At 39.3% G+C, this 119,391-nt stretch overlaps 4 protein-coding genes and 1 long non-coding RNA gene across 14 annotated transcripts; 4 read left to right on the forward strand and 1 right to left on the reverse strand.

Moving 5' to 3' along the window:
* Positions 1-807: 807 nt before the first annotated feature.
* On the reverse strand, positions 808-60,788 carry LOC307003816 (uncharacterized protein). 4 transcript variants are annotated; one of them, XM_079622632.1, is made up of 4 exons: positions 49,116-49,196; positions 22,241-22,302; positions 18,716-18,864; positions 808-2,768 (listed from the first exon to the last, which is right to left on the reverse strand). In XM_079622632.1, the coding sequence occupies exons 3-4, from the start codon at positions 18,795-18,797 to the stop codon at positions 1,171-1,173; spliced, it is 1,680 nt and encodes a 559-aa protein (XP_079478758.1). In that variant the 5' UTR covers positions 18,798-18,864; positions 22,241-22,302; positions 49,116-49,196; the 3' UTR covers positions 808-1,170. The 4 variants fall into 4 exon arrangements, with proteins under 4 accessions (XP_079478758.1, XP_079478759.1, XP_079478760.1 ...); XM_079622633.1 differs by lacking the exon at positions 49,116-49,196 and adding an exon at positions 23,117-23,134; XM_079622634.1 differs by lacking the exons at positions 18,716-18,864; positions 22,241-22,302; positions 49,116-49,196 and adding exons at positions 4,305-5,122; positions 5,259-5,907.
* LOC307003820 (uncharacterized protein) lies at positions 24,097-29,878 on the forward strand. 6 transcript variants are annotated; one of them, XM_079622640.1, is made up of 8 exons: positions 24,097-24,943; positions 26,109-26,168; positions 26,272-26,346; positions 26,429-26,497; positions 26,652-27,310; positions 28,624-28,909; positions 29,012-29,035; positions 29,127-29,878. In XM_079622640.1, the coding sequence occupies exons 5-8, from the start codon at positions 27,173-27,175 to the stop codon at positions 29,186-29,188; spliced, it is 510 nt and encodes a 169-aa protein (XP_079478766.1). In that variant the 5' UTR covers positions 24,097-24,943; positions 26,109-26,168; positions 26,272-26,346; positions 26,429-26,497; positions 26,652-27,172; the 3' UTR covers positions 29,189-29,878. The 6 variants fall into 6 exon arrangements, 2 of the variants coding, with proteins under 2 accessions (XP_079478766.1, XP_079478765.1); XR_013798828.1 differs by having other exon boundaries at positions 26,652-28,909; XR_013798826.1 differs by having other exon boundaries at positions 26,652-29,035.
* On the forward strand, positions 53,312-56,890 carry LOC307003927. Its single transcript, XR_013798887.1, has 5 exons — positions 53,312-54,328; positions 54,747-54,892; positions 55,391-55,517; positions 55,835-55,982; positions 56,416-56,890. It is a non-coding gene; the product is annotated as an uncharacterized lncRNA (long non-coding RNA).
* Positions 60,789-62,919: 2,131 nt separating the features above from the next.
* LOC307003680 (uncharacterized protein) lies at positions 62,920-70,843 on the forward strand. 2 transcript variants are annotated; one of them, XM_079622395.1, is made up of 3 exons: positions 62,920-62,986; positions 63,560-63,703; positions 68,877-70,843. In XM_079622395.1, exons 2-3 carry the CDS (start codon positions 63,622-63,624, stop codon positions 70,064-70,066), a joined length of 1,272 nt encoding a protein of 423 aa, XP_079478521.1. In that variant the 5' UTR covers positions 62,920-62,986; positions 63,560-63,621; the 3' UTR covers positions 70,067-70,843. The 2 variants fall into 2 exon arrangements, with proteins under 2 accessions (XP_079478521.1, XP_079478522.1); XM_079622396.1 differs by lacking the exon at positions 63,560-63,703 and having other exon boundaries at positions 62,926-62,986; positions 68,877-70,837.
* A 22,965-nt stretch (positions 70,844-93,808) lies between these two features.
* Positions 93,809-96,824, forward strand: LOC307004500 (uncharacterized protein; the record flags this gene model as incomplete). Its single annotated transcript, XM_079623820.1, has 6 exons — positions 93,809-94,559; positions 95,096-95,256; positions 95,463-95,555; positions 95,636-95,828; positions 96,587-96,741; positions 96,816-96,824. Exons 1-6 carry the CDS (start codon positions 94,352-94,354, stop codon positions 96,822-96,824), a joined length of 819 nt encoding a protein of 272 aa, XP_079479946.1. The 5' UTR covers positions 93,809-94,351.
* Positions 96,825-119,391: the final 22,567 nt, after the last annotated feature.

A 119,391-nucleotide genomic window follows, 5' to 3' on the forward strand; every position in this document is an offset into this window, starting at 1 on the left:
ACTTCATCAAGTTTTGTTTTGTATAAAGCCTTTCTTTAAAGTGAAATTTTGTATAAACTGTATCTTAATTTTAATCAATGTTTTCTCAACCAATTGCCTGGATTTAATAAATAAGAAGCAAATATAGCAGACAATATGATCAGGACATGGAGGCGCTGGAGAGATATAACTCGCATTGCTCGTGAACTGGAGCTCGTCTCATAAATGAACTGAAATTTAGAAATATATCTATAGAAAGCTTGAAATGTCTACTTTTAAACAAAACAATAAGAAACAGACAACTCTCTTATGTAATCCATACGAAATGTGCATTTCTCTATATAGGCACATTCACAATACTGCGAGTCAGCATCGTCAACATCTTTGTTGCCAACTGACACAGAAAACACTAGTATATTAATAAACAATTAAAATGTCTCCTTGCTATATTTGACACATTCATGATTACTTTTACCGGTTCTTTGTGGCAAGCATTATGCCTCCGCTAACTAATTGAATATCATTACTCATCCCTATTTTGTACCAGGCCATTATTTATGGTTGTTCATATTGTTCAATAAAGTTCTTGGTAAAAAAGAAAAGAAGCTACTGTGCCTAATATTATTGTATACAGCGCGCAAGGTTTATGCGCATGCTCAAAGTCTTCTCCTCCACTTTTATTGTATCTCTATGGCAGAATTACAGCGCCACATACTGGTATGTACATGTATACTACATCGTTTTGAGTCGGTTTCAGTGGTTTTGTGTGTACGCAGATATTTCTTGAGACGATGCCATGTTTACGGAATTTTTTTTTTTTTTAGAACGAGGAAAAAAAAAATCAGATAGGGAAAGCTCTGGCTTCGTGTGGATGTGGCCTAAAAATCAATAAAAAATGCAGTGCAATTATTTAATTCACTTCATTCACCTTTTATTTAAAAACGTCCATTTACATTGTGGCATTTCACAGTAAGACAAAAGTTCATTTATCTAATATTTTGATTTCAAAGTAATTATCTAATATGAGGCAACTTATAAAGAACTAAAGGATGGAAAGAAAAGACATGGTCAAGTTTTACAGGAGTGTCACCTGATCAGATAAATATCTGATATGGACCAAATTTAAAATGTCATGTGAACAGCCTAACTAAATATACTGTATTTGAGGGAAAAATCTAATTTGGCCCACGTTTAGCTGTGGTGTGAACGTAGCCTTAATTTTAGACAGAAACGTATTTTCTGGTGCCATTTTAAACTGCCGAGCCATTTAAAACTCTTTCCACAAAGGGAACACAAATAGGGTCTCACATCCGCATGACTTTTTAGGTGTATCTGTAAATGTAATGCCAAATTAAATTTTTTATTACATTGATCACAATTGATTCGCCTTCCACCAGAGTGAATGAGCTGGTGATTTTTGAAATTGATCCTTTTTGTAAACCTCTTATCACACTCAGAACACTGTAGTTTCTTTCCAGAATGACTTTGTAAATGATGTTTCAAGTCTCTTTGATATGTGAAACTTTTTTCACACTGAAGACATGTAAAAGGCTTCTCTCCAGTGTGAAGTCTCATGTGAGTCTTGAGGTTTCCTTTAAGTGTGAAATTCTTTCCACAGTGATGACACATGAGAGGCTTCTTTCCAATGTGAATTATTACGTGCTTCTTAAGCTGTTTTCTGTCTGTGAAATTTTGTCCACACTGATAACATTTAAAACAGTTCTCTCTTGAATGAATCCCTATGTGTTTATTAAGGGTAATTTTATGCCTGAAACTCTTTCCACACTGATCACATGTGTAAGGCTTCTCTCCAGTGTGAATTCTCATGTGAGACTTGAGATTTCCTTTTTGTGAGAAGATCTTCCCACACTGTTTGCATACGTGAGGGCTCTCTCCAGTGTGAACTCTCATGTGGGAATCAAACGATTCTTTTTTTGTAAAATTCTTTCTACACTGAGGGCATGTGTAAGGCTTCTCTCCAGTGTGAAGTCTCAAGTGAGTCTTGAGGCTTACTTTATGACCGTATGTCTTTCCACAGTAATGACACAAGAAAGGCTTCTCTCCTGTGTGCTTTCTCATGTGAGTCTTCAGGTCTTTATTGACTCGGAAGCTCCTTTCACACAGCTGGCATTTAAAAGGCTTCTCTCCAGAGTGAATTGCTATGTGCCTATTAAGACGTTTCATGTCAGGGAAACTACTTCCACACTCATGACATATAAAACGGTTCTCTCTTGAATGAACTCTTATGTGGGAATTAAGGGTTTCTTTACGTGTAAAACTCTTTCCACACTGATCACATGTGAACGGCTTCTCTCCAGTGTGAATGTGCATGTGATACCTAAAGTTAATTTCTGCTTTATAACTCTTTCCACACAGTTTGCAGGTGTAAGGCTTCTCTCCGGTATGATTTCTCATGTGGTTTTTAAGGGCTCCATTTTGAGTGAAACTCTTTCCACAATGTTGGCAGGTGAAAGGCTTCTCTCCAGTGTGAAGTCTCATGTGAACTTTAAGGTTTCCTTTTTCAGTGAATTTTTTTCCACACTGTTGGCAGGTGTAAGGCTTTTCTCCACTGTGAACTCTTCTCATGTGGACTTTAAGGTTTTTATGTTGACTAAAACTCTTTCCACACTGACAGCAGGTGAAACAACTTCCAGCTCCTGTCTTTTGAACTCTTTTTGGTGAAGAATTATTTTCAGTCTGTGAGCCACTAAAATATTTTTCTCCAGTTATCAAATCATGATCTTTCATTTCATTCAGTACTTCACTCTCCTCTTTCAGTGTCATCAGATCTACGGCAGAAAAAGATAAATACAAGTTAAGTCATGTTTAATAGCACATCGGTTGTAACTGTCAATTGCACAGACAAGATAATTGGTTAGATTCAGCTTCAGAATGCTTTGAGGATACATCGCATGACAAAGATATACATGTGGAAGCTGCTGATGTTGATGAAGATATTGACAAAATTCTTGAGAATAAGTTAGCTTCTTTGTTCCTTTGTATGCAGACAGAACTAGGTGTATCTTGAAGTGCTACAGATCACATTTTTCAAAGTCTTAATGAAATACTACGCCTGTCTAAACCATCTAAAGAAAAGGTGATTACAGATATTTTAGGCCACCACAACTGTGAAGCTGACCAATCTTTAAATCACAGAAATCAATGAAGCTGTTCACAGAACAAATCCTCTTTATGCTACCACTAATAAAGGAACTATCAACTGATCATAAACGAAAAGAATATTACAAACAAAACTTTGATGTCTTTGAACCAGTTGAGTTTGTATTCAGTAGGAAACAAATAAATCATTTGTTTATGTTCATATTCTTGAAGTTTTTAAAAGGTTTCTAGGACATAGTGAGACTTTTTCTAATCCTACCACAAAGGGCTTCTATGCATCTTGTTTTGATGGCCAGCATTTCAAAGAGCATCCTCTGCTTTGTGATGAGAATGTAGCTATTGCATTTGGTCTATATATTTTGTGACTTTGAAGTCGCCAATCCTTTGGGAACGTCATGTAAAAAGCACAAGATTACAGCAGTCTACTGGGTGATCTTGAACTGGCCCTCACAATTCAGAGCAAATTTGCACGCTATTCAACTAGCCTTGTTGGGGAAGAGTACTGACGTAAGAGAATTTGGCTATGACATGTTTTTTGAGCCATTAATGAAGGCTGTGCAGACACTTGAAAGAGAGGGTTTGTATGTAGATAATTTTGGGGAAAATATCAAAGGAACTGTCGTTACTGTCTCTGCAGACAATCTAAGGGCACATGGCCTAGCAGGATTTCAGGAAAGTTTTCGTGTTGAGAAGTTCTGTAGGTTTTGTCTCGCTTCTTTCCAGGACATACAGACCACTGATGTGAGCAAGGGACTTTTTTCCTTAAGAAGTATAGAACAACACAACAGATTTATTAAGGAGCTGAAAGCAACCCCAACTCTGACAAATGTAGAAGGTGTAAAAGCAGAATGTGTCTTACAAACTCATCTTGCTTTCTTTCACCCAGTAACTGGATTTCCTCCAGATGCATTGCACGATTTGTTGGAATTTTTCCAAGCCTCATACGCCAGTTTGGTCCTTGTGTGGAGTTATGGACAATGCGCTTTGAGGCAAAACACAGTTTCTTCAAGCGTATTGTCCATAAGGTGCACAATTTCAAAAACATATTGCAGACATTGTCCACCCATCACCAACTTATGGTTGCACATGTCATGCAGTCTCTCAGCTTTTTCAAACAATCCATTCATGTTGAAAAAGTAAAAGTTGTGAAGGTGTCCTCTCTGGAAAGAAGGGTGAAAACAGCTGTTGAGAAAGAATATGCTCACCTTAACACTGTATCTCTTGCATCAAACACTGAATTGCATGGGAACTCATACTCCAAAGGTATGATGGTGTCTGTTGGACACTGTGGCGGCTTGCCAGAATTTGCAAAGATCCACTGCATTTTGTTAGTTGACAGTGAGGCTTCTTTTGTGCTGGAGAGATTTTCTTCTTGGTATGTTGAACATGTTCGTGCCTTTAAGGTTGAAGAACTTCCATACGAAGATCTGATTGTTGCTGAGCTGAAGGATTTAAATGACTTCTACCCACTTGCAGCCTACAGTATCGGGGGAAATCTCATAGTGTCGCCTAAACGTTTTTTGTTACATTACAATTAGCATTTTTCAGATTGGGATTGCAAGCAGCATTAACATGAGTACACAGTTTAGCAAGAGAATGTTAGTCACTAAATGGTATATTTTGTTTCAGAAAACCACAATGTTGCTGCGAGTGATCGTGAATCCAGAGTGCATAAAAAAGCTGACACTCCCCAAAGTGCCATCATCAGTAGATGAGCTCAAAGAAATTCTTTGTGACAAACTGAAAATTGATCAAAACTTTGTGATCCAGTATGAGGACCCCGATTTTGGTGGTCAGCTTTGCAATTTAAGTAACAACTTCCATCTGAAAAGGTCACACTGAAGATTATCTGGGAAATGTTCAAAACTGCATCGGTAGCAGAACCCCCAAGAAATGAAAGCACAGGGTCCGAGAATGATTTTACCCTAGACACAGCAAGCATCCCATCCAATCTGTCCAGTCCATCTTCTTCCACAGTCAGGGAAGAGCGTTGGCCACGTGTTTTCCTAATCCCAAATTTCTCCTATGATGTAGAGTTCAGAGTGAGAAAAGCAAATGAAGTCTGTGAAAAACAGAACACTACCATGGATGGTACACGAGACATCAAGATAGAAATACTGGAGAAGTTGGCAGAAACAATGTACTCCTTTAAAGCTTACCCAAGTGATTCTGAAATTGAGCTGGTAGCACTTGCATTAGTTTACATACATCCATGTCTAAGGGAACTTGGCTATGACACAGGATGCAAAGGAAGGAAGATGAGCTTAAAATTTAAAATGGGGAATTACTGACAAAAATTACGCAATGCTGGATGTAGTGAGCTTGACAATAAAAGAGATGATCGTTCAAGAGTACCCCAGAAGAAACCAAGAAGATCCGAAATCAACTTCCTTCCAGACAATCTTGTTGGTTTAGATGATGCTGCATTGGAACATAAAAAAGGGAAGAGCTTGAGCTTGAAGCGAAGAAAAGGAACATGGACATGACAAAACTGAACACCAAAATGAAAACTATATTCCCTCTCAGGAGAAAATAAATAGTCAATGAGCAACCATTGGTTTCTGTCATCAAAGAAAGATGGCCTGGCCTCTTTTTGGAGGAGCAAGTAAGTTCCAATTTGTCTGTACATCATTTTGTCCTGATTGTATATAGATTTTATTGTTTACAGATTTTTTTCCTTTATTTCCTCAGGTTTGTACAGAGTTCCAAAGGATCACTTGTGTGAACCTTAAAACGGCTTTCATGACAGCTCTTAAATATAGTAACGCCCTCATCAAAATGTATCGGGCAAAGAGTAAAGACCTTGGAGAGGACATGAAAATGATCCTGGACCATTTTGATGAGCAGGTATGATTTCTATACATATGATTATTTTGAACTTAGTGGTTATATCTTTAAATCGTTATAATTAATGTGACAGTTTTGTGACAATTATTTAATCTTTTGAGAACCCAAAGATGATATATATTTTCAGGTACTCAAAAAGATTAAATAATTGTCACAAAACTGTGTAACATTAATTATAACTATTTAAAGATATAACCACTAATTTCAAAAGATTGTGGAAGTATAGAGTACATTTTTGTTGTCAGTTTTTGTAGATTATTTTGCCCTGAGCCTCCTTTATTTCTGGCCCTATGCCCATCCCTAATACATTTTCAGTGACACTCTTTTTTAAGTCTCAATAAACGATCTTTAAGGATTCATGCAGAAGTAAATCATAATTACAATTATTTATCTCCCTCTAGACAACAGACATCTTATCACACAGACATGCTACAGCTTTACGGGGACTTGTACCTCAGGGAGCACGATGCAATATCAAAGATTTGTCTGGTAAGTTTTTAGCTTTCGTTCATGTCATATTTTCATTGATCACTGTTATTTTATTAAATTTGTGGTTATATTTAATAAAGGTGCTAAACATGTGGCTTGTTTTTATCAAGTATTTGCATCAGGTTAACACATACTGTGCCTGTGGCAAGCAGTACGAGGCTTAGAGCTGTGAGAACGTCTTTTACTTTCGTTTTGTGTTTATTTATAATTCAAGTTTTGAACATTGGCCGGTTCCTGCCTCCTCCTTTCTGGGGTTCAGCTCCAATGCAACACAGTTAAAGGATCAGGGTAGGAGAAGTCAGAAACCGGTGAACGTTCAAACGTAACTTTAATCATATAAAATAAACACAAAATAAAATTGAAACTGCAGCCCCTTACGGACGACAGCAAGAGACACGTAATTAAAACATAACATAAATAGTCCAGGCCTGGTCTACACTCGTCTTGCACTGTTGTCGCTCCTCCTTTTATTCATCCGGACCTCGGATGAGCTTGTTTCCATGGCTCTTATCCTTGTCCTGCTTGTCACAGTGCCATGTTTTGTTTGCAAGAGTTTGAGCTTTGATTTTTTTTTTATATTTGTACATATGCACAACCATTTTTCACGAAATGTATATAATTCTTAGGACACTGATATGAAGGAGTCCTACACAAGAGGAGTGAAACTGTGCATCCTTGAAGTCATGGAGGACGATATCTCACAGACAACAAAGACATGTCTAAACTTCGGCATCATTCTGGAAGAAAATGTGGTCATGGAGGACCTACCTGACTTTCCTACTGCTTTCATGGTACTCTTTGGACTTCTTTATGCGCTGAACATTGAGTATTCAAAAGGACAAAAATACACATTTGAGGCAATGCAGAACATCTTTGTTGGATTGGGAGAAAAGTGCACCAACAGAGTTCAGTCCCTGAAGAATAAGCTACTTACTGTATAGGGAGTTTAAGATGCTTTTAGTGTTGGTGGGTACCTTTGGCATAATGATGGTGTTTGTTAGGATGTTCCTGTATATTGTGTAATGGTGAAATTTGAATTTAAGGCTTAGCCTTGAATTCTCTAAAAGTAAAATGCGTATGTTTACATTTGCTACTGTTTAGCCACATTTCATATTCAGTGTTAGTGCTTTGTAATACTGTTTTAACAGCAGTGTTTAGTTTTACTTGCAGTATTTCAATTTTCATTGTTGAATCGCTTTGGCTTAAATATTTTGAATTGGAATACTGGGTTGAATTCTCTAAAAAGCCAAATGCTTATTCGTTTACTTGATATTTGTTGATTCAGTTGATATTTAAATGTTTTATGTTTAGGTGCGCCATTGCTTTTTAGATGGATGATCTTTTAAATTTGGAAAGTTAGTGTTCCTCATGTGCATTGGTAGTGTTTTGTAAAATGTTTTACTGTGTTGCAGTATTGCAGTATGTTACGCTCCACGCGCGTTTCGTGTTTTGTTTATACTGATGTGTACTTTGCACGTGTTGGTTGTTGTGTTCATTGTCTTCTCTTTGTCTCTCGCTCTTTCTCTCTGCTCGCAGGTTGCTGTGATTGGCCGAGTGGGACGTCAATCATCATTAAGGCGGTGCTTGCGAGCAATCGGAGGTGGTCCAGCTGGTTAAAAGGGTGGCGTGTTCATTCATACGGTCTCTTTGTAGCGGATTGAGTTCGCTGTGATGAACTGAGCTCTTTGTAGCGAAATTATTTTTTCTGTGGTGAACTGAGCTCTTGTGTAGCGAAATGAGTTTGTCTGTAGTGAACTGAGATCTGGTACACACGGCCCGCATGGTGTGCTATGTACTTCGTCTTTATACTTGTTACTTTCTAGTATGTTTTGTGTTTCTTTTCATTTGCTTAGAGGTATCGGCTAACCACTGATATTTTGGGAAGAGAACGCAGCTAGTATATCGCGATATACATTGCACCTGTAGCAGATGTTTGTTTAGACACACCAGGTAAGAAATGAGCGCCATCCCTTGTATTTTTGTTTTGTTAGGTAGTTTAGTTAAGGTGCCGGATGCACTGAAGATTTCGGTTTATTTTCTACATTTTACTTTGGTTAGGTTTAGAATAAGGATTGTTTTTGTTATATTCTGTTCTTTCCTTTGGCGCCGCTTTGTTCTTTTCCCATTTATTGTTTGTTTGTTTATATTTCTTGTACATAGCGCACTTAACTTACTGTTGTTTAAACTGGGTTCAGTGGCTTCGGCTTTTTGTCAATAAAGCCCAGTTTATTTTTCCTTCAAGAAGAGTCTGTCATGTGTTCCTCCACCACACTCCATCTTCAGCAGTACGTTAATATATAAATGTTATGGTACACACCCTAGACTTTTATTTAAAGTTCGTAACACAGTATTTCAATTTGCAGTGTTGCAAATTACACTTACAATTACACTTTTATTTGCCTCCAACAAGAATAAATGTTTTGTTAACATTGACTCACTGTTTTCAGTTTTTGACTTGGACAATGTTAATGTAGTTTCCAGTCGTAACATATTATTACTTAGTACCAATTTCCAATAGGATTTTTTTGCTCACTCAACTTTCTACAGACCAAAAATGTTGAATTGGATCAACTTAAAAAGGTTTGTTAAAAAATAGTTTCACCTCTCCACAAAACTAACAATCTTTAGTTAACCCAATTAAATATTTTTTGTATGACTGACAACTTGATTTCAGTCAGTATAACTGTTATTTACAAAAGTTGAGAGAACAAAAAAAAGCTGAAGGAAATTAGTACTAAGATTTTTGTTGTTGTACTGGCTTAATTTTTTTTACAGTGCTGTTGATTCTTGCGGAACATCAAACGTGCTGCATAACACACGGGAATGAACCTCATTGGTTCTTGCACGTCAAGCGGAAATGCTTGAGCTTCCGTTTTCCACAACTTATGTGTGAGATGAATGTTTATGACTTGATTCAATCTGTTCAACTTGTAAATCTATTGTGTCTCTTCAGAAAACTAGAGGTGACCCTCTCCTGACTAAACTCAGCCTTTGGTCATGACAACCCCCAGTTGGCCCGCTTTGGACCAAGGTATTCGGAGGGTCAAAAACCATGGGCGTTGGCCCGATCAAACCCCGAAAGTGACAGTGGAAATGTGACTGGCCCTGGCACACACTAGCACGCTCGCTTTTGGCCCGACAGTAGAAACACGGCTATTGGGGCTGTAGGGCTAAGTAGATCTAGGTATAATCTGCATAGCTGTGGTAAGGAATTTGATTATTAGTAGGGGTGTGACGAGACACTTATCTCACTAGGCGAGACAAGTCACGAGATTGGGTTCACGAGAAAGAGACAAGATTTTTGCTAAATTTTTTATAGAAATCATCAATGGCAAAATTCATGACTGGAAAAATAGTCTGCAGGTGCATTTTGAAATGTTTTAACTAATAATCTTATAATGAATTTCATTTTAGCTCTACTTTGAGTATGAATTATCAAATATTTCCAACAATTTAACATAATAAATACAGTATAAATAACAAAAATAAGTTTTTCTTAGTCTTAAGTACAAACAATAAGTGCAAGTCCAACCATAATCAAAGTACTCTCAATATTTAAATTGCAAACACAAGCCAGAGCCACAACTACACAGTCCAGAGATAGGTATGATATTGAGAGACAGCTATTGTATGTAGCCTAATTTGCGCTCATCAGGGAGTTTGCGTTTTACTTCACTTAAAAGTTTGCAATCGCACCTACTATGTAAAGGGAGCGGCAGGTCTGAGCGTGCATTCTACAAGATAATACATTTATCAGACGCTAAGGCTCTTTTGCACAAAGAATCCTCCGCCATGGTCTTGTCAATCATCTCGCCTTGTTCTCGTCACGTGATCAGTGAACTATGAGCGACTCTGCAACTCATGCTGGATGAGCAGAGCAGACGTTTACAAAAGTTTACAATGGTTTTTATTTTTATGAAAACTGCAAAACTGCAGTGGAGGCGGTGCCACGGTGAGCACAGTAATGTAGTGTGAATTAGGGCTGCTCGATTATGGAAAAAAATCATAATCAATTATTTTGGTCAGTAGTGAAATCACGATTATTATGACTTTGGGAACGTGTTGCATTTATTAAAAAAGACACCTTTCAACCATTCTTAAATCGAAATTTGAACATTTATTGTACTTTTTGGAACTATTAAAATAAATAATATAACAGATAATAACTTAAGTATTTTAATAATTCCTGCAGGTCTACCACTTATAATGCGGGAAATTCCCCCGCAAACATTGATTCACGTTTGCAAGTAGATTGTATGAGTAGCCTAAATGTTTGAGGAACATGGCGGTTCCAGGTGCACAGGGTTTGAGTTCACTCACGCGTCGTCACGGAGTAAAAGTGGCGTCTACAGTGAGTGTTGAGAGTTGTTGTTTGGCTGTGGGGGAAGTTGTGGGTCATGAGAATATAATGTCTGCCTCTAGGATGAACAGTGCTATTGTTATCTTTGTTAATACGATAGAAAAAGCAAACGAAGTAGTTCAGAGGGGAATTATTATCGACGGTGTTCTCACGCCCGTTTTGCCACTTTCATTAGCGTCTAAAAGAGTCACACTGTCGAATGTCCCACCGTTTATAAGTGATGTTGTTTTAACACAAGCATTATCTCGCTACAGAAAATTGGTCTCCGCGATTAAAAAAATTCCAATTGGTCGCGTTTCTCCTTTACTGAAACATGTTGTGTCTTTTAGACGTTACGTTTACGACGCTGATCTAGACTCTGCGCTGAATTTCCGAGTGGATGATTTTGATTATGTGGTTTTCATCACCACGGATAAGATCAAATGCGTCGGCTGTGAGTCAAGCGATACAAGAGTTTTAGAAGTTGTTATGGGGGATGTTCGGGAGGTTGACGGTAGGCCTAATGAAATTGTTTCAGAACAAACTGTGTTTAAAGTGCCATTAAAAAGGAAGACGACAGATAAAGTTCAGGATTATGGACAACAAAAGAAAATAGATCTTGAAGATGTTAATGATCAGGTTGATTCAGAGAGTGACAGTGAGTCATCTGACTCGAGTGTTACTTTGTCACAAAGTGAGTTTTCCAGCCGCAACTACGATGTAGGTGACATTAAACAGTTCCTTCAGTCAACAAAGAATAAGAGGGGGGTTTTAGTCAATGAGTACTTCCCAGATGTAGGACAGTTTGTGGAAAAAGCAAAGAATTGTATGACTGAAAGCTGTTTTTCAAACAAGGAGGTGTATCGTTTAAAGAAAATTGTGCGGAAACTCAACATGAATTTAAATGATGGCAGTGAGAAAGTTTAAATCTATGATTATGAATCATAGTTTTATTTTATTTTTTGTTTTTAAGCATGATTGAAGTGTGTATTGCATCATTGAATGTGAATGGTGCTAGAAATGGCAAAAAAAATAGCTGAGTTGTTTGAAGTTATTAAACAGAAAAAGATTGATGTTATTTTTATCCAAGAGACACACAGTGATGTTAAAAATGCTTCTGATTGGATGCAGGAGTGGGATGGCATTTCTGTCCTTAGTCATAATACCACACTTAGCGGTGGTGTGGGTATTTTATTCACTAAGAGTTTCAGTCCAGTCTCTTATCAAGTTGATGAGATTGTGAAAGGAAGCTATTTTTGAAAAATATGCCTTTGTTTTTGTTTGTGTTTATGCTCCAACGTCAGCAATAGAAAGATTGGTGTTTTTTGATGCACTTAGTTCAACTTTACAAACATGCAGTACTGAAGATTATCTATTTTTAGGAGGAGATTTTAATTGTACTGAAAAAAATATTGACAGAAATCACATTGAGCCCCATATGCCTTCACGTGAACGTCTCACTAAGATGATAAATGTGAATGATTTATGTGATGTTTGGAGGCATTTTCATGACGGTCAGAGACAGTATGGGCTCATGCTCGTGACAATGTTATATCTCTTGCTAGATTAGATAGTTTTTATGTTTTCAAACATCAGTTGGGTATTTTTAAAAGGTGTGTCATTTCACCGGTCAGTTTTTCTGATCATCATATGGTATTGGGTTTTTTCTTCTTAAATCAAATTAAACCACACAGTGCATATTGGCACTTCAATACTAATTTATTGTGTAGTAAGGATTTTAAGGATGTATTTAAAGTATTTTGGGAAGAGTTTAAAAAGACACAAGATTAATATAAAGACCTACATGGTGGGATTTTGGAAAGGTCCAAATAAAACAGTTTTGCCAACAGTACACTCGAAATGTCACCAAAGAGTTAAATAGTTCTATGAAAGCCTTGGAGGCAGAAATAATTAAATAACAGAGTTTAGCTGATTCAACAAGTAATCAAAGTTATACAGAAATTATCTCAAACAAAAAAACACAGTTAGCTGACCTTCTGGGGGTGAAAACACAAGGAGCTCTGGTTCGTTCTCGTTTTTTAAGTATTGAACAGATGGATGTACCATCGAAATATTTTTTTAGCATTGAAAAGAAAAATGGGCAAAAATGTTTTTTGCATTCTTTACGCTCTGAGGCAGGAGTGATTTTATCTAGTCATGCAGCAATACGAACAAGAGCTTGTGGGTTTTATGAAAACTTGTACAAGAATGAGTTGGGAACGGGATGGGATACTGAAAGTGTTTTTTTTAAAGGATTGACTCAAGTGTCAGACAGTGCCAATGCGGAGATCTCAGGAGCTTTAAGCCCGGGTGAGTTGCATAGGGCCCTTCAAGGCATGAATTCTGGGAAAGTGCCAGGAATTGACGGCCTTCCTGTTGAATTTTATAAAAAAAATTGGACGGAGGTAGGGGAGGACCTTTTGCGGGTGCTTAATAACAGTTTGGGCTCAGGTAAGTTGCCTTTGAGTAGCCGTAGAGTGGTCATCAGGTGGTACATTCAGATCAGACCTATTGTGTCCCTGATAGGTCAATTTGACAATATTACCCTTATTAGGGATATTTTTGATGTCTCCAAGTTGCTCAACATTAATATTGGACTTATTTCATTAGATCAAGAAAAGGCGTTTGATAGGGTCGAACACCCTTATTTGTGGAGAACGTTAAAAGCTTTTGGTTTCTGTCAGGATTTTATTGATAAAGTGAAAGTGCTCTATGGTGATGTTGAGAGTGTGCTTAAGATAAACGGTGGCTTATGCACTCCTTTTCAGTTCTGTAGGGGTATTAGACAGGGCTGTTCTTTGTCTGGAATGTTATATGCACTTGCTATAGAACCTATGTTGCAACAATTAAGAGAACATATTTGTGGTTTGAATCTACCTATTTGTAAAAACAGCATTTCTTTGTCTGCTTATGCTGATGATGTGGTAATTTTAATTAACGGACAAAATGATGTACAGGTTTTAATGAAAGTTTTAGAAGATTTTAGAGTTTTGTCATCAGCAAAAATTAATTGGAACAAGAGTGAAGCACTCTTAATTGGAAATTGGCCAAAAGGGAAACCAAGTCTTCATGATAGTCTATCCTGGGGAACGGCAGGTTTTAAGTATTTAGGAGTGTATTTGGGAGATGAAATGTCCGTTCAGAAAAATTGGGAAGGGGTTGTTGATAAGGTGAAAGGCAGGCTTGACAAATGGAAATGGTTAATACCAAAGTCGTCTTATAAAGGGAGGACATTAATTGTGAATAATTTAGTAGCTTCTTGCCTTTGGCATAGGCTAGCATGCTTGGATCCTCCCGCACAACTTTTAACAAAAATTCAAGGAATTTTGGTTGATTTTTTTTGGGATAAATTACACTGGGTCCCTCAGAGTGTGTTGCATTTACCTAAAGAGGAGGGTGGCCATGGTTTGATACATTTGAAAAGTAGAATAGCAGCTTTTCGTTTGCAATTTTTACAGAGATTTTTGTATGAATCATCAGTAAATGGCTGGCGAGCTGTTATATGCACCATTTTACACAGAACTGAAGGACTGGGGTTGGACAAATCTTTGGTTCTGATGGACCCCTTTAAGGCGAGACACTACAGGTGAATAGGGTAATATTTTTAACTAGCAGATATCACCATGAAACTTTCCCAGTTGATTGCCTACATTAAGATGAGAAAAAAATGTATTACAAGTTTTCTGTAATTTAATGTTTAAATATGCAAATTAGGCATTATCTAATTAAAGGGCACCTATTATGGAATTTTGAAATTTACCTTTCATGTAGTGTGTAACATAGATCTAAGTGAACAAAAACATCCTGCAAAGTTTGAAATATGAAAGTGCACCGTATATAAAGTTATTGTCTTTCAAAAGTAAGAGTCGACTCTGAGTCATTTTTATGAATCGTTAGAAGACCGAAGCTTTTTCTCTGACTAGATGACGTCAACTTGTCAAGTTATTTGAATACAATACGCCCACTTATTGCGCTCCAAGGCTCATGGCGACGAGACGCTGTGTTCTGAAGTGCGGCTCAAAAGACACCTTTTTCCATCTGCCCAAGGAGGAGCATTTGAAGACTAAGTGGCTACAATTCATATATACAACTATACCACAGAAGTATAGTCCGAGCCTTGTGCTTTGTTCGCGCCATTTTGAAGACGATTGCTTTACCAACTTAAATGCAATCAAACTTGGATTCGCGAGCCGGATGATATTGAAGGAAGGTTCAGTTCCAAGTGTATTTGCATCAGCTTCCTCCTCCGTATCACAACCTGTAAGTGTTATTAATAATTGTTGCTTTTATGTTTTATGTAGCATGCTTAATAATTATTTTGTTTGTTGTGTAAGGACCGTTTAGCTTCTAGGTCTTCAATGACAATTGTATTGAGATATGTGAAGCGTTTGTCGTTTTTTTCGGAGTTGTCTTAAAGAATAGAGTAATACCTCGTAGTAACGTAACTGCATTTTTTTTTGTAAAAACTTTGTTTATGCATCGGGCTAACGCAAACAAAGACTGATTGTGCTTTTACAATATGAACTCTGGGCTATATGCTCGCTAACATTAAATTCTTTATCTTATTTTTTGTTTTTTTACTACAAACTAAAGCAGTGGACTATAATCATTATTATAACAAAATTGAATTGATAAAAGCATCATTGTACTCCGTGTTAAAAATAAGTATTATCTCTGTAAACACTGCTGGGTCATCTGACCAATCGCAGATTAGCGTCGCGCAAAGGAGGGGTTTGAAAAACGAGTCGTTGAACGAATCATTTGGGAGTCGGTGAGCAAATCAGGTAAAAATAAATGCATTTTATACGACAACAAAAGTGTTTTTTGTCATTGCATGCATGTAAAACTGTTGTTGGGGACTCCCAAAACAACATTAGGAACATTTTAAATGTCATAATAGGTGCCCTTTAAATATGCGCTAATTTGCCTATATTTTAAAAAACGAAATCTCAGAATTGGATAAAGCCAGGTTAAAAATTATTTTTTCATTGTGTTCACATATTAGATGGGAAAAAAAATTACAGAGGGATTTATGGATATCTACTTTTGTTATCCTGTAAATCAGAATATACTGTCAATAGCCTTAAAAAATTTATTTTCGCCATGTTTTTTGGAATAAAATGTTATATAAATCAGGCTAGGAATAATATATTTACAAATCCCTCTGTAATTGTCTTCATAATATAACTAGGTACAAGACTGGAAAGTTTGGTGTGTATAGGTGCTACTGAAGAGGAGATTTCGGACTTGGGGTATGAGAGAAAAGTCATTTTGAGAAAAAGGCATTTAAAGATTTGTAATGTAAAAAATCATACTTTTTTAGTGGAAACAACTATTTACTGACACAATATCTTATCAAATCATTAGCAACAACAATACAAACCACCTAAAACACATCAAAACTTATAAACACAGCATTTATGGCCTTCAACTGAGCAGAAAAACAGTCAAAAACACATCTAAATGTCAGAGCGCGTCACGTGATGCATCTGAACGAATCAGGTTGTCAGAAATTGACATCAGCCAATGAGATTTCGCTTTTAGGGTTAAATGCCCATTTTACTTTCACGATTGGTTACTGATTAAAAGGAAATTACCATATTTGGATCCGACAGCATTGTACAGAAGAGAGAGCTTTCCAGACATGTGCGTGATTAAAGGAAGAACACAGAGATCGCGGAGCAGCGCGTTGATTTAGAACGCCAACTTTTGTTGAATTTCAGAGAAATCTACAGACGCAAATAGACAAAGTGTAGTAAAATAAAGACCTAAATGTGTATTTTGGACTTTTTTTCACCACAAGTCTGAAAGAAGACATGTTATTGAAGACAAATAGCCCAAAATCTCAAAATTGACCAGTGAAAAAAAAAAACGATGTTTTTGCCTGCCGTGTCTCGCCTTAAAGTGAATGGACTGCCAGTTTTTTATCGAAATCTCTTTAAGGTTTAGAGTCTTTTTGAATCACAGAGAAATGAGACCACACTTTCCCTGCATTGGCTTCTGGAGGAGCCGCTAATAAACTGAGCTCGTTTTGACTTATCAAATGAGAGTAGCTCCTTTCATGGACTTAATGTACTTTTGCAGAAATCACAGATCTTCACGTTTGGACGTTTAATTCATGTAGCTGGACTGGACTTTGAAAGAATGGAAGAGGTGGCTTTTTGTCTAAAGGTCAAGTCTTTGCGGAATGTTGAACAGATGCTAAAGAACTGCAAATCTTTGATCAGTAATCAAGAAAAAGATTTACTGATGGAGTCATGGAGGAGTAAACACTTCCAGTACAGAAGACTCTTTTCCTGTTTTTACCATGTTGCCTAAATTGGATGATTGTAGTGGGCCTTTTTTAGATGCTGAAAGACTATTGTGTTTGGACTTGTGTACAGCAACTGGCAAAGCTTTTTATAAAATATCTGTAAAAGTTTTTAATAAAAAGGTACGAAGTGATAAAGTTGACACACCTTGGCGCAGAGTATTGGGTGTTGAAGAGATTGTGAAACCTGAGTGGAGTTCACTGTATAAGCCCCCGTTATCTAAAAGGGCAGGGGATATACAGTGGAGGCTTAAACCGACTGAAACTTTAATTTTTGATTTTGAAAATGTTTTTTTTCTTTTAGTGAATTGTTTTCCATGAGGATTTTTATTTTTGGTTTTAAATTTGTTCGAAGTAGAATGTTTACTTGTCAGCTTTTGAATTTTGTTTTAGGTCAGGCAAAGCTGGCCATTTACATGAGCAGAAAAAATATGGTTGAAAGATTGTCGGGTGAAGATGTAATACTGTTTTTAAATTGAATTAAATCACGAATATTGATAGATTTTTGTTTTTATAAGTCTACAAATGATCTATTAACGTTTGAAACGAAATGGTGTGGTAATGGTGCGTTGTGCTCTGTTGTTGAAGATGATTTTTTTTTCATTGTAATCTATTTATTTTTTTATATTTAAGGATTTATTTTTTCTGTGGTATTTATATGATAAAAGGTAATTTTTGTAAGTTGTTGAAACAAGTGTTTAATGAAGAGTGATTTATTGGAATAAAAGTCACTTTTAAAATTCAATTCTCTCTCTCTCTCTCTCTCTCTATTCAGAACACAAGACAAAATAGAAGTGTTCTTGCAGAACAGAACATGGCAAAATAATCATTTTTACTCGATTGTACCATTTTGGAAATCGATATATGTACAAAATCAAAATTAAATGAATTGCACAGCCCTAGTGTGAATGTAGCTAATTTCACCCACACACTCCGTCATGGCGATGTCGCGAGACAGCTTTTCACTCACATTTTAGTCTCGCAAGATCTCGTCACACCCCTAGTTATTAGTGAATGAGCGGATGAGCGAGTGATTTAAGACATTAAAGTTGTGTTTACAAGACATGTTTGAGAATACATGTTTTTGTTAGATACTTTTGCATAATTAAATTAATTGATAAAACTGTATAATTGTATGAGTACTATGAATTTAGGCATACTACTCAGCTCATACTGTATGGAAGTATGCATATTCAAACACAGGGATTGTGTTTACTTCAGAAGTAGATATTGGGTTAATGTTACACAAAATAATTTTGTTTAGACCAGTGTCTCAACTCTCCCAGAATGTTTTAGATGCCTTCCTATTCAACACAATAAGAAGCTGAAGAGTTGAGAAACACTGGTTTATACTACTTCTGTATTAACTTTCCTAATTTAATGCATGACAAAATAAAGAATGGCAAACTTATAAGTAGGATCTTCTCAGGTGCACTTGAAGTCATCATTAATATTTGGCTGGTCAACATTTCTGTCCACATAAGGCGACCTGCCACATGTCAAGCTTTAATTAAGACACACATGACACGTTCCAAAAATACCATTAATTTCTGAGGAGGTTGACATTTGAATCTGGATGAAGGAATTCTTCATAAGAAATTACTGAGTTTAGCTCAGAGAATGAAACTAACCTGTTTGTTCCTCAGTATCTTCTTTTTTGACTGTGAATACTTCAATCTTCATATCTTCACTCTCCTCTTTAATAAACGCCATCTTTATAATAGTGTCACGTGGATCTCAGCTGCTTCACCAGTTTTTCTCTGTGTTTGGGCTCTCTGTCCTGTTTAAGATGAGAATAATTAACAAGACAGAAATACAAATCCAAACTACATCACTGGGAGAGATTTAATTACTTTCAAATTTCATGACTTTAATGCCCTTAAATGGACTAAATCTTGCATCACAATAAGTGTATTGTGATTGTCAAAACAATTTAGGAACTAAACAGAATTTTATCAGGTTTAGTGACAACATGTTACAATGTTTACACGGTCAAATTTATGGTTAGCTAGGTTTTTTATTATTATAGCTTGACACAAATTTCACGATTTCAATTCAATTAAATTCTTGTGATTTGATTCAATATTGACTCATACACAAGATAATTTTTCAAAAAAAAAAAAAAAAACCTCACCTTATGCTGTAAACATACAGACAGCTCTATCAGTCGGTGATATTATGTTAAAGATAACTCAAATATAAAAATGAATATAATGCATTTTTTTAATAATAAATGTATTTAATGATACAAGTAAAAATATAATGAATATGTAATATAGTACACATATTTAGCAAAATACTCTCTATAGCTCTTTTTTCTGTCCAACTAATGTGCTATATTATGGTCATTAAAGGGCTTTCCAGACGTAAATGTTATGTGTCAATTGTCCTCCAGCTGTTTCATTGAACTCTTTCCACGGTTGAAAAACACTGATTGATCGATATTATGTATGAGGAATATACATTTCGGTAAGTTGTTCTGTATCTTTCAACATTGTTCATTCGTGTTTATTTACTATTATTAACTATCGTCTTTGTTTATCCCGAGGTTTTCCCGCAGCCTGCCGGATCCAGATCTGACGAAGGACCTTTGCCTGGACCCGATGACAACGCAGTGCTGAAGTGCCAACTAGCCTCTCCCTATGTCAAATTAAATAATTAAATTAAAAACCATCCTTGCAGTGCAGAGGTGACACAGAAGCGGCATCAGAACTGGCATTACTATATTTACACTTAATTTGCAATTGCATTTGATATTCAATATTTAAATATGAAATTATTTATAATTTTAACATTTTAATTAAAGGGTACTTTAAATATGCAACTAAATCCACCAGTAGGTGGCAGTAAGTCACTGTCTTAATAAGCGAGTTGTTGGAGTTTTATTCAACTTATTTGTTAAAACGGCCGATTCATTCATTGAATCAAATGATTCGTTAAAAACGCGGATTTCCGTTTTTAAAAAAGAATCGCTGTCTGTTGGACTAGTTTCATTATGAAATTCTCGTCGGCGAAATAAAGGGGGAAACAAACAATATTGACAATATAAAAAGTAACACACAATGTTAACTTTATTGTTAATTTACCTAAAATAAATAGCACATTTGCAATTGTGCACAGGAAAACGGCACTCTTGCTCGTGATATTATAATATAACAACATAATATGATATAAAAAGACAAAAACTCATTTGGGGACATACCTATAACTGCACTGACACATCACGCAGTGAAAGCAAGCATGAGAGACAAACGCCATGTCAGCTCAAACTCGCGGTGCCTCGTACGTAGTTAAAACAATGATTACAATATCATCATAGTTCATAGACAATCCTAAGCACAAAGAATGAACTTACTATTGAACTGACATTTACTCGTTCTCTTATCCTCTCCTCTCTCGCGTGCAGGAGACAGACGCAGGCTAATACGCTGCCGTAAATGACGCGAATTGTCACGTGAACAAGCAAATCCACAAAGATAGAATAATAAAAATAATACGTGTACACGCTAATTAGATAGTTTTCATTTGGAAAGCATTTAGATACGTCGTCAAAGTGTCATCTAAAATTTAAGACCTTTCATAGGTAAAAATAAGACTTTAAGACTGTTTAAGGCCTTAAATTTTAAATATCGAATTTAAGACCTTTTAATACTTTTTAAGGATCCGCGGGGACCCTGTAATATAATGCTGCAGAAGCTACTGAGCCTCTTTTACTCCTTAATTTATTATTTACTTGAATATATTTTTAATTTATTTATTTATATTTGTCTCATGCTATGGTGCTGGTCTGTTGTCTGATTAAGACATTTCGTATTTTGTAGGGATTGGCATTTCAATAATAATATTCGACGATTGCTGGGAATTATTTGATTATTGGCCTATTCAAATGCTAACCGGCACAACAGCGTTCGCTCAAATTCCCCTCCAACATTACATTTCTCAGTAGGGCCGTTGTAGCCATTAAAGAAAATGTATTTGGTTTCATATTTATAGTGATGCACCGAAACAATCCGACACCCGTCTCAATGGTGACACCTAGTGGTCACTTGCAGGCGTTGATCTGAAACAACCTTGACAACGAGCCATTAAAAAATGTTTTTTTTATTTTTATTATTGTATTTTCCTAATATGTGAAGCTTGTAACCTGTAGGCTCCTCACTGTGCATAATGTTATTTTTATTTATCTATATCAATCTTAATCTATCTATGTATCTATCTATTAATCTGTCTATATATATAGCCTATTTATATGCATCTATTAATGTGTCACTACATACCCTGTCTGTCTCTAGCCTATCAGTCAATGTGTACATTTAAATGTAAGCCTAAATATGACCAAACAAATCGCACTATAAATGTCACTATATCACCAAAAATCCGCTCTCTCAAAATCAAACTCCTCTCTCAAAAACCCACGGTCAAGATGCGTTGACTTCATTTTTATAGATGTACGATTGTGTGGTCTGTTCCCGATCAAACGTTGGTTCGGAGGACCATGTCACCTGTCGAAACACCTGTGAAACACTCCGAAGCTTCATTTAGCCGTAGTCACGTGACATGGGTGTTTTGAATCACGCTTCGGATCAGTGTTTCGAAACATCTGCGCTTCGGGATCTCGAAAAGCTTCGGAACGTCAGTTTCGCGTCAGCCATACCTACATGCTGCCACTCAGTTTTGTTGATGGAGACAACAAAAACCGAAGGACTTAATTGAGCCCAGAATACATGCCAGGGCTGGAAATGATCGCGTCGAGGTTGGGGCTGCCGCATCAAAACACGCTCGCGAATATGAAAAAGACAATTGAGAGAGTAACTTAATGTAGCAATAACAACGGATAGTTAGACATCTAAAAACAAAGTCTTACATCTTAACGAGCGTAAAAGTGTACTGGACTTAAATGGAACAAGTACCTAGAAGATTCCTTATACTTATTTCTCTCATAATTACTTGCCAGTGCCTGAATTCGTGTTTAATGATTCACGATATGGAACGAAATGAGATGCACCTTTACTGAAACTTATACAAACACACAATAATAACGTTCCTTAATGTTAGATAAAGCACTACAACATTACTTTCAATAATTATTAATGATTGCACACTGCTATAGAACATTTTGCATTGATTTAAACACTGTAAATGCTTAAAACACAAACCTTTTTTCAGTTGACTCACAACAGACGCAGGAGCGCGGCGCCGCCTTATGACGTCACACCACCTGACCAAAATAAAAGTCCAGTTAACACACTGCTCTGTCTTCAATCACAAAGTTCACAGACATTTACATATACAGTACCAATATTAAGAACTATCAATATTGTAACCTGTAATTATCAGAAATGGATAGGCCTAAAAAAATAATAATTAAGTAATGATAATAAACATATTTCCAATTCATTGTATTGTGCGTAATGGTGCCTATAGATAGCATTCAAATAAAGTTTGTCATCAATAAATGTTAAAAGAATATGCCTTATAGGCTAAAACATTTTTATCCATCACATCCAACAGTCTTTTAAATCAATTCACAAAACGTTTATTTTTTTTATTTTAATTTTTTATATCTTTTTATTTATTTATTTTTATTAGGCTATTATTATTGTTGGTTAGATTTATTATTCATTGTTATGTAGGCTAAAGTAGTTATGTGTTAAAGTTCATATTTTGTAAATACTGTACATGCCTGATCATGGATACAGTTGTGACTTTATGACTGTATTTCTGTAGACTTTCACCAGTAGCCTATAAATGAGCCTCTAGCTGTGTCCGAAACCGCTCACTCGTTCACTCATTCACTAATCCCTATATAGTGTATGGCATTTGAGCACACTATATCTCCAAGGAGTGAACGAAATGAATTGAGTGAATTCAGACGCTGACGTTTACACTGTGCGTCGGAGAGCTGCAGCTGTCGCAGAAAAGGCTTCGTCACACGTAGTGATAAAACTCCTTTTATCTTACGTTACTTACTTTATAAAGTAATATTAACAACAATAACAATCAAAATGACTTTATTTTGTAATTATATATACCTCTGTGCCTGCTCTGTAGTTTCATCGATGTAAATTGTTAGAAATTCTCACGCTCACAGATGACGTGGTCGTTGAGCGCCCTCAGGTGACCGTTATGATTACATTCGACTGAATACGCACCTATGATTGACGGATCATTTTTAAATCATCCAAGTCAAGTCAAGTCATCTTCATTTATATAGCGCTTTAACAATGTAGATTGTTTCAAAGCTGCTTTACAGAGATAAACATATAATTTAAGGTAACAGATTGTTTTGGCTTTATATGGGTTCTTGAATAAAGCTATTTTCCAGCTAAATTTAGTTTTGATTGATTCACTTCCGTCGAAAGGATAATTTGTTATTAAATTAGGGCCCGCTAAGACGACACCGTTCTCTCTAAACAGACTTTAAACGCGTTCTTGTGATAAACAATGGCGCTCACGTGCGCATCAAGAATTAATTCTATAGTTTATGTGCGTTTGAATATATGTGCGCATGTTTGTAATTCTAAAAAACTATTTGTCCTGCCTATAAATTGATACAGCATTTTATTTTATTTTATCACTACGGGGGAGATACGCGAATTTTCCGCGAACTATAGCATGAAATAAATGTTAAAGCAGAAATAAGAAAGCTGTAAAGTAATCTCTGGTTTAAACTTGCTCGCTCCCGCACTTTTATGCACGCTCACGGTACGTTCACACGGGGCTTCAGCGTCAACGCTTGACGGAAGGCGTGGCTGAAGTTTGGCAGACGCCATGGTCATAGCAGCGTCAGCCAATTAAATTAGACAGGAATGACAGGATGAACGTGAAGAACGTGATTGGCTGCCGCCTGGCTACTGTATTTGCATAGAGCGATCCTGATTGGCTGACGCTTCCGTCTGCGGCGCTTCACTGGCGTTGCTCGCGGCAGAAGTTGAAAAATTCTCAACTTCTGCCGCGAGCAACGCCAGTGAAGCGCCGCCGACGGATCCACAATCCTTTTCGGCAACGCTTGACGTCACCCATTCAAAGTCAATGGGAAGCGTTGACGCTGACGCCCCGTGTGAACGTACCGTCAGTCCTCTCCGCATTGGATTGTGGGAAATAGTGCAATAGTACATCGAATGTACACTTGAATTCAGAGAGGATTGTGGGTAAAAGTAGTGAATGAATGTAGGGAATGATGTCGTTCACTCAAATTTGGACACCACTACAAAATGGCAGATACCCTTTATAGTGCACTATATAGTGGATAGGGAGCGGTTTCAGACACAGCCTCTGTTTTCATTTGTAGCCCCTCATGCCCATGACAGCATTCGAATAAAGTTCTAATCATTGGTTATTATTAAAGGTGCTGTATGTAGGTTTTATTCTAAAACAAATCCCTTTTTAATTGCCTGTGTGTGAAGGGGTTGTAATCTCACATTAAAATGATCCACTTTGCGGGTTTTGCTATTACCTCTGAAAGCAAGTATTCTTATTTTTATGTGAATGTGCCGGGTCGGATTTACCGCGAAATCCAGTGACGTCACCTGCATGCGCGCTCCCGAGCCTCTCGCCTCGTCTACTGACTTTGCACTCAACAGCGACGACACTGAAACTTATGACTTGCAACTTATGACATGTCTGATAATAACACAAAGAAACGACCTGCTCCCAGCACAACACAGACTCCAACACAAACCCCACTTGTTAAAAAATATATATATATCTGATGAAGCTCGTAAGACCAAACGTGAATCGGACCAACTTCGGACAAAAACACGGATCAACATCGGCAGGGCATTTAAATCATGGAGAAACCTCTGCTTTGTTTTGGGTCTAAAAACAGACCCGGAGTTGGCTTTTATTCTATTAGACAGGTAAGCTAACATTACTACAAAGCATGTAAAATATATTTTGACTTTGTGCTTTAGTTTTTTTCCCAGTTGATAGCTGAAAGCTATCATAACAGTACAAACACAGCAAGCCAGGGCCCAACTACATCAACCCCTATAGTACTAGACAAGGTGCACTGTGCTTTCCAGCTTTTACAACTGGAGAAGAATCTGACTGGTGAATTTGTCTTATAATTCTAAATGTATAGATGAGTTAATGTCATCAATGTCAACTTTACCAGTGTAACATAAACAGTGTAAGAGATATCAAATGTACTATCAAACTAAATGTGGTATATTGAATAATATATTATATTTTAATGTCGTATTTGATTGTGTATAATAATATAAGCAAGTAATATATTATCAGTGTGGAAAAAACTCTACAGTTCCAAATATGTTCTGGTTCAAATATGTTATATCCAATGCACAATGAAGACAAGACTCTTCAATGGCTTGCTGTAATAATTAAGGATGTACAAAGGGTGTGGGCTGTGCTAACTTACAAGTCTGTTTGACAATTTACATGGGCTCAATACACAGTGCATTTTTGGTCAATGCAAACGGAAATGGATGTACGTGTTATTGTATATTGATAGGGCAGGTGAGATACTATCACAAGTGGTCACTCAAGATACATGTGGAGACGCAACATGCAATAATTTTGTCTCTGTCTACTGAAAATCTAAAAAACAATAAAACTAAAAAAAAGGTTTCACTTTATTTGGATGGTCCCTTTAACACATTCTGTTGTCTGTAACATTGCCCCTTCATGTCTACTAACTATCATTAGAGTGTTAGTAGAGCATTAGTAGTCTGGTAGGGTTAGGGTTAGAATAAGTTGGCATGTAGTTGCAAAGTTACTTATAGTCAGTTGAGTGTCTGTTGGAGGAGCATCACTATAAAGAGTTTGCAGATATTAAGCAGACAGTCTACTAATGAGAGTTAGTTGACATGTAGTTGCACAGTTACTTATAGTTAACAGAATGTTCAAAAGGGACCATCGAAATAAAGTGTTACCAAAAAAAAAATTACTTGCATGAAATGCACACAATTTTTCTGTTTGTGCTATTCCATTCTACAGCTGGAATATATGTCGCCATGCTGTACACATGTATTACATTTGATATGTACTTTGTTTATTCAACAGTGACAATTTTCTAGTGGAAGGAGTTAGACCACTGGCTGAGGATCAAGCTTTGGAAGACAGGTAAATGTGTAAAAGTAGGCATTACACTATTACCGCTATACATCCTCTTTTGTGATTGTACAACGTCTCAATGTCTAAGTACTCATACTTGCTTTGTGTTTAGTATCAATTCCATGAAGCTTGTGGATGACTCTCTACTAGTGGATGAACAACAGGCAAACAGCCTTCAGAACAGTGTGTAAGTGGAACACATCACCACATCATCTTGTTATGAATACATGTTTGAGTGTGGAAGTTAATTATTTTGTTGTCTTTTGTAGAATTGAATTGGCAGACAAAATGGCTTCAGACTTTTCTGATGTTGACTATATCCCACCAATCTGTGTGCGGTATGTATTGCTGTAATTTATTGGCAAGTTTTGTCAAACATTCACAAATGTAGCAATATTCAGTCTGTCTTTTTTTTGTAAAAAGACAATTTTTGTCTTTTAACAAAACTTTTATGTGTATTTGACAGTTGTGTATATTTTTCTTGCCACACAGAGCTGCTAGTGCGTTATAGGATGTCAATGACAGACTCCCGGTTTTTGGGCTTGGGGAAACTGTACTCGACATACATGACCGTGGGGATGTGCCAGAACATGAGCCAGATGTGCCGGATAAACCAGAGCAGCTACAAGCCTCAGACATGCCCACCTTCCCCAGCCCGATCTCATCCCAAGGCGTCATATACTGACGCTTTTGACATATCATCTACATCCAACGCACATGGCACCCTTTAGCGTCAATATGAGACGCAGATAGATATGGGCCAGAAGGCGCCTCCTAGCGGTCTAACCCTAACCCTACCCCAGACCTAAACCCAACCATAACCGAACAAAGCTCTGTGCGTGTCATATTGACGCTAAAGGGTGCCATGTGCGTTGGATGTAGACGATTTGTCAAAAGTGTCAGTATATGACGCCCTCGGATGAGAATGCGTTGCCTTCCCAGGCACTGAGAAAGTCATTTCTGAAGATTACCTCATAGACCAGCCTGCGTGCATCACTTACAAAAGCAGCTTGATGCAACTGGTCACTTTCCTCCAGCTGCCCATCAAGAAGTGCTATTACATTGACCACTACACGGGTAGTAAATGTAACGGTGTTCCACCTTTTCATGTGAAACTTCATTCACGGGGTACTGCGACCGTTGTCGAGTGGGTGAGTGTACATTCCGGATTTAATGTTCTTCTAGCCTTAAAAATGCTTTTACCACTCACAGAGCCGCAAGAAGTTGCCCCCTGAGAAATCCATAATCAAGTCTTAAAGGGGTCATGACATGAGAAAACAAATTTGCCTTGATCTTTTGGTATATAAGAGGTCTTTGTACCATTAAAACGTCCTGCAAATTTCATAGCTTAAGACGTCTTCCCATTATAAACAAATCATATTTAATCAAGCTCTAAATACAGCTCGTTCTGGATCCATGGTAAGAAGTGACGTCACGGTACGAAGTGACGTACCAGCGTTTGCATATGACCGCCTCCAGCGCAAGACAACTACGCTCATTTCGTATCATTGTCGCGCCCGCGCGCTGCGCGCCTCACAAGTGTTCAGTCGACGGACAGCGAGTGGGTCTGACTCTGTGTACAGGGAAATTACGATGCCGCAGATGTGCTGTTCCTGGCTGTGGACAAACAACATCTTTGAATACGCTGCGAAAGATCCAGTCGTCAGGGAAAAATGGATGTACTTTATTTTTTGCGGACGTCTCAGTCACGGCAGTGTTAGTTTAAGCATTTGTTCTATACATTTGAAGGATGACTGTTTTGAGAACAAATCCGAAAATGATGCTGGCTTTGCCAGAAAACTGTTGCACAAAGATAAGTCCGTGCCAACTATTCTGGGCTCAACAACGACGATGCAAACTGTAAGTAATGTATTTAAAACTTTAAATTACTTTTTAAATACGCTGAATCCGCAAATGTTCTGGCTGGGGGCGTTAATAATTGATGCATAGGCACTGACGTTAGCCAATCATAACAATGGGCGTTAACACTGAACTCTTAAAGGGGAAACACCCCCAAAACAGACTGTTTGAATCAGAGGATGAGAAACAGGGTGGGAAAAGGTCATAAATCACTACATTTTAAAAAAAAATTGTAAAAAAAACTATAGTAATACTATAATTGCACCTAAGGGAACATAATAATAAAATTAAAAAACCCATGTCATGACCCCTTTAAAATATAAGAATGGGTTAGGAGTTTATAAGATTTTTTTTTTCTTTATCCTACTCCTGTTCTTCTTGTCATGGAATGTATTTTTGTTGTGTCTGTTGGATTGTTGTTGTGATATTTTGTGTTGCATTACCATGAAAAAAGAATACATAAATAAATGAAATGAAATAATAGATTATTGACATTGAAATGTAAAAAGTTTAATTAATAGTTCAGCATGCCTGGTTTAGCATTATTGCTAAAATATCATGTGCACGGATTTAACCACACCAAGTGCTGTCTTCTCATTTATAGTTGTGCACACATGGGCATAATCTCTGGGATTGGAACAGCCAGCCAGTCCTGAAGTATGGAATGCAAGGAGGGGACTTCATGTTGTCTACAAACATACTGCTTCCTGGCAATTACTTCTCGAACGTTGCCCTCCTTTTCCGCTTTATGAATATGGGAATGGTGGCACGCTCAACATTCTACGCAGTTCAGGACACGTACTGTGTGGATGCTGTAAAGCAGTTTTGGGAGCACAACAGGGGTTTGGTCATTGACCGCTTGCGAACAAAGGACAGCGTTGTTGCTCTGGGTAAGTAGAGAACTGCATATTGCATACTCCCTTGCACCAAGCATGATAGATAATGCACATGGTCTTATCACGTACAACATTAAATCATTTTCTCTATTTCAGCTGATGGAAGGATGGACTCCCCAGGTTAGTCATTGAATTTCTCTATACTGTGTGTTCAGTAAACAGGTTAATCACTTGTATAATTTATATGTATGATGACATATTTTTTCTATAGGTCACTCCGCCCAATATTGCACCTACTGTACACAACTATGGAGCATGACTCCAAGGACATAATCAGTGTAGTTACAGTTGACAAACGACAAACCAACCTGAACAGTGTGGTCATGGAGAAGCACGCCTTTATACAGACATTTGACCGGCTTCTTGGGGAACTAAACATCACAGAGATTGTCACAGATGCACATATTCAGATTTTATCACTGATGCGTGAGTATAGATTGAATACTTTTCTTTTCAGTTTATAAAATTTACCATGACTGCTGCATTGAACGTGTAGTCCAATTGAGAATTTTAGAAAACTGAAGAGATTAGAATGAAAAAGGAAGACGGGCTTTAAAAAAAAAAAAAAAAAAAAGGAAGACGTATATGGTAAACTAGCATATGGAACCATAGCATGGAATGATGATGATGTATGTATGTATTGTAAATATGTATTGTTCACCGTTACTGTTGTTTATTGTTTGTATGTATTGTTTATTGTAAGTATGTACGGTTTATTTTCTGTACTATAAATTGGCCTATGTATTGTTCATTGTTCGTACTGTATTGTCTGTGTTTTTGTTCTTTGATTTACGTTGGCAAAAAATAAAAGAAATTGAAAGAAAGAAATGCTTAATATTTTCTTTAAGGTTATGTTACTGTATTAAAACTAAGGGTGTATTCAGCCCAGGAAAGTCCAATAGGTCACTTGCTTTGGTCCAGACCAAATAATTTTGTTGTTGTTGTTGTTGTTGTTGTTTGGTACGGTTCACTTTCACACTGCTCTTTTTGCAAGTGAACCAAAATTTGTAAACAAAACCACACGTGTGCTAAGGTCCATTCATTGGACAAGGATTCTCAAGTAGGGAAATTAGGAAGTGCAAAAAAAAAGCTATTGTATATACTGCTAACAAGTGCTGTCAACGTTAACGCTTGCAAGGTTAGACCAGTTTAACGTAAATTAACGCCCCCCACACACACACCCACCCACCATCCTTGTATTGTAACTATCGTTACATTATATGAACTCGCTCGTGATTCATGCAAATGCTTTTAAAGTATTTATGTGCGATTAGACTAAAGAGAACGCTCTGTATGTGAATGTCCTGATGCGCACACACTCATTCATTCATTCCATTCCAATGATGCACTCACGACGCGCAGAAAGACGTGCAACAGTATCGTGTGGCCAGACAGCGCGCCGGAATGAAATTCTCTTTCGCACTTGAACGAACAATAACACAAACCATTATGCCAAAATGTAGTAAATCAACAACAGATCACTTTCCCATAACGCAACTCCGACTACGGAGGCCTGTTAACTCAAAGGCGCAGAGCTTTCTTGCAATTGGGTCGGTTCATGTTCACATCGTAAACGAACCGTACCAGAGTTCGTTTGGAACCGTACCGAGACCACCTCTTCAGCTGGGTCTCGGTTCGATTGTTTGGTCCGCACCCGAGTTTGATTGCTGTATTCACACCTGCCCAAAAGGTCCGCACCAAGGGGGGAAACAAACTAGAGTTCGATTCAATCGAACCAAACAAGGCAGGTGTGAATACACCATTGCGGACCTTTTGGGCAGGTGTGAATACAGCAATCGAACTCGGGTGTGGACCAAACAATCGAACCGAGACCCAGCTGAAGAGGTGGTCTCGGTACGGTTCCAAACGAACTCTGGTACGGTTAGTTTACGATGTGAACATGAACCAACCTAATTGCAAGAAAGCACTGCACCTTTGAGTTAACAGGCTTCCGTAGTCGGAGTTGCGTTATGGGAAAGTGATCTGTTGTTGATTTACTACATTTGATAAAATGAGTCGTGGTTTGACCTGGAGCGTCGAAGAGACGAGCTGCCTTATTAACATTTGGGCAGAAGCCCATGTAGAACAGCTGCTGGAGAGGACACATAAAAATACTGATGTGTTCAACATGTTTACTGAACGGATGAAGAATAGGGGATATGAGCGGTCTCCCGCACAGTGCCACGTTAAAGTAAAAAAACTTCGGCAACATTACATGAAAGTGCACGATGCTCTAAACAATAGTGGAAATTCAGGAGAAGAGAAAGAAAAATGTCAATGGTACGACAAACTGGACAAAATCCTAGGAACGCGACCAACAGTTTGTCCCGTTGACGTTGTCGAGTCATATAGCCCTACAGACAAGACCTCATCAAGCCAAATGACTCAACCATCTTCTAGCAGCTACTCTGGAGAAACCGAGCTTGATGTAAATGGTGAGTGAATGCTACACACACATGCAATCAACAGCACGATTTATGATTTTGGTCGACAAGTGACAATTATTCATTACATTCATATGACTTGCCATTTCCCTGCCTGAGAGGGATGGGTAAAATGCAGAGGATGAATGGTGTTAACAAAGTTTTAATTATTAGTAATATTATCTGTTAACTGTCACTGTTCCATAGGTGGGCAAACTGTCAGAATAATATATATATATATATATATATATATATATATTTTTTTTTTTAATTATATTATTTTATTATTAAGTCTTTACGTTCATTTAATTATTTGACTGCTCTAATGCTCTTATGAGGATACTTAACACAACAGACATTTTGGCATAATGGTTTGTGTTATTGTTCGTTCAAGTGCGAAAGAGAATTCCATTCCGGCGCGCTGTCTGGCCACACACGATACTGTTGCGCATCTGTCACGATCCACACTCAGAAAACACAAAAGATCCAATAATGCAGTAAGTTTTAATGGGGAAATCCGTACTCGCAAAACAGCCCAGGCAAGGGTCAATATCCATATAAGCAATCCAAACACAAGTAACAATGAATAGAAAGAAACAGACTTCAGACGTGGTGTGATAAAAGACAAGGGCTCCGTAACAAACACTAAAACAGACAGGGTATAAATACACACAGAACTAACAAGGTGACGGGAAACAGCTGAGTGGAATAATCAGATAAGTGACAGAACAGAATGCTGGGTAATGTAGTCTAATGTGAATGACACCGTGAGAACGAGGACCTCTAGTCATAACCCAGGGAAACACAACCTGACACTGTGACAGAACCTCCCCTCTACGGAGCGGCTACCAGACGCTCCATGACAGAAAACAAGACAACACAAGAGTCCAAGAGGAAGGTGGAATGTGGAAGAACCGAGGGAGGGATGGGAGGGCCAGGACCATGCAGGGAAACAGGAACACGAGGTGACGACTTAACAGTAGGCTAGGGCGAAGCAGACGACCCCTCGGGCGGCCAGGGTGTAGAAGACCCCTTGGGAGGCCACGGCGGTGAAGACCCCTCGGGCGGCCACGGTGGTGAAGACCCTTCGGGCGACCACGGCGGAGACGACCAGGGCGAAGACGACCACTCGGGTGGCCACGGCGGAGACCTTCCCTCAGGTGGCCAGGGCGGATCCGGCTGTGCAGGCGGCCGGGACGGGGCAGGTCCTTCGGGCGGCCATGGTGGAGATGACTAGGGCGAAGACGACCACTCGGGCGACCACGGCACAGGAACAGAACTCGGCTCAGGAACAGCAACAGACACCAGCTCAGGAACAGACACCGGCGGGGCCGGCAGGGCGAGCAGCTTGGGCGGAACTGGCAGATCAGGTTGCTCGGGGATGGCCTCCGGAACGTGAACAGTCTGTGGATCGGTAGACGTGACGTGAACAGTCTCCGGATCGGCAGACGTGACGTGAACAGTCTCCGGATCGGTAGACGTGACTTGAACAGCCTCTGGATCGGCACACGTGACGTGAACGGTCTCCGGATTAGCAGACGTGACGTGAACGGTCTCTGGATCGGCAAACGCGACGCGAACGGTCTCTGGATCAGTATACGTGACGTGAACCGTCTCTGGACCGGCAGACGTGACGTTCTTCCTCCTCCTCCGCCCACGATGGCACGGAGGTACCACAGCCTCGTCGACCACCACTGAAGCCATGACAGAAAGCATGGACAGCTCTGGGACACCTGAGTCAGCGACCATCGAAGTTGGGTCCTCCTGGACCACCGGATTAAGGGCGGCGCTGGCATGGCGAGGCTCCAATACATCCCACTGGCTCCGATGAATTAAATAGCTGGTAAACCCCTAAAAATCCAGTATCTCCAGCCCCTTCATCTCCCACCCAGGCAATGGATCATCGAGACAGACATTAAAAAAGTTTTTCAACGTTGCCTCATTATAGTCCAAACCTCTAGAGAGAGTCCAAAACTTCTGAGCCAGACAATCCACCGTCTGGCCCTGCTGTTGCAGGGTCATTAAATTTTGGTCTCTTCCCCTCCTCTCCTTCCCCGTTCTGGGGGAAAGGATACGAACCCCCATACCGCTGGATCCTTGCATGGACGGAGTCCTTCTGTCACGATCCACACTCAGAAAACACAAAAGATCCAATAATGCAGTAAGTTTTAATGGGGAAATCCGTATTTACAAAACAGTCCAGGCAGGGGTCAATATCCATATAAGCAATCCAAACAGAAGTAACAATGAATAGAAAGAAACAGACTTCAGACGTGGTGTGATAAAAGACAAGGACTCCGTAACAAACACTAAAACAGACAGGGTATAAAAACACACAGAACTAACAAGGTGACGGGAAACAGCTGAGTGCAATAATCAGATAAGTGACAGAACAGAATGCTGGGAAATGTAGTCTAATGTGAATGACACCGTGAGAACGAGGACCTCTAGTGATAACCCAGGGAAACACAACCAGCCACTGTGACAACGTCTTTCTGCGCGTCGTGTGTGCATCATTGGAATTGAATGAATGAATGAGTGTGTGCGCATCAGGACATTCACATACAGAGCGTTCTCTTTAGTCTAATCGCGCATAAATGCTTTAAAAGCATTTGCATGAATACGAGCGAGTCCATATAATGTAACGATAGTTACAATACAAGGATGGTGAGTGTGGGGAGGGTGCTGCGTTAATTTACGATAAACTGGTCAAACTTAATCGCAAGCGTTAACAGCACTTGTTAGCAGTATATACAATAAGAATCTCATTATTTGAATGTGTGAACATAGCCCCTCTCTATGAATTAAAACTTTATACCTTATCCGTCTTCTGCGCAGTGCTACTGTCAGCATCCCATGGTAGGCGCACATGAGAGCATGTTCTCTCCACCAGAACCGTCTTGCAGCACATCGTCGTCTTCTCAAAATCCGAATTATAACATCATATAGATGACATTGTGTCATATGATACTCATTAGTTTCTTCATATTGCGTTTGTAGAGAATAACACAAAAACAGTAAATGAACAAATATTGCAGTACGAAATATCTCCATGCTGAGCCTTTTTTCTCCGGTCTTTTTTTTTTTTGCACTTCCTGATTTCCCTACTTGAGAATCCTTGTCCAATGAATGGACGACCTTAGCACACATGTGGTTTTGTTTACAAATTTTGGTTCACTTGCAAAAAGAGCAGTGTGAAAGCGAACCGAACCAAAAAAAATAAAAAAAATATTTATTTGGTCCAGACCAAAGCAAGTGAACTATCGGACTTTCCTGGTGTGAATACACCCTAAGATAAAGGAATCAAATCTCCAGTGGTTTAAAGTGATATGATGAATTGAACTTATACTGTTATTCAACATTAAAGGATAATTCCGGTATTTAACACCTTGAGTCTATATTGTAGTTTGTTTTGGATGAACAAGAGTGGTGGACAACATTTTTTTGACAATGGTTCCTCTCTCGAGTTTTTGACTATAAAAGAATTGGCCATGGACCCATTTAACATTGGAGTCAATGGGCATGTCCGAAAATGTCATTAAAACAGCCAATAATGTTCGTTTACAAAACTGTGCAACTCACCGAGTGATTAGTGATGTTAGTTGATGTTCCAGAAACAAAAAGTGTTGCGAAATACAGTTTCTGTCGTGTTTTATTCGTCATTTTGTAAAATCCCATTGAATTCTGTTGAAGGACTGAGTGCTCGTTAATATAAATGCGCTACCGGAAACGGAAAGGGGGCTGTTTACATTTGGTCGATGTAGTCTTTTTGCTCGCTTCCGTTTCTCATAAGGCTAGCGAGCAGAGCAACTGTGCTCCGGGAGAGTAAGCGAAATAAACAAACAAAACCTTCATTAATTGTTACTTGTAATATGAAGTTGAACTCGACTGTGACCGTGAGTGTCCCGCGAGACATAAACATCGGTTATCGCCATCAAGTGGTCTGGAGTGTGCTAACGCTTCAGATTCAAATATTGAGCGGAAGTTACACAGTTGTGAAGTGTCTGAAAAAAATAGTTCCACTATAGCAAAATAAACGGATTGGAATCATATATTGCGACGATATATTGTTTATAATCATCAACGAACACCAACCACTCGGTGAGTTTAACAGTTTTGTAAACGAACATTATTGGCTGTTTTAATGACATTTTCGGACATGCCCATTGACTCAAATGTTAAATGGGTCCATGGCCAATTCTATTATAGTCAAAAACTCGAGAGAGGAACCATTGTCAAAAAAATGTTGTCCACCACTCTTGTTCATCCAAAAACAAACTACAATATAGACTCAAGGTGTTAAATACCGGAATTATCCTTTAACTGGACATATACTGTTCTTCCACATTCCAGAAATGTAAATTACTCTAACTTTTTATTTTTAAGATTGATACTAAAAAATCTTATATTATTATAATATATATTATTTAATCTTATCTTAAGATTATTAAAAATTAAAAAATATGGACTTATATGGTTCTTCATCTCAAGCCCTCAAATGTGGAATATGAAAAATTGGGTACATTTAGCAATATATTGGGTGAATTAAGTGTATGATGTATATTACAAAGCTATATTAACGACAGTCATGGTCAGAATTATTCATTGGCACCCATGGTAACAATGATCAAATATGGCTGGGAAAATAAATCGGCATAGTTTATCCTTTTGAGCTTTCATTATTATTATTATTTAGCAAAAATCTAATCTTTCATTGAAGTGAAAGATTAAAAAGTAGGGGTAAAGTTTCATATTATGAAATAAAAGGTTTTCTCAAACACAATTATTGGCACCCTTAGAATTTTTTTTGAGTAAAATATCTCTGAAGTATATTCCCATTCATATATAGGCACATGAAATTGTCTAGCTTTGACTTCTTGTTTCACAGGATATGAATATGAGGAAACACAAAGGCCAAATTCCCTTAATGTTAATTAATATGAGTTCATGTTCAAGTAACTTAATTCAGGCATTAGTACAATATTATTCATGAACTGTTATTGGCCTAAAAAGTATTGATCAAAAATTAGGCAAAGTATAAAGAACTAAACAATGAAAATAAAAGGCATGTTCAAGCTTTGTAGGAGTGTCACCTGATCAGATACATATCTGATATGGGCCCAATTTAAAAGGTCATGTGAACCGCCTCACCAAATATATTTGAGGGGAAAATCAGATTTGGCCCACATTCATCTGCGGTGTAAACGTAGTCCTTCATTTTACACAGACACGTTTTTTCTAGTGCCATTTTAAACTGCAGAGCCATTTAAAACTCTTTCCACACAAGGAACACAAATAGGGTCTCAAATCTGTGTGACTTTTTAGGTGTATCTGAAAGTGTAATGGCAAAATAATTTTTTTAATTAAATTGCCTTCCTCCAGAGTGAATGAGTAGGTGAATATTTGATATTGCTCCTTTTTCTAAACCTCGTCACTGCGATTTTTTTCCAGAATGACTTTGTAAATGATGTTTCAAGTCTCTTTGATATATGAAACTCTTTCCACAATGAATACATGTAAAAGGCTTCTCTCCAGTGTGAAGTCTCATGTGAGTCTTGAGGTTTCCTTTAAGAGTGAAACTCTTTCCACAGTGATGACACATGAGAGGCTTCTGTCCAATGTGAATTATTACGTGCTTCTTAAGCTGTTTCCTGTCTGTGAAATTTTGTCCACACTGATGACAAATAAAACGGTTAACTCTTAAGTGAATCCTCACGTGCTTATTAAGGGTTACTTTTTGTCTGAAACTCTTTCCACACTGATCACATGTGTAAGGCTTCTCTCCAGTGTGAATTCTCATGTGATACTTAAGATATCCTTTTTGTGAGAAGATCTTCTCACACAGTTGGCAGGTGTAAGACTTCTCTCCAGTGTGAACTCTCATGTGGGAATCAAATGATTTTTTACATGTAAAAATCATTCCACACTGAGGGCATGTAAAATAGTTATCTCTTGAGTGAATTCTCATGTGGGAATTAAGGGTTACTTTACGTGTAAAACTCTTTCCACACTGATCACATGTGAAAGGCTTCTCTCCTGTATGAATGTTCATGTGACACCTAAAGCTTGGTTCTGCTATGAAACTATTTCCACACAGTTTGCAGGTGTAAGGCTTCTCTCCTGTATGAGTTTTTATGTGGTATTTAAGGGCTCCATTTTGAGTGAAACTCTTTCCACAATGTTGGCAGGTGAAAGGCTTCTCTCCAGTGTGTATTCTCATGTGAACTTTAAGGCTTCCATTTTCAGCAAAACTTTTTCCACACTGTTGGCAGGTGTAAGGCTTTTCTCCACTGTGAACTCTCATGTGGACTTTAAGGTTTTCATGGTGACTGAAACTCTTTCCACACTGAAAGCAGGTGAAAAAACTTCTAGTTCCTTTCCTTCTAACATTTTTTGGAGAGGAAGTATTTTCAGTCCGTGAGCCACTAAGATATTTTTCTCCAGTTATCAAATCATGATCTTTAATTTCATTGAGTACTTCACTCTCCTCTTTCAGTGTCATCAGATCTACGGCAGAAAAAGATAAATACAAGTTAAGTCATGTTTAATGGCACAAAGCCAAAGACATCATTTAGACATTTAATGCATCGAAACCAACAAAATGTATGCTAGATCCCCAAAGGCAGTAACGTGCGGTGAAATCTTGTCATGGGTAGGCTGTGACCTATCAATGTGGCATATATGTTCATATATTCATTCAGTGTATGTAGCAACCCAAGTTCATATCAGGCATCATCACATCGCTGCCTGCATACAGCAAAGTCATATGTGAGGCTAATGCACAATCAAATCTAATAATCAAATTAATGGACATCTATTTTATGACTTATACAACAAACAAATGTTTTGTACGGGACACAGTAAGAGGGAGGCGACGCGGTGTCAGCGAACCGACAAGCAGCCTAGCCACTCCTTCAAAATGCGCGAACGCGCACAGACAGCCACACACACACTATTGGTCTGGTGACGGCGCAGCAGGATTTGAATAGGTTACAGTCAGAAAAGTAAAAAAAGTAATAAATATCCATAATATCCAAATATCCAACGGTTCACAGCCGTCGAACTAGGTTGACAGCCAACGCTAGGTGCCGCTAGATGTATCGGGAAGCGCGGATTGGGTGAGAGCGAGTGGATCACGTGACATGAAGCAAGCTCGATCTCTGCCTCAATGTTGATAATTCAAGACAGCATGAGAACTGACTGCGCATGCGCAAATCTACGTAAACCACGTTCTATGGACCAAAGAGGCACTGCTAACCTCTGCCTCAATGGCTATGGCCTTGAATTTCCTGCATGAAACAATGGTTTTTAGGAGCAAACAATGGCAAAATGAGTATATTATAACGTGTATTCCTGAAAAATTTTGTTACAAAAATTTATATTTGGAATAAAATAAATGCAATTAATGCAATTAATGTCAACATTTCCTTTGGTGAGGCACTGCCTACCCTGCCTACCCTGACTGCACATCCCTGCGGTAATGCATCTAGTTCACAGAACACCAAATACATTTTCTCATTCAATTGCCTGCTGGTGCTCTGGAAGCTTGTTTACGCCACTGAATAAAAAAATAGAGAAGGTAATTGCGAATTTTTATCTCACACTTCTGTCAGAATTGACAAATTCACCCATTGTTCATCTTTATTATCTGTCTAACAGTCCTGTCGAATACTTTATACGTTATCTAACTGTTATACGTAGACAGTAATGAAAAGTTATTAGCGTATACCATGCGGTTGATGTCCAGTGTTGCTAGCTGAGCAGAAATACATGTTCATGTTTAGCTTGATCCCCTCAAAGTTGTGTTGGATTTTCTCCTCAGCGTAAAGGTTAAAGGTCCCATGACATGGGGTTATTTTATTATTTTATAATGTTTCCTGGGGTGCCCTTATAATGTTAGTCAGTTTTTTAGATAAAAAATAGTCATAATTTATAAATAAAATACATTTTTCCTAGCCTGATTTTAGCCTCTGATTTGAACGCTCTGTTTGAAGGGGCGTGTCTGTGTGAGATTCAGTGCAACCAGCCACTGCTGTGATTGGCTGACATGCTTGCATATAAAATAGCTACGTATTACACGTGAAACTCTCTCGAATACTTTTACTACAGCTATTATACGTTTTTACTATTACAGCTATCGAGATTAACGAATCGTCAGAAGTTTTTAAAGTATTTAGATATATTCCCATCACATAAAATGTTGCCGTGGTGAGCATTGAGCAAGCAGATGACAGTCTGTTGATCGCAAGCATGAAGATTCATTGCAACCATTGCAACGCAGTTTCTGAACTCTATCTAATGCTTTCACCAATGCAAACACGAGGATGTAAATACAGTAAGAGCTTCGTTGTGCAGTGTAACGTGCGTCATTGATTTCATAACGAGTTTGGCAAGTGTCCAGATAAACTCGCGCTGTGTGGAAAGATTGTTCTTTGATTGCTTTCTGTATATAATTTATTCACAATTTAAATACAATTATTTTCATCCTACTAAAAGAAACGATATGAAGTTGATATTTTAGTCACTGGCTTGACTTACTGATGCATAAACTGTATTGAACGATTTTGAGAGAAAGATTACCTGTCTGAACTTGAACAATTACACATCAGAAAGTGTTGCTTGGTAGCTCGATCGATTTATTTTCAGACGTTCATCGAGGCCAGCTCTGTATTGACCCAAGTTGAGGAAACAGTCGTCGGTGAAATGTTTGGACCATACAAAACTTGAAGTTGTGTCGGTGCATTTCCAGAGAAAACAAAATGAACCCATTGTTTCTTCAGAGGCTCGGATGAAGGAACTAAAAAATACTTTTGTGTTCATTTGTACATCCAAACACTGAGCAACTGCCATGCTTTGCTCGTTTGCAAGCCATGATGTCTCTCGAGGAAAAAACAATATTGCGCTCACGTAGCTCTTTCTCATGGGCGGGCCAAATCGGGCGGGCAAAGCAGAGAAAGAGGAGTGAAGGATTACAAATTTATTAAATGTTTAATTTAGTTTTTCCACTGCAATAGTATATAAACTGATAAAGTTTAGTAGACTGATTTCCTGCAATGCCAGCAAGAGATTCCTGCCAGACCTGTTTTCTCCATTGTAAGTTAAATGAACAGAATCACTCACACTCACACCTTTTGTCTTAATGGCTCTGGGATGGCCCTTGGAACCGGAGTTCCTGGCCATTTTCAGCATGTGAATAGTTATGCTGATTCCTAGCTCAGACGTTGAAGAATTAGACTGATTAGATTGGCAATACAATAGAGTGAATATGCTGAATTTGCTTGGTTCCTCTAGATAACCTACCAAACCGGTTTTTGATAGATAAGAATTAATTCCTCCTTGCTCTCGTATGATTGGTTTAAATTTGTCTCCACCCCAAGAAGTCTCCTCCCCCTTGAAATGTATATAACTACAATGCAATACTGTATTAAAGTTAGACTGATGTTGGAAGACCGTTAGGTCTAGACTGATTTTGGAACCCGCAGCCGTGTTCAATAAATAACTTCTGAACGCGATCCCAAATGTCTCACTGGTCTCTGCTTCGAGCAAAAGAAAAACTTTACAACAGATGGTGCCGTGACCCGGATGGAGAAAAAGGAAACTCAAAGAACTACAAGCTCCAAGATCTGAATCTTGAAACTTCAAGCTCAACAAAAGATCTGACAAAGTTTGCCAGACTGAATCTTTCCAGCTTCATCCAGATTGAAAAATTCAAGCTCCAAAAAAAGATCTCAAAGCCTGACTGAGTTCCAGACTGAATCTTGAAACTTCAAGCTCCAAAAAGATCTCAAAGACTGAATTTTTCCAGACAGAATCTTTCTCTACAAACAAAAGATTTGGTGAGTTTCACTCCATTCAAAGAACCTAGAAGACCAGTACAAATTTGTTTTCCTCTGAGCCGTTCAGAGAAGTAGTTAACAAACAGCTGCAGGGTTTGGTTAACTAAGTTTATCCTCTAAAGGTTGTCTTTTAGAGATGAAAGTTATCCTCTGTTTTCAGGCAGGGAAGAATAGCATTACGTGCTAATATTTTGTTACCCTCTACGTTTGCTAGAGACGATTCATTTCTTTTATTTTGGTTTATCCTCTGCTTTCTTGTTAGGCAGGGAAGATTAGCATTACTTGCTAGTTAGTTTGTTTATCCTTTGTTTCACAGAGAAGGTTAGCATTATATGTTAAGATTTGTGTGTATCCTCTTGCTAGAGAAGGCCTGTCCTTTGTAAGCTAGAGAAGATTAGCGTCATGTGCTAATAAGATTGTACCCTCTGTTTGTAAGACAGTAGAGAGAAGTTTAGTGTTTGTTTGTGTGGTAACATAGAAATTCACAATGTTTAGGAAAAGTACTAGACTGACTACCACTTTATGGACAGATAGTGAATTCAAGTCTTTGTTATCAGAGCACATGGACTCCATCGTGACTGAGCCAGTCAGATTGAATTTAACAAAGAAATTTGCCATTGATGCAGACAAAGTATGGTCAATTGAAGAATGCAAGAAAGTGTTGGGTGCATGTATCAGGAAGAAAAATCTGAAAGGTATTATCTTATGTCACAGAGAGTTTAGCTTATCCATTGTACAAGAACAAGCTCGTTGTATTGATAAGTTAAAAGAACAGAACAAACAATTGCACACTCGAATGTCCTGTCTCACAGACAAGGTGGGCGATAACAAGGCCTCAACCAAATGTGACTCAGAAGACCAACAGTCAGATGAAAGCAATCCTGATTCACAGTCTTTTGATAGAATAGAGGACAATGTCAATGCAGATGTAAATGCAGTTGAAGTGTGCGTAGCTAGACAAAAGCCTCAGGGAAAAGGTGTTGATACAGTTTCATTTGCAACCCCCATATTGCCACCAAAAGCAGTCAAAACATATTTAGGTCCTAAAGATATTGAGAGAATTGCTGAATGTTTGCCATCAGTGCAAAGAAATTTTTCTGAGTTTAGGAGAGAGTTGTCCAAAAAGATGCGGCTCTATGATATGACTCTAGCTGAAGTCACCCAGCTAATATCACAGATCTTGACTGAGTCAGAATTCAATCATTTTGAAAATGCTGTAAACAATTCTGAACTGCAACAGGCCAGTAAAGATGAATTGAGAGAGGAAGTTCTGAGAGTGTTAACGGACATTGTTGGACCGAAAGTGGACTGGTCAAAAATCACTAGTTGTTTTCAGAAGAATGATGAAACTGTTTGCGAGTACACAGAACGATTCTGTCAGACAGCTGCAGTGTACAGTGGAATTGCAGACACGTCAGAGAAGGTGCTAGGTGATAATGGTCCCCTAGTTCGCACATGGTTTCAGGGTCTTCTGTCAGAACATAAAAATGCATTGCCTTACTTAGAATTAACATGGTCCAGTAGAACCCTGGAAGACAACCTGGACAGTTTAGTCACTTGGGAAAGGGACTTTGATGTCAGAGAGAGAGTAAGAATTGCAGCAGTTACTGTTAAGGTCAACTCAAAGAACCCAAAGAAACGCAAAAGTCCTAGAGAAGCCACTTGTTCTTACTGTGGCAAGCACGGACATTTTGGGAAAGAATGTAGAAAAAACAAGCATAACTTAAGACAAGTTAACAATGTTATGCAGCTTTTACTCCATTTGTTTACTAGTTTGAAGCAACCCCTCCCCTCGTCATTGAACTCGTGGTTGTTTCCCCAACCTACAGGGACAGGATAGGACACACGGACAAGTGAGGTGCCCTGGGAAGAACTGAACGCAACATGCGTTCGGGGGCCAACCCAGGGTGAAGACATTTCCCTCTTAGGCCTTACCCATCCACTAGTCCATCCTTACCTCACTGGTTCATAGGTGTCTCATGAATTAAGGATTAGGGAAAGAAGGAACAACAAATAGCAGACTCAGATGGAACAGAGGATACAACCAGTCTTTACAACGAATACTGCTCTGTTGCCGTTTTCTCTTTTGTTTTCTTTCTTCCTCTGTGCAGATACCACTGGATGACTGTCCCGAGACCCATATGCAATGACCTCCTCACCTGCGTATGAAGCCACAACCTTCCAGAAAACGACTCGATCCACTGCTGAGCCAACTATCACAAAGAAAAAGAAAAAAAATACACAACGCAGAGACTCACATACGTTCCGTATGTCAACAGTGGAACCTTCAGTCATCCATCGAACATGATCAAGATTGTCGTACTACTAACTTTTGGAGCTTTAATCCCGCCTCACAGGTTTAATGGATCCAACAGAGAACTTAAACAAAATCCAACAAGACATTCTTGATTTTTCAGCAAAATTCCACCAGATGACTGAAAGGTTCACGAACCCTAATTGCATGTTTGTTTCTGTGTCCGCATGCAATTACAGAAGAACTACACAGAATAAGTTATATGTGCCTGTAATTTACACCAGTTACAAGAATTAACTTTTAAGTGTTTAAATTTGTATATTATGTGAGAGTTTTTAAGAACTCTCAAACGGGGGACTGAAGGATTACAAATTTATTAAATGTTTAATTTAGTTTTTCCACTGCAATAGTATATAAACTGATAAAGTTTAGTAGACTGATTTCCTGCAATGCCAGCAAGAGATTCCTGCCAGACCTGTTTTCTCCATTGTAAGTTAAATGAACAGAATCACTCACACTCAACACCTTTTGTCTTAATGGCTCTGGGATGGCCCTTGGAACCGGAGTTCCTGGCCATTTTCAGCATGTGAATAGTTATGCTGATTCCTAGCTCAGACGTTGAAGAATTAGACTGATTAGATTGGCAATACAATAGAGTGAATATGCTGAATTTGCTTGGTTCCTCTAGATAACCTACCAAACCGGTTTTTGATAGATAAGAATTAACTCCTCCTTGCTCTCGTATGATTGGTTTAAATTTGTCTCCACCCCAAGAAGTCTCCTCCCCCTTGAAATGTATATAACTACAATGCAATACTGTATTAAAGTTAGACTGATGTTGGAAGACCGTTAGGTCTAGACTGATTTTGGAACCCGCAGCCGTGTTCAATAAATAACAACTTCTGAACGCGATCCCAACTGTCTCACTGGTCTCTGCTTCGAGCAAAAGAAAAACTTTACAACAGGAGGTAACCTTTCCCCTGTATGACGTCATATGGGGGAGATTCAAGATCAGCCCGTCTGAGATTTCATTTTCTCAAAGGCAGAGAAAGATAGCCAAAGCTGGGGGACCATATACAGGCTAGGGGAACTCATATTAATGTAAAAAAAAAAAAAAAAAAAAAATGAAAATTTCATGTCATGGGACCTTTAAGAGGTCCATCTATCACTGTTTTCCATGTTCGTAGAGTTCGTTTCTGGAGTAAATATACAGCACAGGCTATAATCTGTGTGTTTACATAGCTTTTTTAAAAATGGCGGGTGTTTCGCGTTCGTTCGGCCAATCAGCAAACACTAACGTAGGGATAGTTCCTATAGTGCTGGTTTAGACCCGATTCTGAAGCAGGAGATAAACTAGTTCCTTCAAAAGGAGTTCCTATAACTAAAATTGTTCCTAGTTCCTGCGGTGCGAACACGCCAAAATCCGGGTACTTCCGTCAAAAGTTCTAGGAACTATGAAAAGGTTCCTCCGGTGCGAAAGCCCCTAGTGTTTTCTGGATATTAATATCCGCTGCAGAGCTGATAGTTATGGCCCGTTCAAGTGAACGCTGGATTACTCATTTGTTTGGCTGTAAAACAAACGATTCCTTAAAAATTCCTTATAAATTAATTAATAATTCCTTTTGAGCTAAATTGACCCATTTTCCTTACAATAACCAATCACATTACAGCCTTGACGTCATTAAATTTCGTTCTGAGTTGTGCAACAATCATTGTTTGCAGATTACATCGAAATAAATGAAAAGTGCTGTAAACTAAATACCCGTCACACAATTTTTTCAGTGTAAACTAAAAATAGATTTATATTTATTTATTGATGATTTAATGCCATTTCATATATTTTTTGAATAAATACATTGTGCAATATCGTTTAAAAAAAAAAGACATTCTATTAAAATATGTTTTACACAAATGAAATTCTTAAACAAATCACAAACCGGTTTCTCTTCCCCTTTCAATAAATATGAACGAGCGAGTCTTGAATGTCCAATTCGGTATCTCGTATATACAACCTGGTCATTATCTATTTTCAAAAAAATAACAATTAACTCCTTGATTTAGTACTGGATTAAACTCATATAGATTGTTATTTACACATTCGTTTTATTCCATTTGCCATTTATTGTAAATTTACAGATTTAATATGGATTTAAGATTAATTCCTGGTATTTTACATTCTGTCATTTCCACCCGAAGTGCTTCCTTTGCTGCTTTATCTGCTTGTTCATTGCCAGCCAATCCAATATGGGCTTGTCTCCAACAATAACAAAAAAAATTTAAATCTTGTTTCTTTAAAGAGTCCACTTTTCCTATTATGCAGATAATTATAGGATGTTCAGTTTTCAAAGACTCAAGTGCTTGTAGGCAAGATTTTGAATCTGTGCAATTTAAAAAATGACATTGTTGTACCTTTTGTATTTGTTATAGAACTAGAAGTAATGCACAAGCTTCAGCTGCGAAAACTGAACTTTGTCCAGAGATACACTTGCCAAAACGCTTTGGACCAATCACTGCAGCAGACACATAACTGTCTGACTTTGATCTCTGTAAACTGGTACATGAGATGGTAAGCTGCATCTTATATCCAGAAAATCCTCCTGATAAACATTTATCTTTTATTATCGATTTATATTTTTTTAATATACTGAGCCAGGTTCATGTTGATGGTTGTTTTAATATTCCAGGGAGGTATAGGGCACAGATGCATCAATGTTAGGATAACCAGATTAATGCCCATATTCTCCAGGTGAGATTTTTATGCGAATTCCAAAAGGGCTGATGTACTTGGGTCTGGCATCATACAGATATGAATGTTGAGGATAAAAAAATATGCTGGGTTACTTTCATTAGCTTTTAGTTTAAAGGATTAGTTCACCTCAAAATGAAAATTTACTCACCCCGATGTCATCCAAGATATCCATGTCTTTCTTTCTTCAGTCGAAAAGAAATTAAGGTTTTTGAGGAAAACATTCCAGGATTTTTCTTCAATTGCAACCAAATATTCCAATGTTCAAAGAAGGATAACATTTCCGTCTCAATGTAGCTTCAAAGTCTCTACACGATCACAGTCGAGAAATAAGGGTCTTATCTAGCGAAACGATTGGTCATTTAAAAAAAAAAAAATCTATATATATACTTTTTAACCACAAATGCCCGTCTTGTACCATCTCTGATATGCCACGTGTAACGTCATCACGATGGAAAGGTCACGAAAAAAAAAGAATAATGATAATAAATAAAAACAAAGATGTTGGATGATTTTGAAGTTGGAGGAGAAAATTTGAATAAATTTTTCACCCTTCCCTACCTTTTTGAACCGGAGTACACAGACAAATAACTTAGACCGATGACATGACACGTGACCTTTCCAACGTGATTATGTAATGCCTGGCTCCGCAGCACAGACCAGCACAAGACGAACAATTGTGGTTAAAAAGTATATACATGTTACGTTTATAATATTATTATTTTTTTAGAAAATGACCGATCGTTTCGCTAGATAAGACCCTATTCCTCAGCTGGGATCGTGCAGAGCCCTTTAAAGCACTTCAAAGCCCTTTGAAACTGCATTGATTTGGACTTCAACAATTTGGTTGAGATTGAAGTCCACTGTGGGGAGAAAAATCCCGAGATGTTTTCCTCAAAAAACTTAATTTCTTTTCCACTGAAGAAAGAAAGACATGAACATCTTGGATGGCATTAGGGTGAGTAAATTATCAGGAAATTTTCATTTTGAGGTGACCTAATCCTTTAACTGCATAGTTGAGGGCCAAATTCAGCCATCTGTTAGCGATGGTTCTCTTGCTTCTTAATACAAGCTCTGATTTGGAGAGGTCCTAAATTCTCATAAGGCAAGTCTCAATCCTGTATGATGTACTGTGTCCAGTATTTTGATGTATGACTTCCTGGCAGATCCATAAACTATACTCCTCCCATAGTCCATTTTTTCCTATAAAGTCTCAAGAGAACTTCACAATCTGCCCCCCATTTAATCCTTGCTAGCAGTTTTATAATATCCATTGCTTTAAAACATCTATTTCGCAGCATTTTTATATGAGGAATAAAGGATAGTTTGTTATCAAAATTAAGTTCTAGGGATTTAGTCTCTTTTACGTCTTTTAAAGGTTCTCTTTCCAAAAAAAAAACAAAGAGCTCTGGATCTCAGTGCATAGACTGCAAAAGACAAAAATGCATACATACGGTTTTTGATTTAGAAAATGTAAAGCTGTTTTGTACTGACCAGTCATACATATTTATACATATTTGTATTTGTCTCTCAATTAAGTTCATATTTTTGCCTTTATAACAAATTCACATATTATCTACATATAAACTACAGAATATATTATATATAACACTTACAATACCATTCATTTTAATACAAAAAATAGTTACTGAAAGTATACTTCCTTCAGGCAAGTGAAGTCCTATGCTAAAAAATACAAAACAAATAACTGACGTTGAACAAATAACATGATAGATGTTTGGCAATAGTGCTGCCAGCAGCAGTAGCCCTAATCTTGAGGCTGATGAGGGAGAGACAGCAGCAGTTGCTCCTCTGGTGATCTCCTGTCACAACAGTTACATCAGGTTACCTTTCCCCACATCTCTCGCTACAGAGCATGTAGCCTATGAGCAGCACTATAGTAAAATCCCAGGACATCCCTAGTCCGAACCTTCACTACTTTACATCACTCTGCATTGTCTGACGTGAATAGTCCATTAGTTCATAACGAGACAGCAGCGATTCTACAATGGGTTACATTTGACAGCTACTGAGTTAAAAAATAGAGTAAATGAAGTAGCCTAAGGTGATTGCTCCGATCAACGTAACGTGAGTGAGCGAGTTTGTACACACAACTCACACTCTGCAGCAGCGCATTGTTCACACACAGCTTCAGCCAGGCCCAGTTCTACTCTCAAACTCAAACAAGAGCACCCTCAGCTGATAATACATAATAATATATTGGCAAAACAGATTTGGAAAACGCTCCCGTGCATTTGTGTTTACGCTCTGGAGAACCTCAAATTAATCCATTTTCAATGTGTTTTTTGCAGCGGTGAGCAATGTAGCCAATCACAGAGATGGTTGTTGATTTCTTGAACGCAATGGCTAATCAGAGGTGTTAGTCATAGTCTCACCGCTCAAAGCGCCGGGGTTTTTTATTCAGTGCTGCTGAGTTATGCAGGCTCGCGAAACCTCTTATTAACAAACAAAGCAAGTAAGAGATTTATTGCATTGTTGGCAGCTTCACTGATCATAATGAAACTTTGTGAGATTGCGATGAACTGACAAAGCGACAGCGTTTTAGTGATAAAGTGTTTTAGCGTTTTAGTTAAAGTGACCGGTCTTGGCTCGCTTACGAGGCTTCAGTCTGTATAATCCAATGAATAAAACTTTGATGCTGATAAGAGGACTGACGGCCAATTTTGTGCGCTTAAACTTTATTTCTGTGGTTGTGTTGTTCAATAAATCACTTGTATCACTTCATATTACTTAACTACGATTTTACGAGATGAATGGGGGAAAAAAGGAAATCGACCAAAAATATCGGCAAAAAGAATAATTAAATGAATCGGCATCATATATCACCCAGAGAAAAACCCATATCGGTCGACCTCTAGTCAGGAAGAGCTTACCAATTTGATAAGAAATTACTGAGTTTACTTTTGAGAATGAAACCAACCTGTTTGTTCCTCAGTATCTTCATGTTTCACTCTGAATGTTTCTTCAATCTTCACGTCTTCACTCTCTTCTTTAATAAACGCCATCTTTATAATAGTGTCACATGGATCTCAGCTGCTTTACCAGGAGTTCTTCTGTGTGTTTGGACACTCTGTCCTGTTTAAGATGAGAATAATTAACAGAAAGAAATACGAATCCAAACTAAATCACAAGGTGCATCTCAATCAGCTCTTTAGTTTAGTTGTCAGTGCAATGGGAAGTGGGTCAGTACGGGATTTCATTATTTTCAATTTCATGATGACTACACATGCCCTTACATGGCCCAATTAATAGGGATGACTTGATACCACTTTTTTCATGTCCGATAACAATACTGCAACCTTGAGTATCTGCCGGCATCGACACTAATCCGATACCATCTTTTCTCCCCTTTAAAACAACTAATCTGTTAATAATACATTTGTTTGGATGCCCTGTGATTAACCCAACCATTCCTAACAAACCTAAATATGGAAAATCTAATATTCTACTTCCCCAAAAGGAAATCAAACATTACTCATTAAAAAAGCAAAAATGTACTCTTATAACTGTTTTTATTTTCCTTGCTTTTATTTTGTGGTTATTTTAATTATTTTCTGTGTAAAGCACTTTGAATTGCTATGGTATATGAAATGTGCTATATAAATAAACTTACCTTTTTATTTAGAGTTTTTCTCTCAAACAACATTTAGCAGCATTTTTTACTGGTCAGAACTAGGGGTGTGCAATATACCAGTAGAAATTTGTCAACCGGTAGAGATTTTGGACTATCGTCTCTATCACGGTTATGCTCATGCGATGTTGCTGGGCTGCGCGATCACAAACTCGTTTGAATGCGTTTTTAAGCACCCGGTTCTCACTTCACTGCAGCACACTCATTTGGGGCAGATACATACATTTATTTATCATACTGCCCAGCTTATTTTCATGCGACCTTACATAAACCTCACTTTAGAACAAGACGCTATCAGTACGGTTCAGATATGTGTCTGCATCAGGTCAGTACCTAGAGTTGGCATTTTTTTCCCAGTAGTCCATTTTTCCTATGTGGAGTAGCATTAAATTAATGAGTATAAATCCTTTAGTTTAAACATGTGAATAGCTTTATACAGTAGTTCTGTTGTTTTTGTTTTATGTTTGTTCTGAGAATACACATAGAATTTCACTTTTTCCTCACTGGAATTCCTACACAACTTGCAATATTGTAAAACAACATTCGTAGACATTTATTTAATTGTATATACTAAAGTCTATCAATCATCATTAGAGTGTCACCCTCAGGCTGAATAAGGACATTACAATTCTGCCAAAAGTGTGTCTGATGTGTTCACCTATTAGAATATAAAGATAACAAAACGCTTATCATAAACTAGCGCCAAGACCCAGAATCTGCCCTACCTAAATTTACAGCCAGGAGCAGCTACTGCCTAGCAATACTGAGTATCCAGATTGTATAAACAAAGATACCTGCTCCTGAATCTTTCTGTGTTCCTGCAAACTGCACTTGATGTGCAAGCTACTGTCTGTGTGCGTTTGTAAATGCTTATGTTATCGACGCGTGTTGTGGAGGCACTTGTTGCTGGGAGCTTGTCAGTCTCTCTCTTTTTTTGAGCCATGCACTGTGATGACAGTAACTCGCACATCAAGTGCAGTTTGCAGGCACACAGAAAGATTCAGGAGCAGTTTGTTTGAGTTCTCCTCCATGTTGCTTCCATGCCACCTACTGGACAGGGAAGAGTCACGCGACTACACACGTGGTAGTATGTTTTTAAGGGCAAAGTTTTAAAAAAAAATTAATTGAGTTTATAGCCTATATATTTACTCCAGAAACTAACTATACGAACATGGAAAACAGTGATAGATGGGCTTCTTAACCTTTGCGCTAAGGAGAAAATACAACGCAACTTTGAGGAAAACAAGCGAAACAGGATTATGTATTTCTGCTCAGCTAGCAACACTGGACATCAACTACATGGCATACGCTTATAACTTTTCATATAGGCTACTGTCTACTTTTATAATTCTTCTATCTAATAAAGTACTCCGTGTGCAGTGCAGTATGTATGCGGTGCGTGTTGCGGTGTGTATGCGTTACAGGAGCAGCACGTGCTATAGTGCTTTCACATATGCTGCGTGCGTTTGCAGTGCGCAACTGATCCACGGCTGTACCACATTTCAAATCCAGAAGTTATCAGCAACTTTAATTTAAAAATAAGGCCCTGTTTACACGAGAACGCTGGCGGGTGAAAACGTAAAAATATTTTATCAGGTGTGCCTTTCTTTTAGACGGAGACGGCGTTTTTTTGGGGCTTAAAAACGTTTGGAACTCAAAAAAGTGAAACCACCCTCCAGAGTGGAAATCTTAAAAACGCTCCACCGATTTTATCTAAAGGGCGTTCCCATTATAAAGGGCAAAAAAACGCAAAAGTCTGCTACACAGTGAAGGCACCGATCTGCTCACGGTGGCTCTCGTCGCGTACGCGTTTACGCCAAAGGCATGCACCAGTAAAGGAAAATAACAAAACATTATTAAACTAAAATGTAGTATTAATTTCATTGACCAAAAAAAAGCGACATGCGAAGAGCACCGAGGGTTAAAGCAGCAGCTTTACCATATTAAACATGAAAAACAGTGTTAGCGTCTCTTTCACTTTCAGTGCTTCACATTGCCACCTAACTGCCTGGAGTGCACACTACATCCAATTTCACACACTTTTGCGTCACCATATGCACGCACTTTTGCGTCACCAAATGTAATTTAATCTAAATTACATTTTAGATTAAATACATCTTAAATTAAATATTTATACAATAAATCTTGCATGTCACAAAGAACTTGTTTTTCCACCTCCATGAATGATAAGAGTGTCGTTCATTATGTCGCCTTGTTTAAGTAAATTGTAGTTTTCCTTGCTTTACCCCAGTCTTAAAGTAAAAAGATGACTGTGAAAAATAGAAGTAGCCTATTTATTATTTCATTATTTGTGTTCATTTTGACCACGAACCATGCGCTGTCACTTTAATTCAGCACGTGCAGCACAGCAAAAATAGACTTGGTGCGGAAACGATCTCGGCACTGCTGTATACGCACCGCACCTGGGGCCTCATTTATAACCGTTGCGTACGCACAAAACAGGCCCTGAAAGAGGCGTACGCCACTTCCGACGCATAAGACGTGATTTATAAAAACAAACTTGACGGGAAAATGTGCGCACCTGCACGCAAACTCTGACCCATGCGTACGAACGTTTTGGAGATAGAGCAGTTTGGCGACACCGATGGTGAGCTGGAGTTAAATGTCTTTTTGGTTACTTTTAGACAGAAAATCTAAATAAAATTATACATATACAGAAAGATAATACAAATATAATTTCACTCACCAAGCCTATCACTTGAAGCAAAAATCCACACCTTAAATGTCCGCGCCAGCGAGCGCGTTGGGCCGTTTAGTGAAACTGACGCGTAAACTGTAAATCTTCATTATGAGTCCGAATCATAAATAGGCTACAGTGCATGTTAGTTTAAATAAAATATTGATTTTTTTAAACTATGTTTTATTTCTGATATAAACATTTAGATTTATTCATTCATTTATAAATTTAGATTTATTATCCATTCTCATTAATGGAGTTAAACACTTAGCCTAACCTACATGACATTTAGGCTACTGAAAAGTAAAAATATATATATATATTTTCTGGTATATTCAATAAATAGCCTATAAATATTTGTTGTGGATGCAATGCTTTTGAACACTTTTCCTTTGGCATGCTGTGTTTTAATGTTTTAGCATCAGAGATATTTTGCTTATGATAATATCAGATTGTGCAAATATAATGCACAACAAGGTCTATCTGTTTCCATTAAAAATATAAATCAATTAAAATACTATTTGGCCAGTGGAAAAGATTGAGAAAAACTTTCTCTGAAATGTATTTTACTATTTGATTTATTTATTCAAAAACAAGGCAATGATAGGCTACTAAATGGTTTTAATTAATGTAATGTGACGGCACATCCGTATTTTATATTTTCCAAATGTCTTGTACCGTTAAACATGTTATCACGTGGATGAATAATCATATGCAAATGATATGCAGATGAGGATATGCATAGTAAAACTAGGCGTTCCCATACAAAAATGTAATATATGGCCATATATGTACTTATATTTTAAATAGCATGACATATATCTATACATATATTTTACTTATCTGAGAACACAATATATGCCTGCAACATATATGAACATTTATGTGTCCAAACATGTGAAGAAAATATTTGAGTTCATCCATATATGATACCATATATCTGCATATATTACAGTATAGTATTAGTTTCTCGCATATATGGACAACATTAAGTATAAATATGTGACATACATATTTGTTTTCCACATTTAATAAATGTATGTAAACATACATGCATGTGATACTGATGCATTTTTAAAGCTGTGGCATATGGTTATGGTACTTTGTGGATGTATTTGTCAAAAAAATACAAAGAAAACACTGCATTATTGACATTGTATTAAAAATACTATATTTGGTATTCACACAACACAGACACAAGTGTGTGTGTCAGAATAATATTTACCTACACTTAAATTATCTTTATTAAACCAGTTCTTCTTCTAAAAAAAGAAAAACCTAAAAAAATAAATCTCCAGAATTCCTTTGCAAAATATAATTTACTATCAAATCTTCATCTATATTTTAACCTTGCTTTTTTGGAGCACATTTACGTGGTGAATTAACGTTACGTAACCTCCGGTAACGGCCTGATCTTTAAAACTAAAATAACTTAAAATAGAAAAATAATGAATGTAAGATAACAATAATAATAACAACATATTGGTTTTGATTTTGAAAACATTAACAAATTTCTTAGTGAGAATTTGCAATCAGTATTTCCCTAGTAACCAGTTCTGTCACTATAGCAACACCCGCGTACAACCTGAGAAAAACGTTAACGACGACACGACTAGGAGAAAGCGCTATGCGCTTGTGAAATGGTGTGCCGGGGTTGAGGGGAATTTAGTATTGGTCACATTTTGTTCTGGAAAGTTTTGTAAACGGCGTGATTACCAACGAAGACGAATTTGCCGTCGAGTGGGGTGTGGGAAAACGACCAAAAGGTGGATTCCCCATTTGGCCACCGTTCAATCAGTTGGAGGTAAGTTAAGTTAAGTTAAACCCTAACGTTTTTTTTACTGCTTTGTATTAACGTTAGTTACACAGGGATATATGCTACTATATATTAACTTAAATAGATAATTTATAACGAAACTACGTTGTCAAGGAATGTGTTTAGTTCGTTAACTTATAGCCTATGTGTTTAGTTTTGCTGAGGCAAAAAGCTTCCTTTGACTTGCTAAAGCTAACGTTACCTCGAGGTTATGTAGGATAACGTTACACACACACACAGAGAATAACGGCGTTCTACCGATATGAGTGATCTATTTGTGATATTGATAATGATAATAATAATGTGATAATATCATATTGAGCGGGCATTACATTATTCTTTAACTCAGACCCTTGTTGATAACTATCAGTGGCAATGGTGAGTGACTGATATTTCTCTGCAATAGACATGAATACTTTGGAGCGAAAGTTGGACAAACGTTTGAAGAAAGATTCCGAAGACGACATTGTGGGAAAGAGAAACCGTGTGCCAAACGTCTGTGGGAGGATGAGGATGACCCCTACTGCCGTGGCCACAGTCAGTGGAACCAAAGTGAGTCTTTGTTTAATGTACTAACTCTTTACCCCATAAAGACGACATTAACGACCCCCTGTAACCATAATGACGAGATTTGAATTGTTTTTTGCTTGTTTCTTGTTTAAACACTTTGAAATCATTAACAAGCTTTAAAATGACCCATTTTTCAACTAAGGTAGCCTATCCGATTTCATAAACAACATTCAATCAAATGAAGCAAGGGTCCATGTACCTCCATTCCTTTTTCGTTTTGTAACCATGGTAACAAAAACAAAAATGGTTTGTTGTATTTTTAAATACTATGTTGAATACCAAAATTTAAATCAAAACCTTTTCAAAAAAAAAATGTGTGCGCACAAAATAAAATAATGACTTTGGATTTTTTTGGGGACTTTTTTTGGACTTTGAAATTATGTTTTGCATTTTTATAAACTAAAATTAGAAAACGAACAGATTCATATAAAAATGTCCATTTACAAATGTTCTTTTGTAAAATTATTGTTTCTCCCACAGTTTCGAAACTGTTTCAGTTTTTCCTGTTGATGCAGAGATACCTCAGATAAAAGAAATGCTCAATAGAAGCTCCATGCATCTCGGCAGTCCAGGGTCTCTCCCCAGCCCTTCAAACCCTGTTCAAATAGTGAGTACTTTTTTATGCAGTGCTGTTGGAAACTATGTCTTCTATATTAATTGGTCATAATCGAATACAATTTACTGTAAATTTGTCCTAATCTAATCTCCCAAATTTCCTGGTACCTTGTGGCAATGGCTCTTTTTGACACTACTTACTGATAATATGAAATCTCCGACATTGACAGTAGGGACCAGGAATGCTTGACATAATGCTAGTGGGACCAATTTCAACAGTCAATTGTACATAAATCTGGAATGCTGGATATTTTGTTTACTATACTGAATTGAAACTTTTAAGCCTATCAATTTTATTTTGTTCAACAGGAAGAAATTGTCCCGGGTTCAGGTGTTTATGTATCGGGTTCAAGTGTGTGGCGCTCTGCTTGCCAGGCATCCAGTGGGACTTCAATGGCGAGGATTTTGCTGCTTGGGGTGTTTGACATTGTAACGCTCGTCAAAAGTAATTTGAGAGGTTAGTATTGTCTGTACAGTAGTGTAGAGTGTGGTTAAAAATGCTTATTTCATGGTCACATTTGTTACGTTAAAGCTACATTGTGTAAGAACTTCTCCCATCTAACGGTGGGACAACCAACTGAATATTACTTTCTAGCCCCCATTCCGAGCGCGTTTTAACTCCTACGGTGGCCGTTTCATGTAAAGGTTAACATGGCTTCCAGTACAAAGCAAAAGCAATGAAAAATAACTACAATTTAGAGTCTACAATCTACACTGATTGCAGTGTAAGTGTGGCTTTACTTGCATACTCACGTACTTTGTCACTCAATTTTCACTTGCACTAGAAGAAACTGCAATAAAGATTTTTTTTATCTTTAGATAAGTTTATCCACCAGTGTTTTGTCTGCTTTATATCTAAAACTTTTTTTCTTTAAAATCTACCTTCTCAGATGCAGTTATGTCAAAGCACTCAGTTTCGGCTGGCCAGATCGGAACAGCCCTGAATGGGAAGATGGCAGAGCTAAGACTGGCAATGTCCAGGAAAAATGTTAATTAAAAATGAATGTGTTTCCCCTGTGAGTTTTGTTTGTGCATATCAGTGAACACCCCTGACCACTCGGCGAGTTTCACGTCTTTGTAAACGAAAGTTTAATGCGTTTTAGGAAGGATTGTTCCAGTGCACCTATGCAGCCATTGTGGAGGTGGAGGTGGGGGGGTTTCTACCACAGAAACCGAAAATTCTCGGGCCAGCAGCATCTGTCCAAATTTCAATCTTAACCGTTCTGTTTCATCAGAAACTATCTGAAAACAGGGCTTTAAGTGTAAAATACCGAACTTGTCCTTTAAATGAAGTTAAAGTTTTTACTTGAAAAGTTTGTACTTGTCAAGTCTGTACTGAAAAAAATGCAGTAAAGTTTGTATTTGAAAAGACTTGGAAATGTGTGTTCTGTGGAATGAGTACAAATATATGTGCAGGCTGTATAAAAAACATAGTTGTGCCACTAATATAAGTGAAAGTACATGGTGTCATCATATTAGAACCATATTTGTATCCGTAATATAAGTTAAAAGTATGTACTATGGAAATAAGTACATATATGCATGTATACATATATGCGTCTTACATATATTTAACATAAATGTGCATATACGGGAAAATATATGGTACTTACATGAAAACGGCCATTTTTGCTATATTTTGAAATATATGTTTCATATATGTCTATGTGTTTTATATATATGAACTTTGCATATATTCTCATATAGGCAGCAGACATACATGGGTACTGACATTATATATGTAATTTACATATATTGACATATATTACATTTCTGTATGGGTTGTAAGCTCCATATATGGTTATTTCGGGGAGGAGACGCATGTGAGCACAATCTTCCGCTGAGTGGGATTTATAAAGTGAATCCTGCGCAGGTTCTGGCGTACGCACGGTTTTATAAGTCTCAATATTTTTTTGCGCACGCCATTTATGGCTTTCGGGCGCACGTATACTTTTAGTAAGGATCCTACGCACACTTTTATAAATGAGGCCCCTGGAACGGATCGCCGGACCGCATCCGTGTGCATTGTGAAAGGTCTAACCTGTTAATATGGGTACGGAAAAAAATACGCTCCGCATTCGCAGTATGTGTGAAATGGGCATTAGGCCTTGTTTACACTGTCAGTGAAATGTGACCCAATTCCGTTTTTTTTTGCTCGTGTGACACAGATCGGATCAGATGTGTTCTAAAAAAAAAAATGCATTCGGATATTTCGAGATCGGTTTCAGGCCTTGTTCATATGTGGAAATAAATCAGATATAAATCAGCTATGTGCCAATGTGACTGTCATGTAAACAGGCAGATCGGATTTTCTGAGGCAGCATTAGGCAACGTCTCTGCGGTTTAATGACGAGAGCAACCCTGACGCAACACGTTGACACAACATTTCAAAGGTTGGCTTGCTAATCCTAAAATTTCGGATTCACTGCTCCTCGTTAAAGCCCGTCACGATCTCATGATAGTGCGAATCTATAGCACGAATTTTAGTTCTCGTGCCATACGGCAAAAATATTTTTTGCATGCACTTTATGGCGTGTAATACGCACGCACTTCACACCCCTAATCCCAAGCGGTTTACGTGCGTATCATGCACGCAAAAATTATTTTGTGAGATCTTGTATGTACACACCAGTCCTGAGATCTCTCTCGCACACAATTAAGTGCCAACTAGTCTCTCCCTATGGAGGATCCCCTTTATCACTCTACAGATAAAGCATTGTGGAAAATTTGCGTATCTACCCCGTAGTGATAAAATAAAATGCTGTATCAAGTAGGGAATTACAAACATGCGCACATATATTCAAACGCACATAACTATAGAATTAATTCTTGATGCGCACGTGAGCGCCATCAGCGTTTCTCACAGGTTCGCGTTTAAAGTCTGTGTAGAGAGAACGGTCGTCTAAGCGGCCCCTAATTTAATAACAAATTATCCTTTCGATGGAAGTGAATAAATCAAAACTAACTTTAGCTGGAAAATAACATTATTCAAGAACCGCTATAAAGCCAAAACAATCTGTTACCTTAAATGATACGTTTATCTCTGTAAAGCAGCTTTGAAACAATCTACATTGTTAAAAGCGCTATATAAATGAAGATGACTTGACTTGACAATAACTGAAGCATATGTGCAGGCTGCAATAATGACCGTTTTCGTCGTCCTCCGCCTCAAAATCACGTGATGTTTGGCGAACCTCGCATAGGCCTATATCGGAAAAGCTAGCATCAGGCATATTTCGCGTTCGTCCGTCTGTGCAAGAACCCCCTTTAAGCATGCGCGACTTTCAGATAGTAGGCTATGTCAAGTGTAAACACATGAATCGGATATGGGTCACAATTGAAAGAAAGTGTAAACGGACATAAAAAAAAAAAACTGATATAGGCAACAAATTAGAATTGGGCATCGAGACCGGCAGTGTAAACGAGGCCTAGAGAGATCATAAAATAATGAAGATGAACAATGGGAGCACTGTGTGCTCAGGCTCTGGCATTCTCAGCGCCATCCAAATAAAAGTCACAACAATAAGCTCAGCTTATGTTACTTTAGAGTTCCTACTGGCTGTGCGAATGAAACCAGAAAACGCTCCTAAGGGAACCATTAGTTCTCGGGGAACCACTCTGGTGGCTAGTTCTTAGAACCAAGTTCCTAGACCCGGTGCGAAAGACCCTTATATTTGCCAACATCTAATAAATACAACTCAAGAACACCTAAATCAGTATGGAAGCTGTGTTCGGAATCCTCACAACTCATACTATTTACACTTTACACATAGCATACTGCAATATAGTAGGTGAATTTTCTATATATGGAATTCTGCATGGATTACTAATACATTTGTATCTGATGACGATGTTTCTCGCAATGCAAACGTGTCAGTGCCTCGTGACGTTTCATCTTCGTGAAGAGTGCGGTGTGAGTGAACATGGAGGTAACATATGGTACTGTACAGTACAAACTAGCTGGGTTACATAAATTGTACTTTAATCTCTCTGGCACGATTGATCAAGTCAAGAAAAAAAAAAGTCACCTTTATTTATATAGCGCTTTATAGATTTCAAATGTGCTTTACAGTGATAAACAGGGAAAAAAAATATGATTTAGTAATGCAAACAGAGTTCAATACTTCAAAAGAGCTCTAACAAAAAAACAGTATCATTGCAAGTCCTTTTAGTGTTGATTCAAATACGTTCAATAACTCTGTAGTTATTACTCAATTAGGAAATTAGTTAAATTCATATCAATAACTTTTTTTATGCTAACAAAATACCTAATATATAGGGGATAATCTACCATAAATCCTAAAAGAATTAGCCTATTTGTGGTGTTGTTAAACCCAGCTATAAAGAGTTATTTTTACCCTTGTATGACTGAAGCATTCTGCACAGTAAAAACCGGCAGGTGTTTCTACAAGGATTGTTACCTGAACCCTTAAAATGTAGTCAATTTGATTCAAACAGGATAATTAGGCCATATTTTTGACTTGAGTTAAACCAGTTAATTTATTACCACATTTTTATGGTAAAAAAAAAAAAAATCAATGTACATTTTATGTTGAGCAAAATAAAATCTAATTAACTGATTTTTAAGTTTAAAAAAACAAACATTTAATTTCACAGAATCAACTTGACACCAACAAACAATTTTTTAATTGGGTAGATCAAAACCATGAAAGGTATGAGATTTTCACTCAGATTTCCAGATATATAAAAAAAGAGTGGTTGGCACATTTATTTGTGAGGTAACAGCCTGGGCAGCTGTGCTGAATTAATGTTCAATGTCGGTCATGTGACGACACTGTAGCATTCTACCTTAAACAATTGTATATTGTATTGACTATTTTCATACACACTATTCCTACAAAATAAATAGTACTGGGTAGTAAGTTAGTGTGGGATTTTGAACACATCCTGTGTTTATGTCTATGTTTTTCACAGCTGTGTCATCCACGATTCGAAACAGTCATTTACCTAAAGTTAAACAATCTCCTTTTCTGACATTACTAACGTTACTCCCCAGAGCCTGGATTCGTGTTTATGATTCACGATATAGAGAACGAAATGAGACGCACCTATTCTGTTACTTAAGATACTCACAAAAATAAAACACCCCTAAATGTTAGATAAAGCACTACAACATTACATTCGATAATAATAATAATTAATTTTACTGATTTAAACGCCTTAAATGCTTAAAATACAAACCTTTTTTCTGTCAACAGATGCAGGATCGCGGCGCATCCTTATGACGTCGCACTACCTAACCAAAATAAAAGTCCTTAATCACAAAACTTTACAGAAATGTACATACACATGTAATATTAAGAACCAACAATGAAAGATTGTGATATTCAATGAAAGATTTCATACATGTGTCAATTGAAACGAATAAGAGTGAATGTATATTTTGTAATTTAAAAATATGGACATAAAAAGTCCATTTGAGTCTAAAAATACTTGCAAATAGTTGATAAAATGACGATCTTCCAAGAATCAGAAGTAAAAAAAAATAAAAGAAGCCATAAAACTGTTAATGTTAATTTGATAACAAAAAGTATTGATAATAAGTTCAGTCTAATGTGGAGTATTTCTCAGATTTAGTTTTAGTTTTTTTGTGAAATCAATAGTAATTTAAGTCTCAGTTGCTAAAGGACATACGCTTAATTTTGAGTTTGGGGACATAAAAGCAGAGCATGCTACACATAGTGCCGTTCAAATGTTCGGGATCGGTACGTTTTTTAAAGGTTTTTAAAAGAAGTCACGTGCTTGGCTGCACTTATTTGATTAAAAATACAAAACAATCAGTAATAGTGTGAAATACTATGTCTATTTAAAATAACTGTTTTTTATTTTTATATATTTTCCCCTTGTGTTGGCAAAGCTGAATTTTCATCATCATTACGCCAGTCTTCAGTGTCACATGATCCTTCAGAAATCATTCTAATATGCTAATTTGCTGTTTAAAAAAAACATTTATTATTATTATCAATGTCGAAAACAGTTTCTTTTTTCCAGGATAATAAGTTAAATAATAATAAAGTTCAAAAGGGCATTTATTTGAAACAGAAAGCTTTTGTAAAATTGTGAATGTCTTTACAGTCACTTTAGACCAATTCAATGCATCCCTGCTGAATAAAATAATGTATTTCTTAAAAAAATGTAACCCCAAACTTTTGAACGGTATTGTATAATGTTACAAAATGTGCAGGGCTGGTGGCAGGGGAGATTCCAGGATTGTCATAAAAAAAGAAATTAGGAACACATGAAAAAACAAGAGAGGACAATGAAATATTAATAAATGACTATGTTGCAGACAATGTATGAGTTTTTTTTTCCTCCTGTGAGCTTTTTAGTTTTTCTAAAACCTGTAGCTGTAGTTTGCCCTTTTTTGTTATTATTCAACAATAATATTGATCTGCCTGCATTGACACCATTATATGAGAACTGAACTGAGCTGGGCGATGACATCACTGATTTCTCCAGAGAGAATAAATAGAAATAAAAAATAGACAACTAATGATTTTTACAATGGAAATGAATCACTGAACTTACTTAAGCTGGACAATGACACTATTTTCTTCTAGATCTGCTGTACAGCCAAAACTAAATTTGTTGCATCCTTTTCCTGGAATCAATAAATCTGCTTTGAAAAAATCTGTAAAAGGTGACTTGACTTTAAATAATAATTTTGTCAGGTAAATACCTTCACTAAGTTTAGTGTTTTGTTCATCCCTCCTATTTTTTTTTTACATTTTAAAAAATATATGAATATATTTTCCTCATTATTTGATGGTTCATGCTAACTTGTAGGGTCATTAAAAAATTTAAAATAAAAACTCTGCACATCACTTTTGGCCACTACTGCATGTTTGGACAATAGTGCTATTTCAGACCCTGTGGACTGATGAGCTCAAGTCATCACTGGTGCACGGTTGCATTTTTCCAGTCAACACATTAATACACACACAATGTGCAATTTATAATACATCGCAACATGTTAACTGTTGATTTTTCCATATTTGGACAATTTTGTGTTTTTAAATAGTATAAAGGTTTAATTTATATTGATAAATAGTGTTTATTGTATAATAGTAAAATTGTTTATTTGTTATGGCTGTTTAAAAAAATAAATGAATGCATAAAAAAAGAAAAGAAAGATAAAATCTCTCTGTGCACCTGGACTGTTTTGCCTTTTAGACAAAAGCTCACATTAGATGTGGAAGTTATTAATTGGGCAACATGTGCAGTTGTAGAATTAAACCGAATAGCTCTGACGTATTATTATCTTAATGCTCATTGAAATTCCATGTCATGCTTTTTGTGTGTGTGATTTTAGCGTGTGATCATTGATAAGTACTTTTATTTTGGTCTAACGATGTCACGTCATAAGGCCGCGCGTGCCGCGACGCGCTCCTGCTGTGTCTTTGACTTGGCTGTTCCATAGACAGTAAGGGCTGTTCAAAGGTTTGTTTTTTTAAGATTTGAAAGTGTTTTAGTCAATGCAAAGTGCAAACCGTTAATGAAATAGTATCAGCTTTTAAAATAAATGTTTTCATATTGTTATTGAGTGACATTGTAATTCTTAAGCTAGTATGAACGTTATTTTTGGAAGTAAACTAAATCTGTAGTAGGTACAACATAAAGGGTGCGTTTCATTTCGCTCCTATCATTATTAAAAATAAGTGATAAGGCGACAAAATTAATCATGTTTGGAAGTCAAATGAATTGGTTTGTTGTTACTGTAATGTTTATGACTTTGGATTAATTGCGCGAATCACAGCACGCTGTCGACTCGTGCTGGTCAAAGCTGTAAATGAAACGAAAGAAAAAAATGCATTTAAAAAATATAAAATCCTAACTGCTAATTTCAGTAGGCTATATCATCTTCAAATTATTAAAGACCAAACGTAAATCATGATAAAATATTATTGTTTGGGAAACGCAGCCGTGCTCTTGACCTGAACTAGGGAGCTGCTTGAAACACACCCAGAGATTTATTTTGTATCTTGTTAATTATTCTCATCTTAAAAATGACAGGGTGTCCAAACACCGAAAAACTCCTGGTGAAGCAACCGAGATCCACCTAACATACAATAAAGATGGCGTATATTAAAGAGGAGAGTGAAGACATCAAGATTGAAGTATTCAGAGTGAAACAAGAAGATACTGAGGAGAAAACAGGTTTTGTTTCATTCTCCAAATCTGAATTCGGTCATTTGACCCTGTTTAAAATGTTGGCCTCTTCAGAAACAAGAGATATTTTTGAATTTGTGTAGATCCCATTCAACTGATTTTAAATCAGAGATATAAAGCAAAATAAGTGTTTTCAGTACCAGCAGACCTAATAAAATGTCAATTTGCGATTTAATTTTATTTTTAACAAATGAAATGTCACATACATACATTACATTTATCTCACATAAATGTTTGCTCTCTCATTGTATTTACAATGGGGTAATTTTGTTGCTCAAGAGTTTACACAACACAAGGAGGCTTGATTTCAATCTTTGAATTAAATAAAAAAAGTAGCACAAATACAATTGAATAAAGATAGAAATGAAATAAAGATACTTTTTTTTGGGTAGGTCTAACACTAGCATTCTGAAACACTTCAGAAACTAAATAAAGTTATCAAATTTAAAATAACAGTCTTTTAATCCTGTATAAGTTAAATACATAGCTTTAATGGTAAGGAATCAGCAATAATAGGCTATTTAGTTGTTTTATCAACATTAATGACAGATATTGCTGCTTTCACTTTAAGAGCTAGTCCATGTTACGTTTTCTTTATCAACTGCTTAAGACATAACCAATGTATTTTAACCGACAATACAGATATTTTGTTTTTGACCGTCAAAGCTTTATAATCCGTGAAAAAACTATAGGCCTACTGTTTTGTTACTTGCGAGCTGTTTGTGAGGCTTTACTGTAGCAGTGGTGGGCCGTCAGGGCAAGCAAGGCCTTCTCTGCTGGCCTAAACACTATCAGAATCACTGACTTGCGCTTTAATATATTTTTTCCATGAATGAGTATTAAATTATTCCCAATAGTCCATTCTCTTAATGTCATAGCTTTTCTCTTGGTTGCCCTGCTTCCAGTAGTGTATGTTTATTTTAGCGCTTTTATCCAATCATATTTCAGCCATCATGTGTTGCCATGACCAAAGAAATCTGCCTCGAGGCCTTCAGAATCGATACTGCTGGCACCTGTAGCTTAAAATGAATGGCAATGAAACTGTTGCTTTAACCAATCAGATAATCAGTCAGATTTAAGCAGCCAATCAGATTTCGATTAGACTCCAGCAGGGCCATCTAGCAGGCGTACAATAACGTAGGCATTTTCTCATCCTTTGATTGGATGATCAGAGCGCGTACTACTATTACTGTCTATGACTATTACTGGTAGTCAGAGCTAGCTAACTGCATTTGTAGTGAACTGCATAAACTAAAATATATTCCTGTAATTTGTAGGTTGAAAACCTATTACCGGTAAATCTAATGTTTCTTTTCCTCCTCGACCGCCAGCTTGTTCAACGTAGCTACTGGAAAAAATCCCTTATCCAGCTTACGCAGAGTCACGTAACTCTATCGATCTGTCCCGGGTAAAAACAGAACTGACTGTAATGTATGCATTTTGAAGGCAAAAGTCCCACTGATCTCATTGATTTCGTTCAAAAATCTGTGTGAGAGCTTGTGTCAGCTGTAACATTACACATCGTCGTGTTTAGCGATGACTGTCCCTGTGTCCACTGCTTCTGTCGAGCAGACACTCACTAAAGCGAATTAAAACTTATGCCAGAAATACGACGGGACAGACTAGACTTTCAGCATTAGCCAGCCTTGATAGAAAATACTTCTTGTTGGAACTGAAACACACCGATAACCTTTACAACCATGTAACTGAAGTCTTTTTGAGGAAAAAAATGTGGAAATTTGTTTTGTGTAAAAAAATAATCAGTAGTTTTGGTGAGTATAATGCCTTTTTTGCACTTTTTTTTTCAAACATACATTAATACTATTGTAACCCTTGAAGGATAAGACAAGGGATGATCCGTTTCTGAACTTATAATCGGAACGCAAGGAACACGAACACAACCCGAACTCACTCGCTCGTTTCTCTCTACCCGGCCTTTCCCGAACTCCCCGCATTAACCCATTAACTGCCAGTGCAAAATAAAAACATATATTTCACAACAATTATAGAGAGATTGTTATAATTATAATGTGCGCTGCTACACTATTAAAAGTTATTGATTCAGGTAGGACACCACTGAAGGCCTATGTGTGAATTGCACGGCCTCAGAGAAAACATCTCTCAGAGAGCGAGCGAGTACTGAGTATTAGGGCTGTCACTTTTGTGAAAAAGTCCTTTTCGATTTTCGAGACATAAGTGTTCATTGAATCGATTGTAAAATCGATTTTCCATGTCTAAAGACGTTTCCATTTTCAACACCAAATATAGGCCAATCCACGGACAACTAACAGGCATTAGGACGAATGTAAAGAGGGCGCTTGAGACGCACAATATTTCTGATGATTTATTGGCATGAAATTTCGTGTACAATTACAAACAGGAGTGTAACATTCTCAAAAAGCAGAGTGGACTGCCATAACATCAATGAAAAACATTACTGCAGGCTTTAACATGGCTGTTTTCACGATTAGAAATGTCAAAAAAATTCACCTACGTAGCCTGTAGCCTGAGTCTGTAAGCTATCTGTAGCCTATGCTTGAAATTTTCTAAATACTGGCGACACCTTATGCAGAAGTAGGCTATAATTTGCTGTTATGTGTGTTTATCAGAACCTGCAGTTGCTGTGTGATGCACGTTCACTGCGGGCGTATCGTGACGAGCTGGACGCGCTCTGAGAGAAAGCGCCTTTCAGACAGGGCACGGCATTCGCGGCGCTATGAGACCCATTCATTTCAATGGCTTGCGAGACATTCTGTTTTGTGAAAGCAGCTCTTTTGTTTTTACCCTTCAAAACACACCAACAATTGGTCAGATCTATGCCATTGGACTGTGCGGTTCAATGACTGAGCCATTCAATAGGCTACAGATAGCGCGAGACGTTTTGTTGCTGGGTCGACCAAGCGGTGCGCACGCCGCGGTCAAAGTTCAATCGCTCAAATCGCGTTGTATCTGAAGCGCAACGCTGATCCCAGCGGCCAGCGCCGCGCATTCTGCGTCCTGAAAGCCGTTAAAATCGATTCCCTATTTTCTTTTTCGAAACTTGTTTTGGTTGGTACGATCGATTGTGCAATCGATTTTCGAACAAAAAGTGACAGCCCTACTGAGTATTTAACTATCGTTTTAATGTTTAAATTGGTAAGACTTAAAAAGATGTGCAAATGCTAAACTTTAGTAACGATGCAACACTGGTCTGATTGTGCAAGTGAAAATTTCGTCAATTGTTGTCAACTGTTGCTTTTCCGTCAACACTGTTTTGGACATGGAGGATCTCTTGAACCACACGACCACTGCTCTGATTCGGGCTGCCCATTTATCAATTGATGCAATTTTATAAATTTTCTGTGCAGCCAGATTCAATGTATGTGCAAAACATCCTATTTTTAGGATCTGTAGCTTCTTGATAGCAATATCCATATTGCCAGCGTTGTCAACAGCTACAATCTTGTTTGGCTCTATCTCAAAATCTTCCAGAATGTCAGAGATCTCCTCGGCCACTACTTCGCCAGATTGTGATTTGTACACTGCCCTGGTGGGGAGGACCTTATGTTTTACACTGCCCTGGCTTGTGTAGTGCACTGTAACTGTGAGATAGTGATCCTGCCAGAGGCTGGTCCACCCATCTGATGTGATGGCCAGCTTGGGCTTATCCTTCAGCTCACTGATCACATTGGCCTTTTCAATACCATACCAGTAAGGAATTAATGTGTCACTGAGATAACTTCTGGAAGGAGGGGTATATTTAGGGTTGAGTGCCCTGCACATATCCCTACAATAAAAACAATTATAGTTTTAATTTGTTATTTTATAATTATTCAATTATTGTGTTGCTGTTTATTGTATTGTGGCTTGATGGGGCTAAAATACAACCCTTTTTATAATACATCTATATCATAAAAATGTATATAACTTTATACTGTATATACTGACTGTTACCTAAAAGAGTTAGACTCCACTGTTGCAAAGGGGTGTAGGCCTTTCACTATGAACTTGGTCAAGGCTAAGTGGCATTTGTTGACCCTCTCCTCAGGCATCCTCCCACTAGCTGCCAGGGTGAAGGGGCTTTGGGCTTGTCTTTGACTTGGACCAGAGGTATTAGGATGAGTGGGTTGGTTCATAGTAGCTATAGCGTTAAAAAAAGCGGGAGTTTTCGTGCTGTTGTGTGTGTGCGTAGCGCTCGCTGTTGTGTGTGTGTGACAGGCAGCCTCCGCCGAGCATGAGAGATCTCAGTTCTGAATTGCGAATAACGAAAATGTGGACAAATGTCTTAATGTTATCGCAAATTAGAAATGGTTGGTGAGATAAAATGTGCAGGATAACATTATTAAGCAATAATAAATAGTAAATATATTTTCTTAATTTCTCCAGTACCGAAAGCAGAACCGATAGCGTCAGATCTTACCGATACTGCGGTCTTTTTTATAATTTAGCACCGGGGCCAGTTTAATACCGGGTTTCGGTACCCATCCCTACTGGTATCACTGCCTGTAAGCGCGCTTAATGCTTGCTATGTGGTGATGATAAGCGCATTTTGAGAGAGAGAAAGACGCAGCAACACTGAATCACTCCCGCTGTTTGACACATGTTGCTTTTTCAAATGCATGTTATAAGCGACTCAAACTCACAGTGCTTTCAGAGATGGAGGAGCATTTACTACTTCACAGAACCACTCTTATAAAAGAAAAACCACCACTTCAGGTCAACTTTGCACTGGGGCCTTCCTTTTTTTTTCCCTTTTTTTTCTGCGGGAATGGGAGATCCGATCTGTTATCCAGATACAGAAGCCACTTGATGTGGACAGGTGTAAACGCACCGTGTCCTGATTGGCTTATGATCCGATCTGCTTGATTGGATTACGTGAATTCGCATGCTAATACTTGTCCACAAATGCCAATACATTTAAAACATTTTAGACCTAAATGTTAGATTTGAGATCAGTCTATAATTAGCCAGTTCTGCTAGGTCAAACTGTGTTTTTTATTTTTGTCTTTTTTTATATAAATGTTTTAATTTCTGCCAAGACATGTTAAAAGTTCTTGGGACTTGTCCTAAAAAAATTATTAAACAATATTGAGAAGTGGTTTGAAGTTTACAGGAAATCTTTTGCTTTGTGCCATTAAACTAGGGTTAACTTGTATTTGTATTTTTTCCCCCTTCATTTTAGACCTGATGTCGCTGAAAGAGGAGAGTCAAGAACTGAATATAATGAAAGGGACAGATCAGAATGAGAAACATCATGGTTTGATAACTGGAGAAAAATATTTTAGTTGCTCACAGACTGAAAATATTTGCTCACAAAAAAGAGCTCAGAAAATGACAACTAACAGTAATTTGACCTGCCAACACTGTGGAAAGAGTTTCAATCAGCATGGAGACCTTAAATTCCACATGAGACTTCACACTGGAGAGAAGCCGTACAGCTGCCAACATTGTGGAAAACGATTTACTCAAAAAGGAAGTCTTAAAGTCCACTCGAGAATTCACACTGGAGAGAAGCCTTTTGCCTGCCACTGGTGCGGAAAGAGTTTTACACATAAAGGAACCCTTATTGCCCACATGAGAACTCATCCTGGAGAAAACCCTTTCGCCTGCAAACTGTGCGGAAAGAGCTTCTCACGAAAAGAAGGTCTTAAGACTCACATGAGAATTCACACTGGAGAGAGGCCGTTCATATGTGGTCATTGTGCAAAGAGTTTCAGATGTAAAATAAGCCTTAATTACCACATGAGGATTCACTCAAGAGGGAACAGTAATCAAGCGATATGTCGCCAGTGTGGAATGAGTTTCACAGATCGGAATCACCTTAAGAATCACGTAATAACTCATATCGGAGAGCATCCTTTCATGTGCTATCACTGTGGAAAGACTTGCAAAAGCAAAGCTAGCCTTGAGGTTCACGTAAGAGTTCACACTGGAGAGAAGCCTTTCACCTGCCCTCAATGTGGCAAAAGTTTCACAGTTAAAGGAAACCTTCAGACTCACATAAGAATTCACACTGGAGAGAAGCCTTACACATGTCCTCAGTGTGGAAAGTGTTTCACATATCAGAAAGACTTGAAACGTCATTTGCAAAGTCATTCTGAAAAAAAATTGCAGAATTGTGAGTCTGACAAGAGGTTAACAAAAAGGAGTAATTTAGAAAATCAAAAGCACATTCACTCTGGAAGGCGATTTAATTGTGATCTGTGTAATAAAACATTTCTTTTGCCATCTCACTTAAAGATACACATGAACAGGCATGCATTTTTGAGACCCTATTTTTGTTCTTTGTGTGGAAAGGGTTTTAAATGGCTCAGGAGTTTAAAATGGCACCAGAAAATATGCATCTGTGTGAAATTATTTACCATTGTATAGAAGCGTCACTTACAATTTTGATTTGACTTAATATCTCACTGTACGTTCACACCGCCGGCGGCGAGAACGTCAAATTGGCCGGAAGCCATTCATTTTCAATGAGAGCCGGCGGCGAGCTCCGGCGAGGGCGGCGCGGCGCGTCTTGGACGGCAAAAGTGGCGAGAAGAGTTGAAATTTGTCAACTTTATGGTAATAAGCTATGACGCGGTTCTGCGGCAACCAATCGGAATGTAGAAGTATTCCGCCTGAGAGGATACCAGAGAACACAATCCTGTAAACTTTGGTTCCGACCACATTAGTCCCTAAGCAAAATGGAAGAAAAGTTAATTATTTATGTTGCGGGTTTCCCGTTATTGTACGACGTGTTCCTGTTTACATACAGGGACATTAATAAAAAGAATGACGAATGGAAAAAAGTGTCTGAAATTGTTGGTGTTTTGTTACTTTCACATTTAAAAGATTTTAATAGGTTAACTTATGCCCTACGTGTGGCCAGTATGCACAAAATAGGATACTGATTTATGTTCAGTTCTTATTTGCTTTGCGGCTCCTTTAAATAAAGTTTTTCAAAAAATCACGCATTCTAAAATCTACGTCAGAGCACCAGAGAGTCCCCGAATCTCACGGCATCGATGGCAGAGCGAATTTTGCCGCTCTCGCCGGCGGCAGTGTGAACGTACAGTCAGAATAAAAAAAAATGTAAATACTTTTTAAATAAGTATTGTGTACTGTGAAATACAACATTGTAAGTAAAATTAGAAATAAAAGCACAAACTGAAATAATGAACGTTGCACTGCATTATTTGAGTCATCTTTAATGACACAATACACAAAGATAGCATGTTTATTATTTTGAAGCTGTATGTTAGAATTACCTTTAGTTTTATGGGAACAGATTATGAAAAGCTTACATAGACTAAAAAGTGGCTGTTTTTTTTATATTATTTAATACAATCAGAAAGGGGGATAAACAATAAGTTTGTTTATGAGTTTGTGTTTATATTTAATAATGGCACACCCCAAAACTTTTTTTCTGTAAGCTTTTTAAGGTAAATTTAGGTGTCCTTCCAAAAAGCATAATTGGAAAACAATTTATTTAAGGGCATTCCAATCAGATACTATGCACACCAAACAACACATTAAAAACATAGCATAAATTAAACATTTAAAAAGTTTTTTATATTTTTTATTTAATTACACAGTTTACAAGTGCGATACCAAACAGAAGGACAATGTGAGATTTTGAAAGACAACACCAGCTGCCTTGACCTGACAGCATATGCAGTCATGTGATGGGACCTAATAAAGAATAGGGCTACACTTTATTTTAAGGTGTCATTGTTACAGTGTAATTATACATTTACGTACTGAGTAACATTAATTAACTACATGTACTTACTATAGGGTTAGGGTAGGATTAGGAATTGGTTGAGGGTTAGTTGCATGTAATTATGCATAATTTACTATTATTACTATGGTAAGTACATGTAAAATAAAGTGTTACCAAGAATAGTAATACAAAAAATAATATTAAATAATAGAATTTTAGTCTACAAGAACATCATATCTAAAATACTAGAAAAAGTTGTGTCCGCTCAATTGTGCTCTTTCTTGCAAGAAAACGATATCTATGAAAAATTTCAGTCAGGATTCAGGCCACATCATAGCACAGAAACTGCACTCGTTAAAATTACAAATGATTTACTTTTAGCTTCTGACCAAGGGTGTATCTCAATACTAGTTTTACTCGATCTTAGTGCTGCGTTCGACACTATAGACCATAAAATACTCTTAGATCGACTTCAAAATTACACTGGTGTTCAGGGACAGGCATTAAACTGGTTTAGATCGTACCTATCAGACCGTTACCATTTTGTCCATTTAAATGGGGGAAAATCAAAGATAACGTCAGTAAATTATGGAGTGCCGCAAGGATCTGTGTTAGGCCGTCTGCTATTCTCAATTTATATGCTGCCACTTGGTAATATTATAAGAAAACATGGAATAAGTTTCCACTGTTATGCTGATGACACTCAATTATATATTTCATCACGACCAGATGATAACACTAAATTATCTAAAATGACAGAGTGTGTTAAAGATATAAAATATTGGATGACGTGTAATTTTCTTCTATTAAATTCAGATAAAACGGAGGTATTACTGATTGGTCCAAAAAACTGCCCACAAAACCTCTTACAATACAACCTTAATCTAGATGGACGTCCTGCTACTTTATCCTCTACAATAAAAGACCTGGGTGTTATACTAGACCGCAACTTGTCTTTTGAAAATCATATTTCAAATGTCACAAGAACAGCCTTTTTCCACCTTAGAAACATTGCTTAGCTACGTAACATGCTCTCTGTTTCTGATGCAGAAAAGTTAGTTCATGCATTCATGACCTCGAGACTAGATTACTGTAATGCTCTATTAGCTGGTTGTCCTGCATCCTCCGTAAACAAGCTACAGTTAGTCCAAAATGCAGCCGCTAGAGTTCTTACTAGGTCAAGAAAATATGATCATATAACACCAATTTTATCATCACTACATTGGTTACCTATTAAGTTCCGTATCAATTACAAAGTATTGCTACTGACCTATAAAGCCCTAAATGGTTTAGCTCCTGTGTATTTAAGGGATCTTCTATTGCCCTACAATCCATCGCGCTCTTTAAGATCGCTAAATTCGAGGCTTTTAGTCATACCTAGGATAACTAAGTCCACTAAAGGAGGGAGGGCGTTTTCACATCTAGCTCCTAAACTCTGGAATAGCCTTCCTGATATTGTCCGAGGCTCAGACTCGCTCTCCCAGTTTAAAACTAGATTAAAGACGCATCTCTTTAGCCAAGCATTCACATAATGCATCTCATACCTTTTATAATACAATTAAATCAGATCAAATGCATTCATATTATGAACAGCAGCTACGCTAATTATTTCCCATCTGCCTTTTTTATGTTGTTATCTCGGGGCGCCTGTCCCGTCAGCGTTGGTCAGCTCCAGTTATGGATCCAGCCTCTCATGGAGACTTCAGATGCCCCAACGCCTGTGAAGAGACGACCCAACGCCGGCGATATGTTATGCCCTAAATTTATACATGATTAACTAAATGTATTTTTGTATGTACATTTCTGAAATGCATTTTCTGTAAAGCTGCTTTGAAAAAATATGTATTGTGAAAAGCGCTATAGACAAGTTTCCCGGGCACTTCCGGTTTACTTCCTGTTTCTGCCAAGAACTTCCGGCGGAGGCTGAGTAGTGGTGTAAACATGGCTTTGGAATGGCAACATTCGACCGAAAATCTTGTTAAAAATGGTGTTTTGACCATTCCGCATCCAAGTAAGGTAACATCATGGGCGGACAACATGTCGATATGGCCCAGCATCACAACATCCAAGATCTTTTCTTATTTTATTGATTCCATGGCGGTGGATGGGAATGCAATTAATAACCTGAAAAGCTCAGAGGCGTTTCAGTACCTCCATTCCGACAAAGTGGGCTGTATACTTTTACACGATATGGGCAGTTTAATTTACCTAAAGGCCGATGTTCAACCAAGCCAGTCCGTTAACAATTCAGCGCATAACGCCTGGGTTTTGGTTACCAAGACGGGAGATGTGGAGACTGCAGGCTGTACCTGTATCGCCGGTCGCCGGAGCTGGACGTTCCTGTAGCCATGCAGCCGCCGTGCTTTGGAAGGTACGTTAGCCCATCTTATGCTTGTATTAAGATGTTTGTATGTATCCGTGTGTTAATCTATAACAGAACACGAAGAGTAATAAAAATAAAAAGTAATCCCCTCTAGCCTGCCTGCACTAAAAGCATCCTTTAACCCTTCAAAGTCGACTGACGCTCTAGAGCGTCAAAGTGCGCACCCCTGACATATCTATTAATAGCTTCGGAATGGATAAAGGTATTAACTTACTTTTTTTTCTATTAAAAAGCTGACATTCGTCTGCGTAATAATGAGTAGACTGTGTTGACTTCCGCGAATGATAAGCTTTCCGTATTTGAGTGCAAATCTATAGCATTTTACAACAAACCCTTTCTGGCTTTTGTTTATTTTATTTATTTTTATCAAACTGATTTATTTGATTTATCTGTTTGCTTTTACTATTTTTTTATATTACTCACTTATCATTTATCACTTAATTAAATGTTATTTATTTAATTATTTAATTATATTTTATTTTATTATTCTTTTTTTATATTTTTCCAGATTTTTTTAATATAAGTCTAAATAAATTCAGGCATTAAGGTTATCAGTAAAGTTATAAGACCCGAGACCAGATATGATGAAAGAAGACCAGGAGTCGTGAAGTTCAATCAAAAGGATAAAAATTTACTGAAGAATAGTTTGCAGTTTCATCGGTAGAGCGAGCGTCAAAGTCTCACGAGGAGGTCGCAAGCCAACTCTACCTTACACAAAATCATACACCAATTATACCATTTTGCAAGGGCAAGCATCGCATCATTATACATCTGATTGGCTAAGAGAATATAGAACCATAAACAATTTCACACATGTGAGCAGATAAAAGGTGCCTATCGCCATTAGTTAGGATAGCTGTCGCCAATCCTTAGATTTAGGTCAGCGTTAACCTCGCAGGTTAGAGGAGAGCGTCGATGAGGCTGAGTGTTGGGTCCCAAATGCCTACGTAGAAAGTCAAACACACACACACATAACACCACCAAATAATATCGCCAAGGCCGAAGAGTGCTTGAGCTTCGTATTATCAGTTAGCCAAAACATAGCTCCTCAGGAAGAAAGGGAGAGAAATTGCATTGCTCTCAAGAGAAAAATATAATTTCACAAGCACAAAAGAATATAGAAATGATTATGTGATAATGCATATATTTGATTATTGATTTGTATAAAAGTAATGTAAGCTTTCAAAAGGATATAGAATTAAATATATATATAAATGACTGAAGAGACGAGGGATTTTGACCAACCCTTCAGTCCCCCGTTTTAGACCTATGTGGGGTCCAATACCGCCACGTCTGGTCTAACAAGTGAGGTCACTACGGAAGGTGGAGTGGTGACGCTTGATTCCCTGGCGGGTCACAATCTCTCTTCGCCTTTTTACGGACATGCTGGAAACTAAAAATTCCAGTCCCCATTCCAAGGCTCTCCCACCTTCCACTCACAACAGGGCATCAATGTTGGTCTTCCTCAGTTTATCGATCAGGCGGTTTGTCAGCTTGATCAGTCTGCTTTCCTCTACTGCAAGAAGACCTGCAAATATATGAGAAGAAGAAACGAACACATACACACACAAAAACAAAGAAGAGCCAACCCACGCCTCCACTTCTATCCCACCAACCTTTTTGCATATTGAGGGTATTACAGGGATAATTTGGGGAGTGACCAAGCCAAAAGGTCACCGTCTCATTTCCGTCCAAGCGATAGCAGCGATCATTAACGTTCTGATACATGGTTGGAATTAAATTTTAGACCCTCAGTTGAATTTAGGCATGGGTATTGAACCCATGATGGACGGTTATCAATCTCCTCACAATCCCAGTGAGTGGAGAACGCATGAAGTCTACCGGTCCAAATTGAAATCTGAATCCACATCAGGAATGATAAGGCTATTATAATCAAAGCCACAAACGAGAGAGGGAGTACCAATCGAATGATGGCCCGCCTCACTTTCCTAAAGAATTAGCAGCTTATCGTCGGATTCCGCCATCTGTAATGGTAAAACATTGTTACAGAATTTTTACACTATCACACATATAAATGACAGACCTTTACGAGACAGTTCGTTATTATGATGCGGGGATTTGGTTGGAACCTTTATCGAGTGGTTTCACCTGTGACCAATGTCTCCAGACAGTACCCAGAACCCCTCTGTCAAGTAAAACAGATGTATTAGTTGTCAAGAGCACCTGGTAAGGTCCATCGAATTTTGTACCTAGAGGAGAAACAATCTCTCTTTGCAACATTACATTGTCACCTATTTAGGCAAGGCAGGCATGTCTTTTTGCTCAACATTATCTCTCTCTGCTTGGACACTGACACTAACTCGTGTATCGCGTAAACAGTTATCCAAAGCCTTCAGATAATTTTGCAAAACATCTTCCAATGGCCCGGACGGTCCCTCATGTTGCAGGGGAGCATCCCAAGGCAGTCGCATGTAACGACCTGTCATTATTTCAAAAGGACTGATCTGAGTAGTTTTGTTAGGACTGGCTCTCATACTTAAAAGAATAATTGGGACAGCTGCGTGCCACCCCTTCCCCCACTCCAACAATCTCTTTCTCAATGACGTTTTAAGTGTTCTGTTTGTACGTTCAATGGAGCCGCTAGACTGAGGCCTAAACGGGAATTGGAAGTGTTGCTTCACTCCCATCAATTTCATGACATTTTTCATTACCTTTCCCGTGAAATGTGTACCCTGATCTGAATCAATTTGTAAGGGTAAGCCCCATCTTGGGAAAATTTCATTCAACATTACTTTTGCGGTTGCGTCTGCGGTGCAGTTTCTCAGTGGAAATGCCTCCACCCATCTGGAGAAAAGATCAACAATCATTAGAATGTATGTGAACCCTCCACTAGGGGGCAATGGACCTATGAAATCAATTTGGAGGTGTGTCCACGGACCCTGAGGTCGAGGGGCATGTCCTAAGGGAATTTTCAGCTTTGAGGAAGAATTAACCTTAAGACATACTAAACATCTCTTACAGAAATCATTGCAAGAAGTCCTCAGCTTTGGCCACCACCAGGTTTTTGAAATCATTGCATGTAATTTCTCAGGCCCTGCATGTGCCAACCCATGATACAAGGACATTAGTTCGGTTCGAGCAGAAACAGGGCAAACAAATCGTCCATTAAATTTCCAAAGTCCTTCAGAATTTTTCTGTGCTCCTAACATTGTCCACTGTACTATCTCTTCAGGGTCATCCTCTGCATAAAGTTCAAAAATGTCTCTGGAAGTCTCATTCTCCTGAATGGAAAGAGCCATCACACTCACACATGTTTCAGTCAGTTTTGCTGCCTCTCTGCCCACTCTGCACAGTCACATATCAACAGGCACGGATGTTGCCCTGCCATTGAAACAGGAATAGGAGCAGAATAATATCCTACCATCCCATACGAGTTCCGGCCCGGAACCTTTTGACCCAGAGCAGCGGAGTAAGACCGGGTCCCCACCCATGTCCATAGGTGGAAAGGCCTGCTGGCATCGGCATGTCGTAATGCTGGGGAGGAAGCAAGAGTTTCTTAGATACTCACGAAAGCCTCCTCCATCTCCTCAGTCCAGTCGATCAAATCCGATCCAGGTCTTCCTCCTTTCAGTGCCTCTGTGAGTGGTTTAGAGAGTTCAGTGTATTCAGAAACATACTGGCGGCAGTAATTCAAAAGACCCATCACTTGCCTTAAACCAGTGACAGTGTTTGGCTTTGGAAGTTCAATAATAGCTTTAACTCGTTCGGGGGTGATGCGTCGGCCATGCACCCCCACAATCTGTCCCAGATAAGTCACTTCAGGTAATGCTAGCTCTGCTTTCTTCAAGTTCACTTTGAATCCCCCGTTTTGGAGGGCCTTAAAAACAGTCTGAACAGCAGTCAAATGTTTAAACTTGGTTGGACTAGCAATTAATATATCGTCCACATATCAACAGTTTCACCATGTTCATTTACAACAGCCCAGCCTGTGAAGCGTGTTTCATTTCTCAAAGGGTATTGTCTTTTGGCTTCATGCAAGGGACCTGGGATGCTCAGAGGCTGAATCTGTGCCAGACTACAATCATATTTGTCTTTTGCCCATACATTTTTGGAATTTAGAAATGATAAACTTTCACTCAGGGCGAGCGTCAGCGATACTCACAGAATCAGCCACTGCAAATCTCTCCTCATGGTGGCGGCCAGTCTGAGATAAGCGAATTGTTTCATTGCAGCCAAGCACTAGCTTATTTTTAGAAAGCAAAACATCAGCTTCAAGGTTTTTCAAAATGTCAACACCAATAAGTGTCCCTACAGTGTTTTCTCCTACCCCAAATTCAGTCCAATATACATTTTCAGAGTTAGAAATGGTTAGAGGGACAGAAACAGATTTGTGATACACCTGTTTGCCATTTAGACCTTTTATATACAAAGTTTCAGAAGTGATTTCAAGATCGAGATCGGTAATTGAGCAAAGGGTCCATCATACTGGTTCTCAGTCTGACCGGCTAAAGCTGCCGCCTGAACAGTCTGAGAAGAGATGGTGGGGGCGGAGGGAGCACGAGAGACCGTCTCACATTTCGCAGCCTTGTCTGCTTTATCACACACAGCCTCTAACCCTTTGGCCAAACTACACAAATCACACCCTACATCTTGTCCGATAATTTGTGCCATCCTATCTCGTTGAGTGATCAAGCTGGACCACCCCATTAATCATGTTAGGGATTTTTTTTTTTTTTTTTTTTCAGGAGTTATTGGTATCCCACCCATCTTACAAATCCATGAATACGCAAACACGGATAAAAATTTGACTTTATCAGCTTCCTTTTTTGTTTGCAGCCAGTCTAACTGCTGTGTGATTTTCCAATCAGAATCAAACCCCTGACTGACCATTTTCTTTATGAGCTGTGCGTATTTCTTTGATTTGAGCTCATCAGAGCAAAGCTGTTTACAGCGTTCGCTCTCTTCCTTTTGGTCAGGACTATTTTCTTTATCAGTCATTCTTATTGGTCACAGATGAAAAACCACCACAGAAAAAGATTTAGCAGCAAATACAATCAATTTGGCGTAAAAATACGTTTAGCAACAATAGTGAGACTTCTACACAATGAAACCACAAAGTATGTTTCGCTTCCCAAGTCACATATTCTGGTCTATGCCAATTTGGGTCACACTATATATATATTTATTTGTTTGGGACCGTTCCTGATGCATCCCTGGCAAACAACCCTATATTTTACTATTTTTATTTTATTTTATTGATCTAACTAACATCTTGTTCCCTACCTGCCTGAATCACTAACTTCGGGGATCCCCTATCTGAGATGGAAGAGATTGATCAGGTTTTGCGGTGCCACTGGACCTAATCCAGGGACGCCCTCTGCTGGGGTGGTGTCTCACACCAGTATTGCCCCCCTGGGCCCCCACAGAGTGCGTATCACTTCTGCTATTTTAAACAAAACAGCGACCCTTTATACTCTCGTAGTATAAATAATCTTCACTCGCCTCGTCGGAGTGAAGCTCTCCCGTTCCCCTTCAAAATCTCTTCCAATCAGACAGCCCTAATAATTAATAAAATCTCTTTCTACCTTGTTTGCTGATTTGCCAGAGATGTCACCACAGAATGGTTGCCCGCCAATCCTCCACCAAACTGTTAGGGGGGGCTAACAGTTATAAGACCCGAGACCAGATATGATGAAAGAAGACCAGGAGTCGTAAAGTTCAATCAAAAGGATAAAAATTTACTGAAGAATAGTTTGCAGTTTCATCGGTAGAGCGAGCGTCAAAGTCTCACGAGGAGGTCGCAAGCCAACTCTACCTTACACAAAATCATACACCAATTATACCATTTTGGAAGGGCAAGCATCGCATCATCATACATCTGATTGGCTAAGAGAATATAGAACCATAAACAATTTCACCCATGTGAGCAGATAAAAGGTGCCTATCGCCATTAGTTAGGATAGCTGTCACCAATCCTTAGATTTAGGTCAGCGTTAACCTCGCAGGTTAGAGGAGAGCGTCGATGAGGCTGAGCGTTGGGTCCCAAATGCCTACGTAGAAAGTCAAACACACACACACATAACACCACCAAATAATATCGCCAAGGCCGAAGAGTGCTTGAGCTTCGTATTATCAGTTAGCCAAAACATAGCTCCTCAGGAAGAAAGGGAGAGAAATTGCATTGCTCTCAAGAGAAAAATATCATTTCACAAGCACAAAAGAATATAGAAATGATTATGTGATAATGCATATATTTGATTATTGATTTGTATAAAAGTAATGTAAGCTTTCAAAAGGATATAGAATTAAATATATATATATAAATGACTGAAGAGACAAGGGATTTTGACCAACCCTTCAAAGGGGTTAAACATTGATGTTGATGGCTGCAGGCCCAGCTCATTAATTGTTTTGAAAAGTAACAAAAACGCTCTACCTTCATCATACCCTTGTTATTTTGATTTACAAAATGTTGTCTCTAAAATAAGTCAATTGTGCTGTGATGCTCAAACCATTATTTAAAAAGTGTTTGATTTTGTTTCTATCTGTCTGCAGGTAGAAAATGCTGTGAGGCAAGGGAAGAAAGGGCTTGCCTGCACTGATGTGCAGAATTGCTGGAATGCCGGAACAAAAAGCAATACTGGGCAGCAAAAAATCAGAGATGTGTCTTTCCGAAGACACAGCAGAAATAATCTATACCAACCAGCATCACAGGCATCCTCCTCCAGCATAGTCTCTACACCTAGTCGCAAGGTAAAAGTCCATGAGACACTGGAAGAATGGCAAAATTACTGTCTCTCCACACCAATAGCGGCACTTTTTACTGCACCTGGCAGTGGACTAATGCAGCTCACTTTTAACACCAGCCTCCCTGCTCAGTCTGCCGAGACATCAAAAGCTCCACTGCCCCTACATCATGGTGATCAAAACACACAACTTGAATGTGAGAAATGTAGGGCATTCTACACCACATACATTGACATGACCGCAACCCAATTTATGTACATTGAGCAGCACACAAAAGAACAGAGCAGGGAACAACTGTGGCATGACATGCGACGGGTACGGATAACAGCAAGCACAGCCAAGAATGTGCCAGTTCGGGCTACCACAGCACCAGACAAATTCTTGTCTGAACACCTCCATCCTACCTTTCACGGTAACGCGGCAACCCGGCAAGGAGCAGAGGGTGAAGAGCACGCCAGGCAATACCTGCAAGACCAAGGTCATGACATCGATGTGAAAGGTTTGGTGGTTTGCCCGAGTGAGCCATGGCTTGCTGCGAGTCCGGATGGTGTCATGAACAGAGAGACACTACTGGAGATCAAGTGCCCTGTCTTAGTCAAAAACCAGTCCCTTACTGAAGCACTTGCTGCTAAAAGCAGTGAGATCAAACGCATGCCCACAGGGGACTTCCATCTGTCCTTCAATGGGCCAAAGGGATATTACATGCTGGTGCAACTGGGCATGCACTGCACAGGCCTACGGCAAGCCTTGTTGGTGATTTGGAGTAACACTGAATGTCTGCAGCTCAACGTGCTCTACAACCAAACCTTTGTTGAGGGACATATCTCAAGGCTGCACTCCTTCTATTTCACCCACATGTTGCCAAAAGTTGTCGATGACTTCGATGATGGAAGGCTGGAGTTGTGCTCCAGATACATGAATGTTGTAAAATCAGCATGACCTGCTTATGTGTACTGGGTTGATTAGTCATTCCTTTTTTAACCCCTTGTCCCCTGTTGTCACAAATTGGTGACAAATCCTTTCTAGCTTTTATTTTTTATCAAACTGATCTATTTAATTTTCTTTTACTTACTCTTATTTATTTTTATATCAGTCACTTATCATTTATCTTTATTTATTTATTTTATGTATTATTTTTTTTTATTCCAGTCTTTTTCTTTTTGTAATATTTTGAGATTTTTTTCCTGTATTTACTTTGTTTTTATTTAATTATTAAAATTGTTATAAAACATTGTATAAAAATTTTATATAATTAATTGTTATTAATTATAAAAGTTAATGAAATTGTCCCTTTGTTATGGAATAGGATAAATAAAAATTAATTCATTTCTTCTCAAAAAACAAATTGTTTATTGTCATGTGTCAATATTTACAATACAAGAAAAAGAATAGCACTCACACAAGTTTTTCTTAGTTAAAACTCTGTTTTGGCTTATCAATAATCACAACACCAGAAAGGGTACAATAACAATACATTTACACAGGTTTTTCTAGGTGAAATTTATATATATATATATATATATATATATATATATATATATATATATATATATATATATATGGTAACTTTATTTTAAGGATCAGAAATTAGACACTAATTAATGACTAATAACTGCATTTGTAAGTAACTTGTATGCCATTACAAGCTATTTATAAGGCCTTTATTGGCTGTTGTAGCTTATAAGTATGAAATAAATATAGAATGGGAATTTCAACAGACATTTAAATTAGCAGAGAAACACTGTCTTACTAGCAGAAATAGACAACAACCAATAAAGGCCTTATAAATAGCTTGTAATGGCATACAAGTACATAACTAGTTACTTACAAATGCAGTTATTAGTCATTAATTAGTGTCTAATTTCTGATCCTTAAAATAAAGTGTTACCACATATATATATATATATATATATATATATATATATATATATATATATATATATATATATACGTAACCATCTGTGTATGTATTGCGGACAAGCCGGCCACCTGAGGATTTCCTGTCCTGTAAGACCCGCATCTCGAGATTCCGCTGCGGTGAGTCCTTGTTTACCCTCTAATTCATTCATCATAGAGATTTCGTTAAATTTCAACCAGAGAATTATCAAATTGCGGGCTTTAATTGACTCGGGAGCTGCTGGGAATTTCATTGACTTAACCTTTGCTAATACTCATCACCTCTCTCTTCTCCCTTGTGAGCCCCGTGTGACAGTGGCAGCGTTAGATGGGCGCCCCCTAGGGACAGGAGAGGTTCAGTTCACCACGCAATTCCTCACTCTCAGCATTGGTTCGCAGCACACGGAATCAATTCAGTTCTTTACTATCAACTCGCCTCATCATCCGGTGATCCTGGGATTCCCCTGGCTAGAGAAACATAACCCACAAATTTCCTGGTTAGAGAAGAGGATTACTCAGTGGTCATCCTTTTGTCAGAAGAACTGCATGTCCCCTGTCCATGGTCCTGATCCGGGCTCTCTCTCTCTCTCCAAAGGATCCAAGGGATTTATGTCTCCAGGAGTTACCCACAGTTTATCATGATTTAGCCCTGGCATTCAGCGAGAGGGAAGCTTCACATTTACCACCACATCGGGCTGGTGACTGCGCTATCGAACTCCTGCCAGGATCCGTGCCACCGCGCGGGAGAGTTTATCCCCTATCTCAACCTGAAACTGAGGCCATGAATTCGTACATAGAGGAGCAGCTTGCTAAAGGTTTCATTACAACTTCTACGTCTCCAGCATCTGCCAGTTTCTTTTTTGTAAAGAAAAAAGATGGGGGTCTCCGACCATGCATTGACTTTCGGGGTCTCAATGAAATAACGGTCAAATACCGCTATCCGCTACCTCTCGTTCCAGCTGCCCTGGAGATGCTCCGCAATGCCCGGTATTTCACCAAGCTTGATCTACGGAATGCATATAATCTGATTCGTATTCGGAGGGGTGACGAATGGAAGACGGCCTTTTCCACGACCTCCGGCCACTATGAATACCGGGTTATGCCGTTCGGATTGTCAAACAGTCCTTCCGTTTTTCAGGCCTTTGTCAATGAGATTTTTTCCGGGACCTGCTCAATCGGAGTGTTGTTGTATACATTGATGACATCCTGATTTTCTCCGAGACCCTAGAAGCACACATCAGAGATGTACGTACTGTCCTGCAGCGTTTAATTGAGAACCAGTTATATGCCAAAATTCAGAAATGCAAATTTCATCAGACACAAATCGCTCTTCTGGGTTACATCATCAGTGCTGAGGGAGTGGTTATGGATGACAGCAAAGTCCACTGTGAAGGAGTTGCAGCGCTTCCTGGGCTTTGCCAATTTTTTATCGAAGGTTCATACAGAACTTCAGTATGATTGCAGCCCCGCTCACGTCCCTGCTTCGGGGGGGGGGGGGGGGGGGGGGGGGGGATGGGGGGGGGGATGACTTGGCTAAAATGTAGCTAAAATGTATCCGTGTGCTTTCCACTCACGCAAACTCAATACAGCTGAACGCAACTATGATGTGGGCGATCGGGAACTCCTGGCTATGAAGGCAGCCTTTGAAGAATGGCGACATTGGTTAGAGGGTGCGCGTCAGCCTTTCACAGTGCTCACTGACCACAGAAATCTGGAATATATCAGGTCTGCCAAACGTCTGAACACTCGCCAGGCTCGCTGGTCCCTCTTTTTTTTCCAGATTTGACTTCAAAATCACTTACCGACCGGGCTCGAAGAACGGTAAGGCAGACGCCCTATCTCGTCAATTCGACAGCCCCAGCGAGCCTTCTAAACCAGAATCCATCCTGCCCTCCACCCTCATTGTTGCACCAGTACAGTGGGACATAATCTCTGAAATCACTGCGTCTCAGCAAAGACATCCAGTCCCACCTGAATGCCCAACAGATAGCCTTTATGTTCCCTAACCGAGTACTCCAATGGGTTCATTGTACTCCCTGCGCTGGACATCCGGGTATTGCAGCCACCACTCAACAGTCACAGAACGCCCGACAACGCCTCCTTCTGGCGTCATTCGATCCCTCTCTCCCTCCCATCTCCCCTTTCTGCACTCATCACCGTCCAGCCCTGTCGAATTCCCTGGTCATCTTCATCATTATCACCTGTCTATCCAGGACGCGTGACACGACATTTCTTGGCCCCTTTTAGCGTATACAGCTTGGTCAGTTGCCTCGTGTTCAAAAAAGACAGCGGGCGTTATGTGAAAGTTTACATCAGCTCAAGTTTGCTGTGGCGCGTGGATTGATTCTTCATGTTTTGTTCCGGGTGGTTTGAGGCCTGTGTTCCAGAGAGGTCCTGCTCAAAACTCCTTTTAAAACACCATCGAGCATCTGCAATAACTCCCGACTTTGATCGAATGTGGATTATGTTCTTATTACGAGGACACCGGTAACTTGAGACCTATCGGGCATGAGGTCAATCGAATGCGCCCATATGTACTAGCATTTAATTGTAGGTCACGTTCCGTCTGGAGGTTGGTTCCTCCAACCCCTTGTTGTTTTCTCTCACTTTTGCCTTTGGAAATTTGTAGAAGTTTGCCTTCGGTAACCGCTCTCTCACTCGACAGACGGAAACGGATCGAAGCAGGTGACACCGACTGCCCGGCTAGCTCAGTCGGTAGAGCATGAGACTCTAAATCTCAGGGTCGTGGGTTCGAGCCCCACGTTGGGCGTATCTATTAGCCCTCTCTCTTCCCAACGGGTCTCTGTTTCCAGCGTGCAAACTGGCGAGTCTGTGTTTGCTGGAAAAATCCCAGTCTGCTTTTTTATAACCTAACACAGGGACCTGCTCATCGTGGGTCTCTGTGGCGCAATCGGTTAGCGCGTTCGGCTGTTAACCGAAAGGTTGGTGGTTCAAGCCCACCCAGGGAAGAAAGGTGTTTTTCGGTGCCGTGCTGCCATGTAACCGCAAGCACGTCTGCAGAATTTAGCACACCGTCTCATTTAGGACTCGTGACACGACATTTCTTGGCCCCTTTAAGCGTATACAGCTTGGTCAGTTGCCTCGTGTTCAAAAAAGACAGCGGGCGTTATGTGAAAGTTTACATCAGCTCAAGTTTGCTGTGGCGCGTGGATGGATTCTTCATGTTTTGTTCCGAGTGGTTTGAGGCCTGTGTTCCAGAGAGGTCCTGCTCAAAACTCCTTTTAAAACACCATCGAGCATCTGCAATAACTCCCGACTTTGATCGAATGTGGATTATGTTCTTATTACGAGGACACCGGTAACTTGAGACCTATCGGGCATGAGGTCAATCGAATGCTCCCATATGTACTATCGTTTCATTGTAGGTCACGTTCCGTCTGGAGGTTGGTTCCTCCAACCCCTTGTTGTTTTCTCTCACTTTTGCCTTTGGAAATTTGCAGAAGTTTTCCTTCGGTAACCGCTCTCTCACTCGACAGACGGAAACGGATCGAAGCAAGTGACAGCAACTGCCTGGCTAGCTCAGTCGGTAGAGCATGAGACTCTTAATCTCAGGGTCGTGGGTTCGAGCCCCACGTTGGGCGTATCTATTAGCCCTCTCTCTTCCCAACGGGTCTCTGTTTCCAGCGTGCAAACTGGCGAGTCTGTGTTTGCCGGAAAAGTCCCAGTCTGCATTTTTATAACCTAACACAGGGACCGGCTCATCGTGGGTCTCTGTGGCGCGGTGCCGGGAGAACGAGAGACTGTCAATTGCCATCCAATCACGTATCACTATTGGCATCTTTCCATCTATGTTCACAGCCAATCAATAAAGCCTAATCCCATAATCTCCGTTTCCCAGCTTCCAATTACTATGATCCATTTCCAACTTTTTTTTTATACGTATGCATCGTATGCATCAATCACGTATCAGTATGTGTATCTTTACCTCACAGTTTACAGCCAATCAATAAAGTCCATTTCTGAAATCTCCGTCTCCTTGCCTTTGTTGACAAACAATCACTATCATTCATTCCCAAAAACTTTCCATCTACCTGACGGGGCATCGCCAGAGGTTAAGTGGTTTCCAGCGGTTTTTGGAAAAAAAGTTGAAACTTTACAGGTGTCCAACTGGTTTTACTTTGGATTTCACGTTACTACATCGAGGTAAGAAACCGACAATGTTATTATATTTAGTTAAGTGACTAGCACTAGTTAGCTAACGTATTACGTGTCGTGTACTAACGTTACAGAGAAGAACATCTTAACGTTTTGCCAGTTTCATTATTTTTAATGAATGTTTACAGTTTTACATGTTTATATCAATGTAATTAAGTTACTATCGTGCATAATGTATGTTATTACGTTGTTATGCTTAGATTAAGTTGGCTAAAAATAGCTAACCTATCATATAGATTACCTCGTACCGCTATATGTCTGAATAATGCCTAAAGGTAACGTTATTTAGCCTACAGTTTTGGGCGCCAGGTAAAATAATTTTGTCTGTTCATTTCAGCTGAAAATTCAATACATAGGCTAACCATAAAATTGCGCATTTATTAACATTAACATATGGGGTTATTATTGTTGCAATATTCCAAATAAATAGATTAATATTCACAAATAAATGTAAAGAGATTCACAAAAATGTATCGAATGCACAAATGAATAGATTAAGATCCACAAATAAATGTAAAGAGTTTCACAAAAAATTATAAAATTCACAAATAAATAAAATGAGATTTGCAAATAAATAAAACATTTACAAATGTTTTCTTATTTTCAAACACAACTCTGCCTGGCATTTATTTGTGAATCGGTTCCTGTGCATTTGTAAATCGCTGCACACATTTGTGAATCGGTTCCTGTGCATTTGTAAATCGCTGCACACATTTGTGAATCGGTTCCTGTGCATTTGTAAATCGCTGCACACATTTGTGAATCGGTTCCTGTGCATTTGTGAATCCCCTCACGCATTTGTGGATTTTGAAACACTTCTAGCGCAGACGTGCAGAGAAATCCACAAATAGGTGGACTCCACCCACCGCCTACTCAAGCCAATCAGATAACGGCCACATCGAGCTGGCCAATCGTAGCACGTTATCGCTTCAACCAATCACGTTAGGCTTTACGCTCGGGGTGGGAAGTGGGAACTGACTGATTCTTGCATCAATGAAAGGAGCACTGGAGCGCAGTAGTAGCGCTGAACAGGGCCAGATTAAGAGTTCAGAGGCCCCTGGGCACAATGACTTGTAGGACCCCCACCCCCATATTTTTTCAGCTACAGTATGTGTATTTAACAGCATTGAAGAAAGTCATTAAATTATATGAAATATGAAAATAAAACACAACATAGACTTCACTGTATAAATTGTACATTGATTCTTATTAAAGCTACTATTAAAGTTCTCAGTCAAGAGTGAGGGATTTTCTCTTTGTATTTTGTTGTTTTATTAACAGGGATAGTTCTCCAAAATGTTTTAATTGTCATCATTTATCCTACTCTCTCAAGCCGTTTCAAACCCGAATAAGTCTCCCTCTTCTGTTGAAAATAAAAGTTATTTGGAAGACTGTGGGTAACCAAACAGTTGATGTACCCCAGGGACTTCCATAATAGTTTTTTTCTACTATGGTCAATGGGGACCAGCAACCGCCCGGTTAGCCACACTCCTCAAAATATCTTCTTTTGTGTTCAGCACAAGAAAGAAATTAATACATGTATGTAACAACATTAGAGTGAGTAAATAATGACATTTTTATTTTCGGGTAACTATCCCTTTAAGGACAAGCGGCAGCATGTTTACTATTAGGGCTACTGTCACTTTAAGATCTGCGCGCAACGAGTCTACACGCATTTGACAATCAGATTTATTTCTTATTTTTTCTACTGTTCTTTCACTTTAGACATAACCAACTTTGTTTATGTAAACCTTGTGTGTATTTGACAGTATTAGAGCAATAAGACTCGAAAGATAACTTAGTCCAGTAACAGGCGCTGTTAGACAGGCTTTTAGTGCATGTGCGCGTCGGGGTGTAACATTATTGCGCTCAGAAAAGCGTCCGTTAGAACAGCGCATCAGCAGCGAATGACATGTTTAACCGGCAAGGCTTTAAAGCACATGCAAATAATACATTTTTATGAACTACAGTGTCCCGTTCCTCTGCATTTCATGTGGATATACGTCGCGCTGTACAGTATGTTGAGACGGAGGCGCCAGAACTGCAAACTGCACGATCCTACGATATTTCTTCAAAAGCAGATCGTGGAGACATTTTAATCATAATATTTGACATAATATTTGACGGTGCCCAGGGCCCCTTAGATGTCCTGGGCCCCTGGGCAATTGCCCAGTTGCCCTAATGGTTAATCCGGCCGTAGCGCTGAACTGTGTGTGTGTGGCAAAAACACTCTGTTTTCAAAAGATTGTTGGAGTTTAAGGCCTCTTTATATTTCCATCAGGATACACTCAGGGAATTATGATAATCAGAGACCCCGAGCATCATGAACAGTCTCTACACCGGCAAGAGGCGCGTCACAGCGCGTCAAAAGCAAATAGGCACTGTCTATTCACTGCTGCCGCTGCAGTTTAAATCATGTAAAACTAGCATGTTTGAAATGTTAACACACATTCCCTATGTGACGTCTGCTTAGCTTTATATGCATAATCGTGCTCTTAACGGCTCTGATCGTAGCCTGCTTATTGACTAGTGCTGGTTACTATCATATCGGGATAGTGTACTGGACGCGGTGCATTCATTGATAGTAAACGGATGTCCGCACTTCTGATGTAGCGGCTACTTCACGCAATTAGGACTTGTCCTAATTTGTAAATGTTTTTGCACATTCGCTTTGCCCAGTGTAGATTGCCTCGCACAGGGTCACGATGCATGACACTATACGATTTTGCCTTTTAAAGCACAATCGCAGTGACAAATAGCAATAGGATATAAATAAATGTAATGTAGAATACCAAATATAAGCCCAAATGTATAAATACAAAAACATTTGTCCTAATTGCGTGAAGTAGCCGCTACATCAGAAGTGCGGACATCCGTTTACTATCAATGAATGCCCCCCCTTACAAAAAATAACTGCAGTATATTGAAGTACAACTGCAGTAAAACTGCAGTACAACGCAGTATAACTGCAGTGTAATTAAGCACAGCCAAAGATTTGCAGTATAATGACAGTACAACTGCAGTACATTGAAGTACGACAGCAGTAAAACTACAGTACATGTTAGTACATCTGCAGTCAAATGAAGTACAACTGTAGTTTTCCAATATAATGAAGTACTGAAATGCATGTATAAACCTAACACTCACTACTACTACTACTGTACAGCAAGAAAAAGCTATGGACCACTGCTATGCAACATTAACCCTTAAGCTATCTTAAATAATAATAAAAGTTGTCTTAATCTAAATGGCATGCGACTTGGTTACTTTGTGGACACTTGCTTACAATTACATTTTTCAAATAAATTCAATAAATCAGCCACAACACAAAAATTAAGAATATAGACAATGCATAAAAGATGCAAATGGTTTGTGTACGTTTATATGGAATTCTCACAATTCATGGGTAAACATACATAATATTTTTTACTATATTTGTACTAAGGATTCAACGATAAAAATTATTTTCCCAAAGCATTAATTTTCTCCTCCTCACATTTTACATTGAGATACTGTCACAATAAATCTGATTCTGATTATTTGTTAATCTCGTTATGAATTATTTTAATTAAGCGAGTACACATGTGATTTTCAATTCATGTTTATTTGTATTGCATTTTGTACGTTTTATACACATATATACATTTCATTAGTCACATTCTGAGATTAAAACATGCAGTTAATACAAGAAATATAGTAATTTTATATTGAGTTATTGTAATGAATAGATGGGTAAGCATACACAATGTCATTTTACTAAATTTGTACTAATGATTCAACCATAAACATTCTTTTCTCAAAGCATTAATTTTCTCAGATTCTGCTTATTTTTTAATCTCTTTCATATGTGTTTGGTAGGGGCAAAATGACAAGCCCATCTGGTCTTTTTACAATTTCTATACATTTATTTGTTACTTCAGATGGAAGTACTGCCTTGTAGCCTGCACAGAATGTGACCTTAAGTATGTGAGAATCCATGCAAACATACTCTGTTCGCTTTTTGTGAAAGGTTTGAATTTGATTTGTTAACCTTACCAGTAAAACTGGTTGTTTGGGGGTGGCCTGTGTTTGAACAACAATGATGTGTTCAATTTTTGCAACCTGTTGCCCAATGGTTACCAAGGAATTACATCTGGAGTATTTTGAGTCATACTGATCAGTGGAGTAGAGTGTCCCATCACAAATAAACCTCTGAAAGTAGGTGGCTTGATTTTGTTCTGTATGAATTCCAGAATCCTGTAGTAGGATGTGCTGAGACATTGGTAGCTCCTTCACCTGACCATGACCAAAAAAATTGCAGCTACTGACCTGTGCAACGTTTTTGCACAAGGAATAACCCCGAAGTGCTGATGAAACGTATTCATGTGCCAGGGAGTCTTCTGCAATGTAAACTCTCGATAATATTTTTAGCTCCTTTAGTCTTGCTAGATTTTGTGTTATTTGCAATGGTACATGTTTTGTTCCATTGAAAAGTTTGAGCAGTCTACCATTATGTCCTTCAAAGACGAATGTTGACGTCAAGGACAAAGGTCCATGTCTTCTAACACTCTCAGCTAAGTGGGTGAGGAGATGAATGTTGTAAGACACTTCTTGCTTTCCATACAGAGACTCGGTTAGAAGTACAAACTCACAAAGAGCCATGTGAGCCTTGTCGATGTTCACATGTGAAATATGTGAACTAGTTAGCAGATAAACAGCAAAGGCTAGTAGCATCCAGTGGTGGAAATACTGTGTTGGGATTAAACCCATCAGTATAAACGGAGAGATTAGAAGAAATGTTCTCCACTCACTTCCTTTCCATTGTTGCCGTTCTTTTACAGATCGTGGCAGACGGGTTATCTCGCTAGGTGGCCGGACTGATTTCAAACGTTTGTCTATCTCTTTCAAGACACTTGGATTTTTGACATTTACTTCTGGCACTTTGTTGTCAAACCACAAGCCTGTTATTTGGCGCACTACTCCAAGAAGTACACTATGTAAATAGTCTGGAACAAAACTTTCTGCCATGTCAAAACACTGTAATGTGGTCAAAAGACTTGGTCCTTTAACACCATTGACTGGGTTATTTACAGAGGCCAGTTCTGCATCATGGATCATGCCCTCGTGTGTTCTCAGACTAGGAATGGGTACTGAGAGTGGGTAGACCCTGGTAAACCCATCACCCTTTTCCACTCTCTCTCCAGAATGAGTGCAAAAATTACAGCCATGTGCCCCATTAAACTGGTTGATATTTTGCACTGGAGCCCTTGCAACAGAGTCAACTGTGCATAGAATCGCAGCAACTTTTGAACATTCATACGTTTTTGTCACAGGGTTGTGCCACACAACACCTTCAGATTCTAAAGATCTGCACTCTTCAATGAATGGTTTTAGAAAGCTTTCCATTTTTGGCTTGGTTTGCCCAAACCAGAGTGCAGGCACCAACACAAAGTTTTTTCGTTCAGAAGGAGGAATTTCGTTTATGGTACACTGAATTGGCCACATTGAATAGCTTGAAGAGTTAAACACTGGGACACCATCTGTATTCCATGTCAAAGATATATTGCCCTGGTCTGTCAGCATTGGAATTCTCTTATACAGTGTACCATCACTGATATCTTGGATGCAATCAGAGTTGTTTTTCTGTGATAGTTTCTCATTAAGGTTGTGATTTTCAAAAAGATTTTTAATTTCATCTCTCAAGGGGGTGTACATCAAATAATAGCCTTTACTCAGATGTTCTGATACTTTGCATTCTGTATCACACATTGGACATAGTACACTCTCGACATCTAGTATGCCAATGTAAGCTCCACAGTCAGGATTCAGACAATAGTGATGTAACTGCCAGCTGGTTGTGTCAAAAGCACGCTTGAACAGGTAGTTGGTGGAGGGTAAACTATTTTCAGGTAGAAGCATCTGCAGCAGATGCAGTAAATCTTGACTTCCTGCTTTGGTCACATGGTGACGTAGCATGTAGCCCAGAAGTGCAGTCAGACTTTCTCCTTTTGAAAGTTTGGCTCCAGGATACAAAGGCTGGTCTCCATCAATGATACAAGTGGTAGTTCTGATATTTCCATCCTCAAGATTGGAACTGCTTTGCTAGAGATGAGAAATGAGAAGGAAATAAATGTATGGTAATTTAAAGTCATTTTACATTCCATTTGTCCACATTACTCATGCACAACTTTCAAAAAACAGTGCTGCCAGTGATTTACTGTAAAATCAAATGTACTGTGAATTGAAATACAGCGATGTACTGTAAAATAGTCAAATATACTAAATGAAACAAGTTAATATCACTTAAATATTAAGTTCATTGCACTAAGTAGAACATTTGTTATGTGTGAACTCAATTGATCAGGAGAGTTGAACTGAAGTGTTATTTTATGATTAATTGATTGCTTTATTTATACTTAAATTAAATCCATTTAAAGTAATAATATCATATAAATATTAGTTGTTAAATTTTAATGGTTGGCGCAATCGGTTTTCCCAAATTAAATGTTATCCTCCATGGTATTATTTCGGTATTATTTCAACTTTTTATTCATCTGTATTACTGTAAACACATATTAATAAAGGATAACTTCATCATAAAAAGGAAGGCTTAAAAAAATTATTGTTTCATTTAGACACTGTCCATGGATGTGTTTGAGCAGTTGGCTATATGTACATTATAGCACATTTGCATAACAAGCAAACATGTTCTTTATTAGACTATACCCTACAAAATGTACCTCTTCATTGCTCAACCATTGTGTGTTTTGCTCTTCATCTTCTATATCACCAACCGATATGTCATCTGGCTGAAGAAAAATGTAAATGACCGTCAGGCTTACAAAAAATATAAAATAAAATGAAATGGTAAACTGTAAGGATTGGTAACACTTTACAGTAAGATCTCATTTGTTAACTAACCATGAGCAATACAATTGTTTATTAATACAAATATAGTGGTTAATTGTTTGTTCAGTGTATTAACTAATGGTAATAAATACAACATTTGATTTTAATAATGTATTAGTAAATGTTAACTTTATTAATACATGCTGTAGAAGTATATTGCTCATTCTTAGTTCATGTTAACTAATAAAACCTTATTGTAAGGTGCTACCAATTGATTGACTGTATGGTTAGCATACAATCAAAATGAAATAAATATGATTAAAATAATAAAGGAATATATGTAAAATCAAGAGCAAACTAAATATTTTGTAATACCTCAGTGAGTTGCCTAGCTGCCTCTTCTCTGCAGAGCAGTTGTGTGTCTTCTTCAGAGTCAGCATCAGAGACAGCATCAACTCGGTTCTCTGTGTGTGTCTAAAGTAAAAAACAAATTACCTTTAAGCCAGTTGTGTAATGTAGGCTATCCATGTATTGCAAAATGTGTATTATTATAATGAATAATAAATAAACATACTGTTAAATAATATTAACGGAACTGAATGTTATATTGGCTGAGATGTATTTATTTAATTGAACTTGATTTATTTTACCTGAGGTGACAGGCTTGCAACATCATCACCTTCCCTGCTATTTCTCCGTACACTTGTGCTCCTGTGGGGTTCTTCTTCATCATCTTCCAGAAATATTTTGTACTTGTTTCTTCTGGGATTTTTTTTTTTTTGGAATATAGTCATCTTCTAAAAAAGATTTGTATTTTTTTCGACTGTTGGACATTTCACCCTCGTAGATAATTAGGACGCGCGTGACCAGATCTTCTTCGCGCGATCGTTGCCCTAACAACGAGTCTCGAGAGCAGCTGATCCTTGATGAGCGAACTGTCAGTCAGCGTCTTCGTTAGTTCAGGATGGACATAAAATACGTTTTGGTAGATTTTTTCACAGACAACACCGTTCATATATGTGAACTTTCACAAATAAAACACAAAAATATGTCAAAACTACACCCCGAGGCTATTCACAAGTGGAACAAAGAAGAGGAAGCATATGTTTACTGGAAGAAAACTTCGTCAGGCGAGCTGCAGCGTTGGCCTTGTCGAGTCATCCAGTTTAGTGGTGAGTAGGCTATAACGTCTAATGTCCTCATACCTTTGGTTATTTGATTTAGAGAGCTGTACAAATACTTTTATTTATATTTTATTCAAACACAGTTGAGAAAATAGGGGAAAACGCTGCCTACGTACGTTACTGATTTGTAGCGCACGCGCAGGTGCGCAATTAAGGCACGAGCAGCACAGCCTCGCGAGGACTGATCAACACAGAACTCAAGTCTGATAGAAAAACAAAACAATATTGTTTTTTGGAGGTGATACATTCACTGTCATGTTTTAGTAATACAATTACCAGAAGTAAACTGACCATTTATGGGATTAATTTTATTGCGTTGTAAATTAATCGTAGGCTATCATTTAAATCTCACTCCAACCAGTTAACGTTACAATCCTTTGTGAATAGACAAATGTATTATGCTATCATTGAAGCTCAACAATTAAAATATAAGTAAAAACTTATGTAAAAAAAGAACAAAAAACATTTATAACAATGGAATAAACAAAACTGCACTGAATGTGTCTTTGTTTGTTTGTTTTTAGGAGAGCGTCAGCCCCTAATTGACTTGAGAAAAAAGATTGAAAATGGCTGTGACTTTGACAGTATACCCCTCTTTGCAACCGAGGAAGCGTTAGGAAAGGGTAGAAGAGAGAAAGTAAAAAGGTCCTCTACAGATGTTGGCAAGACTTCATTTCTGGACCTGGTAAATGGATAAAATCTCAATCACATTCTACCTCAAATGTCAACCTGATTTTAGATAGTATTTAAATTAGATCAAGAAATGCAGTTACATGTAGGCCTAAAGTCGTGTATATTTCATACATGTACTAAATGCACTGTAGACAAGCATTTATGTTTAATTGTTACATTTTCTGGGATACTTTTTTATTGTGTGATTTCTATTTTCAGGAAAATGCACCGGTAACAAAAAAGAAAAAGACCAAAAACATCATTCAACAGAAGATTATGGCTGCGGTGAAACAAAGCTGCACTCAAATAAAGGTGAGCAGAAAGCTTTATTTTATCTTTTATAAATTATAACTTTACAGCTAGAATACATAATAACGGATATTGTACTTCAGGAACCAAGACCTGATGTGGGAGTGCTGAAGAATGCAAGTGTACCAAGTCCTTTGTCTCCTCAGCCATGTAAGAGGCCAGACATGGCTGAAGATATCAAAGAGTTAAACAATGAAATTAAAGAGCTTAAAGAAGATTTAAAATATGAGCGGCGCTTCAGGATAAAAGCAGAGAGAGAGCTGAGGGAGTGGAAAGGTAATGACATCTAGCTATAGCACAGCAATTGTTCTAAATTTTCAGTTCTCAACTTGTGAACTATCTTTTTCAGTATATATAATACCATGTTCTTTTTGAATACTCGTTTCTGATTGGCTGGAAGGTGTGCATTAAACAATGAATGCACAGGTTACAAGTCAGTTGAATCACTGTTCTAAATTAATGTGCTGCTTTTATTGTAGGACACACATACATACAGACACACACACAGGCAGTCACTCGCAGAGATCTTGCAGCACTCTCACACGCAGAAATATTACATTTCTAATATATGTAATTGTTTAATATCAAAAGTAACCGAAAAGTAACCTGGTCTGTCAGCGCGTGGTCAGTCTCCTCTCTGCTCCGCGATGTATTTTTCCTTGCGTGAGAACATGGAGTGGCATGAGAGCAGCGTAGCTTGTCGGGCATAGCGACAGTAACTAAGGGGGGCGGGTCTTTGCGAACGGTCAATTAAAGTGACAGCTTCATTAGAAAAATGCTGTGCCTGATGAAAAGGAACACTCCACTTTTTTTTGTAAATAAGGCTAATTTTCCAACTCCCCATTTATCCTGGTAAAGGATAATACTGTATACTGTATTTATCAATTCATATTCATATTTTTCCCAATAATTTTATTTTGCTTTTAGATTAGAATTTTGAATTCCAAGAGGATAAATGGTGCCAATAGATGTGGAGGGCACTGTAAAGGTTTTGTGGATTGTAAACATGATTGTGTCGCTCTGCTTTTTTCCAGAAATGCATGCTGTTGTGCAGGAGCTAAAAGGCACAGTAGGAGAAATAAAGATGATGTGCATTTCAAAGCAGAAGCCTGACACTCTGCAGACCTCATCTTCGCAGAACATCGGTTCTCAAATTCAAGAACCATGCTCTGCTCAAGGAAGTGAGCAGGTAAGTAGGTCCCAATTATACAGTTATTGTATTGTATTCCATTTTCTGTCAGAATTTTCAACTCTGGCTTGAAGGTGTGTTAAAATCTACCTCTTTTACATAACACAACTTGTGGTTGCTGATGTTGTTTTTAATTCTGTACCGGGCAAACCAAAAGTATTTGGATTTTGCTCTGTAGCTTTATATTTTATTCTAAAAGGCATTTCTGAGCCATTTTGTTTTAGATTGTAGTCTGTCACTGTGCTGGTCAACTTTTTTTTTCTTTTTCTTTTTTACTTTTTCTGAAAAGAACAGAAAACAATCTGTTCTCTGCTGTTCCCCACTAGGTAATCGATTTCATCAATTTGGGAGAGGGGGTGCGGATCAAGAGAAGCCAGTTTGATAGGATCAACACCCAAGATTTTAAAAAATTTACCAGCGAGCTTTTCCTTGTAACCTTTGGGCGAGAAACTCTTGCCACTCACTCTCTAAATGGAAGAAAGGCACCCAATGCAGAGACCAGCAAGGAGGCACTTCCAGCTCACACAGTGTCCGTCTTAATAGGTAACTCCTCATGTATTTCTACAGACTAGCTCTGCTGTGAAAGAGAATTTGGGATTTTTATCAGTTGCTTTATTCTTTTTTATTTGTCAAACAATTTAGTTTATTTCAGTCCATGTATATAATTAGTTGTTTATAGTTTGTGTGATTAGGAAAAGTGACTCAATTAAGGTCAACCGGTCTAATTTGCAAGTATTTTCAAATTGTTATAATAATAGTTTTCAGAATTAGGTGAGTATTAAATAAAGATGTATCTCCCATTTAAATAGCATGTGATCTTTTGTCATCAAATGATAATTAAAATACTTATTTAATTGCAAATTTAAAAACTCTGGAGTGGAATTAAAACACCTTTTATACTCGCATGTTCTTAAGCCCCCTATGCCTTTTACATTTAAATTCTTAACATTTCAAAAAATACATGAAAAAATAAACACTTTAATTCAGATTTTCACTTTAATTCTGAACTATTTTCAGATGTTAAACAAATTATATTTTAAATATCCAAAAGATAAATCATATCAGTTAGCATATGATTTAAGTTTTAGTACTTCTCCAGTGACTGCTGGATATTATCCCAGATAAATTAAGAACAGCATATTTACCTTGCCTAATAAAAAGTAAAGTTTCAACAACAGAAATCATGATTTTCCATGATTTTTACAAGTGAGATTTGCTCTATATGTGAGCTTAATGAGACCACTTCCCCATGTGTTTTTCATTGTATTAATGCAATAGATTTGGGTAACAATTCCTATGAAGCCTGTACCGGTAATGCAGCATTATAAGGATATTCTTAATGCATTATAATACATGCATAATGCATTTTAAACAAGCTTATAACATGTTGTATCATCTTATAAAAAATCATAACAACAGTAACAATACATTATAATGCTGACCTATTTGTGGTCATAACGTTTAAGAGTGCATAACACCTGGTGTTATAAAGCCTTTATAATGCATTATGTAAACATATAAACAACCTTATAATATAAGTGTTATATCTTCTCATTTGTAATCGTAACAATAGTAATAATACTTACTTATTTGTGGTAATAACTATTAAGAGTAAGACGGTTTATAACACACAATGAACAATTTTATTAAAAAATAAAAATAATAAAATAATGGATTATATATCCCATAGTTTCATATATTTTGCTTACCCAAGACTCATATCTTGACATTGTTGACATTGAAGATCTGCACAGTATAATTGTACATCTTATGAGTCTCTTTTACTGCTTAAAGTAAAGGGACAATAACAAAGTGTTTTTAAACATCTAAAGCATTTAACAATGTGCTCATGATATTTATAAGTGGTCTTTGTCTGCTTTAACAAAAGTGAAGTTTTCTTTTAAACAGCCATAAGATATCATGTGGTTATAAGACATTTGCTTTTTTACATTTTTATTGCAATACATAGAAAATAAAACATGTTGCATATGTGCAATCAACACAACAATATTGTATTGTTTTAAATGTAAAAGAGTTTCCAGTGCGTTAAATGGATAGTTCACCCAAAAAGAAAAATTATATTATAATTTATTTACTCTCACGTCGTTCCAAACCTGTATAAGTTTGGAAAAAGAAAAAGAAAAAAACACAATTGTTAACCAATACAGGTTTAGTCACAACAACATGAGGGTGAATGAATTATGACATTTTTTATTTTGGGGTGAACTATCCCTTTAAACTCACTGGAAACTCTTTTACATTTAAAAATGCAATATTGTATCTTAAGTTAACAATGTCAAGATACAGTATGACTCTTGGGAAAGCAAAATATATGAAATTATGAGATATATAATCCATTATTACATAAGTGAATAAAATTAAAAATCGTCATAATCTTAATACTTAAACAAATAAGTATTATTACTATTGTTACGATTATCAATGAGACGATATAACACATTATAAGTTTGTTTATAAGGCATTATGCATGCATTATAATACAATAAAAATACCCTTGTAATGCATTATAATACAGGCTTCGTAAAAAAGTGTTATGCTATGTCTTCATAATGTGTAATGCATTAAAACACATGACAAACAACCAATTTCAGATGTAACAACCAATCTGCAAATATAATGCATTTTAACTTTAGTAACAATTATTTATGAAAAGATACAATGCAATATAATGTGCATTATGAACACCTTAATTATGTATTATACATAAATGCTTTAAGAAGTAATGTGTTACCTTAACTTATTTTACTTGAAATGTTCATAGCCATTAATGCTGACCAATATGCCATTACAAATTGATTGGGAACAGTATGAATACTTACTTACAAACATTTGGTGACACCACAATGTAAGATTCAGTTTAAAGGACAATTCCGGCGCAAAATGAACCTAGGGGTTAATAACCCATGGTTACCGAGTTGATCGTTCATGATAATCGAATGTAAAGAGTTTTATCTCTAAAAACTGATTAGCTTATAACGCTAGTATATGGGGCATAGAATATAAGTAAAAAGGGTCCCACTTTATATTAAGGGGTTTTAAGTACTATGTAGCCTACTTATTTTTCGATGTAAGTACAATGTACTTATTGTGTTCATGTTGTATTGCAAAACACTTTTGCTGCTATTGCGGTGTGATACGGGTAAGGTTAGGGACAGGTGTGGTGGTATAAACATGTATGTACACAATAAGTCCATTGTATCAAACTATTAATTTCAATGTAAGTATAGTACTCAAAGCCACTTAATATAAAGTGGGACCATAAAAAGAAATCGCTAGTTAATACCACTAACAAGGCTCAAAATAGCCTCACACTAACACGGTAACATAATGAGGGTCCCTACATGCAAACCGAAGCATTGAGAACTTTGTAAGTGTACAGACCGTTTAATAAGAAGATACTTTATAAAGACTGTACTTTACGCATATACAGGCAGGAGCCATCTTGGAAAACAGTCTCGACCAGTCGAGCCACGAACGCCGTGATAATAGAGCTGAACTGTGACTTAAACCTATCGACCAGCTCATTTAGCGCGGCGTTCGTGGCTCGACTGATCGAGACTGTTTTCAGTCGAGCCTGCTATTCAGTTTTTAGAGATAAAACTCTTTATATTCGATTATCATGAAAACACATCCCAGAGAACGATCGACTCTGTAACCACGTGTTAATTACCCCTAGGTTCATTTTTCGCCGGAATTGTCCTGTAAGCATACTATATGCCTGTGTTGTAGACTGTAACTGAAACTTGAGAGTTTTTCTGAATCTTTTTTTCTTTTCTTTTTCAGACTATATCCAAAAGAAATTCAGTGTGTCTTCATCTGATGTAAAGGCAGTCATAAGAACCAAGCTCAACAATGAGGACAAGCTATTAAAAAAACGAAACCTTCCTGAGTAATGGAAATAGACTATAAAGTGTTTATTTGCAAATTATTCATTTATTCATTTATTTCCTAACTCTCAGCCAGTTATTTAAAGTTTAAATTAAAATAAAAAACACATGTATTGTTACATTGCAGTTTCACTGTTGTTTTGTACATAAATTCATATGTGTGAAAATAAAACATAATTTTCTGGATAATCCGGTTGTATCTGTACAGCATTTTATTAGTACTTGTACTTTTGTATTCTGTATTTTGTATTCTGTATTTTAGTACTACTGCAGTTGTATTTTAGTAATACTTCAGCTGTACTGCATCTGTATCGCAGTATTATTTTACTAGTACCGGTACTTTAGATGTATTGGAGCAGTAATACTGCAGTTGTATTTCAGTAATACTTCAGTTTTATTGCAGTAATACTGCAGTTGTATTTCAGTAATACTTCAGTTTTATTGCAGTAATACTGCAGTTTTATTGCAGTTGTATTTTAGTAATACTTCAGCTGTACTGCATCTGTATCGCAGTATTATTTTATTAATACTTTAGATGTATTGGAGCAGTAATACTGCATTTGTACTCCAGTAAAACTTCAGACATCTTTTTCTTACAGTAATACTGCAATATTGCAGTTTTTTCGTGTCCAAAAAACTGCATTTTTCTACATGTAACAAAAACTGTAGTATTACTTCTAAAAAAACTGCAGTAATTTTTTGTAAGGGCCGCGTCCAGTACACTATCACGATATGATTTAACCAGCACTAGTCAATAAGCAGGCTACGATCAGAGCCGTTAAGAGCACGATTATGCATATAAAGCTAAGCAGACGTCACATAGGGAATGTGTGTTAACATTTCAAACATGCTAGTTTTACATGATTTAAACTGCAGCGGCAGCAGTGAACAGACAGTGCCTATTTGCTTTTGACGCGCTGTGACGCGCCTCTTGCCGGTGTAGAGACTGTTCATGATGCTCGGGATCTCTGATTATCATAATTCCCTGAGTGTATCCTGATGGAAATATAAAGAGGCCTTAAACTCCAACAATCTTTTGAAAACAGAGTGTTTTTGCCACACACACAGTTCAGCGCTACTACTGCGCTCCAGTGCTCCTTTCATTGATGCAAGAATCAGTCAGTTCCCACTTCCCGCCCCGAGCGTAAAGCCTAACGTGATTGGTTGAAGCGATAACGTGCTACGATTGGCCAGCTCGATGTGGCCGTTATCTGATTGGCTTGAGTAGGCGGTGGGTGGAGTCCACCTATTTGTGGATTTCTCTGCACGTCTGCGCTAGAAGTGTTTCAAAATCCACAAATGCGTGAGGGGATTCACAAATGCACAGGAACCGATTCACAAATGTGTGCAGCGATTTACAAATGCACAGGAACCGATTCACAAATGTGTGCAGCGATTTACAAATGCACAGGAACCGATTCACAAATAAATGCCAGGCAGAGTTGTGTTTGAAAATAAGAAAACATTTGTAAATGTTTTATTTATTTGCAAATCTCATTTTATTTATTTGTGAATTTTATAATTTTTTGTGAAACTCTTTACATTTATTTGTGGATCTTAATCTATTCATTTGTGCATTCGATACATTTTTGTGAATCTCTTTACATTTATTTGTGAATATTAATCTATTTATTTGGAATATTGCAACAATAATAACCCCATACCATATCCCTTCCTCCCAAAATATCAAACTATAACCTTCTCCAAAAACACTAAGATGAAATATGTGCTATGTGAAATAAATGTATGAACTTGATTACATACTTAGTTCTACTGAATAGTCATAAACTTTGTTGGAAGATGGCTTCCAAGCACAAGAAGCACAGGGCTATGAGTGAGGGTGAATGGATGGCCCGTCTGCGCAGATTTGCCACACAGGGGGTCTGGCCTTCTGAGGAGGGAAACAGACCGGCACCACGCCAGAAGAAATGGCATGACCTGTATCAGAAGGTAAACTTGGGCATGTATATAAACACAGGAAAGCTATGTAATATATAGAGGGAGCAGATAGTTATGATTCACTGTCATATGTTACAGATTGAGAAGTGTCCACTGCAACACAGGGGGCAAATGTCTCTGTTTGGGGGGACACAGACATGTGACTGTGGTTTCCATACAAAAAAGGTATAAGAAGTGTTTCATAAAACTGTGATGCATGTGTTGATGGTGTATTGTGTATTTTTGAATTTAATTTCCTTTTTTTGTGAAACTGTAGCCTTCCAGTTTGGCCCCTGTGGCCCCTGTGTCATCCACACCATCCACGTCACCAACTGTAACACCAGGGCAGTCAGGAACAACATCTGGAAAGGCACCTTTAAAGCCTACTTTAACTTTGGCATCGGTAAATGCATGTCTTTGCAGATATTTGTTATCATATGTTATAGCATTTTAAAATGCTTCACATAATGTTACTTATTTCTTTTTGTCAGTTTACAAAGCCACGGTATGGTGGGGCCCATGGTGCAGCTTTAAAGCCAAACCTAGGTGTGGCAAGGACGCATGCAACCAAGGTATATAGTAAAAAAAATTTAATTTCATTCCATAAAGATATGCTGAGTTCATCTAATCATTGTTACTGCAATACCTGATAATGATAGATTATTACAGTCAATATTGTAAACTGTGTTCTCTTAATCTTGCAGCCTATTAGCACTTCTCCATTGTCCAGCCATGCATCTAGGACACCATCTCCTGCTCGCAGTCCAAGGCTGTATATTCAGACTGTCTCCCCCCTGTCTCTTCCTCCTTCTTCTGTGTCTGAAGCCACCTCTGCTTCCTGTGCTCCAGGAGCTGTTTCTAGAGTTGTGAGAAACTCTTTAATTTAATCGTTTTCTTCACACTAATATTGTTTGATCACATAAATATGCTACATTTTGAACAAACATTCCTCATAAGTGGCTTTTAATCATATCTACTGTATGTGTTTGCCTTTTTTAATACATTAGGAAGTGTCAGCCGCTGCCTCCTCTGGGACGTCCTCTGCTCCTCTCACCCCTGTGATCAGCTCCACCTGTGTTCCCTCTGCTGCTCCATCTGTGGCTGGATCCTCTGTTCAACCTGCCGAGGATAGGGTGACCGCTCCAGGTTCAGAGTCTGGATGGCTTCCCGCAAAGTTGCTGAAAACCATACCACCACAGGATCAGAAATGGATTTCAGCAGCTTTGTGGAAGCAACATCGGCTTCGTACTGACCTGAAGCTGTGGTATGATCCACCAGAGCCAGCTCTGATCTATCACCAAGGCCCCGCTCCAGAGCGCTTCTTTACACACAGGCTTCTACTGTGGATGCCATACCACCTCTGGAAGGTCAGGCTGTCCTGTCCTGTGTGTGGGAGACAGGTTCTGGATGTGGACCAGTACTACCTGATGATCACGGAGACTCTCTGGTGCAGTGGGTGCAAAACGGCCTTCATTTCCACCAGCAAGGCCATCTTGGACCAGCTGGACTTAGCCCACAGACTGGAATTTAGGCTGATCCTAACTCGAAAGTGAGTATACTGAGATTACTTAGTTTGTGAAACAAATGTTTGTCATTTAAAACACAATTGAGATGAGCTGGTTTTAATGTTTGTCTTTCTGTCTCTCTTTCCCTTTGTTTTATTCAGGTATGCCTGTGACATGCGGGTCATAAGGTTCCTGAGGGAGAGGGCCCTGGGCAACAGCCCCTCTCGCTTAGTGAGGCAGCTGCGGGAGAACCACAGCGAGGAGTGGCTGAAGCGTCTTTTCCGATACCTTGGTGCCTGCTCAGACTTCATCTCCCAGCCAAGCCTGCTCCCTGTGAGGTTTCAGGAGCCACCTGAGCCCGAAACTATCCCCTCCCACAGGTGGATGCTGGCTGTTTATGGGCGAGATATCTTGTGCAGGATTGATCACATTAAAGCCAGCATAACGTCCACATATGGCTGCATCCTAAAGACGGACTCCACCAAAAAGGTAGCTATTTTTAAATTTCAATCAAAAGAATTGAAAATACACCATTAGTAGTAGTAGTAGTAGTACAGTAGTATGTACGTAATGTTCCATATATAAATAATTTAGCATCACTCACTGTCTTTTCTGCGTGATTACAGATCACAAAGAAGCTGTCAGGGTTTGCAAAGGGGACAGCTATGTGGTTAACATCTGTCAGCAATGAGGTGGGCCAGATCCTCATTAGTGTTCTGACAGCTCAGGAGGGTCCAGCCCTGGACCGAATGGCAGCTGACCTCATCCGGAGGTACACTGATGCGGGTGTGGCTCCACCTCAGCTCCTCTATGTGGACTGCGAGCGCTGTCGTGAGGGCACTGGGCAGACCAAGCTCAAGCAGCGATTTGGTGGGTGGCCAGACTTGGTGGTGAAGCTGGACATCTACCACTTCATGCGGCGACTGGCAGCTGGGTGCACTAAAGATGCACATCCTTTTTACCCCATTTTAATGGCACGCATGTCTTGCTGCATTTTTGAATGGGACAGTGGGGATGTGTCTCTGCTGAGGCAGGCCAAGAGGGAGCAGCTGAATCACGAAGGTGTCCCTGGTATCACCGACACTATGGTGGACCAACGGATCACCAAGGAGGAATTGGCCCTGCACTGCCGAAGGCGGACAAGAGGAGAGCAGCAGACCATTCTGATGACCGAGCACCTCCTCAGCGAGCTGATGGGGGTAAAGGGTCGAGACCTTCTTGGTGTCCCTCTCTTGGACCAGGAGAGGATGCAGCACATCTGGCAAGTCCAGAAGAGGCACGTCAAGTGCATTCAGGATGAACCAGGTGTGCTGCTCTACACACAGACTGGCACCACCACCAAAGTTGGTATTGTGCTGCCAAAATACAGATGCGCAAGGGGCTCCACATCACTGGAGTCCTTTCATCTCCACCTGAACAGGTTCATTCCAGGTCAGTATAAATCATTATTCATCAGAAATATTAAGGGTGACACAATGAATGTCTTTCAAATAGCACAGCACAAAAAAAGTAATGTAACGTTATTGATCTTATCTAAAGGAACAAGCGCCAACAGCTTAAATTTCCAGCTGTACCTCCTGGAAGGCCTGAACAGGTGGAATCAGGACCGTAAAATGGCATCTCTGGCATGCACACCTCCGTCCCTGTTAAGCTACTCCGGGGACCTGGTGCACTGTGTCAACACCCACAGTGTTAAGGTACTTGGAAGACAGCTTGTGCCATCTTTTCAGCCACCATCTGTCTATACTGGTGAGTTTTAGCTTTAAATTTCTTTTTATATTGCATAAAAATAGAATATTTATATTATTTTTCTGAAAACTTATTTCCCTTTACTGTGTTCTCATGTCTGTCCCAGGTGAACTCATAGGTATAGATTACCTGTACCGTCAAACAGGGCAGGCCATGCAGGACGTGGATCCTGACTCTGAGGTGACAGAACAGATGTTGGAGGATGTGGGCACGGAGGAGGAGTTGGAGGATGAGGGATTCGGAGATATCAGTTTGGACCTTAACCTGGATCCCACTATTGAGGTGCTGGACCTGTCCCCTGGCTCATCACCCACCACGACCAGCGCGTAGCCAGCACTCCTGCCTCTGTCCAGACTGGGTCTGCTAACACCACCACAGCAGCACCTAATCAACAACTGGTAACTATTCTTACTGTAATAATAACAGTACAAGTAGTATTATTTGTATAGCACTATTAACTTTATTTGTATAGCACTATTCATTTTATTTGTACAGCACCATTAAATGTATTTGTATAGTGCAATGAAAAGAAAAATAGAAACAAACTAAATACCATTAATACAATCTAAAGAGTAAATAGATTAATAAAAAAGCAAAGTAAAAAAGATAGATTAAATTCCATAAACATGTTTTTCCCCCCTTTTTTTCAGTCTTTCAACTGGATGACCAGGGTGCCCTCTGGTCCATCTACCACAACCACCCACGCCGCCTCTGGTCCATCTACCACAACCACGTATGCCGCCTCTGGTCCATCCTCTGCCACAACCACTCACGCCGCCTCTGGTCCATCTGCCACAACCACCCACGCCGCCTCTGGTCCATCTGCCACAACCACCCACGCCGCCTCTGGTCCATCTGCCACAACCACCCACGCCGCCTCTGGTCCATCTGCCACAACCACCCACGCCGCCTCTGGTCCATCTGCCACAACCACCCACGCCGCCTCTGGTCCATCTGCCATGACTGGTCCATCCGCCACAACCACCCACGCCGCCTCTGGTCCATCCGCCACAACCACCCACGCCGCCTCTGGTCCATCTGCCACAACCACCCACGCCGCCTCTGGTCCATCTGCCACAACCACCCACGCCGCCTCTGGTCCATCCGCCATGACTGGTCCATCCGCCACAACCACCCACGCCGCCTCTGGTCCATCCGCCACAACCACCCACGCCGCCTCTGGTCCATCCGCCACAACCACCCACGCCGCCTCTGGTCCATCCGCCACAACCACCCACGCCGCCTCTGGTCCATCCATCCGGCAGCTGGTCCTGGGCAATGGGACTGTGATGGAGAATACCACCCTGCAATTGTTTGAGGTGAATCAAACAACCTTAATTCAGTGGCACAACAAGCGGCTGAAGAGGCAAGAATGTGCCATCCTGCTTCAGGGTGTGAACTTGCCAGCCCCCATTCCTATTGCTGCTAGGCCTCTCCCCCCTGGACAGATTCGCCCCACTGCAGCACCCCTACAGCCTGGTCCCCAACACCGCTACCACTTGCCTGAAAGCACAGTGGGAAAGGCAGTGGACAAGCGAAAGTCTTCAGTTCCAGCTCCGCACCCCCCTCCTCCAAAAGTTTTCCGGCCAAGGCAGTTGTTCCCTGCTGATTCTGCTCCTTTACCTGTTATCACCAACCCCAGTCCTGCATTTGCACCCATTGTCCAAACACCTGTTTCTGTTCCTTTACCTGTCATCCCCAACCCCAGTCCTGCCTTTGGCCCGTTTGTGTTTTTGTGTCCAGCTCCAGTTCCTGCCGTCCGGCAGATTGCTCCTGCTGGCCCCATTCCCTCCCCACCACCTGCTCGGAGGCCCTACGTCCGCACTGTGGACAAAAACAAGTGCAGTCTGTGCCACCAGCCCCGAAACAAAGTTACTGGCCACGGCCAGTATTATGGCCACATTTACTGTCCCCAGACTGCTGTTATGCCACTTGACCAGTGGATGGAGGAGATGAAGAAGAAGAGGGCAGATAAAAAAATATAATTAGTTTATTTCAAAATGCTACATGTGTGTGTGTGCGTGTGTGTACGCCTCCGTTAGGGTCATTTGTTCACCCTCCATGAAGCTAATTTGTTCATTTGCTTTTTAAATTTGTTCATTTACCCCATATGAGACTATGTAAGCTAACTGTAAAGCTTTTTGTTTGTAAATAGTCCACAACCTGTTATATACTGTGTGCGTGCATGTGTGCATGCTCATAAGGGTGTGTTTATGTGAGAGAGAAGGAGAAGGTGTTTGTAAATAAAAAATAAAAATAACTTTATTTCTACAACAGTATCCTTTGGCTTTTTTCTATCAAACCTATCTGGAAAACTTTCTACAAACTCACAACATAATGGTATTCCAGACAGATCCACAGTGTGTGAGAAGTGAATGTCAGAAACATTTATTTGATATAAAGGTTTATTATTATTTATTATAAGCAGTAGTAGCATCATATTCTTATTTTAATTATTTGTATTGCAACAAAGCATTAAAATTACAAGAAAGGGACAGAATTGTATAACAGGTCCACAGGATGTGAGAAGTGATTGTCAGAAACATTTCTTTGATATAAAGGTTTATTATTACTATTATTATTATTATAAGCAGTAGAAGTAGTTGTAGTAGTAGTAGTATCATATTCTTATTTTTATTATTGTTATTGCAACAATTACCAATTCTATTTGTATCAGTTTTTAAGCTATATTTGATAGATTCATAGCACTTTGTAAGAGTTTGCATTAATTGATGCATGTTCCAATCGGGATTCGAACCGACGATTTTCTCTTTTTTCCTCTCTTTTTTTCTCTTTTCCTTCCCCCTTCTTCCCCTTCTTTACACACACACACACACACACACACACACACACACACACACACACACACACACACACACACACACACACACACACACACACACACACACACACACACACACACACACACACACACACACACACTTTTGTTTGTTTGACTATATTAATGAGGACATTGCATAGACTTCCATTGCCTTTATGTCAGGTTAATGATATTTTCTATCGCCAAACCAACCCTTACCCCTAAACCTACCCATCACACATGTGTAAACACTATATGTAAATAAAAAATGTTTGTGTTGAAAATGTATAGTGCAGTTGTCATACAATTAACTTTGTTTCTCTTTTTAGTTCACTAAGTCACGGTTTACTGGGTCCCAGATGTCCTCACTGAAGCCAAATTTAGTGGGTCGGAGGAGCCCCAGCCCCTCTCCACCCTCTTCAAGGACCCCCAGCCCTTCTCCCAGCCCCTCTCCTCCTCCATCCTCTGTGAGGGCCCCATCTATGGCCTCTGTGAGGACCACCACCCCTTCTCCATTCTCTGTGAGGAGCCCCAGCCCCTCTCCACCCTCTTCAAGGAACCCCAGCCCTTCTCCCAGCCCCTCTCCTCCTCCATCCTCTGTGAGGGCCCCATCTATGGCCTCTGTGAGGACCACCACCCCTTCACCATCCTCTGTGAGGAGTGCCAGTCCTGCTCCATCCTCTGTGAGTATAGCAACACCAATTTACTTCTTTTTTTTATTATTCACTTTGGTACTGTTTCACAAGTAAGGCATACATTTTCAAAACTCTTTACAAAACTCTAAACTGATCACACTTGTAACACAGCTAGTCCTTCTTTCAAAACCTGATCTCATTCATGCTTTCATTTTAGTTAAACTAATTGAGAAGAGATGCAAATCAAAAGTTTGATAGTAATTCAATTAAATTCACATTTATCTGTGTATTTTTTTTAAATTATTGTTTATATATTATACATTTTATTTATAATTTATGCATTTACATTGCATATAGTTTAAAAGCAGCTTTACAAAAAATGCATGCGTCTAGATTACAATTTAGAGTGATCTGTTATCAGAGATGTACAAATCACACAGTTATTAAGCTATAGTAAGCTAATAATGTAGTAATTTAAACAATGTCTTAATTTCCACAAATGGAAATACGCTGACATGCTTAGAAAAAAAAGTGCACTTTTGATTATCTGTTGTATTATTAGTACTAAGAGTTTTGAAAATGTACCAATTGCTTGTGGGAATTGCACCAAAGCAATTAAAAAACACTATTATTGGACAGGCTGTGGTGTATATTAGAGCAGCCTTTATTTATACAATAAATAAATTGTCTTCCAAACAGGAGGAGCCTGGAGGAGTCATGCCAGCCCCGGCTGGGGCCTCAGCTTCAGCTTCATTCTGGTTGCCAGGAGAAATGAGCAAGACCATCCCTGTGCAGGACCAGAGATGGATTGCCAACAACTTATTTCACTCTGGCAAGCTGCGGCCAGATTTGAAGCTGTGGTATGAGCCCCCTGTCCCAGCCCTCATTTACCACCAGACACCAACCCCAGACCGGTTCTTCACCCATCGGTTGATGGTGTGGATGCCCTACCACCTGTGGAAGGTGAGGGTGTTCTGCCCAGAGTGTGGCAAGAACCTGACGGGCTATGGTGTCCACAAGAGGGCTCGGAAGGTCCTGGACATTGACAGGTACTACCTGATGGTGACAGAGACACTCAGGTGCACTGTGTGTTCTCTGAACTATCTGTCGACTAGTCAGACTGTCCGGGACCAGCTTGACCTGCCTCACCAGAAAATGTTCCGGCTGATCCTGACCCGCAAGTGAGTAAATCAGTGTAGAAAAAATGTTGATTGTGAAGACTTAAACCACTGAATTGACCCTTCAATTAACATGTAACTAATCACAGCAACAATGCGTTTTCAGGTATGCCTGTGACATCCGTGTCATTAGGCTGCTTTGGGACCGGACGCTGGGCAACAGTCCAGCTCGATTGGTGAGGCAGTTGAAAGAGAACCATGGGGAGGAATGGCTGAATCGGTTGGTACACTATCTTGGGGAGTGTGCTGACTTTGTGGATCGACCCAGCCTCTTTCCAGTGGTCTGCCAGGAGCCTCCAGAGCCCATCGATATACCCACCAGTCGTTGGGTGCTGTCCGTATACGGCAGGGACATCCTCTGCCGTATAGACCACATCAAGGCCAGCATCACGTCGACCTTTGGCACCATCTTAAAGATGGATTCCACCAAAAAGGTAATAAATAATGGGACTCTGTAATAGATTTACATGTTCTTAAATACTGCCAGATAGACATTTTCAATTCTCAAATTAGATTTTGCTCTCTTAAAACAATAAGTTCAGATCTCTGAATGTGTTGTTACGTTTGTAAATTCCAGATCACAAAGAAGCTGGCTGGCCATGGACGGGGGACAGCACTCTGGGTGAGCTCCATTGGCAACGAGGTAGGCCAGATAGTGACCAGTGTCCTGTCGGTGCAGGAGGGGCCGGGACTGGACAGGATGGTGGCTGGTGTCATGGAGCGGTACCGCCAGGCAGCCGTTCCACCCCCAGTGCTGCTGTATGTGGACTGTGGCTGCTGCGTGAGTGAGGGGGCAACCAGTAAGCTGCAGACCAGGTTTGGGAAATGGCCAGACCTCCACATACGGCTGGACATCTGTCACTTCATGAGAAGGCTGGCCGTGGGCTGCACCACCGATGCCCATCCCCTCTACCCAACCTTCATGGGATGCCTGTCCGCCTGCATTTTTGAGTGGGATGCGGGGGACCTCAACCTGTTGCGGCTGGCGAAAAAACAACAGTTGATGCAGGAGGGTATGCCAGCCATCACTGACCTCCTGGTGGACAGGATCATCAGTAAAAGGGACCTCAGCCTTTACTGCCGCAGGAGGACGCGCAGTGAGGAGGACACCATTCGCCTTATTGATAGGCTGCTGCAGGAGCTGGGGGGGACAAATGGGAGGGACCTTATGGGTGTGCCACTGCTGGATCAAGTGCGCATGGAGCACATCTGGCGTGTGCAGAAACGCCATGTCAAGTGCATCCAGGACTTGCCAGAAGTGCCACTCTACACTGAGGTGGGCACCACCAAAAAAGCAGGGGTCATCCTGACCAGGTATCGCTGTGCCAGAGGGTCCACATCCCTGGAATCTTTTCATTGCCACCTGAACAGGTTTATTCCAGGTTAGTGTCTCACATGTATGATGTCTTAAATAAATGCGATGCATTATTCAGATTGAAAGGCAAGTCCTTTTACAGTGGTATAAATGTTTGGTTCTTCTTCTAGGAACCAGTGCCAATGCACTGAATTTCCAGCTCTACCTCCTGGAAGGCCTGAACAGGTGGAATCAGGATCGGGGGACTGCGGCAGTGACCAGCAAGCCAGCGTCCCTTCTCACCTACTCCGGGGATATGGCTCACTGCGTCAACACCAACAGCCTGAAGGTGTTTGGCCGGGCTTTTGTGCCAACATTCAGGGCACCTGCCAAATACACTGGTATGTCTTACCCTTATCTGGCTACATTATATTTTTAATTTGTGGGTTTTCAATGTTCCAACTGAAGATTGAGTCTATCATTTTATTATTCCCATTAACAAAGCCAACCGTACACTGAGTCTGATTACAGTTGCATTCTATCTGGACAGAATGCTTTGAATATAATTAGTCATGTATGTGTGGGCTTTTTTGTTCTTTTTCATAGGAGAGCTGCTTGGTGTTGACTATCTCCTGAGTCAGACTGGACAGCCCCTGGTGGTGAACCCCGACTCAGAGGAGACAGAGAACATGCTGGAGGATGTGGATGAAGGCGTGGACGAAGAAGACGAGGGCTTCGGGGAAGACCAGACTCCTGACATTACTGTGTCAAGTCTTACGGATGACCCAAGCTTCTCTGTCTCCTCCTGCTTCATGCCCTCCTCTGAGTCTCTCTCCTCCACCACGCCTGCTTCCTTCTCTCAGCCTGCTGCCTCATCCACCTTGGCTGCTTCCCTGGCTGCTCCCTCCTGCCAGCCTGTTGCCTCAACCTTTACTGCCTCCTCCTCCTCCACCCGGCCTGCTGCCTCATCCACCTGTCCCACTGCCTCATCCACCTGTCCTGCTGCCTCATCCACCCAGCCTGCTGCCTCAACCACCTGTCTCGCTGCCTCATCCAGCCAGCCTGCTGCCTCATCCACCTGGCCTGCTGCCTCGTCCACCTGTCCCGCTGCCTCATCTACCTGTCCTGCTGCCTCATCCACCCGGCCTGCTGCCTCTTCCACCATGGCTGCTGCCTTTGCTGTTCCCTCCTGCCAGCCTGTTGCTTCCACCCAGTCTGCTGCCTCTTCCACCCAGTCTGCTGCCTCCTCCATGCCGCAGCCAGGTGCATCAGCATCTCCTGATGAGTCTGTGGTATGTCAATACTTTGTTAAATGTGCACTAATCTATATAATGACTGGATTGCTCATGACACATATTGGTATGCCCTCAAATTCAATTGAATTAATAGGAAATCATCTGATTTTAATGTGAATTTCCACTTTCCAGTCTCCCTGTACATTCTAAAAACACGGACATACTAAACATTGCTAAACATACAAAAAATAAAAAAATAAATTATTTATTTAAAGTCTGGAGTTTCCCCTGCTTATTAAAAGTTACGTTCATATTCTTTAAAGTAGGGGATATCATTTTAGAATACAATAATCAATCCTGGCATTTATAAGGACCAGTGTATATGTATCTGTGTTTTGTCCCACTTCACTGTCCTCATATTGTTGCTCATATCTTTATTTTTTTCAGGCTGTGGATGACTTTGGTGTACCAGGCCTGGACAGAGTCGACAGCCTGGCGGAGTGTCTTGTGGAGCTCAGGAACCATCCCTCTCTGGTACTCACCAACCAGCAGGTCAGGATCATTCAACTTTTTCTACTATCCCTCTTTGACTTGTCATACATGTTTACACTTGCTTGTTTTGTTTCTCATTTGCTCTGTATTATATGCTCTTCTCTGCTTAGGTGAGCAATATAGTTGGTCTTTGGCTGAACCTGCTTGACTACGACAAGCAGAGAGTTGTGTTCTCTCCCAGACACAAGAGCAGGCTGGATACTGGGAGGTTCAGGTCCCCCAAGAAGAGGCAGGAGTTCACTCCAGGGGTGGAGAGTGTGAAGAGGCACGCACTCACCACCACTGCCCCACTTGCCCAGTGGCCAGATTGTTCTCGCCTGATTGAGACAATCTTCGTCAGGCTCTGTGCCATCCACCGGAGTCCCAAGAAGAAGGGGACTGGCACAGTGTCCAGATGGGACCTCATCCTGGGGGACTACAGAAAAATCAGGCAGTGCATTCTGGCCAATGCAACGGTAATGCAGCAGACCTCCATCCAGCTGGTGGACGTGAGCCACACCACCTTGGTCCAGTGGCACAACAGCCGCGTAAAAAGACAGGACAATGCGGTAGTGATGCAGGGGCTGGAACTGCCTAGCCGGTTGTCTGTGGCTGCTGAACCTCTGCTCCCTGCCAATGTGCGCCCCCCATCTGCGCCCCCTCAGCCAGGCCTGGCTCACCAGTACCACCTGCCAAGCAGCACCGTGGGCCAGGCACAGGTGAAGAGGAAGAGAAATATCCCTACAGCCCCAGTGGTTTTGGCACCAGCAGCTGAAACCCCACCAACCCAGCGGCAACTTTTTCCTGCTCCACCCCCAGGCACTCAACTCCTGATGTTCAGGAGCCCTTCACAGGGGCCCGTCTTGGTTGCTGCTCCACAGGCTCTCAGGGTCAGCCTCTCCTCTGCCCCTCCTGCTCCTTCTGCTCCAGTTCGAAAACTGACCCGCAAAGTGCAGCACAACACGTGCAAGAAATGCGGGCAGTTCAGAACAGCAGAGACTGGGCACAGCCAGTATAAGGGCATTGTTTACTGCCCCTCAGTAGAGACAGTGCCAAAGGAGCAGTGGTTGGAGGAAATAAAAAAAAGAAAATAAATTTATTTGTATACTTCTTGTAAATAGTTCTCTTTGTATATAGTTTTCCTTGTATATAGTTTTCAATGTCCTGTTCTATTGCACTTTATTTTTAAAAGGATGACAATAAAATGTAAGATTTAATAAAATTTGGTAATTTGATCATACATTCTTCTCTCCTTGTTTTTTGTGTTCTCTTTTACTATAGTATCATTCAAAATATATAGTAACTTGTCAAAAATGAAATAATTGACTAGTTTTTACAATAGTTTTTAGAAAATAACTGAAGCAAAAATATAATTAAAACTATAGTATAAGTTACTATAAAAAATATCTAGAATCAGTTATATGTCATTAGTACAATACTAATTTATATTGTAAAATGGCAGAACAGAAATAAGTTCTGTATTGTGGAAACCAGTTATATGATTTTTAATGATAAAACATAACTCACAGCATAACACAGCAATCTCATTTTCTGGCAGTAGTGGGATTCGAACCACTAACCTTGTGATCAGCTTTACTCCCATATAAATGTATAGGAAGATACAAAAAACAGTTTTTGCGATCATTTTTGACAAACGTAGACTTTCAAAAATATTGATGTTGGGGGGAAAAAGTCATAAAAAATCTCTTTCTTCTCTTTTCCTCTCCTTTTCTCTCTTTTTTCCTCATTTTTCCCTCTTCCCCCTTCTTACCTCTTCTTCCCTTTCTTCCCCCCCCTTAACAGACTATTGTTCCCCAGCTTTGGCGCAATCGGTTAGCGCGTTCGGCTGTTAACCGAAAGGTTGGTGGTTCAAGCCCACCCAGGGACGAAAGGTGTTTTTCGGTGTCGTGCTGCAATGTAACCGCAAGCACGTCTGCAGAATTTAGCACAATCTCATTTAGGACGCGTGACACGACATTTCTTTGCCCCTTTTAGCGTATACAGCTTGGTCAGTTGCCTCGTGTTCAAAAAAGACAGCGGGCGTTATGTGAAAGTTTACATCAGCTCAAGTCTGCTGTGGCGCGTGGATGGATTCTTCATGTTTTGTTCCGGGTGGTTTGAGGCCTGTGTTCCAGAGAGGTCCTGCTCAAAACTCCTTTTAAAACACCATCGAGCATCTGCAATAACTCCCGACTTTGATCGAATGTGGATTATGTTTGTTATTACGAGGACACCGGTAACTTGAGACCTATCGGGCATGAGGTCAATCGAATGCGCCCATATGTACTAGCGTTTCATTGTAGGTCACGTTCCGTCTGGAGGTTGGTTCCTCCAACTCCTTGTTGTTTTCTCTCACTTTTGCCTTTGGAAATTTGTAGAAGATTGCCTTTCGGTAACCGCTCTCTCACTCGACAGACGGAAACGGATCGAAGCAGATGACAGGGACTGCCCGGCTAGCTCAGTCGGTAGAGCATGAGACTCTTAATCTCAGGGTCGTGGGTTCGAGCCCCACGTTGGGCGTATCTATTAGCCCTCTCTCTTCCCAACGGGTCTCTGTTTCCAGCGTGCAAACTGGCGAGTCTGTGTTTGCCCTAAAAGTCCCAGTCTGCTTTTTTATAACCTAACACAGGGACCGGCTCCTCGTGGGTCTCTGTGGCGCAATCGGTTAGCGCGTTCGGCTGTTAACCGAAAGGTTGGTGGTTCAAGCCCACCCAGGGACGAAAGGTGTTTTTCGGTGTCGTGCTGCAATGTAACCGCAAGCACGTCTGCAGAATTTAGCACAATCTCATTTAGGACGCGTGACACGACATTTCTTTGCCCCTTTTAGCGTATACAGCTTGGTCAGTTGCCTCGTGTTCAAAAAAGACAGCGGGCGTTATGTGAAAGTTTACATCAGCTCAAGTCTGCTGTGGCGCGTGGATGGATTCTTCATGTTTTGTTCCGGGTGGTTTGAGGCCTGTGTTCCAGAGAGGTCCTGCTCAAAACTCCTTTTAAAACACCATCGAGCATCTGCAATAACTCCCGACTTTGATCGAATGTGGATTATGTTTGTTATTACGAGGACACCGGTAACTTGAGACCTATCGGGCATGAGGTCAATCGAATGCGCCCATATGTACTAGCGTTTCATTGTAGGTCACGTTCCGTCTGGAGGTTGGTTCCTCCAACTCCTTGTTGTTTTCTCTCACTTTTGCCTTTGGAAATTTGTAGAAGTTTGCCTTTCGGTAACCGCTCTCTCACTCGACAGACGGAAACGGATCGAAGCAGATGACAGGGACTGCCCGGCTAGCTCAGTCGGTAGAGCATGAGACTCTTAATCTCAGGGTCGTGGGTTCGAGCCCCACGTTGGGCGTATCTATTAGCCCTCTCTCTTCCCAACGGGTCTCTGTTTCCAGCGTGCAAACTGGCGAGTCTGTGTTTGCCGTAAAAGTCCCAGTCTGCTTTTTTATAACCTAACACAGGGACCAGCTCCTCGTGGGTCTCTGTGGCGCAATCGGTTAGCGCGTTCGGCTGTTAACCGAAAGGTTGGTGGTTCAAGCCCACCCAGGGACGAAAGGTGTTTTTCGGTGTCGTGCTGCAATGTAACCGCAAGCACGTCTGCAGAATTTAGCACAATCTCATTTAGGACGCGTGACACGACATTTCTTTGCCCCTTTTAGCGTATACAGCTTGGTCAGTTGCCTCGTGTTCAAAAAAGACAGCGGGCGTTATGTGAAAGTTTACATCAGCTCAAGTCTGCTGTGGCGCGTGGATGGATTCTTCATGTTTTGTTCCGGGTGGTTTGAGGCCTGTGTTCCAGAGAGGTCCTGCTCAAAACTCCTTTTAAAACACCATCGAGCATCTGCAATAACTCCCGACTTTGATCGAATGTGAATTATGTTCTTATTACGAGGACACCGGTAACTTGAGACCTATCGTTCATGAGGTCAATCGAATGCGCCCATATGTACTAGCGTTTCATTGTAGGTCACGTTCCGTCTGGAGGTTGGTTCCTCCAACTCCTTGTTGTTTTCTCTCACTTTTGCCTTTGGAAATTTGTAGAAGTTTGCCTTTCGGTAACCGCTCTCTCACTCGACAGACGGAAACGGATCGAAGCAGATGACAGAGACTGCCCGGCTAGCTCAGTCGGTAGAGCATGAGACTCTTAATCTCAGGGTCGTGGGTTCGAGCCCCACGTTGGGCGTATCTATTAGCCCTCTCTCTTCCCAACGGGTCTCTGTTTCCAGCGTGCAAACTGGCGAGTCTGTGTTTGCCGTAAAAGTCCCAGTCTGCTTTTTTATAACCTAACACAGGGACCAGCTCCTCGTGGGTCTCTGTGGCGCAATCGGTTAGCGCGTTCGGCTGTTAACCGAAAGGTTGGTGGTTCAAGCCCACCCAGGGACGAAAGGTGTTTTTCGGTGTCGTGCTGCAATGTAACCGCAAGCACGTCTGCAGAATTTAGCACAATCTCATTTAGGACGCGTGACACGACATTTCTTTTCCCCTTTTAGCGTATACAGCTTGGTCAGTTGCCTCGTGTTCAAAAAAGACAGCGGGCGTTATGTGAAAGTTTACATCAGCTCAAGTCTGCTGTGGCGCGTGGATGGATTCTTCATGTTTTGTTCCGGGTGGTTTGAGGCCTGTGTTCCAGAGAGGTCCTGCTCAAAACTCCTTTTAAAACACCATCGAGCATCTGCAATAACTCCCGACTTTGATCGAATGTGGATTATGTTCTTATTAAGAGGACACCGGTAACTTGAGACCTATCGTTCATGAGGTCAATCGAATGCGCCCATATGTACTAGCGTTTCATTGTAGGTCACGTTCCGTCTGGAGGTTGGTTCCTCCAACTCCTTGTTGTTTTCTCTCACTTTTGCCTTTGGAAATTTGTAGAAGTTTGCCTTTCGGTAACCGCTCTCTCACTCGACAGACGGAAACGGATCGAAGCAGATGACAGGGACTGCCCGGCTAGCTCAGTCGGTAGAGCATGAGACTCTTAATCTCAGGGTCGTGGGTTCGAGCCCCACGTTGGGCGTATCTATTAGCCCTCTCTCTTCCCAACGGGTCTCTGTTTCCAGCGTGCAAACTGGCGAGTCTGTGTTTGCCGTAAAAGTCCCAGTCTGCTTTTTTATAACCTAACACAGGGACCAGCTCCTCGTGGGTCTCTGTGGCGCAATCGGTTAGCGCGTTCGGCTGTTAACCGAAAGGTTGGTGGTTCAAGCCCACCCAGGGACGAAAGGTGTTTTTCGGTGTCGTGCTGCAATGTAACCGCAAGCACGTCTGCAGAATTTAGCACACCGTCTCATTTAGGACGCGTGACACGACATTTCTTTGCCCCTTTTAGCGTATACAGCTTGGTCAGTTGCCTCGTGTTCAAAAAAGACAGCGGGCGTTATGTGAAAGTTTACATCAGCTCAAGTCTGCTGTGGCGCGTGGATGGATTCTTCATGTTTTGTTCCGGGTGGTTTGAGGCCTGTGTTCCAGAGAGGTCCTGCTCAAAACTCCTTTTAAAACACCATCGAGCATCTGCAATAACTCCCGACTTTGATCGAATGTGGATTATGTTCTTATTAAGAGGACACCGGTAACTTGAGACCTATCGTTCATGAGGTCAATCGAATGCGCCCATATGTACTAGCGTTTCATTGTAGGTCACGTTCCGTCTGGAGGTTGGTTCCTCCAACTCCTTGTTGTTTTCTCTCACTTTTGCCTTTGGAAATTTGTAGAAGTTTGCCTTTCGGTAACCGCTCTCTCACTCGACAGACGGAAACGGATCGAAGCAGATGACAGCGACTGCCCGGCTAGCTCAGTCGGTAGAGCATGAGACTCTTAATCTCAGGGTCGTGGGTTCGAGCCCCACGTTGGGCGTATCTATTA

This window comes from Phoxinus phoxinus (genome assembly GCF_949152265.1).
Source record: "Phoxinus phoxinus genome assembly, chromosome: 9".
NCBI lineage: Eukaryota > Metazoa > Chordata > Actinopteri > Cypriniformes > Leuciscidae > Phoxinus > Phoxinus phoxinus.

Bases quoted from the DNA above. Each gene is read 5' to 3' on its own strand.
- LOC307003816 (XM_079622632.1), bottom strand. From the start codon at position 18,797: ATGGCGTTTATTAAAGAGGAGAGTGAAGATATGAAGATTGAAGTATTC. The intron at 2,769-18,715 runs GTTAGTTTCATT...TTTCTGCCGTAG, and splicing joins AGATACTGAGGAACAAACAG to ATCTGATGACACTGAAAGAG.
- LOC307003820 (XM_079622639.1), top strand. From the start codon at position 24,573: ATGTGCCGGGTCGGATTTACCGCGAAATCCAGTGACGTCACCTGCATG. The intron at 24,944-26,108 runs GTAAGCTAACAT...TTTATTCAACAG, and splicing joins GCTTTTATTCTATTAGACAG to TGACAATTTTCTAGTGGAAG. The intron at 26,169-26,271 runs GTAAATGTGTAA...CTTTGTGTTTAG, and splicing joins GATCAAGCTTTGGAAGACAG to TATCAATTCCATGAAGCTTG.
- LOC307003680 (XM_079622395.1), top strand. From the start codon at position 63,622: ATGGCGTATATTAAAGAGGAGAGTGAAGACATCAAGATTGAAGTATTC. The intron at 63,704-68,876 runs GTTTTGTTTCAT...CCTTCATTTTAG, and splicing joins AGATACTGAGGAGAAAACAG to ACCTGATGTCGCTGAAAGAG.